Consider the following 144,179-nt stretch of genomic DNA (forward strand, 5'->3'; position numbering starts at 1 on the left):
GTTCACCAGCGACACGGACACTAACAGAAAACAGTTATCGACGACGGCCAAAATCTGCAACAGGTGGAAAGAATTTGAACGCGAATTGTGCTTGCGTAAAATCACGAAACTGATAGCGTTCAAAGCGAACCCGGTCAAACAGATCGGCGTCGATACGTACAACAACACTGTCAACCAGACGTTATTCTTCGATAGGTACGGGCAGTCGATGAGGTCGGTTTCGTTCGCAGCCGTCGACGATGCTCGCGTTTGTCGCATCTTCGAAATGGATCGATCACATCGTCTGTTGATTTATTGACCGCAGATCGTCTGCCGATTCTTGTTATCTTTCCCTCGTCTAAGTAAACGCATTTTGTTCTGTGTCGATTTCGCGACAATTGGCGGCAACATCACTCCCTGAATGAACTATTATATACGTGCGTATCTCTATGTCTGAGTAATTTGCGCTATTAAGCTAAGAATCTTGGAATCCATGATTGATTAAGCTATTTTCCGGGCAATCTTCTATATAATTGCTGATGAGTACGATTCTAGAATAAGCAGCAATTTTATTGATTTCTGAATGAGATAAATAAAAAAGTGACTTTGTTTCTTGAAAACTGTCTCCATACGAAATCTTTCATAATTGTAAAACTGAATAAGATATGTTTTGTGGAGGTTTCTCTTTCTGCTAGCTTCCTTGCTGTGTCGTTTGACATTTTTTTTAAATTTTTTTAATCTTAATTCTTTTTGCTTTAGGTGATGACATGTAAACGATCCTGTGAAATCTTGCACATAGTTCTGACCAGGCGTGATGACAAGCCGACCCAATTCTTCGTCAAAACGATTTAGCGGATAATCCAATTCATTCAGACCACAAAAGTTCATTATTTGATTGACCTTTTTGGATTTATTCATTTTTCCAAAGACAATTTCTTGTAATAAACGTTCTGCTTATGAACTTATGTAGAAAAAAATAACCAAAATCCTTTTGTAACGATAATACAAGTTCTTGCGGGATCCCTGCGACTCCTTGAGTTCTTGCAGGATCCCTGCGACTCCTTGAGTTCATAGATATCAACGAAATCATCGATAATTTTGTTCAGTTTTACTTCAAATGCAACAAGTTATTGTTCAGTACAGCTGCTGCACCGATTCAGCGCCTCTCTTCAACTGTTTATTTGGTGTGCGTTTCGGTTGACAGAATTGATTTTCTAAATTATCGTGATATCGTTTAACATGATTAATCGGAGAACTATGACATTTAAACAACGTCTGGTCGAATTGTACGGGCTTCAATGGTAGATATTCCCGCATTCATTGCATACGCATATCCGATTCCGTGTTGGGTAGCGATCACTCAATGTCACATCGTGGTTATTGTTGAAGTCGCGATTTTTATAGATTTCAGATATTAATATACACTGTAATATGTATGTGTATATATTATATATATGTACATTTCGAAAATTATAGAGAGACGACAGAATGTGTGATGATTATTGGGCATACATTTATGACAAATTAACTTAGCTTTATGTGGCGTCGTCACTGGCTGGCATCAGATCCCAGCGGCGGTTGAAACTCCGGAATCTCTTCTTCGTCGTCTTCATGGTGTCTTCGTCATCACCTTCTTATTCCTGAAATGAGAGAAGAGAGAGAACAGAGATGAAAACCTGGTACGGAACAAAACTAATGTCCGAAAGCTTTTCAGCTCTCCTTTGCAGGTCACGTGCCGAGAATGACAGGTGACGAGTCAGCCAGGATACATTGTCCCTACGTACCTTCGCGCGGGGAACGCAAACCAGGGCGCCAACGCCTCACATTCACTATCTACCTACAGGATGTGCCGGGCGGCATCAATAACTGACAAATCTGCCAGATTGCTATAGACAAAAAAAGAGTAGTGCTAACTGACTTGAACTAGAGTTAACTAGTTGCCGAACGAGAACAACTAGAAGTCCTGCCGGTGAACCAATGGCCAACCAATGGTCTGAACTAGAGTTAACTAGTTGCCGGTGGGATGATCCGAGGATCGAGAACAACTCCGGGGAGAAGTTCTGCCGCTGAACCATGGCGGCCAATGGCCAGAACTAGAGTTAACTAATTGCCGGTGGGGTGATCCGAGGATCGAGCACAACTAGGATCCTGCCGGTGAGACCAGCGTGACACCACTCAATTTTTTTTACCGTTAGCAACCCGATAGATTTGACAGTCATTCACGTCACTCAATACACTATGTAGGCAGATAATGACGTTGAGGCGTTGTCGTCCTGGTTTGAGTTACCTGTGTGAGGGCACGTGGGGAAATCATTTCCTCGCTGACACTTCCCCGACATTCTCGACACGTGACCGACAAATGAGAGCCGACACTTTCGGACATTAGTTTGGTTCCATAAAACATTGAAAATCAAGAGAGAAATCGGCCCTGAAAAATAAAACGGATTAGACGCTGAAAAATAGAGCGGGTTAATAAACACAGAACAGTACAGGACAGTACAGAGACGAACAGTAACACATGAAACATAAAGACGTCGTTCCTCATGAAGGAACCAGCTAGTAGAGCGCAGCGTAATCGCGTAGAAGAACGCCAGGAGGAGAATCCACGTCAGCATAGTGTCCGCACGGTGTGAAGAGCCTGAGGTGAATGACTGGCTTAGCGATTCTACTTACTGTCGACCGGTGGCGCATTTCTATATTGACCAATAGGCAACCGTGTCGTTCTCTGGCCAGTGAATGGGTTTGGTTCCATTGTATTGCTACGGACCTACCTCTATACGGTACCCGTCATATAGAAATCCCGTCAATAGCCTAAGCGTTACCCGCTATTATCTACCGATGAATGGGTTTTTATTGGAGTTAGTGTTGTTCCAGTGGAGTAAAAACGGGACCCGACGACACCTCTGTATACACTCGGCATACGCCTATGTAATAAACTTGATACATGTAGAAAACTGACAATAACTAATAATAAAAGCGAAAATGAATACCCACCCTGCTCTAATGCACCAAAATACCCACTAAAATAACTTGATCCTTCAGACTCTCCAGTGGTTTTTCTAACACTAGTGATATCAAGTTAACGCCAGATATTTGTTTTCATTCATGCATATTGCAAGATGATGTCTGTAGGACGGGTCTAGTTAACTCAATGTCTAGATCTTAAGTCTCTAAAGAGCATTTGGTCGTTGTAATATATATTTGGCGGAGGGAAAATGTTTTCTAAATATGTAAAGTTTGATATGTATAGAGTTCATTAACCACAGTTAATAGACCCAGTTTTCTCTTTAAAGTTTTATTGACTCGTGTTAAAACAATGGACAAAAACAATCTAAGGCTAAAAGTCACACTGAATCATCGAGAACTGTGGAAGTGGAGTCTGGGACAGTGGGACTGGGTCCACTGAACCGAGAACTGTGGAGGTGGAGTCTGAGACAGTTGGAATGGGTCCACTGAACCGAGAACTGTGGAAATAGAGTCTGGGATAGTGGGACTGGGTCCACTGAACCGAGAACTGTGGAAGTGGAGACTCTGGAACAGTGGGACTGGATCCACTGAACCGAGAACCGTGAAAGTGGAGTCTGGGACAGTGGGACTGGGTCCACTGAACCGAGAACTGTGGAGGTGGAGTCTGAGACAGTTGAATGGGTCCACTGAACCGAGAACTGTGAAAGTGGAGTCTGGGACAGTGGGACTTGGTCCACTGAACTGAGAACTGTGAAAGTGGAGTCTGGGACAGTGGGACTTGGTCCACTGAACCGAGAAATGTGGAAGTGTAGTCTGGGACAGTGGGATTGGGTCCACTGAACCGAGAAATGTGGAAGTGTAGTCTGGGACAGTGGGATTGGGTCCACTGAACCGAGAACTGTGAAGATGAAACTGAAGATGCTTACCTAGTTTCTAACAGCATCGCTATAACTTCTGTTGTGTTTAGTTGTTTTGATGTGGAGTGAAGAATTGGAGACTGTTATTGAATAAAACCTATAAACAATAACAAACTCCAATTCTTCACACCACATATATACTTATAGCCTCTAGTTGTAATGAATTTCCATCCACAGTTATCCGATCGGATTCCAAATTAAACACGGGTCGATATTAAGTGATTAAGTACGGTATTCTACTCAGTATCCTGGTGAAACCACGTATAAACGCGACCTCCTTTCAAAGAAACGGTAAGTTCGAACCTTCCAGGTAGCCAGTGTTTACCGCCAGTAGCTAACAATAAACTAGAGATACAGCTTGGCCCTTGCATAAGTTATAAATAAGCACAGTCAGGTGATATTTCCACGTCCTGTGTACACGTTCGCGTCCCTACGTATTAACCGCGTAGACCCACAAAAGGCGAGTGCGGAAAAACCAGTTTCTTGATCGAAATTTTTACCATTTGAAAAATAGGTTGAAGTCGCTAGGTATAGACATATTACAGACACGTGAATTAAGAAAAATAAAACCATTTTAATCGAACTGTTGTTGCATCCAACACCAGAAATGAGCTAGGGCTATATACAAATTGGGCGTATGTATTAAAAGGACAGGGTCTGATTCTAATCACGGTGTCAAATCGGTATTTGCAATTTTGGACCAAGATCGATTGGGTGCGATTGTCCAAAAAAATTGCTCCGCAAACCGGCTGCCGATTGTTAACTTCTTGGTAACGCATTTGCTTTCACATCAATTGACAAAGGCGGCAAAATCAACCCCGATTAAAACTATTCTCTACATGCAAGTTTCCATTCGCGCAGTCGTGAGTATTCATCCTCGCTTGCCAGGGGTCCGGTATCGCTCCCGAACTCGCTTCCACTTGCCCCCTGGCCTCACGAAGCGTGATTTCATTACTGGCGCTGTTGCGCATCACGTCATATATCAACACGCAACGATACTTCCGCGTTCGCTACCTGTTCGCTGATTGGTCCATTTACCGGGAAATTCCATAGATGCCTAATGTCGTTTGTAACAAGCGCTGTGATTGGCCCGACCTGATTCTGGTCGGATAGTAACGACTCTAAAGACTCGTGAGGTCAAGGGGTTCGGGGAACGGCTTTAGCAGACTGGGTTCGAATCCCTTGACGGGTGAAGATGTGAGTATTGGGATGATCGATTTAGCTTATTTCCAAACAATCTTCACAATTTCATATATACCCTATGTGCTGAGGAGGTCGATCTTCAAAGACTGTTAATGCAGTCTGTGGGTCATACATAACTCGGGTCTTTTCCTGCCTTTGGAAATTTCAATTTCAATTTTTAATTAAAGAAAATTATACATGAATTTGTTTTTAATGAAAATAAAATCCAGCCTGCCTGCGCCGCAGAGTTTCCACACATCTTCTTTTTTATGAATTAAAGAAAACAACCGCCTGCCTGGTCACTTTGGTTGGTAGAGAAACAAGGAATCATTTTTTAGCCTAATCGCATTAATATTGTTTATGGATAATCCAACAAAAAACCTTTCATAATCGTGGAACATTGTTATATTATGACACAAAATATTGTCAAATGTCGGTATCTGTCAACCTCTGTTTTTTTGTTGTAATATATGTAAATCTATTCCTTGCAAATAAGCAACTAATTAATATCGCTTACTCTTTAGAACCTTCTTTTATTTATAAAAAAACATCATCATCTAAAGGGGTAATTCTTTATAGCATTAATCCCGAATGATAGGACGGTTTCTAATACAGCTTAACTGTTCATGACGTACTAAAGAACTCTTCAAAAACATTGCAACTTAGAGCATAGAATGCCCGACGACTCGAGACGGTGTAGAAACGTTGTAGAATTTGTAGATTTTTGCATGTTTTTATTTTTGTTTGCTTAATGTTTTCATATGTTTTGCTTTCCATTAACTTGAACCTGAACGGGCTACTTTACAAAACAATCCACAACGGACAACTAGAGAATGGACGGGTTTCGTAGCAGCAGCGAGTACAGCCTGACGCACAGTTCAACAGCGAAAACAATATTCCAAAATGAAAAACCGCCCGCTTTTCTACCGCAGGGCGCGACACTGAAAAGTATCAGCGTTTATCGTTTCGTATTAACACTCACACACGTTGTATTTGTGCGTCCGTAATCACTCGTTGTGGGCGGTTCGTTTGACAGCCCCGCTGATTTAACAATCTGCCAGAACGACAGAATGGGGTGGCTCCGACAATATCCTCCGCACTGATTAAAGCATGATTGACGTTTTTGTCATCGCGCTCCCAAACAACTCCATTCAGACTTTTTCCCGAATAAACGGAGAATAGCTAGAGCATAACCTTCGACCGCAGTGGACTTAAACTACAGTTTTACACGCGTTAGTCTGTTGACGGGCGATATAGCACGCCAGGTAGTCTACCGTTCGAATGCTCTACAATGCTGAGGTTTGGAGTTCGAACCCCGATCGGAAACAACGCCGATCCATTATCAACTCGACGTAGTGACGCAATAGTCAGCTGTCGATCGATATAAAATCCAGGACACAGTCCGTTGAGCACCATCTGTCTGTCCCGCACGTGTATATCGCGGTTTCAATTCGATACTATTTTCGATTGACTAGATGACGAATCAGAGTTGAAATGATGTTCTAGGAGCTTCGCCCTGTAGAATAGAAAATCAAAAGAAACACATGAACTCATCATTTTGCATAATAATATTCAAAATGAGCCTAGCTTTCGATATGTCATGTATTCACTAGATTAATTGATATTACGTCAAAATGAATCTGAGGAACCACCACAGCAAATATTCGCTATTCTGTTTGAAGTGTGGATGACCAGTTTTCGAAAGTGTCTCTGGTGTTTGTAACGAGAGAAATTCCACAATAGAATCAGCCGAAAAAGAAGAAGAATTTCCCTCGTTATTCATCTTACACGGATATTGTGTATCTTCTCGACTCGTCGTTTATGTTCGTTCATTTTCAATTAAAATATGTCTTGAACAGATGTTAAGTTTGAACGGTTAGTTCGTAAAAGTGTGCTGATAAAATGTTTAATATCTGGTTTTTTTAGTTCATTTTCAATTAGAAATGTCTCAGGTGAAGCACTGAACACACGTGAAGTGTGGACGATCAGTTTTTGAAAGTGTGCTGATAAAATGTCTAATGTCTCGTGTTTGTAATTCATTTTCAATAATGATTTTAAAGTGTGTGGATTTTCAACGATCTGTTTTGAATGCGCGCTGATCAAACGTTCCATTAAGTATTAATATATACGACGTATGTGAGGAATGAGCCTTAGCATATTCGATAAACGACCGTCGTATTTCTTTCTTTTGTAGATATGTGGCGCTATATACAAACAGGCGAACGACGACAATTCGTAATTCGATTTCAACGTCGTTTAACGACATTTAACCCCGTTACTTTATACGACAGTTGTTATTAGCGACAACTACCTAACACTCGAGTGCTTTTAACCTAGTATTTGCGGGTTTCAATAGGCCTATTCATATTTCACAAGTAGTTTGAATTCAAGACTATACACGCCGCGTCGCTTGTGTCGTTGTGATAATACCGAACAAACTGTGCAATGAAAAAATGCCATATTAGATATACATGTCATATAAACCCTACAACCAGCATTGTTCAGCTAGCCAAATTTATTAAACTCGGTCTGCCATTGTCCTAATTTTTCTTCGATCAATGTTCTGTATATTTTCAATTATGTTTTAACTCATCTGTAATTAGTGTTAATTATGCTTCATTTTATGATTTGTTTATCTCCCATTATGTATATACTTGATTTTACCGAATTTGTATCAGTTGCAAACATGTTTTATTAATGTTTACGCTGAATAAAGATTGAATTGAATTGAATTGAATTATATAAGATATACATGTATATCATATCAGATAAATACATGTACGACGGCAGGGTCCCGCAGCCCTCATATTCCTAACACTGACTTCACATGTGTTCATTCGGTATAATTAAATTAAACTAATTAAGATTGGATATAATCGGTAATCAATAAGTGCCAGCTTGATAAATAGTTCATCGTTTGTTTACGCAGAGTCTTTACGCACTTTTCGTATTGATTAATTGTCTAACTGCCAAATTCTGTATACACGGAATATAAATTGTGATTTTATAGTCTCGGATGAGTTGTGAGAGCAGGGGATGAGAACGAAGACGTATAAACTATCATTTTTTAAAGACTATCGTCTTTGATATTTGTTGGTTGCTTGGAAACCTTTCGGAAACTGATCATCTACAGTTCACACGCCAATCATCAATCAGTATTTCACCTATAGGATATTTCTAATGGGGAACCGGCACACCAGCTATCCCGTAAGATGGCGCCACTGAGATATCAGACGCACTCGATCAAAATTAGTTCATTTTCAAGTAACTTTGATCCCAATTTTCGGGCTTCCAATCCAAAGATTGGGAAAATCACACATCGAAATAAACTCTGATTAGTCTTTAGAGTTCATACGTGCTACGATTTTCATATATCATGCATAGAATTTGAGAAATTATTGTTAGATTTTTATTGAGTTTGAGAAGAAATCCAGCGTCGACGTCGTATTGTACACTAGCGACCTGGCGGATTATGGCGGAATTCCACTTGCCACAGTAGCGTTGCTGGTACCCCATTAAAATGAATTAACAACGTGAACTGTATACATGACGTAAGATGGGCTATAGAACCAGAATAAGCTACTGGGGCCAGTTGCACTGTCGTGACTTACGTCCAAAAGTGGTCTTAATTCTTAAGACTGGTCTTAAGTCATTAGATTGGCTATAGAACGAAGTTGGTCTTAGACTGGTCTTAAGTCTAAGTCATGACTATGCAACTGGCCCCTGGTCTTTGGCAATAGAGCCAAAATGTCACGCTTAACTTTTAGGTAGAAGGTAGTATTAACCGAAAGAGCACGCGTTCTCCCATCCAACTATACACAAGTATGATTTTACCTTAACAACATTATTTTCCCCTCATTTTTTTCTTTTTAAAGCTTCTTTCATCTGAAACGGTAAATAACCTACTGTAATAAACAGTGACGATGAAAAAGAAATTCAAATCAATTCGACTTTCAATGAGTTCACGAGATAAGAGATCACGGAATGATCGATCGTGTGTACCTGATAGACGAGGCTTTTGGTATCCGTCATGAATTTACCGAGCTCTCCATCCTACAAAATAAGGAAAACAAGAACTTAACTTGAAAGTTTAATGACGTCTTGAAAAATAACACAAATATTGTCAACAATAAATAATATGTTAATTTTATAATATTAAGGATCGACGAAATTATTTTGGATTAATGGAATATATTGATAATTGAATTGACCGGCAACCAGTCTAACCCGATATATTGATTACGTAATGTACATCCTCTCAAAGATGATCATCAAAATCAATTAAATATGAGATAAGAGTTATGAAATGAATACAGTACGTAATCAGATAACTGTAATTGTTGTTATTTTGAAACGTCAATATTGATGACGTGGTGCACATCCTCTGCCGATTGCGCATCCACTGACCGAGTTAGTTAGCAATGTATAACAAGAAAATTAATTTTAGAAAATTATTTGACGCCTGCGAAAAAAATGTAGAATTTCTGGGCTAAGCTTATGTAGAATTGCAAATTTGAAATCGAAGTTTTAAGAAATTTGGGGAATGATGAGATTCGGCGATTGGGTAGATGATACAGGTCTTCTACTCTAGTAGTGGTTTAAATTTTTTTATTGAAAATTCTCAATAATTGATCGCGAACTTGCGACCGACTTCATTTACTTATGCCTCTAAGCTGGTCTGCAACTTCATTGCCTCCATGGTTGAAGACTGAGTTAGTTAGCAATGTCTAAAAACTGTAGCGGTTTCTCTACAACGTCGAAAAATATTTCGATGGTAGTATTCATCAAACTGTTTAAACTCAAATTTTGTGTGTAATTGCTATTGGATACTTCATTTCTTCAATGAAGACAACAATTCAAACTTAACCGTTTTAGGCTTAAACTTTTTCGTGAAACTGGACCCAGTAACCTCCCACATTCTATTTTATCATTGATTATAAAGCTTCATTGTCAAGTGTCCAGAGATTCTACCTAGATAAACACCCCTGTTGTATTTTCCAAACACACCTCAGTATGAATAACTTTTAACTTACTCATTTTTAAACTCTATAGCAAAATATCGACCTAGAGAACTGTGAAAACCGGATTGTTGTCGGTGTTTGTATAGTGTACATATTTAGAAAGTAAAACGGTGAATTATGTATGCCTTGTCTGAACTGAAGGTGTGTGTACTGAAGAGACCGTTACCATGACACGCAATGAATCATAAATGACGTACGTACTGAGACGGACGGATAGATCAATCTATTATTACAAATAGGGTTGCCACATATATTCGATCATGGCTTTCCTTGGTTATTCCCTGACATATTCGTTGTTTTCCCTGACTTGATCCGCTAAGGATAAACTAAAATGATACCTCGTTTCTCCGCAGCGGCCGGGCAATTTTCGTAAAATATGATAAGATTTGTAGTCGGTTCTTTTCTATAGCTGCCGGGTCTGTTGCGGTAGAATTGATCTCGATTTTTAATAAAAAAAGTAATGTACAGGGTCAACTTTTAAGCTCAGCAGAGTGGAAAAACGAGGTATAAATTTTTAGCTTAAGAACTCGATCAATTAACACAGTTAAATACGTAAAACAAACACAGAAACCGTTTGATCATACGCGCGATCTACGTAGCAATCTCAACCAAAATTTCCCTGACTTTTTACAACAAAAGTCCCCGAATTGTGTGTAGAGAGAAGAAAACTTTCTGACTTAATTCCATTGATTCCAAACATGTGACCTCCCAAACAAGGGGTCTCAAAATACTGAAACTTGGGCTATAATATTCAAATCATCAGTACGTAACCCTATTAGATTTCCCTCAAAAATTCGTTTATATTCAACATTTTCGAAGAAGATACGAAATTACGAAGCGTCACTTTGGATGTTACGCGTAAGCAGTTTTCTAAGAGAACAAAGTCACTGTTTACCGCTATATTTGGCGAATATGACGCATGCATGCATACCTATATAGACCTACACGTAGGCCCAATGCCTTTTATAGACAGAATATTATTTGTTGACAGAATCTAGATTTCTCACAAAGCACTCGGATTCAATCTTACCTTAACGCTTTTAGCGAGAAATATCACCGTCAAAAATATGAGTATGAATCCTAATGTCCAATAGGGTAGAAATCTTAGATTAATCATTATCTAGGCCTAATCGCTAGACTATCCGCGTGGATATGACGTATTACTGACAAACCTAGTCCATTCAAGGCAGTGTTATATGTACTATTAATACACCCGTATTAACAAGGTGTATTGCTGCAATAAAACTGGTAGCATTACAGACGGCGCCGCGTCGCCTTAGCGCGGGACCGTGTCCGGGTAACGGGCGACGCGCGCCGCTTTCAATATCGGTATCTGTGGACGATCAATCTAAAATCACAATATGTTCGTGATGAATGGTACCAGTCTGTATGATTATGGGCGTATAAACTAGTTTATAGACAATTACATGCGTTAAACTAGTTTATACGTCCATGGTAAGATAAACTCGTTTCTAAATACGGTTAAAGTCCTTTATACTGTCATTGTTGGAATCTATGCGAATTTGGCGTTAAAGAATGGTACTGAATTTTAGTAAGATTGGGCAATTATGTTCATTGAAAAAATGTTGGCGTCTAAGGATGGCGTTGACGAACATTGACTGTAAGTCACTACTCAAATCCCGATAGCTTAACTATGTTCAGTATCCGTGGCTTTCATGTATATTCAGGTTCGAAGCCAGCCTCCTACACCCCCCCCCCCCATTTTACGAAGTTTAGTTCCTTCCTAGATGTTGGCATAGAGAAAACCTGATATCGTTTTCATTTTGCCTGGTGACTCAATTTTTCTCACAATTTTCTGGGGAATTTTACGCGCATCGGCTTCGGTGGCGTTTGCACCTCATGGCAAGTCAAAATACACAGGGCTATATAATCCAGACAGGCAATAAGCTACCGGTACTTACACGGTGGCCAATTATAGATGCGATCGAAGGGACTTTACCGCGCATGTAATTTTTGAAAGTATCAACTGGCAAATTACCAAATCGAGTTGGTTTGCCCCAACCACGCTGTAGATATTCTAGCTACAATCATCATATTCTATAACGACTCTATTTATGCTTTAGAATCAATACTGCCGTCTGCGTAGAATGCACAGTGTTGCCCATAGCTACGCCAACATCAATTAGCAATGAAGTCATTCAGGTAATTAAAACGCAACTGTTGATTTCATTTACTTCTGAATCACGCAAAGGCCAAAACAAATCTATGCCTCGTTTCCCATTTCTGCTGAGCTTAAAAAAGTCGACCCGTCCGGTCGCCTTTCTACCAGGTACGTTACTTATGTTGAATCACGACAAAGCTTACCACAAAAAACCGGCCGAGAGTTATAGAAATGAAACTGGTTATATTTAAGTGGGGACTTGGAAGCCGGAGTTCGAGCAAGACACTTATCCTCATCGCCTCTCTCCACCCAGGAGTAAATAGGTACCTGGCCTGATAGATGATTCCTGAGCGCCTAGTAGCTGATCGGATTTTACATCTCCCCAGGGAGAGATGACCGATACATGGAATAAAGTTTTAGGCTGGGGGTAATACATGTACATAGTATTATCAATTTAATGGAAAGCGCCGTTGAACACAGTGGAAAAGAGCGCTACACAGATGTAAACCTTATATTAGGCTAAATGAAATTGATACCCGAGCTTAATAGTCCAGACCATCCTCGCTTGCCAGGGGTCCGGTATCACTTCCACCAGCCCCCTGGCCTCACGAGGCGTGATTTCATTACTGGCGCTGTTGCGCATGACGTCATATATCGATTTGCGAAATACTTCCTTGTTCAGTAAAACATTCGCTGATTGGTCCATTTAACGGGAAAACCAATAGAAGCCCAAAGTCGTTTGTTACAAGCGCTGTGATTGGTACGACCGGATTCTGGTCGGCTAGTAACGACTCCAACGACTCGTGAGGTCAAGGGGTTCGGCGAACAGCTTTAGCGTAGTGGGTTCGAATCCCTTGTCGGGTGAAGATGAGTCCAGACCCACTGAAACAAGGTATCATTTTTTTCATAGAAGGTAAGTAGCTATATAAGACAGGCAACCACACATACGGATGGATACGAGAATCAGGGTCTCGCGGAAGCCCGAGAACCAACAACAACGGAAACTGTTTTTTTTTTTCATAATTGTAATGAATTTATTTTACACAATAATAAAACTGTAAACGACAGAAAAAAATCGATCGATCAATATTAATTGAATCACTGAATCACGTCATATAAAGTGTGAGTGAGAAGGTAACGGACGGATTATAGAGAAACTGGTGAATCGGGTGTCAGGCGCAGATCCAGGGCCATTCGGTGACGACAGCACAGTGAAAAAGGGCACCAACTTTGAAAAGGGCCAGTATTGATGCCCAGCGAGCGAGTTTGAGTTTGAGTGCCATTTATTGGTATCATGCCACTTAATTTACCTTCACATACAATTTGCTTGTGCCTTTTTTAGATTTTTGGCGAAATTTGCCCTTTTTCGATTAGATTTATAGAGCAACAATAATGTCTCATTTAGAATAGTGCCCTTTTGAGTAAAGAAAAATGCCTTAGATTGCCTTTTTTGATTTTGGGCAATTTATTTTCATTCACATTTTGCTTTAGTCCTAGTACAGAAAGGCAATTATTTCTTAAGGCGCACAAACAATTTTTCAAGGGCATTTGAAAACTGCGACTACCGCACGTGCTGCATGTGCCGATGATAGTCTGGATCCGCGCCTGGGACCTGAGACTCCCTAAAGCATAACGCGCACGGGAACGCGGAATCATACTTGTTTAATCTTGGAAACATTGTGTCCCGAAAACAGTGTCTCTCGTAAACGCGCACACGACACACGGAAACATGTTTTATGGGTCTTTTCATGTTTCCCTACGCCGTGCACGTTGGCCTCGTGTTTAGAGGGTCTATAGGTTCAATGACACCCATATACTAAACCTATAAGACCCATCAGCAGAATACCACGCATCGACATCATTGAACTAGTTTGGAAGGTTTATTAAGGCCCTTTTCGAAAACAATGTCAGCATCGATAAATCCCCCAATGACATCATCAAATCGATCAACTGCGGCGTGATCTGAAGACATATCTGGCAGAGTTACCACAAGGGTGGCGCTGCCTCCATGTACAGTCAACCCCCGATATACCACCCTCCCATATACCGCCACCCCCGCCACCAGGTTTTCTCAATACATGTACATCTCTATACCTCTGATATACATTTCCAAATTACAACGCAGTATTACACCAAAATGTCGTCAGATATTTCTAAATTACAATGCAGTATTACACCAAAAATGCCGTCAGTTATATCCAAATTACAACGCAGTATTACACCAAAATGTCATCAAACATTTTCAAATTACAACGCGGTATTACACCAAAATGTCGTCAGATATTTCCAAATTACAACGCAGTATTACACCAAAATGTCGTCAGATATTTCCAAATTACAACGCAGTATTACACCAAAATGTCATCAAACATTTCCAAATTACAACGCGGTATTACACCAAAATGTCGTCAGATATTTCCAAATTACAACGCAGTATTACACCAAAAATGCCGTCAGATATTTCCAAATTACAACGCAGTATTACACCAAAATGTCATCAAACATTTCCAAATTACAACGCGGTATTACACCAAAATGTCGTCAGATATTTCCAAATTACAACGCAGTATTACACCAAAAATGCCGTCAGATATTTCCAAATTACAACGCAGCAATGCAGTATGTGTATTACACGTTACCTATACATGTAAACGTAGGCCTATAGATACTCGAACATTCGGTGAACTACAAAATCTAGAGGTGCCTTGGAAATATCGGGGGTGAATCTTGGGTCTGACTCAGGAGGAGTGCGTCCCCAAATCAGGGTACATAATATAATTAAAAGAAAGAAAGAAAGAAAGACAGCTCTTCGGAAAACATTGACTCAATTTTGGAAATACATATACAGAGGACAAGCATGTGAATTAAACCTCTTTTAGGTATCAGTTTAATATTTTTCATTTTCCGTCAAGATATTTCCGGAAAAATAACCATTTTCAAGTGTAATGCAGATGAATGATATATCACCGTAAATGATAAAAGGTAGAAAGATTACAGCTGGAGTTGGTTGGAACAATAGATATAACCCAATTATGAAATCTTGTACCTAAGAAATTTGTCCGATATCCGAATTGGATAACGGTAAATCATCGAATAAAGACAGTCAGACCGTTTTGGGTCGTGTGACTTTGGTTTTGTTGGATGCAGCAACAGCTAACCGTGGATTAAGAACAACCGCAATTGGTCTGATCATTCAGTTCCTTTCCAAGGACGTCGTGTTTGGTCCAACCAAGATAACGAGTACAGCAAGTACCAAAAACAAAACCAGGGGCATATCTAGGGGGATGTCGGGGTGTCCGGAACCCCCTCAACTTTGAAGTGCCCTCAAAAATGTCACCCTAAAATTTTTTTGACCAAGGTTTTCCACCTATAATATTTTTTTTCAACGCATGAAATGACCGAAAGCACCCCCTAAATAGTGTAGAAGTATCCAGAGTACGTGGTGTTTCGTAAAAAGTGCCCCTTTTTCTCATTGGACACCCCCCCCCCCCATGAAAAATCCTAGATCCGCCCCCCTGAAAACTATTTCTATCAGCCGTTGTTTAATTTGGAATCTGATCGGATAACTGCGGATGGCAATTTATTACAACTGGATATAATTATGTGGAGTGAGGAATTCGACACTGTATCGAAGAGACAAACAAAAAAGCGTTAATAAGGAACAAGTTGTTGCCGTTTGATGACAAAGTAAGAATGTCTCTGTGACTGGAGCGAGCGAGTCAGTCCATTCGAGCAAACATTTAGGTTTATTATGAACTAATTTTTTCTGTTTCTCCTTAAAATCCTTAAACAAATCCTGAGGTTAATTACGGCATTGGAAAACTATGACGTACTACATAACGATTCGAGCATCGAATAACTATAGGTCCCTTTTTCGAAATCGCGGCATTAAAACGAATCTCACACGTTTACAAAAAAAATCAACGCTTTTTCCCATCTTTTTCCGAAACAAATTATGGCAGTAAATTATTTTTGTAGAGATATCTTTTAATCTAAAAACGTAGACTGGTTCATTCACCAATAAACAGGTAATAGTCATTTCAATCGCAAATCTACAATTAAAACATGGCCATTAGTACGGTAGTAAAACTATGATTTGCACCACTAGATGGCCCTATTAGTCGACTAGCAGTGATAATGATTCGAACCAATAGGTGGCACTGTTTCATCTACCGGATGGCGTACGAAGTGAAATCAATATTATCCACCAGGTGGCACATCAAGTTGAAGTAATTACTATCCACTGGATGGTTTTGTAGGTGAACCACTTTCGTAGATGGCGTTCTTAGTCAAATCAAATTCATCCACCAGATGGTAAACTTTTACACATCGATTTCACCCACCACTCCATCAGATGGCGTACTTAGTCAAATTAGTTCCATCCACTAGATGGCCTACTAAGTAAAATCAGTTCCAGCCAATGGAGGGCACGTAAATTAACTCATTCATCAACTCATTCATCCACCAGATGGCGTATATGTAAATATATATCTACCACTAGTTGGCGTACTAGTAAAATGTTGAACTCTACCACTAGGTGGCGTGCTGAGTGGTATATTTTGATTTTATTGTGTAGGTTCGCTGCATACCTGTCAACCCAAACAGTTCCCGCGTATTTTGTACAGGATATTCAGATTCATATTCGTCTACAGGATAGAGGTGATCATTTTACTCGATCATGAAATATCAGCGTCTCTTCAATTTCGTACACTGAAACTATATAATCAAATACATGAACCTTATTCTGGGCGAGGCTTAAAAACTGGTACCTTGTTTCTCCTAATCCGCCAAGTCACTTTTGTAATAACTGTAATCATCAGTTCATTTCGATTACTGTTTCTTTCAGTTTCATCACGATTTTAAAAGAAGTCATTTACAGGGCAGATGAACAGTCAGCCGGGTCAACTTTTAAGCTCAGCAGAGATGAGAAACAAGGTTGAATTTTCTTAAACCCGAGGTTTAGCCATATATCTATATAACGTGTGTCAAATGATTGATGAAGTAAACCTCAGCAGTTATATCCATAAATGCCAATTATCATCATAATTATTATTATTATCGTTATCTAATAATGATAATAATGATCGATTTGTATATTTGAAATGATAATACAGTCAACCCCCGATATACAGCCCTCGCGTATACCGCCACCCCTGCCTACAGCCATCTCAAAACAAATACGTAGTACAACATCCCCGATATACCGCCCTCCCATTTACCGCCACCCTCGCCTACCGCCAGGTTCCGTGTCGATATGTGCGGTATATCCGGGCTTGACTGCAGTTATAATAATAGTATTATTATAATAACTATTATTATTTGGAATGCAAGTATCGATCATTTCATGTGAGGGGGACTGCGCTCAGGGGTTGACAGGTATGAATCAGTTCGATCCACTAGGTGGTGATTGCAGTGATGATTATCTAAATGTACTGTCGGTGTTTCTGTTCAGCAGTCCGGCGGCGCCTCCGGTATTTGTTGTCCGTTGATCATCAGTATATGTATGATACCCTGTCGTTGTTTACCGCTGCTGACGGCTTTGATGAACGCCGTGTAATCCGGCGCACCGGGGATCTCGAAGTGAGTGGCGGCCCCGTCGTCGTCATCATCGCCAAACTGACCCTGCAATGACGAATTCGGACAAATAGAATTTCAGGTAGACCGTGCTGAATCAGTTGAGAATAACAATATCCGTGATAAGACGTTGAGTAAAAATCCCACAATAAATGAATGAATCCACAAACAGCAAAAATTTGACGTTTTATCAGCACACTTTCAAAAACTGATCGTCCACACTTCACATGTGTTCAGTGCTTCATCTGAGACATTTCTAATTGAAAATGAGCTACAAACACCAGATATTAGACATTTTATCAGCACACTTTCAAAAACTGATCGTCCACACTTCACATGTGTTCAGGGGCCGGTTACATAGTCTTGGCTCAGACTTAAGACCATGTTAGTTCTATAGCCAATGTAACAACTTAAGACCAATCTTAAGACTTAAGACCACTTATGGACTTAAGTCTCGACTGTGGAACCGCCCCCCCCATTAGACTTAAGACAAACTTAGTTCTATAGCCAATCTAACAACTTAAGACCACTTTTGGTCTTTAGTCTTGACTATGGAACTGGCCCCTGGACTTCACCTGAGACATTTCTAAATAAATTGGTAGGCCTTTAGGCCTAAATTGTTAGGGTGATGCTGATGTAGACTGCAAATTAGTAACAGTGGAAACTATTTGGTCAATACTTACTGCTGTGTCGACCTTCTGACCATTCACCCAAACATCACATGTATCTTTCTCTGAAATTATAAGACACCGACTGTGTTAAGCGAGAAATTAACCTCGTGCTCCTGTTTGGGTCCGCCCCTGGTTATCACCCCAGGAGGCTACTTACACATCTACCTGGTTGAGAATATGAATTAATTTTCATGCAAATATCAAACGGTAACGAAAATTTAGTGTGAATGATCGATTGCTCGTTGATTGACAGCGATTAAAGCTTATTCGGGATTTGAACGAATCGATGAAATCATGCACTTAAAGCACCAAATCATATTGAATCACGACAAGCTAAGCACATTCAGCCAATGATGCTACTGCGGCAAGCGAACATCCACCAGGTGTTGCTGTGTGCTGTTAAAGAACACCATCTACTACGACAATAGAGGATTCTATTTGTGGCGAGTGAGGATCCACCAGGTGTCGCTAGTGCACAGCAGGTCACTCAACTACTGCAACAATACAGGATTTCACGTGTGCCAAGTGAGGATCCACCAGATGTCGCTAGTGCACAGTAGGACATCAACTACCGCGGTAATAGAAGATTCCACTCATGGATTCCCCTTTGAAAATTGTAGTATTGGTAATTCAATTTGTCGCCAGGTGTCGCTAGCGTGCAGTAGGACATCAGATGTCTGAGACTAACAAAACTAATGTTTTCTACCTGTAAATAGGCTACAGGGGCTGCAGTTGCTCAAAGGTTGATTTGAGTCAACCAGCGGATAGTTGACATAGTGACGATTGACAGTTCAATGTTACCAAATAGTATCCATTCACAGGACCCAGTTCCACAGTTGTGAGTTAGGATTTGACTCGGAGTTAACTCATTGCAAATGAACTAACTTTAACCCAGGGTTAACTCTAACTCACAACTGTGAAACTGGGTCCTGGTTATCTTTAACCAAATTTTGACCAACTGGCCCCGGGCCGTCGTTTAAAGCGTCGACTACCCAGACTATGTCGGGCGCTCGCGTGTATCCGACGGAACGCAAGCGCCCCCTATAGACCTACCATACACTATTCTCGTATTCCGACCGTTGACCGTCGCGATCCACGTGCGTAGATTATGCCGCATGTTCTCGCGGAACTTCTTCAGCGTTTTACCGCCGACGACGAGAGTGTATTCATACGCGAACCCGTTCACGGCGTTGATGTGCACGACGCAGTTCGTGTCGTTCACGCGGAACGCGTTCTTGCCGACGAGTTTGAACATCCAGTCCTGACGATGGACCTCCTACCACCACGGCACAACGACAACAACATAAAACAACAACAACGCGCAACATGCAATAACATAAAACAAAAACAACATGCAGCGTTTTCAATAAGAGCCAGGTCCCAGGTCCGTCTGTCGTTTGTAAAGGACCCGCCTGTTACTTCAAACAAGCTTTCGTTTCAGGGGCTGTGACATATTATGGGACCCTCCTGTTTTTCAAAGGGACCTGGCTTGTTAATTTCTTATTGAAAACACTGACATGTAGTCTCGAATTCCTTCATCCATTAGATAACCAGTAAAATGCAGGATTCAGTTCCGCAGCTGTAGGACCTGGGTTTAATTAGACTTTCCGAACTCAAGTTCCACAATCGTGTGGGTTTAAATTGGTTTCGGACCCATTTCCACAGTTATGCGTCGGTTAAGTTGACTACGAATCCAGTTCCACAGTGAGTTGTGTCGGTTTAATTTGGCTCGAGGTTTGGATCCAGTTCAGGGTTCAGAGTCGAATTATACCCGCACAACTGTCGAACCGGATCCAGCGTCAAATCAAACCCATATAACTGTGGAACTGGATCTAGAGACAATTTAAATCCATGGAGCTGGGTCTTAAATCAAATCAAAAAGAGGAATATAGATGAATATAGATATATGTTTTCTCATCACAATGGAATAGGCCTATACGTGTATGGACAGATAGCTGTGCTCTTCAACGAAAAACCGATAAGCTCGACTTTCGGTGCTGTGCATTAAGTTCTTTCACATGACACATTTCGGCAGAAAATGATCTTGACAGAACTTCTTGGCTGCAGATAGGCAAAGGCAATGTCAGAAGGCACTACATGTTATAGCTACATACATTTGCCTAGGAGTAATTATCTTGAAGGATATTTACTCCTAGGCCTGTATTATCACGCCATGTTGACATGCAAAACTGAATTTACCAGAGGCGGATTTAGGAACATTTTGGAAGGCCGGAAGAAAAGAAAAGGCATTTCTCGGATAAAGCTACCAAGTCAAAGGCCACAAGCGAGGTTCCACGCTCGGTGGTAAGATATTTTTGAAGAAATTCATCCTAAAAGATGCAAATTCTGAGAGCGTGTCAAATTTACACATTTTTCAGTTTCAACTTTAGCCAGTCTAGATGAAAAGGGCAACCTCAGTAGGAAGGCACTCGTCCCGCCCCCGAGACCACTCCCTAAATCCGCCTCTTGAAATGATTTTCAAACGTGCTAATTATCTGATTAATCGGCCTCTATGGAAAGAAAATGGCTGCCCCTGTTTACAACAAATTTAAACAATAAAATCACATAATGTTATTACATGATGTCATTGGCCGATACACAAAAAGGTGGCCATCTTTTTCCGAAGAGACTGATTCGTGCGGTACTGGCAGCGCATACCAGATGGCGCACCGATACACTAGGGTGATACGTAGTGAGAATTAATCATATTCATTTTCAATGAAATTCGAACTTGATTTTTTAGGCTAAAAGTGCGAATTTCACTTCTCGTTGGTTAACTAATCGGTAAAGTTAATTCGAATTCGATTGAAACGCAAAAGGAATTAAAGCGTGGGGCTACCACTAGCGACACCTGGTGGATCGTTGCGGAATCCTCAATAGAACAGATTAAGGTTAACCCTTTCAGTGCGTCTACACCGCAGTGCGATGTGTAAATCAGTGATAGATTTTGCTAGTACACCGCACTGCGGTGTATTGATGTAATTAGTAATTATCTCTATTGAAAGACGGCAGCACCTGTCAAACATAGTGAAATATCAGTAACTAACGATACACCGCACTATAGTGGTATTTCCGTTATTCAACACACTAGGGTGGAATTTCTTAAAATTTTCAAATTATCTCCAGCACTATTAGGGTATTGATTAGTCAGCACTGAAAGGGTTTATTTTCAATTCGTAATTTTGGAAATCCTGTAAACGTGCCTCACTCGGACATTGCCGACTGGGACTTTTGACTTAGCCTAACTCGACCAATTTCGCTGGTCGAAGTTAGTCCGACTTTGACAGGTTTATTGAAGCGAGAACTTTTAGAATTAACCCCTTCAGTGCTGATTAATTAACATCCGAAAGTGATGGAGACAATTCCACCCAACCAGTGTGTCCGATCACGGCCATACCGCTTATAGTGCATCTACACCGCAATGCGATGTATCGTTAGTTACTAATGTTTCACTACGTTTCACAGGTGCTGCCATCTTTCATTAGCGATTATAACTAATTGCTAAATAACATCAATACACCGCGACTCGGTGTACAAACAAAGCTAATCACCAATTTATACACCGCACCGCGGTGTATCGTCAGTTACTAATAGTTCACTATGTTCACAGGTGCTGCCATCTTTCAATAGCGATTATAACTAATTGCTTAATAACATCAATACACCGCGACTTGGTGTACAAACAAAGCTAATCACCAATTTATACACCGTACCGCGGTGTAGACACAATGAAAGGGTTGAGGGAATTTCTGAGTAAATACAGTAAATACGGGTCGGTGTGGGGGGGGGGGGGGGCACTGTGACTCACCAAAGCATACCCTATAGGGGGCGTTAGTAAGCGTGAATATCCACGTTTTTAGATTGCGTCGTTGATTTTCGCGGAACTTTTTCAATTCTTTGCCGTTGATTTCGAGCGTGTATTCGTAAATGAATCCGTTGACGGCTTCGATTTTCACGACGCACGACGCCGCGCCGATTTTGAACGTCTCCTCGCCGACCAATCGAAACATCCAATCCTCTCTGAATACCTCCTTGAAATCAATTCGGGGAATTACGTTAATTCGCGGTTTGAATGTCGTATCTAATTCGATAATTCGAAATCAGGCACGGGCCGCGCTTTTTTTGAGGGGCGGTAGTTGGTAGTTCTACCGTGGAAAGCGGCCCTTTTCGTTTGAAAAAGGACACATCTGGAATACAAAGTGCCCCGGTACTTGAATAAATTATGTGAGAATGGTTTGCTTTTCATATTGCAAAAAAAAAACCCAGAAAAAGTGTATCCAAATTTGGCAAAATTTTGACCCAAATTTTTTTCACTGACTTCATAGCACTATGACCATATATGGAGTAGGCACTATCCAAAAGCTCCATTCCGCCGAGGTTGTTTGTTTTGAAATCATTACAAGCCGATACGCCGATGGATACTGGGAAATGGGCGTTATTTCAAGAGCGCGCAACATTTTATAATCAGTGCAGAGCCCTCTATCGTGACAGCTGCTTTTTGCGGATTGTTGTCAGAAGAAAAAGCAATTCGTGCACAGATTTAATAAAAGAACGTAGCATCGAAATTATCCGAGAGCCTCTGTCAATACTAGGCTACGTGTGAGCCGACTATTCAGTTAGCGTTAGACTATTAAGGGTCTAAAACTATCGTTTCGGTTAAACAAATGTTAAAGTGCGGTATTATTAGCTAAATTATCAAATGTCGATGAATATAAATTAGCGAGTTAGAATTAAAATTGACTAAGGGATACCATGTGTGATGAAAATAACAGCACGAGAGGAGGGCTTCTGTAGTTGAGTTCTAAATTTCACGTTTTAAACAGTAAGTACCCACTTCAAGTAGGCCTAGGTCAGGATTTCCGGGGTCAAATAGGTCACGATTTTGGTAGCCCTCCTGGGCCCAGTTCCATAGTCATGGCTTAGACTTAGGACCAATTTAAGACCATCTTAGTTCTACAACCAATCTAACAACTTAAGACCAGTCTTAAAATCTAAGACCATTTTTGGACTTAAGTCTCAACTGAGGAACCGGCCCCTGATCAAATCTTAAGACCTAGTTTTAAAATGCCAACTCGGACTGACACAAGGGCCTAACGTGCTTAAAGGGGGCCACAATACTTTTCCGAGATGTACAGAAGAGTCGCCTTTGGGCTAGGTTTGGGCGCGCCCGTTAATGATACCAGCTCGGGGGTGGGGGGTATAAAATGCCAAATCCGTTTGACACAAGGGCCTAACGCGCTTGAACGGGGCCACGATACTTTTCCGAGACGTACTACGGAAGAGTCGCCTTTGGGCTAGGTTTGGGCGCGCCCGTTAATGATACCGGCTCGGGGGTCGGGGGGGATAACTCACCTTGCCGTCGACGCGGATGACCCGTTTACCGGTGGTCGTACCGTGTTCGAATTCGATGCGATGCAGTTTATCGCTCAACGCCAGTTCCCAAACGGCTACCAGATCTCCGCTGAACTCCGACGCCGCCATTATTTTCTCTTGCGATCGCGTGGTGCCGTCCTGCTCTTCGTAATCGACTGCCGTCACCGCGATACTAGTGACATCGAAACCTGCATTAAACAAAAAAAGAACAGGTAGATAATGAGCTTCTATTATCATGAATTTCACCCCGCCTTTTTGCAGTGGATATTTTACCATACCTATACGGCTGAGTATTTATTTCCGTTATTTTACCATACATCGTCGCTGATTGGCTGATTAACGCCGCGCATGCGCGCAGAGGTGCGCGACTCAGAAAATTCAAGGAAAGTGTGGTGAATAGAGTCAGAGAAAAATAGAGCGGAAAGAGCGAGACTCGAACCCGGGCCAGTAAATTACTAGCGCAGCGTCATACCACTAGATTACCGAGCTCGCTGAAAACCAACCGAATGTTTTAACTATCTATAGTAGGTACCTCACCTTACCCTAATCCTATCCCTAGGGGTAAAACGGAACACTCTGGACCCTTTTCTCACCATCTCGACACTTACCCTATCGAAACCCTAAACCCTAAACCTAATATAATGATTTTATTGTTACTTTTTATTAGTTAATACTATAGTAATAATGTTCGGTAAAATAGCGGGGCTTTTACCAGCGGGGCAGACCCGCACGTCTCGTGATTGACGCAATCTACTGAATAACAGAATCCAGGCTAACATCTTTCTAGTGAAGATAACTTAACCAATGGCAATCGCAATGTAGGCCTACTGAATTGCTGATGACATTTTGAATCTGAAACGATGATATTTGATGTAATTGATTGAACCGTTTACACGATGCTGATCTGCACTCTGTCTAACTAACTGTGTCTGGTAAGTAGTAGATACGTGATGATAGAGTCGTAGAGATAGTGTCTGTAGATAGTGTCTCATTTCAATCGCTCATAACTTCGTAACCCATCGACCGATTCGCACGAAATTGGTTTCGTTTCATTCCTAAGAGGTTACTTTTTCGTTTGAAACCCTCCGCGACAAAATCGGATAAGAGACACACGAGAATTCACGACTCAAACCCGAAAAATGAGTCAACTCAAAATAGCCAAAGCCGGAATTACTAGGACGTCTCAGAGCAGTCGATTTCCGGCGAAAAACGATGAGTTACGCCGAAGTTATGAGCGATTGAAGTGAGAAGGTCAATTCTAGTATGTCAAAATGTTAGCTCCCTTTTCTTTTTTTATAGGTGGTACCTAGGATACTGGGTCAAATCTTTGATTTTGGACCCCCAGCTAGTATCGTGACGACGAGCCCCTGTGTTATTTACAAAAAAGTGAAACCGTTTACTTACTGATAAATAAATAAAGATATATAACGCTTGCTGCTGCTGCTGCTGTTACGGTCGGTAATTACTCCAAACTGACCGATAAATCGTTCCAAAAGTTGGATGGTAATTTTATTTGACGACACGAAAAAATCGAGTTGGTTCGTAAACAAACGGTGCATCGGGGACCGAGCGCGTTAACGAGCACAAAGCGCAATGTGGACATTAGACGCCGCGTCGCAGCAGTGACGAAACTGTTTATAAAGAATTCCTGAAACGATGCATTGAATTTGAAAATCAAGTGATGCATAGGATATTGAAAATCAAGTGACGCATTGGCTGGTACATCATTGGTTAAAAGTGCAGATCCGCACCTCTCCGTGTAAACGGTTCAATCAATTACATTAAATATCATTGTTTCAGATTCAAAATGTCATCAGCAATTCACAGTACATTGCCATTGGTTAATTTTGAATCTTCATTAGACAGATTTTAGCCTGGATTCTGTCATTCAATAGATTGCGTCAATCACGAGAGGTGCGGATCTGCACTTTTACCCATCAATGTTTTTTGTTTTATCATCTTTCGGTCTAACTGCAGTTTGGGTCACCTATCCACGCGGTGGCGCTAGTGTTATTAAAGAATAGTGTTATGGTAAGGTTAGGTACGTAACCATTAGGGACACCTAAACTGCAGTCATACCCATCTTTCTATTGAGATTAACGATTAAGGATAAAGATAACATTGATGGTGTCTGGTTGCCTCTTAGAATCATCCTCCGCCGGTAGGGATTCGAACCTGATGGCATCGAGATTACCACGGTACGGCGATTTTTTTCCACAAGAGAGTTTCCGCCATTTTGTTTGCGGCGCGCATGCTCGTTGCTGAATTTGTAAATAAATGCACGTGGAATCACTGAAGTGAATGCATGATCGAGGATTCCACTTGTGTTGGCAAGCTCGACTCGGCGGTAGACGTGGGTGGCGGTAAATGGGAGGGTGGTATATCGGTGTTTGACTGTACACTAATTTTAGGCAATATAAGAAGGACATTAAATTTGAAAACTCTATGAATCGGTTAAATGACCACTTAGTGACCAGTTTATTCCAGTTTAGAATTGGGTCATATCTTATAAATTGTAAATAAATTGTCAAATCTCCATCTACCCAGAACCGATAGATTATGCCCCACCTGTAACGTTTTAGGCAACGAGTGCTTTGCCGCAGTTTACGCGCACTTTCTCTCGCCAAATTAGTTTCACTTCACTATTGAAAACTCACTTATTCAATGAGCACTACATAAATGATTTTACCTGGAACTGTTTAAAATAGATTATTTACATGTATTTTTTTTTATTGTGTTATCCGCCAACTGTCTTATGTTTTATGCTATCATCTTATTTTCCAATTGTTTTATCAACTTAAATTTCTAAAATCAGTTCAGATATCCTATGTTACGGACTGTGAATAGATATTATCGCTTGTATTATTATTCTTTCATATAATTATTGACGTAATATAAATGTGAGCGACTGCGTATGGTTTGCCATTCCAGTTCTCGGAACTTCAACTTCGACCATCGTCACCTGCTAAGTGCGCCGGGAATTTGTAGCATCGGTTGTACCAACTCATTTAGTGGATAAACATTGATCCGTGTTATCTTGAAAGGAAGTGCGCAAGAGATGGAGCATTTGAACTATGGTATACTTGAATCGAACTTTGGTCACCCTGCTTGTATTCGCAGTATCACTCCGACTGTGTTTAAACCCGTAGCATCTCTGGCCGTTTATCCACCATTTGTCAGCTCGTAAAATGAGCGGATTCGAACCCGGGCCACCCTTTTAGATACGTGGTTGCAATGAATGGCACACACACTCTGACCGTTTAGCCTCCATTTGTCATCGGAGCAAGTCTGAAAATGGGTGGATTCGAACCCGGGGCACCTATCTAAATGCGTGCTTGCAATGACGAACAACACACCACCGCGTTTTTGACAGAAAAAGCCAAGAGAAAAAACACAGAGCATATATGTGTTTTGCATTGAATCATACAGGTTGACTGTTTCTATTCAACTCATTGAATGTCAAAAATATGACGTGTTTATCAGCGCGTGCGGCTCTTATACGTTAATGGCAACATGCTCCTTGCCAATGCCAACAACAATTGGACTTAGAAGAGTTACCTTTCCAGTAATATACACCCTTTGTTTTACCGCACCAACAAGCGGTTCCTCTCTTCACCTTTCGCACACCTGTAAATAAGCTCGCAATAATTACAATCAGCCGGACCCGAAACAAGCAGGTTCGAATCCCGTCAGTTTCGGCCTTATAGACTTCATCCATGTGACCGAAATTCAGCTCATCATCGTGTCGTCCGTATGCGGACAAAAATGTGGAATGAGTGAATAAGATCTGTCCTAGTATTTCTACGCCAATTTACGTTTCATAGAATGAACGTAAGTTTATGTTTGCCGAGTTAGGAATCCTTATTTAAAACAATTGAATCGATTTAATTATCAAAGCCTACCATCAGTTGCCGCGACAGCTCCGATGACCATAAACAAGGCCAACGCGATGAAAAGAGTTTTAGTAAACATTCTGAAATAAATGATTCAATCAGATTAACTGAAATAACAAGTTTATAACATCTACGGAGTAACATCTACATGTAATTATGCAATGTAATATTTGAGCTTGTCGTCTATAGCTTCACTTACCTCGTTACCAGTGAGGATACACTCGAACAGAGTTCTTCGTTTGACGTGTGTTGACACGATATTACACAAAATCGTTCTTGTTTTATAGTAGTCATTTTGGGAGCACATGTTAGTGGCTTTTGAAAATAAATGTAAATTAAATTTTCGATCCCGGTTTATTAAGCGGCTTTTTGAATATTATCTGAATAAAATATCAAATATATTATTGATATTTAATGTAAAAATTCAATGCACTAATAACTTCTGTTAGGATGTGTCACGTGTCACACCTTGGCCACGTTGGGATGGGTCATGTGGATTTCTTACAAAAAGGACTTGAATATCTATTTTGAGGTAGTGGTATCTATCGTAGACCTCAAGCAGGGTTTCCAGTGGTAAGGCCAGGATAAAGAGAAGTACTAAAAAGGACCATACAATTTTAGACCCAAGGAAGAGGGAATTTTTTACTCGGAAAGAAGTACTTTCCAGTAAAATGAGGGGGCCTCAAGAGCGCTTTCGCAATGCCTATGCCGGAATACCGGGCGGAATACTAGTCGTATAGACCAGTCATACATTTCAGGGTATAATTCTGTAACACTTTTCTTTATTGTCAATCTTATCTTACTGATAATTGAATTAAAAGATCTGAGTAATGAAATACTTCAACAGTCGAATTCGCGATTAAATTGCGCGCAAAACGTACTTAAAAATCTAATTTGGAAGGACTTAGAGTCAAAAAGAAGGACAAAGATGATGTTTGTCCAAACTTTTTCCAGAAGAATGACAAAGAAGGACTTGGACGAACGCTGAAAACCCTGTCAAGCAAATTCGTTTTTCATCTGTTGGTTTGAAAAAGGGCCAGCCCTACGCGTACCATTTTCTAAAGAAAAAGAGACAAATATTTAGTCTTTTGAGAATTCTATTCCGCGTTGATACTGCGAACCCCTTGACCTAGCCACTCATTTTGGCGGGTCGTTAACAGCCGATCAGAATCTATTCGGGCCAATCACAGCGATTAGAACACACGCCATTAGGCTTCTGTTGAATTTCCAGTTAAACGGACCAATGAGCGAACGTTTAAGCAAACAAATACTTATTTTCGCAAGCTTACGACTTATATGTCGCCATGCACAAGTGCCGGTAACGAAATTGCGCCCTGGCATGCGAGGATGAAATCAAGGCCAACATATAGATTTTTGATGACATAGTTAAGAAACGAATGGCCCACCTTTTACATATGATAAAAGGGTAATCAGTACCCAACTAGCTCTGAGAAACATTTTTGGACTTTCGTTTTTCGTCAACATTTTGAAATTCTCTGCTCCATTGTCAACACGTGGATATAGTTTTTTATAAATGGTGAACATTCAAAACGTTACGACGCAGACAAACTGCCAAGCATAAAGAGTATTTACATACAGACATTTAAACGTCTTTATTTTGAAGGGGAGACTGGTTTTTTTCATAACCAGTTTTTATAACCAGTTTGCTCGAAATCTGTTCATTGTTTGGTCATGAAACTTCGCATGTACACAGAGGAATATATTCTCATGGTAGATATAATAATTTTATTTGGATCCAGGGTCTAATTTTACCCGAATCCCCAAAATCCCAGTAGATTCCAGAAATCGGCGGTAGATGGTGTGTTCATATGCGCGTGAACTGTGTTATCTGTTGTGTGGTACATTCTGGCCAGGCTTCTAGGAAGAAACATTGCCAATGTGATTTCATTAGAGAAAGACCAATCGGGATTTATTAGGCTGACATTGAACGTGTCGTGCATGACTTTCCAACTATGGTATTTTTGCTAGTTAAAGATATATGAACCATCGATGAAACATGTACATGAATTACGAGTGAACTTAAGCTTTGCTGTATCGTGAACTTTTGATCTCGCTAACTCATTATTTGAATGAAATGTATGTAAAATGTTGATTTATTCGATATTCAGGTTTAAGTTTATCTCGCGCAGCCAAATTTATCACGTGAACTTTGCAGGTATTTTAGATACAGATTACATTAAATCATCGAATCAATTCATTAATCTTACAGCAGCTTCAATCCGATCCCGGACATATATCACACTGAGTAAAATACCAAACCACGGACGACGCGTTGAATAAGGAAAATCATTGAAATATCTCCTGCCGAAATAAAAGAGGTCGTGCGTCATACGAAAAATGATCGGAGACTGCAGATCCTCCAAAGGCAGAAAAATAACTCCAACACAGCTAGTAGATACAAACGGAAAAATAAACCCTACTTTATTGCAGGAAAAGGTTTATACAGCAGGGCTTCCATACAGTTCTTATTACTCGTACACCTTCCAGACGCACGTGCTCGACTTTCGCAATTAAATCATTTGAACCAGATACCCCCAATAATTGTAAGGCTCTTGAATTGTTGCGATGGCAGCTCCCCGCCTTTGGAATACTTTACCGCCGTCAGCGCGCACTCTCCATCTCTCAAAACGTATGGCGCCCCCTTTATGGTGTCCCCTGCTCCGGAAGTATAGCTGCACGGCAGAACACGTTATGTTTTTTTCTGAAGTTATATGAGCCTAGTCTAGTACCGAGCCGTTGTTCCCCAAACAACGTCTAGGGCGAAAGTGCTCATATAAGGTAAATTTTCGTCCCTCATTTTGAGGGACGAGGCTTTGAGCGTCTATTTCACCTCTTAAAACACCATCAGCTTACCTCAAACTGACTTTTCTGTAATCAGACGGAAGTTAACTATTGTTTGTGCATAAATTTGTAATCCTAAGTAGCTTTTGACGATCGTAGTAGCTCAAAACTTTTGACTAGTCGCCTCAAAAAATAGTTGAAGTGAAGCAACATAACAAATATGGCGGCTTTTCGTGGTGCAAGAGGGGAGTGTAAATTACGGATTCGGACTTGAACTTGGACTGACATTGAAGCCAATGCAGATATTATTCTTGTTTCAAATTCTTAAAGTTAAAATTGACCAAAATGTATGCGTTTTATCAACAAAAAATAACATTTAGACTAAATTCAGAGAGACATATTGAATTTGCACATTTTATTAATTTAGTCCGTATTGGAAGTCCCGATTGTGGCAATCAATTCAAATCAAATCAATAAATTCTCCGATTCGCGATTTAAATCATCAAAAACATAATTATAAAACACGTTTTCAAAGTCAACAAGGTAACTAATTAATTTATTTTAGTACAAAGGTTTGATTTGACACTAAAATCAGTTGTTGCATTGCAATTAACAGGAGTTAACCTCTATGCGATACTTAAGCGTCAGACGTTGTAGGGAACCGTATCAACGACTGGTATTCAGACTAATACGAGCCAGGAGATCGTATGATGTTTGTAAGTTTATTCTAGTTTATATTGGAGATTTGAAGATGTTAAACCTTTCGGGTTTTGAAGGTCATTTTGTATTTCTTAGAAATCTCGATATTCGGAGCTTGAATTATGTAAACCGCTGCTGTAGTGTTTTGTATGTGTATCTACCTTGTACCTTAGTGTTACGATTGGTTGGAACAACTGTACTGTTTGGAACAAATAAAAGAACGAAATCGAGCATATATCCAGAACGAAATTCGTCCTGGTTATTATTGGTATCGTCTGTTGGATTTTCGGATTTTTGACGTTATGTTAATTCAAACATGCGACTCGTGTAAGTACTGTTATAATTTCTGAAGTTATTCGACTAGCTGCTATGCTAGTATTATCATCGGCTGATCATGCAGTATGAATCTTGAATTTCTAAAATCAGCTGAGTTATTCTCTATGTACCGACTGTTAATGAATATATTATTACATGTATCATTATTTCTAAATGTATTTGATAGAGTGTGATTATCGTTCTCACATCCTCAATCGTTGACATAAAGAAAACAAAAAACAAACATAGATCATGTTTTGTGTTTAATCTGGCATGTTGACTGTTTCTATTCCACTCATTGAATGTCACAAACATGTTCGTATCATTCACAGACTGGCACCCCCCCCGCCCCCTCATCTATTCAATGAGCACTACATAAATGATTTTACCTCGAACCGTTTAAAATAGATTATTTACATGTATTGTTTTTTATTGTGTTATCCGCCAACTGTCTTATGTTTAATGCTATCATCTTATTTTCCAATTGTTTTATCAATTTAAATTTCTAAAATCAGTTCAGATATCCTATGTAACGGACTGTGAATAGATATTATCGCTTGTATTATTATTCTTTCATATAATTATTGACGTAATATAAATGTGAGCGACTGCGTATGGTTTGCCATTCCAGTTCTCGGAACTTCCACTTCGACCGTTGTCACCTGCTAAGTGCGCCTGAATCCACCTAAATCGGAAACCACATGCCCAGCAATGAGTTGAGAAGATACACATTATCCGTGTAAGATGGATGACGAGAGAAATTATAGAGAATTATTCAGCCCAAGATGAACAATTCTTGAATAGAAGAGCATTTATTAAAAGCAACGTTTCGGCTAAAATACACTATTGGCCATCATCAAGCGTACTGAAGCGCCATCTCGGTATGTTGGTATCATTCACAGATTCACAATTCAAAATTGAAAACTCACCTATTCAATAAGCACTACATAAATGATTTTACCTTGAACTGTTTGAATAAGATTATTTACATGTATTGTTATTTTTTTCATTGTGTTTTATATATCAGCTCACTGTCTTATGTTTTATGTCTATCATCTTGTTATTAGTCCAATTTTTGTATCATCGTGAATTTCTAAAATCAGTTGAGTTTATGTAACGGACTGTGCATAAATATTTATTAGATTTATCGTTATTCCTTAATATATTAATGACGTGATATAAATGTGAGCGGTTTGCCATTCCAAACTTCCAATTCGACTATTGTCACCTGTTTGTGCGCCTGGGATTTGTACCATCGCTTGTCCCGGCTTGTTCCAAACTTATTGGTAGATGAAAATTGATCGTGTTCACTTGTCCCATGAATTGAAGTGCGCTAGGGGTGGAGCATTTGAACTAACTTGGTATACTTGATTTGAACTTGGGTCACCCTGCTTGTCTTCTGTTCGGCATCCGAGCTAGTCAGCAGTATCACTCCGACTGTGTTCAAACCCGTAGCATCTCTGGCCGTTTATCCACCATTTGTCAGCTCGGAAAATGAGTGGATTCGGACCCGGGGCACCAATTTGCATGAGTGCTTGCAATGACTGGCACACACAACTATCGTTGACAGAAAAGGGCAAAAAACACAGAGCATATGTTGTATTTAATCATGCAGGTTGACTGTTTCTATTCAACTCATTGAATGTCACAAATATATCGTGTTTATTCAATATCTGCACATCTCCCCAGTCTTGTATTAATAACAACATGCCCCCATAGGCTTAAAACAACAATTCGGCACCTCATATTCACCGAGCCACCAATATACACCCTTTTTTGTACCGCACCAACACTCGATTCCTCTCTTAACCTTTCGCACACCTGTAAATGAGCTCGGTCTTATTACAACCAGCCCGATCCGAAACAAGCAGGTTCGAATCCCGAGTATTGGCCTCGAGTAAAAAGTAACGGTTGACTTACTCTTATTTACTCTGCGACAATGAACTTAAGTTTATGTTCGCTTAGTTAGAAATGCATATTTAAAACAATTGAATCGATTAAATTATCAAAGCCTACCTTCAGTTGCCGCGACGGCCCCGATGACCATAAACAAGGCAAACGCGATGACAAGAGTTTTAGTAAACATTCTGATGAATGAAATAAATGATTCAATTAGATTTACCGAAATAACAAATAACATCTACGGAGTAACATCTACATGTAACTATGCAATGAAATATTTGAGCTTGTCGTCTATAGCTTCACTTACCTCGTTACCAGTGAGGATACAGTCGAACAGAGTTCTTCGTTTGACGTGTGTTGACACGAAATTACACAAAATCGATCTCAATTTATAGAAGTCATTTTGGCAGCACATGTTAGTGGCTTTTGATAATAAATGTAAATTAAATTGCCACCTCTGGATTAGTATGGCGGCTTTTTTAATATTGTCTAATGAAATCCGTGATATTATGTTTTCATAATTATCAGCGTTTGAAATAAAAGTTCCACGCGCAATTTGGAATAACGAGTACAGTTAGGATGTGTCAAACATACCCTGTTGGGATCGGGTCGTGTGGATTTCTGAATTTTTACAAAAGGCCTTAAATATCTTTTTAGGTAGTGACATCTACCGGAGGCCTCGTGCAAATATTCGTCTGTGTTGGTTTGAAAAAGCTCTCCCTCTCCCTCTCCCTCTCCCTCTCCCTCTCCCTCTCCCTCTCCCTCTCCCTCTCCCTCTCCCTCTCCCTCTCCCTCTCCCTCTCCCTCTCCCTCTCCCTCTCCCTCTCCCTCTCCCTCTCCCTCTCCCTCTCCCTCTCCCTCTCCCTCTCCCTCTCCCTCTCCCTCTCCCTCTCCCTCCCTCTAGCTCTCGCCCTCCCTCCCTCCCTCCCTCCCTCCCCCTCTCAGATCGCAGTGTTGATTGCTTTGCTGAAACATGTTGATTTATTGATTTGCATATTCAGGTTTAACCTCGTAATCATTACATCACACTAATGATGTGCGTCAATGATTATCAGTTTCAATCCAATTCCAGACATATTATATCACACTGGTTGAAAAATGAGATAATTAACATTCTATATTTCAGCAAAAATAAGGAGCTAACGGTATGTCTGACACCAATATATTTCAATCCTGTAAACACCTCTTCCATTATATGACCTTATCGAACACATGTCAGATGTACACATGCGTATGTATGTAAATGTAATGTATGAATCGTGTCTCGATTTACCTAAGGACTGACGACGACGTGTAACAATGGGGTACCCGCAGTGCTACTGTGGCAATCGAGGATTCCACGTATGGCAGGCGAGGATCCGCCAGGTGTCGCTAGTAGATAGTTGGTCGTCCACGTTCGATTTCGTCTACATTTCAATTAAACCTAAATTAACTTTTCTCTTAAATGAATGAATCATTTTTGGAAACTATACCGATATCCGATTAGAAGAATGAAAGTATTGTATATTGGTAGGTGCTGTGATAGTATATAGATTGAGGAGTTCAAAAATCCAGTTCAAATGTCATTGAAAATGAACTAATTTTGACAACGAACGACCTACTGCTTGTCGCGCCATCTGGTGGTATAGCTGGTTTCGCGGGTACCCCATTGCAAGGTTTAGATGTTCTAGTCACGATCTGTTCAGTCGAAACTGGACCCAACATACCATATAACATTCGTATTTATAGATGCTTCAATCTAAACGAAATTGAGGATGAGAAACATTTGCCCGCATTTCACTCTACTGCATTTTCGGGCTTTAACACCACAAAAACCGGTTTCCCGGTCGGGGCAATCAAGAGAATGGGTAGGTGTAGGTAGGGATTTTTTTTTTCCTTATAAAAAACATTTTTCGGGTATTCTTCTGACTCTGGATAGGTCGCCGTAAATAATCTTTTACAGGGCCAACTTTTCCAGTTAAGCTATTGGCAATTGGCAAGGTGGTCCAGGAATTCCGTAATTTTCAATCCGAGGTCACTATATCAATGTTAGAACACAGCTGCATCGTTTCCAGAATCAAATCCGATGTAATAAAATATTTTCATGTGAAACGATTTATCTGAACCGATTTGATACTTTGAGAACCGATACATTGAAATAAATACATTCTATATTTCCGATAGAAATGTTGCTTACGCGACACCGGATGTTCATCCATATTGAATGGAACAGGCAACCAGTCTACTGCCTGAGAAATCCCAAGATGACGTCATCGCAATCTGCCCATTTGGATCGAGTATTACCGGGCGTGCGCACTAGAGAGATTCCGAGATGACGTCATTGCAATTTGCCAATTGGGATCGAGCAACCAGATTCGCGCTGCGAGAGGGAGAGACGGTGGACGCCATTTTGTTTGAGTTGTCGCTGCTCACATGACCGTCGGATTGTTTCTACAGCTCATCACATGACCGGTTTGTTTGGCCCCGTGATCAAAATTTACTGGCAACAATTCCTGGAAGCAGAGCCACGAATTTCAAACCCACATGGACATGTTAGATCCGACCCTCGATCATACCGGGTAAGATGGCATTTTATTTCGATTCGAATTGGAGACGAACCGAATTTGATTTGTTGGCAAATATAATAATGGCGGGCGACCGATAACAGAACAGGCCCTTCCCCAAGTTAGCTCTCTCCTCCGACGCGACGCAGCAAAAAAAAAACAGTTTTAAAGTTAAACTTGGCTTACCTAACGCCTATATCGACTCGTTTAGAACTGAAAACAAATTCTATTTACTGTCAGTCAGGCACTTATAAAATGTCTATTTTATTTTCGTCTAGCATCTAGATCTATTTTTGGGATCATTATCTTAATAATTTTTTTTTTTTTAATCTCAAGTAGCCTATAGGATTTTTTATTGACTTAATCAAATCTTTAAATGATGTGTCCCCGATAACTAAGGCTCGTATCTTGATTTTCTCACGTTGAAAGGGGAAAAAGATCCGCTCCTCCTTATTTCCAAGATGACGTAATTTACCGAGATCGACCAAAAGATCAGAAATTTTCAGCAGTATCGATGAATTTGATTCTTAGGCTGCCAGACGAAAATCATCAAATGAGCCATCAGGGGTGGTTGCTCAAAAGTTGGTTAGAGTTAACCAGTGGATAGTTGATGAGGTGACATTGAAATTGAAATTTCATTGTTACTATGGTATTTTATGGCCAGTTATCTTAAACCAACTTTTGAGCAACTGGCCTAGGCCTATATCCATTCAGTACCTACCACACAATAGGCCTATGATTTCACTGAAAATTTTTTAAATAATTAGAAAATTTGACTCGAAATTGATAAGAATGTAGAAGAAATTGAAGAGCGGTAATAACCCAGTGCCACTGTTAGGCCTAGCTATCCTTGAGGGATTATCGCCGGATCCTCGCTTCCCTCAGTAGCCTCGCCGTTATACCAATTACGTACATTTTTTTCGCCTAAACTTGCGTAAATATTTTGATCGATCCGTTTCGAAAGGGTTCTTACAGATCTGGAAATCCGAAATTCCCTGATAATTCTCTGATTTTCCCTGACCCTTGACCAACAATTCCCTGAAAATTCCCCGATTTTTCCCTGACCTTAGACAGATAATTCCCCAATTTTTCCCTGACCCTTGACCAACAATTCCCTGATAATTCCCCGATTTTTCCCTGACCCTTGACCAATAATTCCCCGATTTTACCCTGACCCTTGACCAACAATTCCCTGATAATTCCCCGATTTTTCCCTGACCCTTGACCAATAATTCCCCGATTTTACCCTGACCCTTGACCAACAATTCCCTGATAATTCCCTGATTTTTCCCTGACCCTTGACACCCAAAATTCCCTGATTTTCCCTGACCATTGACCAAAAATTCCCCGATCATCGCCACCAGCAGCAAAAACAAACGGGACGCCAAAAATTCAAATTTCCTGATTAGATTGCGAAACTTTCATATCATTTCTCTGTAATTGCAGGGATCCAGATGGAAAAGGCGATTCGCCCGGTCCTGAATCACACGTTCAATTACACGGTGATTCAGTCGAAGGTATCGTATCGAACCACTGCAAGTATCGTATCCAGACAGTTTTACTACTTTTTTTTCCACTTGATTTTGTTTCATTTTTAGCCCACTATGCGGGCTATTGCGTTCACTTTTCGTCCGTTCGTCCGTCCGTAGATGGAATCCAGTTATTTTGGGAAGTTTTGAGACGCTTCAATGTAATGTCTTGATATTTGGGTTACACGTGTATCTACCTTCGATACATCTTCAGCCCAAAACTGGCCCTCTAAGATTCAAGATGGCCGACTGGCAGCCATTTTTGTTCGCCAAAATCAGCACTTTTTACACGTTTTTGAACTTTTTTAGGGAAATTTTGAAGATGCTTTGATCAATACCTTGATGGTTCATATATTTGAATTTCCCAGGGCCCATCGGCATAGCCTAACACAAATTGGGTCGATCGGACTCAAGATGGCCGTCCTATGACCTTTTAAGTGCCCAAAAATGTCAATTTTGGTCCGAATTCTGACTCCTGTAGCATTCTACTGGTAAGTTTCAAGGTCATTGGTTTTTGTATATGGTCACCAGGGGGCGTTGAATATTGTAACTGTTCAATTGTTGAGCGTTTGAAACCACTTGGGCATGGTGTCCCTGGGACCCCTAGTTTATCGTCGTTTTGCGGAAATGACCTCGTTTATAGATTAATTCTCTTAACGCGCTTATACGCCTAATGCTCTGTGCGAATTGGGAGATCAAAAGTTTTTGTTAACGAAGTTGTTTCCGTGAGTTTACACCGTAATGCGGTGTACAAATCGCCGATGGACTTTTCGTAGTACGTCGCATCACGGTGTACTGATGTTATTAGTAATTTATTAGTTTTATCTCTATTGAAAGATGGCAGCACCTGTCAAACAAAGTGAAATATTAGTAATTAACGATACACTGGGTGTAGATTGCACTATTGTGATATTCGTGTTGTCCCGCGCACTGGGTTGGAATTTTTTTTAAAGTTTTTTCGAATCACCTAGCGCGTTTGGAATTTGATGGTGAAACTTAACAGGGGCGGATCTAGGAATATTGGAAAGCGGGGTACAAAAGAAAGAGCAGCCATATCAAAGGTCACTTCGGGCTGCCTTCAACTAGGGTTAGATTTTCTTGAAGAGATATCCCGAAAGATATGTATTTTCCAAGGGGATCAGTTTTCAATTTATAGGCTTCGTATGATAGTCTGTCTCGACAAAAAGGGCATGCGCTATGGGAAGGCAGTGGTTTGGGCACCCAAACAGCCCGTGTAGGGTGTAAGCACAAACCGGGCCTATGTCTATGAATCGAGTTTAAAATGTATCGATAATTGTTTTGTAGATGCGGATGAAAGTCTCGTGGCCGGTCAATCAATCGCGTTAGATCCGACGACTAACATTCACTATCAACTGCGGCCGGAACCTGGAAGTCAAGGTACGTTACTAAACTCGGCCCAGATTCGCGATAACTCTTACGGTCAAACTTTTATAGGCCTGCATCATTTGGATTAACCCTTTCAGTGAGTCTACACCGTGGTGCGGCGTTGAATTCAGTTTATCTTAAATCGTTTTAGGCCTTTTATCCTTGTTGTGAATCTGAACTCGGCTAATTAGTAATTGATTAGTCAGCACTGAAAGGGTTTTAAGTGTGTGTTCGTCGCGATTCTGTTGAATTCGTTTTGGATTGAAATTTTTTTTTTTCGCAATATTTTTCTAGGTCAGGTAACGTACCGAGTTGTACAAGTGACACAGCCCCTGGAAGGCGGGGGAGATGCCACGCAGGTAACCATTACTTATAATTCATTTAATCAAAATTTGAACTCGTAAATAAAGCCGCACGATATCAAGGGTTTTCTGCTTAAAAATTGGCTAGGCTTGATACGCAAATTATTAAAATGAAAAAATAGTTAATCGCTGGGGTTTAGTTCAAGCCTGGTATGTTGACTGGCTCAACTACGTTAATGTACTGTATCACGACGGGATACGAAAAATTATCTTCGAAATCGTAGGGTTCAAACAGGCACTATACTAAATAGAATTTATTTGAACTGACGAATAATTCAGTGATGGCAAGATTAGAATTCCGAATTGCGATATGTATTTATTAAACAGGGATGGGTTCATTGCGGGCAGTGCAACTTGTGAATAGCGGCATATTTGAATAATCCTTTATATATGATATCCAAATCATGGTATTTGGAGCCATCCCTTTCTCCGGTGGGTAGCTCGGAATATAATCGAGCCGTCCTTTATACAGAGATGCTAGTTTTCCGGAAATATCCGGAATTCCGGAAATTTAGGATCGCCGATGTCAATTCCGGAAATTCTGTGAGAATTCCTCGCGGCGACCTGTAATGGCACGGACCGCAAAAGCGTTCGTTTGCTTGTACTCGTCGTCGCTTCTGTGTTATTTTATCTTGGTCTCCGTTTCCGAGGATGTTCTGCTACAATGTATATATGTGTGCTTGTGGTGGTATCTGTGCGTGCGTAGGCGGAGCGCCACTGTTGTGACGCCATTTCCAATTAATTTTACGCGCCGTTGTACATCGTCCCGCTGACGGCCAACAATGTGAAGATGCACGTGGTAATAATTAAGATGATATTTGATAAATATCATCTTAATTATAACCATGCGCGTGCTATGTCCTGAGGCACACAGCTTTGTAACTTTCTTTTTGCCTGCAGCTGTCAAGCGGGACGGTCTGCAAAATGAGCACGCACGGAAAGATTGTCAGTCGGGAGTCGGCCGATATAAAGGCAATTGACAGCGGTATAAAAAATAAATTTAACTGGCACTGGCTAGAGTGTAAGGACAGTAACGGGGACTACTTATCGAACTACATTCGTAAGTTAGACTTAGCTGGCGTGGCGTACTGCGTCGTTTGTAAAGACCAGGTCAAATACGGTAGTGGTGGGAAAAAAGATATTCTTCGTCACCCGGATAGCGCGCGGCATAAGAAGGCAGCGAGGGATGTGAAGCACAACGAATGCCTGCCGTCGTATTTTCAGATTGAAGATGCCGATCGTGATACTGCATCTCCGGTGATGCAAAAACGCAAAATTTTTCCTGGGGAGAATTTTTCTGACCCCCCGTTCTAAATTCCGGAATTTTGGTACTTTGGCCCTAGCATCTCTGTTTATATATGATATCCAAATCATGGTATTTGGAGCCATCCCTTTCTCCGGTGGGTAGCTCGGAATATAATCGAGCCGTCCTATATATATGATATCCAAATCATGGTATTTGGGGCCATCCCTTTCTCCAGTGGGTAGCTCGGAATGTAATCGAAATGTAGCTATTTGGAGCCATCCGTTTGTCTAGCGAGTGATTCTGAGAATATTCAGATCATGATCTAACGGTGGATGGAATGGTTATTTCAGGTGATCGCTAGTCCGTTCAGTAACGGTAATTCGCCGACTGACGATTCTCAACCGGAAACGCGTTTTACGTATTTCCCGAACACGACGACGGCAGACGTCACTCAGGCTGCGGCCGACGTGGCAACGATACCGGTCGGGCAGGTCTCCGCTGCCGGGGGTACGTAACCTCTCTATCACTCCTTATGACATCATTAACACTTTCAGTGCATCTACACCGCAGTGCGGTGTATAAATCAGTGATAGATTTTGCTAGTACACCGCGGTGCGGTGTATTGATGTACTTAGTAATTATCTATCTTGAAAAATGGCAGCACCTGTCAAACAGTGAAATATTAGTAACTAATGATACACCGGACTGCAGTGTAGATGCACTATAGTGGTATTCCCTTTATTCAACACACTAGGGTGGAATTTTTTAAAATTTTCAAATTATCTCTAGCATTATAGGGTATTAATTAGTCAGCACTGAAAGGGTTAAATCGTCTAAATATAAGGCGGCGCATTATACCCTACAACTACATTAAATATCTTTAAACCCGTTCAGAAAGTTTATGAAGAACCCTCCCAGAAGAGAAGGTCGTCAGCATGATTCCCCATATGACATCATCAATTTGCTGTATCGGCCCATTCAAAAGAGACGGCTGTCGGTAAATGCCCTCATGACATCATGAAATTGATCCATTTCAGCAACTTTCAGCAAAGAAAAAATGGCTGTTATCATGATTCCACCTATGATGTCAACAATGTTCTATCTTTGCTTTCAAAAATGATTTAGCGTCTCTATAGACCCTCACTAGAAATATGGCTGCCTGTATAAATCTCCCAATGACATCATCAAATTGCTGTATAGACCCTTTTAGAAAATATGGCTACCTGTGTAAAATCTCCCAATGACATCATCAAATTGCTGTATTGACCCTTTTAGAAAATATGGCTGCCTGTGTAAAATCTCCCAATGACATCATCAAATTGAAAAGATGGCTGCCTACATAAAACCCTCATTCACTGTCCGTGTTTTGAAAGTTTTCTGTTTATTTATGTTTTCGAACGTTAGGACAGTTCTACGTGATGATGTCACCGCCCGACGTGCTACAAGGTCCGTCCCGTTCGATAGCCCCGCGTACGCATTCTTACACCCCGAAAATGGAAGGAGCTCGAACGACGCGCGACGAGAGACGACGAGCTACTCATAATGAAGGTAAACCAATTTACAAACCTGTTTCCGAATTACCCTATTCAGGGTTTCCAGCCGTCCTTTCAAGTCCTTCTTTGTCCTTCTTTCGGAAAAAGTTTGGACAAACATCATCTTTGTCCTTCTTTTTGACTCTAAGACCTTCCTTTTGATAAAAAAAGTCCTTCCAAATTTAATTTTTACCTTCATGACTACGTCAATATTGTCAAAATGCTCCCTTATGGGCCCTCATTTAACTGGAAAATACCTCTTTCCGAGTCACGTCCATCTTTTTGGGTCTAAAATTGCCGAAAAAGTCCTTCGAAGTACTTCTTTTTATCCTTGCCTTACCGCTGGAAACCCTGCTATTACATCATTGAATTACCCAATAATTTTCTCTATATTCTTATGACATCACCTAATTTATTACCGTAATAGGCCTTTCTAGATAATATGGCTCCGTGTGTTTTCGCCGGATAGTCGCTTACCAGAAAATGAGGGACAAGTTTGGGAGTTTTCTTTTAAAGAAAACTCGCGCAATTTCGTAAGCGATGTAGAAATCAGGGAAAAGTGGGGGAAATTTCGCTGAGATTGTTAGATCATACGTACCGTAAAAACCGGCGTATAAGTCTACGCGGCGTATAAGTCGAGGTCGATTTTTAGACTTACATTTCATGATTTTAACATATATCCGGCTTATAAGTCGAGTCCCTTCTTTTAGAAGAATATAAATTACTTGTGTCATTATATTGAATAGTTTGTTTCGATAACGTGCGCGAAGGAGTGAGAAGATGAACACTGTCTTTTTTGTCTGGTAGAATCGATATTTCTTGTGACCTGAAAATACTTAGTAGAAAACTGCACTCGGCGTATAAGTCGAGGTCAATAATTTAGTGGTGAAATCGAGGATTAAAAACTCGACTTATACACCGGTTTTTACGGTATCTATCATCAAACAGTTTCCATCTTTGTCATACGACTGACTGTGTTAACTGATTGGATTCTAACCAACCAGATCAAGTCAGGGAAACCAACTTACATGTCAGGGAATAGTCAGGGGAAAAGCTAATAAAAGTGACCGCCCTGTACCCTTATAACGTGAATAAAATGGATCTATAGACCCTTTATGAGGAGATGGCTGCCTCCATTAATCTCCCTATGACATCATTGAAATGATCTACCTATATAGCTGGCATAACTACGTGGTAGAATGCTATAATACTTCCATGGATTATTAGAGTGATTACGCTGACGGCCGCTACGTGTACCTCAGATGGATTATTAGAATGTTTACGGTGATTATTTACAGTCGAACGCCGACGTCGGGATAAAATCAATAACTGGATCGTACAATTGTCGAAACTGGTTCCCGATTGCGCCGCGGAGCTGAAACAGGGAGGAATCAGAAATTCGGAGGTAGGCATCATCGAAAGGCCCGCTATCATTCCCCGAGTGGTAGCCTAGCTCTGCCAATTTTAGTCGTTCAAACCTGATATAGAATGGGACCAGCACAGATCTGGGTTTTTGAACTAGAATTTTGGTTTTTAATCCATTTTGTACTGTATTGAACAACAATTGCAAAGAAGTCTTAAAATGGGACCTTGCATCATAGAAAAGAGACCGTTTTCTGAAATGAATCGAGTTAAACAATATGTTTCCATGCCTACCGATTGAAGTTTTTGCAAATCATCTAAAATTGTGTGTGTCTGTAGGCATGGAAACTACGGAAACATGTTAACCCTTTCCGTGCTGACTTATTAATACCCTATAGTGCTTGAGAAAATGCGAAAATTTGGGAAAATTCCACCCTAGTGTGTTGAATAACGGGAATAGCACTATAATGCGTCTACACCGCGGCGCGGTGTATCAGTTACTTATATTTCACTATGTTTGACAGGTGCTGCCATCTTTCAAGAGAAGTAATTACTAATTAAATCAATACAGTGCAGCGCAGTGTACTAGCGAAATCCATCACCGATTTTTACACCGCACTGCGGTGTAGATGCACTGAAAGGGTTAAACTTTCAAATTGTGGAGCCATTTTTCTTTATTCTATCCCATTCGAAGAAGAATTCTTGGTAATCCGATACAGTGTGAAATTGATTTGAAATCAAAGTTTTAGTTCTGCTAACATTTAGCTTCAGTTGTGCTGGTCTAGTAAAGATGTATATTAGATATGTGCCCCCAAAACAGACCGGGCTAGGCCATCTGACTCGCTCTCGAGTAAAGTCGAAATCGACTTCGTTTGATATTCATATTTTTCGTCGCGTTTCGTCGTTTTCAGAGTAAAGGAGGGATCCTATCGAAGGCTTGCGATTACATCCTCGAACTGCGCCAAACGAACAATTCGCTCGCCGAGAGCCTGAAGGAGACCGAGCGGTTGCGCGTCGACGGCGAACTGCTGCGGCAACAATGCGAGGAGTTGAAACAGGAGAACGCGTTGCTACGCACGCAGTTACAACAGCACGGCATCGTGCCGGCCGAGATCACCGGAACGACGGGATCGGTGTCTTAATACCGGCGCCGACCCGGATATAGGATTTATAATGACTGATTATAGAGGGCAGCACTGTCGTCGTCGTACATACGCCGGATAAAGCAGCGGTATTAATCGCGAGCGGTTGGTTTGCGAGGGTTAATGATCGTGTGTGAAAGTGTTGTATAGTGATACCCTACGCGATATCACGGTCTGTAGTGTAAACCATCGGGCAGTTTTCAGGGGCGGATCCGAGGGCATGTTGTGACCGTGTCGACCAATAAAAATGGCGTATATTCTTAATTTAGGGCGGAAAGGCATATCGGCAAAATTTTTGAAATTTTACTATCATTTTAGAGCTTTCCGAGCATCTTTCAGAGGCATTTAGTCAAGAAACCTAGGTTATATATTTAGGAAAAATATCTATTGTGTGTCTCAGGTGGTTACAACGGCAAATTTTGATACAGAGAAAAAATAAAAAGGCACTTTAAAATTCCGACCATGTTCGGCGACACGGTCTTAATCCGCCCCTGGTTTTTCGAGACACTGTTAAGGTCTGTGGGGTTTTTGTACTGTTAGTAGACACTTTAAGGCTCTCGGTATCCTGTGATACATTTCTTACCCTTTATTAGGGTCAGTAGTGACCTTTTAGGGCCTTTAGGGTCTTTCAATATCCTATAGATCGTTAAAGGGTAAGTAGCTACCTTGTATATCCTGAATAAGTGTCTCTTAAAGACGTTTTGAGGGTCCGTTAATATTCTCTTGGTACCGTGTAGAGAACTTAGGGGTCTGTCTATACCCTATCGACCATCTTTCAATAATGGATGGGTTTTGGTTCTCTGACAGACAGGGGCTGGTGCGGGAAAACCCTGATGGTGTGGTTAACACCATCAGCATCATCAATGGGCGCAGGATAACCCTGTTAGCTAACCATTGTCTTTGTGTGGCCTCTTGTTTTAAGCTTTTTAGCCTTACCACGGAAAAGCCACTTACCACGGTTACAGTAACAAGGTTTTCCTTGCGCCTGACCCAGTTTTATAAGGTTTTCCTCAGAAACAATGCCTGTAAATTCCATAAGGGTCTGCGATCATCTTTATGGGTATTTTCTGTAGGTACCCTAGAGAATAGATAGTACATGTCCAGGTAGCTACATTACAATATCAAAATACCCTTCATAAATGAAGTGTCTACCAATTCTGTAACTCAGGTGCCCCTGGGCAGCATCGGGGCTGAAACAATCCCGCACCCAACGCGTCATAGCACTGGGGGGGTCATCATTCATAGAGGACATTTACGCTAGATTAAGCAGATTTAAAGACCGCTTTGTACGCGATTTTAAATAACCAACTGCCTGGTTCAGACACTAGTTGTGGAAATTTGTGAAATTGACATTAAACAAGGTCCCTACGACTCCTTGATTCCTCAAAATGTAAAACGCTTTTAAAGGGGCTTGAATCTCCTTTTATTTGAGTAAAATGCCTGAAACTGCTTTAAAACTCCTTCAGTTTTGAATAATAGACAATTAAAAATCTTTTCAAAAGACTACGCCTGGCATTTAGGCGTAGTCAGTCAGTCAGTGTAATTAGGATAGGAAAGTGATCCCCCTTGCTTCCTCGAAATTTGAAACTCTTCGAAAAACTACTTTTATCCGGGAATGACTGATCTGTAGGGACCCTGTCGAAACTTTCTATGAAAGTTTGAAGAATGAATTCGACGTCGGGGCTATTTTTCCAAATCTAGCTTCGTACGGTAAACAGGATCTGATTTTACGGCTCACGGTTGAGATTTGACTCGAGAGTTAAACCCCTTCAGTGCGGTGTATGAATCGGCGATGGATACTTCTAGTACGTCGCATTGCGGTGTATTGATGCAATAATTAGTAATACCTGTCAAATATACCGTAATGAAATATTAGCTACTTACGATACACCGCCTCACGGTGTAGATGCACAAAAAAGAAAGTTGTATAATGATCATACCGCCATTTGCGCATCTGCACCTTGGTGCGTTGTATTGAACATACTTGGATGGAATTTTTTTCAAATTTCGAATATCATCTCCAGCACTCTGACGTATTGATTAGTCTGCACTGAAAATGAACTGATTCAGACTATAGGCCGAAATCAGTTCTCGGTTTGAAAGTTGGTTAAAGATAACCGATGGATAAATAACATAGTAACAATGAAGTTTTAATTGTCACTTTGTCAACTATCCGCTGGTTAACTGTAACCAACCTTTGAGCAACCGGCCCCCGTATTTTCATTTAACCGATTTTGACTGTCGAGTCTGGGTATTCATCGAGCGGGTTATACTCACGAGTCAAATTAATCTGGAGCCGTGGAGGAACTGGGTCACATAGATATATAAATAGATATTTTTCAAAGACTGTCATGGAGCAATGAATTGGTTGTACGTAGTTAAGTTTTGACGGTGTAAATAATGAACATACAGTTATTATTTCATATAAAATTTCGCCTGAAAATATGCTGAATTTCATTTTTCATCTCATTCAAGTTTTAACTTAAGTTAATAATTCAGGATAAACATATTGGAAATGAGTTGATTTCAATTCGATGGTGGAATCGAGCGACTGCAAAACCGGGTCGAAAGATTATAGATGAATTGTAACTGTTAATCGATTAATTATCTAGATTTTGAAGTGTAGTTACTCACAGATTTGCATTATGAAGTTACCGGTACCTTTTATTGTCAGTAGCATTTAAATGCCCCCTCAAGCACATCCTCGCTTGCCAGGGTTTGATTACCTCCTGACGAAGCACGAACCCTAGCCGACATTGTCCATGATATCTTGGGCAGACAGTTAGTCGCTATGCGGCGGACACCAGTCTATGTTTTTCACCGGCAGATCAGCATCTGATGGGCCAGATATATGCCTGGTGGCCGCTAAGCCGTAAATAATAATGAAGGGTTTGCGGCCAGGGTTTGTATTGGCGTGACCTCCAGCGGGCGGCAATCAAACCCTGGCAAGCGAGGATGCTCAAGCGATGTTAGTATACATTTTGAATATCCCGGTATATGTTGTAAATAGACGAAGAAGAAATAAGTATAGATTTATGGCTTTAATCGAGGGTATTTCGACCTTCCCTGATTCTGAACTCACCGAAGTTTATTTCCGGATCGACACTACCGAGTTCACTGATTCTTTCCACTCAGTGAAATACTTACAGCAGTCTTAATGGATTATCCGACTACTCCGGTACCTAAGTCTGGTCAAGAGATACTGATAATTTGAAAACAAAATTTTTAGATGGAGCTTCAGCCCTTAACCCTTTCAGTGCGTCTACACCGCAGTGCGGTGTGTAAATCAGTGATAGATTTTGCTAGTACATCGCACTGTGGTGTATTGATGTAATTAGTAATTATCTCTCTTGAAAAATGGCAGCACGTGTCAAACACTAGTAACTAACGATACACCGCGCTGCAGTGTAAACGCACTATAGTGGTATTCCCGTTGTTCAACACACTAGGGTGGAATTTTTTAGAATTTTCAAGTTATCTCCAGCACTATAGGGTATTTATTAGTCAGCGCGGAAAGGGTTAACTGGTAGATACGTCTTGTTACACGCATGACTTGAGTAAAGTGACGAGTGAGAGGACGCCGAATCTAGAAACGGTTAGAGTGTGTAAAATTGGTCGGTCTAATGCTTGCCTTGTTCTGGCGTGCATGTTCCGATCTGTCACTCTCAACTCAGGGCAAATTTTATACTTAAATAATGATTGAATAGATAAACCACCGACTTTGAGACGTTCTTCTAGCAGTTAACCCTTTTAGTGCGTGTACACTGCAGTGCGGTGTATTGATGTCATTAGTAATTGGATTTTGTCTGTATTGTAAGATGGCAGCACCCGTCGAAAATAGTGAAATTTCTTAATTGTATGTTGTCCCTCTGATAACTGTAATGGGTTTGCGTGTAAATAAAATTGAATTGAAATATCGGTAACTAACGATACACGGCACTGCAGTGTAGACGCACTATAGCGCAGCCCCGTTATACAACGCTCTCGGGTGTTTACTAATCAGCGCTGAAAGGGTTCTATTCGGTTTTAAGTCTATTATTACCAGTAGAGACATTTCATAAACAATAAGCACGTATGTAATGTAAGTGATCCATGTTCTATGTTCGTTTCGCATCTCAGATCCTCAGTCCATCCATTATTCATGGTTCCCACAGTTATGTGAATTCGAAATTCCCAAGTTTTTCCCAAGTATTTCATGGGTGATTTTTGCAATCTTCCCAAATGCAAATGAACACATATCGTCATGCTACAGTCAAGTGAAATTGCTGTAGACAGTTACCTTCGGCAAATGCAATATGTGAAATGTAATGAATTTCTCAAATATTTCCCCGATATAGGGAAAATTTTTCAAATTCCCAAATATTTCCAAACCTGGAATTATCATTTCAAAATTCCCAAGTTTTTCCCAATTTCCCTGTTCTGTGGGAACCATGATTATTACGTATGTGTAAAATTGTTCGCTTTAAGACTATTCGTGTTTTTTTTTTTTCCTGAAAGATTGTAAAAACGTTGCAGTTTGTACCGAAATAAATTATATCATTTTGGAAAACTTGTAAATAAGTAAAATCTGGAATTACACGTTACGGTGCTATCTCTCGTGAGGAAAGTCAAAACTGGGTTGCTCAAAATCAGGGGCCAGTTGCATAGTTTGTGATTTAAGTCCAAAAGTGGTCTTAAATCTTACGACCGGTCTTAAGTTGTTAGATTGGCTACAGAACTAAGTTCGTCTTAGCCTGGTGTTAAGTCTAAGCTATGACTATGTAACCGGCCCCAGGGGCGGATCGAAGGGGGCCTAAGCCTAATTCGAAATTTTCTCCTTGAATCCAGGAATGATTGATCATTAAGGAAAGGTTGTGGGGATATTTTTCTCATGATAGGCACCTATCCAATTCTGCCTGCAACATTCCCCACTACAGACATTGTCCTGACCCTGTTTGAAGCCTGAATGAGCACATCCTCCAGAGACATCTTGGATGACAAAAAAGGTTTGCGAATCATCAAAATTCAGCAAAATAATGGGACCCTCAACGAAAATTACGCTTTCGCAAATTTTGATATTTTTTTTTTACATCACTTGTTTATTTTCTGATAAAAATACAGTTCATGGTCAAAATACAAGAGAGATCATTTACACGCTGAAAATAATAAACTCTTTTACTAGGGCTCGAGTTTAAAGCAAGTCCATAAGTGGACAGGATCCAGTTCCACAATTATATGGGTCCAGGATCCAGTTCCACTATTGTGTGGGTTTTTAATTTGACACTGGAACCAGTTCCACAGTAAGTGTGGGTTTAATATAATTCTGAACCCAGTTTCACAGTTGTGTGGGTTTAATTTGACTCTGAACCCTGTTTCAATTCGACACAGCCCAGCTAAATTCAATCAAGTTATTCACAAAGTTGACATCAATTTCGAAACATCAATAAATTAATACATTCACTCTCACAGAATACCGGTCGACGATTAACAAATTATATAGCGCAATAATTTAAGGAAATCAAAGTTGATGAAACGGTATAAACCCAAAAGACAAACAAGTTTGAAAGCTTTCGTTGAGCTAAAGTTCATTTCAATATTGAGACGATACAGGCGCAGATCCAAGGGAATTTATGAGACTAGTACAAGTCCATCAGATCGTTTTAGTGCCTTTTTTCATATCGTCTATAAAAATTGGTGCATTTCTGCCAGTGCTGGAATAGAGTTGATATTCCCTTTTTGGATGACGAAGTGCCTTTCGAGATGACAAGATCTGCAAAATTGGCTTCAGGGTCCGACCGTGCAAGCCTAATCATCATCTTTTGGAAAGCCTATTGACTATATCCTTGCAGTAATCTCAAGGAATACAGTGCAGTATTCCTACAGATGACTATCACTAGGATATAGTTGAAATGTTGAGATAAACTAATCTGTTTAATTGAATCTTATGAGAAAAAAACCCAGAAATTTTTGCCAAATTTGATGAATTGTGCAGTTTTTACTATATATATTATCAGGCAGACCGCTTCAGGTAAGATCTAATATTGCAAGGACCCTGTAGCACAGACCTGGATCGACAGTTATGTTTTCAGATTCGACAAACTCATCAGAAAATGAAATAATTTTCACGCTAAACAAAAGAACACGAAATTTATGTTCTGTTTTGATTCTTCGTTTGTTAACTACCGGACTGAAGTCTTCTATCGACCAGTTTTATACAGGAAAATGCAAAATATTTCAATTTAAAAAGCGTAAACTTTTAAGTAGACGGTTAACACTATAAATATTGTCAACGTAACACAAGCTACAAGTTTACAATACTCGGGGGGCCAGAGTTTCATGGTAGGTGAACTGAAAACTGTGGTCCTCATTGGAAACATGAAGCAACTAATCAAAATTACAGTTACATGTTTTTGTGAAACGTGGCCCCCTTGCTCAAAAGTTGGCGTCAGTTAAGCAGTCGATAGCGACATCCACTGGTTAACTTCGACCGACTTTTTTTAACACACGGCGCACTTCACCATCAAGCGACAATAATCTACGCGTTACAATGACGACTAAAAATTGAAAACTTTGGAAGAAAAGAGTTCGATATTCAGATATCTAGAACAATCAGCCACGCATTCAAGCACAAACATTCAAACATACAAGTGGTTAGGTTTTATTTAGACTGTTGATTCCAATACAGCGGAACCTCGTTACAGCGAACTTCACCGGACCAGAAAATATGTTCGTTATAACCGACCGATGGTTTGTTATGAAATTAATTAAATTCACTTACTCGGGACAAAATTCTATATTCGTTTTATCCGATGAATCGTCGTATTTGAGTTCGTAGTAACGCGGTTCCATTGTAGTTTGAATTTCGTTTCCGGGAATGATAAAGTATCAGAGAACTAATACAGGTATCTATCTATCTGCAGCCGGGATCCTACACTTTGAAATTGTATCCACATTCTTCTAGGTCATCAGCGCTTCACATTATGTGTTCAGTATTTGACCAGGGACATTTTTAATTGAAAATGAACTAATAACACCAGATATTTTAACAGTGTACTTTCAATTACTGATCGTCCACACTTCACATGTGTTCAGTGCTTCACCCGAGACATTTTTAATTGAAAATGAACTACAAACATCAGACATTAGACATTTTATCAGCACACTTTCAAAAACTGATCGTCCACACTTTACATGTGTTCAGTGCTTCACCCGAGACATTTTCTATTGAGAATGAACTATAAACACCAAGCATTTTCACAGTGCTCTTTCAAAAACTGATCATCCACACTTCAACTGACAATGCTGAATGTGTGAAGGGTGGTTCCAGGCTGCAGTTTGATACTTGACACTGAAACTCTGAAATAGTTCAAAGAAGAATTGGTCCTTTTGAACCAGAGTTACTTAAAGAATTATTGTCCCAAGTCCAGTTGCACAGTCGTGACTTCTTCGATCCAAAAGTGGTCTTCAATCTTCTTAACCCTTTCAGCGCTGACTAATTAATACCCCATAGTGCTGGAGATAATTTGAAAATTCTAAAAAATTTCACCCTAGTGCGTTGAATAACGGGAATACCACTATAGTGCGTCTACACCGCGGCGCGGTGTATCGTTAGTTACTAGTATTTCACTATGTTTGACACGTGCTGCCATTTTTCAAGAGATAATTACTAATTACATCAATACACCACAATGCGGTGTACTAGCAAAATCCATCACTGATTTATACACCGAACTGCAGTGTAGACGCACTGAAAGGGTTAAAACTGGTCTTAAAATTGTTAGATTAGCTATAATAGAACTAAGTTGGTCTTAGACTGGTCTTAAATCTAAGCGATGACCATGCAACCGGCCCCTGTGTAGCCTAGTTTAATTCCTACCCCCCCCCCCTTTTCAACTCCAAGGCTCAGTTAATCTTAACACAATCTATCCATTCCGAAAATCTGTGACCAGCCATCGTACCGGTATCGGAAACAGGTGCTCTGTCAGTACTATTGGTAACCTCTTCTACCTTGAGCCAACTGCTAATAAATGCACCACGCACAGCATTCGCTCATTTAACAACATAATCAGCAAATTTAGACCAGATTCACGCACCTAGGGGCACAGTTTCTCAATGAGATTTTCATACATCAATGTGTATTAACAGTATCACTACACGTATAATATTCAGTTCCACAGTTGTGAGTTAACTTTCATTTCATTTTCATCAGTTCATATTCAATTACTTATACTAGTCAAAATCAGTTCATTTTCGATTACTTGAACTCTACAGTCAAAATCAGTTCATTTTCAATTACTTGAATTCTACAGTCAAAATCAGTTCATTTTCGATTACTTGAATTCTACAGTCAAAATCAGTTCATTTTCAATTACTTGAATTCTACAGTCAAAATCAGTTCATTTTCAATTACTTGAATTCTACAGTCAAAATCAGTTCATTTTCGATTACTTGAATTCTACAGTCAAAATCAGTTCATTTTCAATTACTTGAATTCTACAGTCAAAATCAGTTCATTTTCGATTACTTGAATTCTACAGTCAAAATCAGTTCATTTTCAATTACTTGAATTCTACAGTCAAAATCAGTTCATTTTCAACTACTTGAATTCTACAGTCAGAATCTGTTCATTTTCAATTACTCTAGTCAAAATCAGTTCATTTTCAATTACTTGAATTCTACAGTCAAAATCAGTTCATTTTCAATTACTTGAATTCTACTGTCAAAATCAGTTCATTTTCAATTACTTGAATTCTACTGTCAAAATCAGTTCATTTTCAATTACTTTAACTCTACATTCAGAATCAGTTCGTTTTCAATTACTTTAACTCTTAATTAGGTCATTTTCAATTAGAAATTTAATTCACACCTGTGAAACTTTACATCCCATCAAACAACCAGTAACTGAATCCCGACATATACATCAAATTATTGAAGAAGATCAAAACTGAAATTGCCCGTCATAATTCATTTATCCATAATTCTTTTCATTCATACAATAATGCATACTTAACACAAAGATTACACGCAAAATGCCGACATAGGTCAACCCCACCCCGCCCTTCTCTCTCTCCTCTCTCTCTCTGCCATAAGTTCTGATATTAGTTTTGAATTCTGGTGAAGATGAAAGAGGTGACGACGATGAAAGTCTACGATGATGATGATGAGGATTAAGTGTATGAGGAATTCCTAATGTATTTCTATGTTATAAGTCTCCCGCGTCGTGAGTAACTGTTTCTGGTTTCTCGGTCCCGGGAGCCTCAGTCGTCGGGGCCTCGGTCGCTGGGGTCTCGGTTGGTTCATCGGTTTTCGTTGATTCTGAAAATTACAAATATTCTAAATTTTACGAAACCATTCCAAACCCGACACAAATAATTACTAAAAACTCAGCGAGGGAGGAACGTGGCAGTGTCTCAAATACCATCAGCTTAGAAATCCCTCTGAGGGAAGTGGCAGAATCTCACGATGTCATCAGGTTCAAATCCCTGCGAGGGAGGAACGTGGCAGAGTCTCACGATGTCATCAGGTTCGAATCCCTGTGAGGGAGGAACGTGGCAGAGTCTCACGATGTCATCAGGTTCAAATCCCTGCGAGGGAGGAACGTGGCAGAGTCTCACGATGTCATCAGGTTCGAATCCCTGTGAGGGAGGAATGTGGCAGAGTCTCGCGATGTCATCAGGTTTAAATCTCTGCGAGGGAGGAATGTGGCAGAGTCTCACGATGTCATCAGGTTCAAATCCCTGTGAGGGAGGAACGTGGCAGAGTCTCACGATGTCATCAGGTTCGAATCCCTGCGAGGGAGGAATGTGGCAGAGTCTCACGATGTCATTAAGTTTGAACTCAAGCCTAGAAAAGATGTATCAAGATCGCGATCATGATTTTACCTTTATCCGTAGAACTGGTTTCAGATTTATCTAACTGAAGCGGTTCAGAAGGTTCTTCCTTTTTAGTTTCCTCAGTTTCGCGTTTCTGTTTCGGTTTTCTGTATTTCGGCTTTTCGTCCGTTGTTTTATCCGAATCAGTTTTCACATCTTCCGGCTTTTTCTTCGCCTCTTCTTCTAGAAACAACGCGAAACCAAAAACAAATATTATAAATTTTCGCTTCTCGAAAAAGGATGAAATCGATAAATCAAAAGTTTGTCGATTTTTAACTCAGTTTTGATATCTCATCTTAAAACGAAGTCATGCTTAGATTTATGGAAAACGTAATCACAAACAAAATACCCCTCGCCCATAATAAATACATGTAACATTAAAGTGAAGAAAATATCTAGAAATTCAAAACATCAAAGAGAAAATCAAGCGAGAATTCGATTTAGTGTTTCTTGAAATCTTATTTTTTCGATATTCCCAAGTTAAAAGTGCATCATCATATTTTGAAGACGGCTGCAAAGCTGAAAATGCATATTTCGAAGATTGCTCCAATAAGTTGAAAATGCATATTCTGAAGGCTGAAAATGCATCTTTTAAAGCTTGTTCCAAAAAGTTGAAAAGTATTGCCCGGATTCCTGGATCATGCAACTTACTACTTAAATCGTACCGCACACCAAAACTGATTGAAGTGCAGGCAGCGCTGTTTACAAAACAAATTTTTTATCAAATGATATGCCATTTCAAGAACTAGTTTTATACAGAAGGCTGGTGACCAATTTGACTCGGGTACCCCTTTCTCAAGATTCCCAAAAAGCTACAATAAAAACAGTGGTTCTGACCTGATCCATGATCGATATGTCTGATTTGGATATTGTCGGAGCCACCCACCCGTATCGGAAACACATATCACAACACATAACCCTATCTCTGAAACATCACTTTGCAATTGACGAAAAAGTTCAACTCTTGAATCAATTTAGCACATTCAGCAGTGCATCTACACTGCAGTGCAATGTATAGTGGACTAGTAGACCGCATCATGATGCATTGATGTTATTAGTTTTTATCTCTATTAAGGCTAGCAGCACCTGTCAAACAGAGTGAAATGTAAGTAACTAACGGTACACCGCACCGCGGTGTAGCCGCACTACAGCCGTTTGCATACTATTCAATGCACTGGGGTGAAATCTTAAAAATTTCCATCACTTTCAGGCAATGAGTGGGCTAACATCTTCATGGATTCAGATTCAGAATACACCCCTTCATAGATTCAGATTCAGAATACACCCCTTCATGGATTCAGATTCAGAATACACCCCTTCATGGATTCAGATTCAGAATACACCCCTTCATGGATTCAGATTCAGAATACACCCCTTCATGGATTCAGATTCAGAATACGTCCCTTCATGGATTCAGATTCAGAATACGCCCCTTGATGGATTCAGATTCAGAATACACCCCGGAGCTATTGCATTCTTCAACGAAACTACGAAACCATTTCGTAAAAAGCGCCGCCTGCTTTTGAAGCGATGAATTATTTACCGACACGGCATTGACCTGTTATAGAACCCGCGCTACGGATCGAATACTCGTACGAAAAAAAAAAAAAAAAAAAAAAACAGTCGACCATTTCACCGCGTTGAACAAAAAAATCCCACGCAGGCGCGGATCCAGCCTACCGCTGTTAACGCTTGAGCCGCTCTCGTGGATTCTTAAGATCGATTTTTTTTGAGGCATCGAACACCAGAGCGTAGATCTTACTTTCAAAAAAATGCATGTACGAAACTAGGTTCTCTTAGTTCTATATACTATTTGACTTTGCTATTCGATTGAACGGAATTGGCTCGACGGAAACGTTCGGATTTCGAAATTTTTCGACCTCCATGTGGAAGTGGAAAAGTTGCAATGAAGGACCCCACTCCCGATTTATGGTGCTGCGATAATGTCTTAACGCTTTTAGTGCGGCGTATACATCAGTGATAGACTTTGCTAGTGCACCGCATCGCGGTGTATTAATGTTATCAATAATTAGTTTCTATCGCTATTAAAAGATGGCAGCACCTGTCAAACGCAGTTGAATATCAGTAACTAACGATACGACGGGACGCGGTGTAGCCGCACTAAAGCGGTACGCCCGGCGGAATCCAAAATCATCTCCCGCACTTTCTCGGCTATCAATTGGTCAGCATTGAAAGGGTTAAAGCGGTATTTAGCGTAAGAGGCTGGATCCACCCCTCAATCAGTTCCCGACGACGAACTCGCCTTTCCTCCGCGGTTTTCGCGATCGCTTCACGTTCGCCGAATCTTTCGTATCGCGCGACCGTTTTCGATCGCGCAATTTCTCGCGCGCGTTCGATTTCATTTTCTCCCGTTGCTCGGAGACGTATTTTTTCAATTCGTCGGCGCGTCTTTTTTCGTCCAGTTGTTTTTGTTTTTCGATGGCCGCGCGTCGCGCGACGCGCAGTTTGATTTCCTGCGTGAACCACGAATGTTTTTCGCGCAGCAAGTTCGCGTGGTACTCGATGTGGTTTTTAACCAACACGGGGGTTTTATAACAAGCCGTAGCGTTTTGCTCTTTGCTCATTTTGCGAAGCCAAACCTGAAGAAATGACAAACAAAACCAACATAGATTGATTACACACAGCTACAAATCAAACGAATGTGGATGTAGTTCCACAGTTGTGTCGGTTTACCGCAACTGTGGATCCAGTTTCACAGTTGCATGGGGTTTGATAAAACTGTGGATCCAGTTCCACAGTTGAGCGAGTTTGATTATAATGTGGATGCAGTTCCACAGTTGTGCACGTTTAATTTGACAGCGGATCCAGTTCCACAGTTGAGTGGGTTTAATTCTACTGTGGATCTAGTTCCACAGTTGAGTGAGTTTAATTATACTGTGGATCTAGTTCCACAGTTGTGTAGGTTTAATTTGACTGCGGATCCAGTTCCACAGTTGAGCGGGTTTAATTCTACTGTGAATCTAGCTCCACAGTTGTACGGGGTTTGATAAGACTGTGGATCCTGTTCCACAGTTGCGTACGTTTAATGTAGCTGTGGATCCAGTTCCACAGTTGTGAGGGTTTAATATAACTATGGATCCAGCTCCGCAATTGTGTGGATTTATTTGATTGTGGATCCAGTTCCACAGTTATGCGGGTCTAATCTGACATTGAACCCAGTTTCACAGTTGCGTGGGTTCATTGTGACTCTGAACCCAGTTTGACAGTTGTGTGGGTTCAATGTCACTGTGAACCCAGCTCCAAACATACTGACTGTGGACCCAGTTCAACAGTTGAGAGCGTTTAATGTGAATCCGAATCAAGTTTCACAGTTGTGAGGATTTGATTCGGCTAGCAAGTGCATGTAGTATTAAGTGCATAGATGGATGAATAAATACAGAGTGTTTTTCTGAAAAATTTTCTGTAATTTTCAACTCAATAGAACAGAGACAAGCAGAATACACACAAACAACAAGGACATTACATTGAGATTACAGACATATTTGCGCAAACGAGTTCAACCTTAAATCAGTTCAAGTGGCTAATATTGACTTCAACTAATTTTCCGATGAGGACTCTGTGATCTACTGTGGCTATCGAGGATTCCAGTTGTGACAATAAGGATCTACCAGGTGTCGCTAGTGTGCAGTAGGACATCAACTACTGTGCTAAGAGGATTCCACTTGTGGCAAGTGAGGATCCACCAGGTGTCGCTAGTGCGCAGTAGGACGTCAACTACTACTGTAACAATACAGAATTCCATTTGTGACAAGTGAAGATCCAAAATTGCCTCACATATGAACCCAGATGTCAATATGAATTTAGGTATCTAAAGACATCATTTGCCATGATTTTTTTGGATAAAAAACCAAAAACAAAATCATAATTTCAAAACGACCAAGTCCAATAAATTTGAAATAACTGCTAGGCACGCCATCTGGTGGCGTCAGTGCTAACCGATGCAGGCACGTAGTCCCCATTCTAAACTCGTTTGCGTTCCCGTTAACGCATATCAACGAATTACCAGTAGAAGTAGTTTTATTATCGGTATTATCACCGCCAGCGGTCGAGTTGTCGTTCTTCGTCGTCGTCGTTTTCTCATCCGGTTTCGGTTTCGGTTTGTAAATCTTCGCCTTGTTGACGAGATATTTGATTTCGCGGTCCAACGCCGTGTACTTGATGGCGATGTCCTCGACGCGGAGAACCGGATTTTTCGTTATCGACGTCGCCTTCTGTTCTTTCGACGTCTTGTTCAACCACTCCTAAACACATTTTTCGAAACATTTTTTTCAACCGTTTCCTCAAAATGACTATAAGGACACGTTTAACCCTTTCCACGGATCTACACCACAGTGCCGAGTATAAATGGGTGATGGACTTAACTAGTTCACCGCATTGCAGTGTATTGACCTAATTAGTCATTACTTTTTATCTTTCTTCTCTTTAGCAAGATGGTAGCATCTGCCTAACTCAGTAAAATATCAGAAATTAAGGATACGCCGCACTGTGGTGTAGACGCACTAAAGCGGTTGCTCGTTATACAACCATTTGGATCTCAGGCCGGGGAATGTGAGAAGACTTTTGAAAGAGCAAAAAGGAACAAAAAGGGCGTACTAATAAAAAGGGCAAGGAAGCGCAATGCAAAAATGGAGGTCTGGAAAATTTTGAAATCTGAATTGATTTTAAAACAATTTCCTGGCATTTCAAAAAAAAAAATTGCCTCAAAAGAAATTGCAATTTTTCAAGTAATGAGTTAATGGTAATTTTTGCTTTTTGGAACGGGCTCCTGGTATTTCTACTGATGGTAGTGTCTCCACCACGATTGAGGGTATTTCTAAGTCAGTAGTATTTCAATAGGAAAATATTCTGATTTTGAGAGTAGTTCGATATTTTTGGGAGTAGTTGAGCTTTTAATAAATAAGTAACTAAATGGTTGTGTTAATCAAGTGCGGGTAAGAAGGGCAGTTGTTACGCATATAGGGCAAGCGGTATGTATCGAATGTAAAATCTTTTTTGAGGCTAGGTTGATCAAGTCATATAATTCAAATTTGGAAAAGAACCCATGTGACTAACATTCAACGAACTGCTAGTCACGCCATCTGGTGGTCGGATAGCTCACTAAGCCCATTCGAAGTGAAGAAAACTAAGAAACACCCAAATTCAAAAATAATCGGATAAAAATCGAAGAAATAGACGCCCGATCGGAACGTACCCACGTATCGTTGATCAGCTTCGACAGAACGTTCACTTCGACCTCGGTGAAAATCGGCTCGTCTTTCGTCAAGTTGCGGATGCTCGTCAGGAAGAACTCCGATTGGTTGAGCATGCTGCGCAACGCCTCGACCGCTTTCGGCCGACCGTCGAGTTCTTTCACGCGATAGAACACGTCCTTCGTCGCTTCTTTCAACTCTTTCAGTTTGTCTTCGTAAGCCTGGAAACAAGACGCAACTAGATCAATATGTAATCGCGTATACGCGCAGAACGCTCGGTGGAAATGTTTGACAAAATGGTTTCTAGAATTTTCAGTCCGAATTCAATAGCAGGAACAAGAATAAGGAAGATGGTGAGGGAGGTTGAAATATAATGATACAGCGCTGCCAACCTCTGAATGGTGCTATCAGTAACAAATCAGTTTTTTTCAGTAACATTTCATTGAAATATGAAAGAAAATTATCAAATTAATCAGTAATCAACAGTAAGATCATCAGTAACATCTTTCATATTTCTGTTCAAATTAATCAGTTATCAAAAGTAAGACCCTCATAAACATCTTTCATATTTCTGTTCAAATTAATCAGTAATCAACAGTAAGACCATCAGTAACATCTTTCATATTTCTGTTCAAATCAATCAGTAATCAACAGTAAGACCCTCAGTAACATCTTTCATATTTCTGTTCAAATTAATCAGTAATCAACAGTAAGACCCTCAATAACATCTTTCTTATTTTTGTTCAAATTAATCAGTAATCAACAGTAAGACCATCAGTAACATCATTCATATTTCTGTTCAAATTAATCAGTAATCAACAGTAAGACCCTCAGTAACATCTTTCATATTTCTGTTCAAATCAATCAGTAATCAACAGTAAGACCGACCCTCAGTAACATCTTTCTTATTTTTGTTCAAATTAATCAGTAATCAACAGTAAGACCATCAGTAACATCATTCATATTTCTGTTCAAATTAATCAGTAATCGACAGTTAGACCCTCAGTAACATCTTTCCTATTTTTGTTCAAATTAATCAGTAATCAACAGTAAGACCCTCAGTAACATCTTTCCTATTTTTGTTCAAATTAATCAGTAATCAACAGTAACCCCCTCAGTAACATCTTTCATATTTCTGTTCAAATCAATCAGTAATCAACAGTAAGTTTTTTCTTCGTCATTGTAGGTTTTTACTTCAAACCAGACGAGAAAATGAAGACAACCAAAGACTAGCTGATGTACGCACTAGTCGACTATTCAACGGAGAAATGAAACGAACCTTCGCGGGAGTGTCATCCTCAGTTTCGTACTGCCAATCGGACGCCGTGTTTAATAATTCGAACAACTTCGTTCGTTCGTCTTCGGTCGAACATTTCTCATACTGAGGCTGATACAGTTTGTCCTTCGTATCGAATATGTACGATTCCAGTTCGTTTTTGACTTTCTCCAGTAGGCGGCGTTCGTCGTCATGTTTTTTCATTTCAGCAATTCTGAAAATTCATAAAATATTTTTGCTTGGCAAACGATGAAGTCAGAACTGTTCAACTGTTCGTGTAGACAAATCTAACCCACACAACTGTGGAACTGGATTCAGAGTCAAATTAAACTCACACAACTGTGGAACTGGATCCAGAGCCAAATTAAACTCACACAACTGTGGAACTGGATCCAGAGTCAAATTAAACCCACACAACTGTGGAACTGGATCCAGAGTCAAATTAAACTCACACAACTGTGTAACTGGATCCAGAGTCAAATTAAACCCACACAACTGTGGAACTTGATTTAGAGTTAAATTTAACCCACACAACTGTCATTCAGAGATTCAGAGTCAAATTAAACCTACACAACTGTGGAACTGGATCCATAGTCAAATTAAACCCACACAACTGTGGAACTGGATCCAGAGTCAAATTAAACCCACACAACTGTGGAACTTGTTTTAGAGTTAAATCTAACCCACACAACTGTCATTCAGAGACAGAGTCACACCTGCACAACTGTGGAACTTGATCCAGAAACTACTCAAACCCTAATAACCGTGGAAATGGTCTTGTCCTGGTAAGCGAGCGTTGAATTTACCTGGTTTTAAATGCAGTCGTCCTCTCAGCAGATGGATCAGTGATATCTACGATTTGAGATTCTACTTTGATGTCTTCTCTCAAAATAACCGGTTTCGGTTTTTCTGGTTCTTTCTTTTCCGTCTATGGAAGAAAAATCGCAGAATAAAGTGAGGCCGAGGTTCATGAGCGTAGGCCGAGATACGAGATATCCCAATGGTAGCAATATACGAAATACATCGTACGAGATATCTCGAAGTAACAATCTGATCAGGACTGGAAATATGAGATATCTCAGAAGTAGTAATGGTAGATACCGGTATATCATAGTAGAGATATCTCAAAGTAATTATGATTGACATTTATATAGCGCAGGTATCCTAACCAGAGTGAGTTCAGATGCGCTCCAAATTTGGTATTTTTACCCCCTGGCCTATAACTCTATTCAATGTATCAGGCATCTCTCCCTGGGGAGAAGTAACATCCGAGCAGCTATTAGGTGCTCAGGAGCCATTAATCAGACCAGGTACCTATTTACTCCTGGGTGGAGAGAGGCAATGTAGTGTATCGTGCGAGGACACTATGGTAATGTATCGGGTTCGAATCCACGACCTGGCTTCCCCAATGTTCAACACTCTAACCGCTCACTCAAGTAAAATCCGAGCAGCTACAAGGCGCTCAGGAATCATCTATGGGGCCAGTTACCTATTTACTCCTGGGTGGAGAGAGGCAATGAGGATAAGTGTCTTGTCCGAGGACACTTAGAGTCGAACACTCGCCAACTCCGCTCGTTCAAGTAATAATTGTGGAAGAACTGATAATTTGAGATATCTAAGGAGAGATACCGGTAGTAGCAATGATAGTTGAACTGGAAATATGTAATATCTCGTAGTAGAGATATCTCATACAACTATAACTGGAAGTACAAACAGTTACAAGGGGGACAGACCCAATACTAAGAGATAGCAGTTGAAAGAATTATGAATTAAAAGGTTTTCTCAAAAGTGGACTCACAGTATCGTTCTTTGTCGATTCGGTCTTGTTTTTATCATCTGTCGATTCGGTTTTCTTTTCGTCTTTCTTTTCATCTTTTTTCTCGTCTTTTTTCTCATCCGGTTTCTGTTCTTTTTTGCCCTCTTTCGATTCTTCTTTCTTCTCTTTGTCCGCGTCTTTCGTTTCGTCAGTTTTCTTCGCGTCATCTTTTTTTGTCGTTTCCTAAAGAAAGATTTCCACGTATTATTTCTAGACAAACTGAACTTTCTGGCACGTTCATCCTGCGCGGGATTTGAACCTGATGACATCCTAAAACTCTGCCACGTTCCTCCCTGGCAGGGATTTGAACCTAATGACATCGTGAGACTCTGCCACATTCCTCCCTTGCGGGGATTTGAACCTGATGACATCGTGAGACTCTGCCACGTTCCTCCCTGGCGGGGATTTGAACCTGATGACATCGTGAGACTCTGCCACGTACCTCCCTCGCAGGGATTTGAACCTTTTCATATTGAACGTTTTGTTCCCACCTGACGAAGTCACACGTACTTCTGTTTCAACTTACTTTATCCTTCGTTTCCTCCTCTTTTTTATCTTCTTTCTCATCAACCGTCACTTTTTCATCTTCGTCCTTTTTACCGCCGCTGAAGAAATTACTGATCGTGCTGCCCAATTCTGAAACAAATCAACAAACGCAAAACAATGATGACGAACCAACCGATCATGATATTTCGGGGTCAAAATCTGCGGCTAGAAAATCCGTTTATCGGCGGGAAAATATGGTAATGTACATGTATAGCGGCATATTTTGCGGGTCCTTTGATAAAGTTTAGATTTGAGAGCCTAAAAATACAGTTCGAAGTTCAATCGAAAATAACTTTTTGTCAATTTTGTCAATGTAAGGCTGAGTGCTTGTCACGCTACCTGGCGCGATAACTGGTGTTGCAGCTAACCCAATGACATAAATAAATCAAGTTCCATAGTAAGTATTATATTATACCATGGTTGATGCCTTTTAATTGCAACCTATAGGACGCTGACCGGTCGTTGGTATCTTCAAGAAACTTACTCGATAGCGTAGATTCCTCTTTCGTGTCTTCGGCCGACGGAGCCTTTTCGAAAACCGATTCCACTTTATCCAAATGCAACAAACCGCTTTCGTCCATACGGAAATGAGCCTTCACGCCCTTCGCTTCGGTGGTGGCGCCGTGCGTGTCGTGGGCGTCGGCAACTCCGGTGAGTGACACCTTCTTCAAATTCAACGCCCCCAGCATCCTAGAAATGCGACCGCTTTATTATAGCGCGTGACAACGCTGTCGATTCGAGGGAACACTTTCAAAAGGGTTTTAGAAAGATTGATAGTGTCCATAACAAATCTCATTTAGTGACTTTCAAAGACTTTTTGACTCCGATCAAAGGACTTATATATAATACTTAAACCAGGAATCCTGAACCTGCAGGCATTTCTATAATCTTGCCAGTTTGATTTCTTGTTTCAGGGCATCCTCGCTTATCAGGGTTTGATTGCCTCCCGCAGAAGCTCCCGCCAGCACAAACCCTGACCATAGACCCTTCATTGGGCTATAGGTTGCTATTCAGCGGCCACCAGTCCACATATCTGGCCAATCAGATGCGTTATTTGGATTGACCGAATCTGCCGGAGAAAAACAACGTATCTGATTGGCTAACTACGTAAGACTGGTGACCGCTTAGCAGCAACCAGTCCACCCAAGAAAATCTTGGGCAGCATAATGGACCGATGCATGGTCTGCGGTCAGGGGCTTGTATTAAACAACGTATCTGAAAGGTTTGTGTTGGTACGAGCTTCGGCGGGCGGCAATCAAACCCTGGCAAGCGAGGATGAACTGTAACAAGAGATCAAGAAATAAACACCGAACGACATGACGCCACTTACTTGCGCGCTTCTTCGTCCAGAAACGTAAGGTCGCCGTAGTTAACTTCGAATGAGAAATCTTTCGTGTGTTTGTTGAACGTCATCACTTTCTTCTGCGGGAACGGATTCATCGTACCGAACAGCGTACGCTTGACGAGCTTCGTCGATTCTTTGCCCGATTCGTCCACTTTCGTTCGTTCGAATTCCACCTAAATTTCGCGAATAATACGAATACGAAAGTGAGCGATCGATTGAACACGAAGAGCACCTACCAATCCCGTACCCTCCCATTCCGTTCCCCTCCCCCTTTCCCTCTCTCCAAACTAGGATTCAAACTATTCAGATATTAGACATTTTATCAGCACACTTTCAAAAACTGATCGTCCACACTTCACATGTGTTCAGTGCTTCATCTGAGATATTTTCAATTGAAAATGAACTACAAACACCAGATATTAGACATTTTATCAGCACACTTTCAAAAACTGATCATCCACACTTCACATGTGTTCAGTGCTTCATCTGAGATATTTTCAATTGAAAATGAACTACAAACACCAGATATTAGACATTTTATCAGCGCACTTTCAAAAACTGATCGTCCACACTTCACATGTGTTCAGTGCTTCACCTGAGACATTTCTAATTGAAAATGAACTACAAACACCAGATATTAGACATTTTATCAGCACACTTTCAAAAACTGATCGTCCAACTAGGATTCAAACCGGTATTAGCTGCGATCACACGGAGATAATTTGGCCCCCCGAGTTAAAATTTGGCCCATTTTTTAATCAGAGAGCGCTTTCACATGTAAACCACTCACTCGATACTGACAACAATGCTTAAACAAAGCGAAGTGAGTCATTTCCAGAACCAGCTAGAAGTAACACGCTATGATTTGGGCCTGGTCGAACGTTAGTGGACAGGGTTAACAGGTGCATGGTGTGATCACTTCACGTGTGTTCAGCGATCTAAGACATTCTAATTTTTAATAAGCTACAAACACCAGGTATTCTATCAGCACACTTTCAAAAACTGATCGTCCACACTTCACATGTGTTCAGGACTTCATCTGAGACATTTTTAATTGAAAATGAACTACAAACACCAGATATTAGACATTTTATCAGAACACTTTCAAAAACTGATCGTCCACACTTCACATGTGTTCAGTGCTTCACCTGAGACATTTTTAATCGAAAATGAACTACAAACACCAGATATTAGACATTTTATCAGCACACTTTCAAAAACTGATCATCCACACTTCACATGTGTTCAGGACTTCATCTGAGACATTTTCAATTGAAAATAAATGACGAATACCAGACATTAGACATTGCATCAGAACACTTTTGAAAAGTGATTGTATACACTACAATAGTGAATTTGGTGGTTCCAGGTAGCTCAAAATTGGTTAGAGATGACTCAGTTGAGTTGTCAACTACAATTGTGTTGGTATCTTGGTATTTTTTGACCAGTTAACTCTAACCAACTTTTGAGAAACAGGCCCAAGATTTATGTACACCTGCATTACAACAAAGAGTGTATTGCTTACAAATTTTACAGTGTGTGAACTCTTTATTTGACGAAAAAGTAATTTTCGTGACGTCTTATTTTCACCAAGTTTTGCATGCAGAATAAAATCTATTTTTAGCAGAAATTCTAATACCGGGGTAATGTGAGTTTCAAAAATGCTAACTATAGGAAAATTTACGAATTCGAACCTGATAGCATCGCGAAACTCTGACACAGTCCGCCGTCGCGGGGAACCTGGTGTCACCGCGAGACGGAACAACTTATCCTTTTAAAGCATCATTACAATCAAAACAATGAAAAAGCAAAAAAAAACTGGTGGTTTGATAGACTTCGTACGTATTGGTTTTTACCCCAGGGAAAAACTGTCATTTGAAATTCTTATTAATTAAAGGATCAGATTGATGATCTCAGGATTTTTCACATTTTTCAGATCCTTACAATTAGCTATACCCGTATTTCACATCTGATCTGGACAGATTGAAAAAAAATTTCTAAAACCTAAAAAACAGCTTGTACATTAATTCTGAGCTCGACGGTATAAGGAATAAAAAAGATTGCGTAAATATTTTGACCGGACATTTTTGAATTTTTCAAACATTTTCATGATTTCTTGCAGATTTTTCATGTTTTTTTTTTTTCACTTTTCAAGCGAACATCGATTCCAAATCAATTTAACCCCTGATTATGTTAGGGGGAATAAGCTAAATATTGCTTTGAAAACCTCGATCACACGCAGCCTATAAAACCACCAGTCCGATACACGACGCCTTCTGCACCGAGAATCAAAAAACAAACGAAATTTATAAAATTCGAAAATAAAAAAACGAGCGTGACCAACCTGCGTTAATTGGCTAATAAACGAAACCTAATTAAAAACAGCAATTCAGAATCGTTAAAATAGTTCCTTTGAAATCACCAACACAGTGCTTCGTTTAACCCTTGCAGTTCATCTACACCACAGTGCGGTGTATAAATTGGTGCTGAACTTTGCTAATACACTGCATCACGGTAAATTGATGTTATTTTTGGGTAATTTTAATCTCTATTGGAACTTGGTTCTCATGACTGTGCGACCGGGTTCATACACAGCTGTAAAACCGGGTTCTCACAACTGTAGAACCGGGGTTCACACAGCGGTAAAACCGGGTTCTCACAACTGTAGAACCAGGTTACACCGTCGTCGAACTGCATGAGACTAGCAAATATCCACACCCAAAAGCAGATTTAATATTCTTCGCAATCAGGTCGCCATTTTTTCAGTCTCAGCTTTTCTCACCTGAATAGGGAATATATTGCCGTCCTTGACTCCGAATCGCAAAACCTTGAAGCCCTTACTGAGGTATGCGGCTTGGTAAACGGCGCCCATCACTGCCGCTTCATCGGTATTTATACTTTTACCGAGTTCCGTCCTAGAATGACGAGAAAAATGAGTTCATTTTACCGCGCGTCAAATACAGGCGCCGGCCGCGTGAAAAGGGTTAAAATCGACAAAACTTACTTTCCGGTGGTTTCGATTAGGATATCTCGAACTTTAGGCATCCTCGTCACTCCGCCCATCAGTATTACTTCTTTTATTTCGATCTACGCAAGAAAACACGGAAAAACTTGTACATTTTTAGGACGCGGACTAGAGAATCATATGCCGTGATGTGGGTATTCTTGGAGCCACCCACTAGCGAAAGGAATGGCTCCTAATGCTATAATATGCATATTGTTTGAGGCACTTAACGAAGAGGGATTGTTCCTGATGACATAATGATTTTCTTATTCTTGGAGCCATCCACTAGTGAAAAGAATGGTTCTTCACGCCATAATATACATAATTTGTGAGGCATTATATATGATGTTCTAATATTTGGAGCCAACCACAAGAGAAATGGATGGTTCCTGATGCAATAATATGCATATTTTTAGGCACTTATCAAGGAAGCATTGTTTCCAATGACATTAAGATTTTCTTATTCTAGGAGCCACCCGCTAGAGAAAGGGATGGTTTCCAATGCCATAATTTGCATAATATTTGCATATTCGCTTAAGAAAGGGATGACTCCTAATGACATGATGTTCTCATTCTATGAGGCACATTGCCTTACAATTGCGAAAGTCAGAGTCATTTGAGTCATCGCTGAAGTCAGATAAGACTTACCCACGTCATGTGCGACATTTTCAAAGCGTCTTCGATCGGTTTTTTAATGCGCCCGAACAGATCGCTGGTCATCTCTTCGAATTCGGCACGCGTTACTTTGGCCTTGAAATCTTTGTCGTCCAACAAACTTTCAACCTAAAACAGATTCATAACAGTAGTAGATTAACCCTTTCCGTGCTGACTAATTAATACCCTAAGTGCTCGGGAAAATTTTAAAATTTGGGAAAATTCCACCCTAGTGTGTGGAATAATGGGAATACCACTATAGTGTATCTACACCGTGGTGCGGTGTATCAATAGGTACTAATATTTCACTATTTTGACGGGTGATGTCATCTTTGTATAGAGATAAAAACTAAAAACTAATTACATTAATACACCACAGTGCGGTGTACTAGCAAAATCCATTACCGATTCATACACCGCACTGCGGTGTAGACGCACTGAAAGGGTTAATATTCAAATTTCGAAAAGTACCAAAGAGATACCAGCAACACCAGATGGCGCAATAATACACCGAGTTATTCAAAGCGAAAATTTTCTCGATTTTTTAGGCTTCCAAATCCGAAAATTATCTAACGAGTCATCGGATAGATATAAGATTCACATTCTCGCGACGCTCAGTGAATGGTCTTGATTTAATAGATTCAATGAAAATCGATTTACATGTGAGAAAAGTCGATTGGAATATAATCGAAACGTAGAAGAAATTGAGGCGCGGTATCCCAGTGCCACTAGCAACGCTGGCGGGTTATGGCCAAACCTCACTTCCCTTAGTAGCTTCGCAGGTATATCATCGCAATAAACTAATTGCAACTGGTAGTTAACGTACTACTTACTACGCGAAAGTGACACCTAGTGGATCCTCACTTGCCACAAGCGAAACAGAAATATAGTTACCTGAGCGTAGTGATCGGCGTTAGCGCTGAGAACCTTCATCACTCGTCCGGCCTCTTTAAACAGTTTGGCCATCGCGCGCGCGTTCTTCGTCACGTCGTTTTTCGTTTTTTTCTGTTCGTTGAATAATTTGGCGAGATGGTCGCGCAATCTGAGCTGCCACTCGACACCGCCGAGCGTCTGGTCGAACCTTAAATAAAAAAAAAACAAAATCAAATACATCAATAATCTAACTGTCACTCTCTATCTGTTCTCAGTGCTTTACCTGAGATATTCTTAATTGAAAATGAACTACAAACACCAGACATTAGACATTTTATCAGCTCACTTTCAAAAACTGATCGTCCACACTTCACATGTGTTCAGTGTTTCACCTGAGACATTTCTAATTGAAAATGAACTACAAACACCAGATATTAGACATTTTATCAGCAAACTTTCAAAAACTGATCGTCCACACTTCACATGTGTTCAGTACTTCACCTAAGACTTTTCTAATTGAAAATGAACTACAAACACCAGATATTAGACATTTTATCAGCACACTTTCAAAAACTGATCGTCCACACTTCACATGTGTTCAGTGCTTCACCTGAGACATTTTTAATCGAAAATGAACTACAAACACCAGACATTAGACATTTTATCAGCACACTTTAAAAAACTGATCGTCCACACTTCACATGTGTTCAGTGCTTCACCTGAGACATTTCTAATCGAAAATGAACTTCAAACACCAGATATTATACATTTTATCAGCACACTTTCGAAAACTGATCGTCCACACTTCACATGTGTTCAGTGCTTCACCTGAGACATTTCTAATCGAAAATGAACTACAAACACCAGATATCAGACATTTTATCAGCACACTTTCAGAAACTGTTCATACACACTTTACATTCACATTGGGTAGGCCCAAATTTCTGGACGGGTTCAGATTGCAGATTGTAGTAAAATGATATATTCTTACATACCCAACCCCTAACACCGTCACTTGCGGATTATTTTCTGCGAATCCACGATCTTTCATTTTAACGACTTGATAACCTAAAATACGAAAATGAAATATCGAATTTGATATCTATTTCAACTTTTGTCAAATTCGTACCTGCTCCCACCCTACATGGCTCCCTACTAACTAACGATTAAAAAGTTTAGCGAGTCACCACGAATCTCTCGGTACTTACTGACAATAGTAGCCGACATGCTCGTCGAACCCATATCGACGAACATGTAATGCTGTTTCGTCGCGTTGAACTCCTTACGTCGGAAAACGCCGTAATTCAACGCGACCGCCGAATTGTCGTTCATCAACTGCAGCACGTTCAAACCGACCAGTTCGCCGGCTCGTAACATCGCGCGGCGTTCCGCCTGGTTGAAATACACCGGCACCGTGATCACGGCGTCTTGAATCTTTTGTTCTGAAACGCGAGCGAGAGAGAAAATAAAATAATCGCGGCCAAAATTTGCGACGTTCATAGATATCGTTCTAAGCCTTCCGCTACACTGAAGTGCGGTGTATTAATCGCTGGTGACTTTGCTGATACACCGCATCGCAATGTATCGATGTAATTATTAATTAGTTATTTATCTCTGACTATTGAAAGATGGCAGCACCGTTGAAACGTTGTGAAATATTAGTTACTAGCAATACACCGCACTGCAATGTAAACAGAATATAGCCGTGTGCCCGTTATTCAACGCAATGGGGTGGAATCTTCTTATCATCAAATTATCTTCTTATTATCAGATTATCAAATTATTTCCAAAGCCTTTTCGGGTGTTATTTAGTCAGCCCTGAAAGGGTTTAAAAGGTTGCGAGCCTATGATCCAATAGACGTCACCATTCTTCTTTCATCGCAATCGGGGGAAAGCCGAATGTTTACTTAAGAAAATCATAGATTTTGTCAAATTGATTGAAACTATATCTTATCTCAGCATAAGCCTGTATGAAAATTTATGCATCTTCTATCTTCCACATTACGATGTGTTTATTCACAAATTCTTACCCGCAAATGTTTCGGCCAAGTGCTTCGCGTTTTCTAGAATCATAGCTATCAGTTCTTCGGGAGCATAGATCGTCGACCTAATCGAAATATGAAATGAACAAAAATAACTGAATAGTCCATGTACCAAAGCGGAGTCTCAAGATGCCATCAGGATCAGGAATAGGATCGAATCCCCACAAGGGAGGAACACGAGCCTCGTGATGCCAACATGCAAGGTCCATACAGATCAGTATTCCAGGATATGAGTAGTTTTTGAAGCAGTTTTCAAGTTGAGGAAATTTCAAATTTTGAGTAAGTGTCTACATCACTTTCATATCTCAATTACAGCAGACTCCTCCTAAATCGGATTATCTTATTCAATGGTTTTGTAACCAAATGTTTAGCCTATACACCACTAAACTTGGTTTCTAATTTCGTAACCGCCTAATTGGGGGAAAAAATAATCCTGGTCCCAACTCTTATCGATTTAGGCGTAGTTCACTGTACAACTAACAAACTAGATAAATAATTGGGACAATCCCTATTTTAAGATAAAAAAAACAAACAAGATAAAATTTATAATCGCCAATTTCTCAAAATTGAAGGACTTTTGAACATTGTGCTCAAATTGAAGGAGTTTCAAGAAGCTTAAAAAGTATTTTCCGTTTAGAAGGAGTTTCTAAGGGATCAAGAAGTCATAGGGACCCTGTCACGTCCTATTTGCAGGATGATCTAATCGACTTACTCGTCTTGTTGAAATACAACCGTGCCGGTTTGCGGATCCTCTTTCAGGTCGTAGTACGGGAATCGTTGCTGGAACTGTTTCACGTGCGGATTGTCGAGTTTCTTCCCGAGGACGGACAGCAAAAACCAGTACGCGTGCTTCGGCGACTTCGCGATCTACGAAATATTCGAAAGACGTGAAAGTCGGGACCGACGCCGCGCGACAAACGCAGTTATTTGTAGCGCAAGGACTTGTCACAATTGATAGTGAATGATTAAAATCAGTATCCATGACCGACCCCGGAATCCCGGTACGATAAAAAAACAAGGGTCATCTTCGGAATGATGATTAGTTGCGTCTATTGTTTTTTATGATATCACTTTAAAACCCTTTCAGTGCTGACTAATTAATAACCTCTAGTGCTGGAGATAATTTGAAAATTTTGAAAAATTCCACCCTAGTGTGTTGAATAACGGGAATACCACTATAGTGCGTCTACACCGCGGCGCGGTGTATCGTTAGTTACTAGTATTTCACTTTATTTGACAGGTGCTGCCATCTTTCAATAGAGATAATTACTAATTACTTATTACACCAATACACCGCAGTGCGGTGTACTAGCAAAATCCATCACTGATTCATACACCGCACTGCGACTGTAGATGCACTGAAAGGGTTAATGAAGTACCGAAACATATATTCCTTTTTTACAATACATACCACTGGTATCGCGCTTTCTCCTATTTCTCTCTCTCCGTCTTTGATCGATAAAACGGTCGGCGTTTTACGCTTGCTTTCCCTGCAAAAATTCATCGAACAGCGAAATAAAATCGAGTGTTTGCCTAGCTCGAGAAAATCCCGTTCTCGTGCGGTCGTTCAACTTCTTAAAATCATGACCCGCACTACATAAAGACTGTGCCTGTTTTATAGACCAGTTTCAATTTGAACCCTCGGGGGGGGGGGGGGCTGGTTTTATAGACCAGTTTTAACTTGGGCTGGTTTTATAGACCAGTTTTAACTTGAACCCTACAGGGGCTGGTTTTATAGACCAGTTTTAACTTGAATCCTACAGGGGCTGGTTTTATAGACCAGTTTTAACTTAAACCCTGCCGGGGCTGGTTTTAAAGACCAGTTTTAACTTGGGCTGGTTTATAGACTAGTTTTAAGTTGAACCCTGCAGGGGCTGCTTTTATGGACCAGTTTTTAACTTGAACCCTGCAGGGGCTGGTTTTATAGACCAGTTTTAACGTTAATCCTGCAGGGGCTGGTTTTTAAGAACCAGTTTTAAAAATCCTGCAAAGGCTGGTTTTATGGGCTGATTTCGTGCACCAGCTTAACCCAAACCCCGAGAACTGGTTTAAAGACCAATTTCAACTTAATCCAAGATTTAAAAGACAAAACCCATGAATACAAAATTTGGATCTAGCTTTGAAACTGACCTGTTTAATACCACTTCCATTGGTACACCGGGCTACAAAAAAAAATATCGAAAACATTTAAATCGCTTATCTAGTAATCATCGAAAAATTCTAGCTAAATATTTCAAGTGTTATGAATCGAATATGAAAGAACTGCAAACTGTGAAATCAGTTCTTGTTCGCTTGTTTTACAACTCACCTTCACAATCGCGATTTTCATAAATTCACCTCCAAAATCTATAGAAATCACGGCTAAACCGTCTGAAAATAGAAAACGTACATTTTCATAAGGGGATCTGAATAGTAGCAAGCCAAGGAGCCCTATTTTCTGGAGAAGGGTCTATATAGATCCAATCATTAGGCAATTTATGAGGTCATACGGGGATTAATGAAGGCAACCATCTTTTCTGGAAGTGTCTGAGGAAATTTGATGATGTCATAGGGGGATTTATGGTGGCAGACATCTTTTACGTAGCCCAAGGCTTTATACAGAGATGCTAGGGCCAAAGTACCAAAATTCCGGAATTTAGAACGGGCGTTTTTGCATCGCCGGAGATGCAGTGTCACGATCGGCATCTTTCATCTGAAAATACGACGGCAGGCATTCGTTGTGCTTCACATCCCTCGCTGCCTTCTTATGCCGCGCCTTTTTCCCGCCACTACCGTATTTGACCTGGTCTTTACAAACGACACAGTAAAGCAGTATACCGCTGTCAATTGCCTTTATATCGGCCGACTCCCGACTGACAATCTTTCCGTGCGTGCTCATTTTGCAGACCGTCCCGCAAAAAGAAAGTTACAAAGCTGCGTGCCTCAGGACATAGCACGCGTGTGGTAATAATTAAGATGATATTTATTAAATATTATCTTAATTATTACCACGTGCATCTTCACATTGTTGGCCGTTAGCGGGACGATGTATAACGGCGCGTAAAGATAATTGACTTTTAATTGGAAATGGCGTCACAACAGTGGCGCTCCGCCTACGCACGCACAGATACAACAACAAGCACACATATATACATTGTATCAGAACGTCCTCGGAAACGGAGACCAAGATAAAATAACACAGAAGCGACGACGAGTACAAGCAAACAAACGCTTTTACGGTCCGTGCCATTACTGGTCGCCGCGAGGAATTCTCACCAAATTTCCGGAATTGACATCGGCGATCCTAAATTTCCGGAATTCCGGATATTTCCGGAAAACTAGCATCTCTGTTTATAGAGCAAAACGCTAGGAGGCGAATTGCTGATGTCATTTAAGGGGAATGTTGAAGCAGCGAAACACTTTTCTGGAAAGATCAAATCACCTTTGATGTGATGTGGTAGAGTGGGATTTATGAAGGAAATCATGCGTCTGGAAGAGTCTGTAGAAATAGGTAATTCAATAAGAGGGGGATATTAAAAAAGCTTTCAGACAAATTGAAAGACTAGATTACTGCATTTTTTGTTTTTCTTACCGACAAGTTGTGATAAGGACACAAACAGTACGAACAATCCAATCGCTGCGCACTTAATCTTCTGTTTGCAAGTCGCCATGGTTACTGGCTCTCTCGTATCTGAAACTGATGGAAGAAAAAAGTTATTCTACGAAAATCGAAATGTCAAAGTCACACGAGGAGTGTTGATACCGTGAGAGGTTAGGTGGACGTAAATTCTATATTTAACATTTTATTTAACACTTAGGGATGGGCTGTGTGATTATCAACTGATTAAAAGACCTATTGCGTAAACTATAGTCCAGTTAGTCCTACTGTACTAAACAAACTAGGCCTATATGGTTACTGACTAAACCACAGACCAGTTACTGAATAAACTCAAGTCTGGACCCAGTTCCACAGTCGTGAGTTAAGATTTGACTTAAAACATCGAAAATGAACTAATTTTAACTCAGAGTTAGGCCTAACTCTAATTCACAACTGAGGAACTGGGTCCTGGTTACTGACTTAACCACAGTCCAGTTACTGACTTAACTGCAGTCCAGTTACTGACTAAACCATAGCCCAGGTTACTGACTTAAATCCAAGTCCGTTTATACCGACTACTGGTAGGCCTAACTGACTAAACCAGTCGCCCAGTTACTGACTAAATTGCAGTCTAATTACTGACTAAACAATCGTCCAGGTTACTGATCCTATCCCAGCTACTGACAGCAGACTGATCAATAACTAAACCACAGTCCGGTTAGCCTACTGACTAAACCATGGAGTCCAGTTCGGCTATTGACTAAACTTGGACAGTTACTGACTAAACCATAGCCCAGGTTACTAACTCAAGTCTGTAGTCTGGTTACTGATTTAACTACAGTCCAGTTACTGACTAAACTGCAGTCCAGTTACTGACTAAATTGCAGTCCAGTTACTGACTAACCCATAGCCCAGGTTACTGACTTAAATCCAAGTTCGTTTATACTGACTACTTAGGCCTAACTGACTAAACCAGTCGCCCAGTTACTGACTAAATTGTAGTCCAATTACTGACTTAACCGTCGCCCAGGTTACTGATCCTATCCCAGCTACTGACCGCAGACTGATCAATAACTAAACCACAGCGCAGTTGGGCTATTGACTAAACTTGGACAGTTACTGACTAAACCATAGCCCAGTTTACTGACGTAAAATCCCAGTCCTCTTACAACCAACAGTCCAGAACTAGTATCACTCTTAAGGCCTAGTAAGAAATGAACCACTTTTATCTCACTCCACCTCTCGAAGTACAGTTCACGCACAGGTAGGATCTGACAAAATGTTTGACTCGGGGCCCATATCCCCTATTCCTAACATGTAATTTTTTGTACTTAGCCTTAGGATGATAGTGGGGTCAAAAATTGTCGGTGTCGGGGCCCTTTGAGTTCAGGAAAAAAATTAAATGACCGTCAAATCAGAGGAACCAATAACGTGATATGGTCCACGGACGGGTGCTAGCTAGGGCTAGGCTAGGCCATTCAAATTCGACAAAATAGCACTAAAAATAAACATCTCTGAACTTACCAGCGTTGAGTGTGCCTTTACTGTGGATAAATACGTGAAAATAAGTGAAAACCGGGTGAAATACAACGTGCAATTCACTGACAGACCGGCACAATAGTGTTAGAGTGTGTGTCGATTACTGATTGGTTTAGTCGGGAACATTGACGTGTATCAAATACTTCCGGGTTAGAGCATCGTCGGCTCGAATCCGTCGATTAAACTCCCGATTGCGCCGCTTCTAGACCAGCTACAGCCTCGAAACCCCGCCTGTATCTAAAATTTATTACCCTGCGTCGATTGAAAATGTTTTTAAATGTTTTACTGATCTAATTAGACTCGAATTTTGCCTGAAAACAAGTTTTTTTCTGACCAGAAAACTGGGGAGTGTGCTCCACACGACCTTGAACTAAAGCCGGTACCATTAGTAGTCCTAAATACCGACCGAAACTTATCTTTTGTCTCGGAAGCACGGGAGCACGACGCTTGGTTTCACAGGCTCGTAGGCCTACATGTGATAAATTTTGCCATCATTTTTGGCAGTCTTTCTAATCGTCTGCGGTACTATAATTAGATCTGTTTAATCAGACAGCAAAAATGTAGGCCCTAAATCGAAAAACTAATTCCTTCTGGATAAAGTTGATTAATTATTCAAACTCAGTCGGTTATGTGCCAAAAGTTTTGGATTTTCTCGGACAGTCCAGCTCTAGAACAATTACCGTACTCATCGTGGAAACAGCATGTTAAGCGGCCTTTGATTTGGATTGTGTGAATACAAATGTCTCCTTTAAGATGAAGTTACGGTATTCAAGTTGTACGATCATCGTACAGAGCTATGAAAGCTCTTAAGTTAGAACGCTAGGTGAAAATCGAAATAGTCAACTCATTGGTCAAATCCGTCCTGTTATACAACTTCCCTAATATGGTCCTTTGAAAAATCAAGATAAGCTCTGTACTCATTTGTACGGCGAACACCACCCAACGTTATGAACTCAAAGCGGTTACGTTGCACATCTGCTCCAAAATTTTTGGTACAACTTTTAAGGCGCACCGGATCGGTCAGTCGTCCAAGATACATTTAAATGATTTCCAATCGAAGAAATTGGTTTTCAAACAAAATGTTAAAAAAGCATAGCCAGTATGTACAGAACTGTAGGCGGGGCTCCACACTTTTTGGCCAAGTCATGATTTTTTAAACATCATTAAAATCCAAAAACGAGAATATTACGCATATAAACTTTGCCCATCAAGTGTTTATTAGATTCACTAATTTTAGCTGCTCCTCGAGTGTTAGTAACAGGCACTAGCTGCTCCTCGAGTGTTTATAACAGGTATTAGCCTGTGTTTGTAGAAATCCTCCACCGTGTTGAAGAAATCCACCGTTGGGCGGTAACTCGCTGCTGCTGGCTCCACAACTTCTCATCTGGACGTCTGCAGTTTTCATCATCATCATCTCATCCTATGAACGTGGTTCTACGGACTTAAGAAACTACGATTCCTTGCCCACACCTTGACAAGTCCAGAATTCTGCCAAAACCTGTCTGATTCATTATAGTCCTCATGCCTTACAACATTAGATTATCTCACCAACTCATCCAGTTTGGATTTAAAAACTATTATGAAGATATCGAATCAATCTTCATCTTAAAGGAGACTTTTGTATTCACATAAGAGAGGGAGTTAATTGTAAATTGTTTAGTTTATGGCAACTTTTTCACCGTTGTGTAGAATTCAGTGGTTCATGTGATAGCGATTTAATTAAGGTCCTATCGTAAAAATAGAGTAGAGTTTGATAAATGAGGATATATGAACATTAGTAAATTGTCCTAGTTTATAGTTTATACGTCCACTACATTACGTAATTCCTTAAGCACGTGATCTGGCATTTTCTATAATTGTTGTATGTGATTCACGTTAAAACCTTTCAATCGTTTCATGAAGTTTTTAGCAACAATCAAAGGTTAATTCAAATGAAGCCCACCTTCTACCATGAGTTTTCTTCGAATAAATAATATTACTTTTATCGCTTGTGGTGACTCTTTCTCATATTCGAGAAGTTTGAATTGGTAAGTGGTGGTCATTGATGGACAATTCATAAATTTGCAATGGTGAATCACTTTAGTCTGACACAAAACGCGGTATATCGTTCTCGTATTCGAGAAGTTTGAATTGGTCAGTGTTGGTCAATCTATGAACTTATTAAAGAAATTTGTGGTTTGAATAGAACCACGATCAGTGATTGGCTGACTTGGCCAACTTGTCACACCCCGCGCAATCTAAAATGACTTGATATATTATGGCTACTGACTAGCTTTATCTCCCGATAGCTGTCATCATAAAGCAATTCTGTTGTTTTAGTAGCAATAAAAAGCGATTAAGATCTTAATAGATCCCGGAAAAGTGGATGTATTAGGATCGTAGCTATATCGGCATGTCTCAATTGGGTTGAAGTCGGGAAACCGAGATCCACACGCGTAAAACAAACAAACCCATAAATTCCCATAAAAGGTTGCCATTTCTGTAACGAAAGGATCGTAACCTGTTGCACATGACAATCCGACACTCCTTTCGGGAATTCTAACGCCTATGGTGGAATCCTTTTATAGGAGGAATATCATTTCATTTCAGGGGCGGATCCAAGCTACGGTATATTCCACCGTATTCCGGAATATAGTCAGAAAAAATGTGATTAACATATTCTTTAGAAGAACATTATCTGAATACCCCAGATACAAGGAGAAAGAGTTATTTTTCAAAATTTTCCTGGGGAGACCCTCGACCCCCTTTTAATGAACTTTACAAGTGCAATGCGTGCTACTTCATTGAACCGCTGGATTCGCCCTTGCATCTTTCTTAACATTTTCGTTGAATTAACTCAGGCCCTGAATTTTGCTGAAGAAACCTATGCTACGAAGTGGAAATCTAAATCATTTGGAGAGTTGCAGTTGCAGCCGCCGGTCACTGGTCTCGCCGATCCAGGGTTCAAACCCTGGTGGCAACAGAGTTTCTTGGTCGAAGGTTCTTCTCTCGACTCTCCCCAGTGGGAAAAAGAAACATCGAACTCGCTTATAATTCCCTGCGTGGCGCTTAGTGGGTTGAGGGTGTTAAAAAAAAATCTGAATCATTTATCGTTTGTTTTATTCCGCGTGATTTTTTTTTCCAACACCGCGAAATAAACGCTTTAGAACGAAATATTCCACGCTGGATTGTAATGAAAGCAAAGTTTTCCTCGCCTACGAAAAATCTTGCGAGCCCATTACGATAGAAGCTAAAAAGTACTCCCTCGTAATAATCTCATCTGTCTATCGGGATCCTCCGACGCGAACTCGAAAATAAAAATCTTTCGAAAATAGAAATCGGCAAAATATTGGCGCGATGTCCTGCACGAAATGAATCTATTATTTCTATGATTCTTCGTAGCGACAGCGCGCGGAGCAGGACTTGGCTATAACCGTTTTCATTATAGAATCTACACAGAAAGCCTACTGTATATTCAGTACTGGTATCGGGACACGTTATGTTCGGATTGGAGAATATTCGTTTAGATAGCGGTTAAAAGTGGATCTCTTTAACTGTCAAACAAGTTTTCGTTGTTCTACGGAGCGACCGCGCACAGCGTGCCGTTCTATGAAAGAAAATCAGTATTAAATGTCTTTTAAATGTCTTTGCATTTATAAAACCATAAAACCGCTTCGTGCAGAGGTGATCGAACGCATTTGTTTTGTGTCAGTCTTGAAGGATGTACGTATGTTGCTCCTAAGGAATATGGTTATCGTGTAATCGTTGGATTAGCGTGCTTATCATTGTCGGATGATTCATTCGAAAGGTAAAACAGCACAAAAAAATCGATTACCATTTTATATTCAAAACGAAGTAATTGAATTAATGATCATAAAATCGGATAGTTTGGCCGGTTGGTCCGCGGCTTTCCGGCGTGTTTCACGAGAAAGTTCAAAGATTCTCAAACCACTTTTCATTTATGGTACGTTATTTATGGAGGCGGCCATCCATCACTTGTCACGGGCGGATCCAAATGGACTAAAGCAGCCCCTTATTTTTTTGTCAAGATAACATTTTCAAAACCTGGCCAAGAAAGTAACACATACAGTGGCAAATTATTGCCATTTGTTTTGCTGTAAAATCACTGATGCTCTAAAAATCATCTTTTTTTCGAATTATTTTTGGTAAGGGTCCAAACCCCCCTCCCCTTTAAGGGCTTCATACTGTCGCGTATCACGCAACAAGGCTTTAGATATTGCCCCCCCCCCCCTTAAAATCAAATGCTAGTAAACAATCAATTCGATATCGTACGGGAAACTAATGGAGGCAGCCGTCTGGAAAGGCTCTACTAATGAATAACTAATACGATTATGTGAAACAAAAATTGATGATGTCACAGGGGCATTTCTAGTGGCAGACATCTTTTAAGAAAGGCCTGGATATATGGGTATTTAGATCACATCAGTAACTAATCGTGATTAGGTGGCAAAGGGTAGCTATATTTTATAGAATATCTTTGAGACTGCTACAGGATACCCATATAGACCTATCATTTTATTTGCTTTATGTTGGCCAGATACCAAGCTATACTTGATTTCAGATTGTAACGAATTAACTAACGTCAATTAACGTGACGTCGCTGAAAATGACATCGACAAAGATTGGAATCTAACGCTTCCTAACGTCATACCTATTCCGATTAAAATGTTGCAAATATTTCACTAGCGATTTCAGGGTAAAATTGACGTAATCAAAAGGAAGAAAAACAGATAAAAGCTCGAGTCATTTAAAATCAAGCCACGCGTGAAAACGTGTTCTGTTTGATGTGGCTGAATCGATCCTTTGTAAAACGGACTTCAAAAGCATGATTTCCCAGGAATCCTATTTCGCCGTTTCCCACGAGTGAAATAAACCGAACTATAAATCTGCTATTGTGGCAATGAGCGCTTTATTTTATGAGAGGTTGATTTCGCGAGTTTTTATGAACTAAAAAACCTTCCAATTTTATTGTAGAAAAGCCAACTCTGAGAATGAAAACTGAAGTCCGAAATACCTCATGTTTCCTAGTCCATTCCGTTTCAGCTAGTCTATTCGACTTATAACCTTGTTTCTCCTAATCGGTCGGGCCACTTTTTGGTAACTGCAAAAAGATATGTCATTTTCATTCTTCAGCCCAACACATAACCGAGACGCAGTGAAACATATTTCTGTTTCCTGTTACCGTGTTTCCCCGCGTTGGGCTTTATTGTGGGTTTTATCGCCACAGCACGGACTCTGAGCGTTTCATCAATGGTTACCTTTCAACGGCAATACAGTAATAGTAAACTGCGCCAGACATTTAGACAACTTCAATCAACATTCACAATTACATTCGCTGATGAGAGCGAATCTAACTAAATTGATGTATATATCAATGAGCGAGACGTATTAATTAGTTAAAACGGAATACATTAAAACGTATTTCAAATATTGTCAGTATTCGGAATATAGGGAGTATGAGTGTTGATGGAGGAGAGGTAGTTGTCATGGTATCGAGGGCTGTGTAGTGTTTTCAGATACGCGCACGCGCGTAGCCCGAGGAAGCCACGGTTGTATCACGGTGTTTGCTATGTCCTTGAGCGACGAGCTTTTTTATTGCTCTAGGTACGGTTACATCATCCGTTCGAAAAGAAACTCAGCTAATTCGCCCGAGCATCTAACTACAATTGTCGTTTTTTGATTTGTCCTTTTCTGAATATTGTCATAGCCCCCTCCCAGTTCGTGTCCGTTGCGGTGGATGACGTTCAAGGGAGACCCAATACGCACCAAAATAGGTTAGCATCATCACCAGATGGTGTACATACATACAAAACTTTCATACATACTTAGACAATACTTTCCAAAATGTATCAAAAATTGTGTAGTTTATTGCACACGAAATACATATTTGTATTTACATTGTATATAACCTAGTATGTTTTTTTTCTCTTGAATATATGTAAATGTATATTTGTAAACAAAATTTTGTTCTCTCAACCACCATGGGGATGATAGAAGACTAATGAAATTATCGAACCTTATTTCATCTATTACACTTTAAGGAGGCTATAAATCGGAATTGAAATCGATCCCAGTGATGGCCAATTATTTTGACCGGGGTCTGGTTTCAGATTAGTCAAATGAATTGAAAATGAATTGAGTTAGCCCCCGGTTAAGGCTATACCAGTCTATAAAACTAGGCCCCGGGGTATACTATGTAAGCTGCGTATTGAAACAATCACGTAAGCTTTTATCCTAAAGATTTACAATATGTTTTCAATATGTCCATTGCTCGTGAGAGTAAAAACCGCCATACGGAAAACAATCCGTTATTTCATATACATTTTTAAACCCAATCTTTTCATTACATTTCAGCTCACAGAATTACGTGTAATACGGTATTATAAAACGTGTAGTTGTTTTCGTGATAATAACCGCAGAATGACCGTCATGAAGGACCATTATAAAACCCTGGGAATACAAAAGGGCGCCTCCGAGGAAGAGATCAAGAAAGCGTATCGTCAATTGGCCAGGGTCTATCACCCGGATAAAAACGACGCGCCGGACGCCGAGGAACGATTCAAACAAATAGGTGGCGCTTATGAGGTGCTGAAATGTAAAGAACGTCGAGACGTATATAATTGGGATTTCGATCGGGAGAAGGAGCGCCACCAGGCGGGTGAGAGGAGTACTAATAAATCGGGTGATTCGAAAAATGGCCGGTATCGCACGTCGTCGTTCGCGAACTTTGCGTCATCGACGCAGCGGACTGGTTCCGCACGGGGTGGCGAGCGGACGGGTTCCGGCCCGGCCGACGGGAAAAAACCGCCGAAATCCAAATCGACCGACCGAAAAAATGGCGGAAAAAACCGACGCCGGTTTTCGTACGCGTTCGAGAAGAATAACGCGAAATTCACGTTTTCCTACGAGGAGAACGCGAACGATTCGTCGCCGGACGAAGAGATTAAAACTAACCAGAAAAATAAATCGAAAAGTGCTGCGGGTGATTCTCCCTGGAAGCGGCGTTACAGCTTTAACAAACCGTCGTACACGGGACGCCCTCTATGGGAAGACGAAGAAACTGGATTACCCCCCGGTAGCGATACAAACGGCGGTTTCGAGTTCAATTTCGGGTTTCGGTTTTTCATGGACGGTAAACAGGGTTTCGCGTTCAGTCCCGGAGCTGATTTGCCCGGGTTCTCGTTCGACGACTATTCGGACGACGAACCGGACGTGGATCGCGTCGAGCGGGAGAGGAGGGAATCGAACCAACAGAAAGCCGACCAGTTCGCTCAGCACAACGGCGGGGAGTCGATCTGGTACGACTGGAGCAGACCTTTCTTCGACACCGGAGAAGATCTGGGTAAATATATAAAATAGCATGGTTGATACTAATATGGTATAGGCAATGGTTTGGTGGTGGTTAATCCACCAGGTGACGCTAGTGTACAGGAGGACAACAACTACAACGGCAATAGAGGATTCCACCAGGTGTCGCGAATGCGCAGTAGGCCAAACTACTGCGACAAACGTATATTCACCCGTCACGGGATTCGAACCCACTACGCTAAAGCTGTTCGCCGAACCCCTTGACCTCACGAGTCGTTGGAGTCGTTACTAGCCGACCAGAATCCGGTCGTACCAATCACAGTGGTTGTAACAAACGACTTTAGGCTTCTGTTGGTTTTCCCGTTAAATAGACCAATCAGCGAACGTTTTACTGAACCAGGAAGTATTTCGCAAATCGATATATGACGTCATGCGCAACAGCGCCAGTAATGAAATCACGCTTCGTGAGGCCAGGGGGCTGGTGGAAGCGAGTTCGGGAGTGATAGCGGACCCCTGGCAAGCGAGGATGCGGCAAACGCTAAATAGAAAAAAGACTTATATATTCTTTGGCTCGTTTGCTAATATTTGGATCCGGGAGTCTGAAAATTTATAAGGAACTTTTTTGGTCTGTGAAACTGTTGTTCTTAAAATAGGTCTTTGAGTATTTTCTTATCTTTTCTTTGAATAATCGTAGATTGGAAAGATTCGGAGATTCTGATGACCTGTACGTACTGCGGTCGGCAGATGAAATCCGAAATGATGGTAAGCGTTTCTTATAATGGGCTTTCTGCATCGGTGTGCAAAATGGAAATCTAGACAATTGAAACAAAAGCGAAAGCATATTTAAAAATCCCTTTATACAGAAATACCGTTAAATTATGCCCTTTATTTTAGTATCAACTTAATTAACATTCTATGTTTGTTTGCACGATTTTTGAATTTAAAACCCTCGGTTGTTTTACAAAATATGAAAAATGCTTGCAGGGCCAGATTTTATGAAAATGTTTAAGTTTAAAACTGTTAAGTTTGAATCGTTGCCGTCATTTAAAAAAACATGAAGTAATTAACAGCATTTACACCAAATTTTGAGTTAAACGTTTTCGTAAAACCGGACCCAGAAATAAAGATGAAAGGAGAAAATCTTTTTGAAAAAAATGTTTTATTTGAAATTAATCACAGATTTTTCCCTATTTTTTGGTATAAAGCAAATTCAATGACTTTATCTGTTTTGCCGGAAATGAGAATGTCATACCGATCGTCTTTTCTTCCAGTTGAAGCACGAACCGCGCTGTCGCCGGTTTTCCACCGGCTCGATCGATTTCGAAATGCCGCGACGGTCGTCCGGGGTTCGACGCCAGGAACACGAAGATTTCATCAATTTGATGCGACAATGCCGCAAAACACCGCCGAACAACAACGAGAAAAATGCCAGAAAATCCGCAAACGCCAACAACAATCCGTCTCAAACATTCTCAACTAGTTCATTGAACTCAGGTAATTCGGTATTTCACTTAATGCATGTAGCGTTCTGTTGTCTACACCCTCTTGGCATTCGATACTTACAGCATTTTACAAATGTTTAGTCGTTCAACAGATTTATAAACTGCTTTAAGCTTTAGTATTCAGATTTATGTTCATGACTTCTTGTGAACTGCAAACACCAGACATGAGACACTTTATTAGATACTTTCAAAAACTTCACACTTCACAGGTGTCCAGTACATCACCTGGTACATTTTTAATTGGGAATGAACTCAAAACACCAGACATAAGACATTTTATCAGAATTCAAGGATTTAAAATTCAAAAGTTATTGTTAGGGCCTATAATTAGAATCGCTATATCGGTTTTTCTTTGCATAGGTAAGTGCACTGTTTCGGGTTTCTGCCCTCCCCCCCTTAAAAAAACATATAATTCAAATGCTGTACGGCCCTGGAAACAAAGAAAGTCTAGAACGAATGTTGCACTGTAAACATTTCTATCCATCTGGTGGGATAGTTGATGGCACTATAGCTGGTGGTGATATTTTATCAGAATATAAGGATTTAAAATCTGAATGGGCACTTCGTCATTTTTCGTGGATTATACCCGTTAATTCATTGTCGTCGTATTTAATTGTTTGTTCCAATAGATTTGATCATGTGTCAGTACTGCTACCGCAAATTCAACGTTAAAGTCGCCGGTAAACACATCCAGTTCTGTCAACGCAAAATGAAAGAGAACGGTCGCCCGATGAACCCGCTCGGTAAAACCGCCGAGGCTCGTGATTACTGCAGTAAGAACTACACGGCCAGAGAGGTAATTCCACACGCAATTCACCTCTCGCAGCCTCTGCGTACAATGTCTCAAATATCGAAAAAAAATATATTATGAAGAAATACTTAGGGGGTAGTTGCGTTCGTTTCTTTTCAATTCTGTTAGCCATTCAAAAATGAGATAGATAGTGTCATCGTTGAGTTGAAACGTGAAATACTCTCATAATTTCCCCTAATGGTTGTAGGTATTTTCTTCAATTGAAATACACGGACAGTCTCACTTATCACGATTGATAGAACACTAAATCCGTGTTGACGCGATGTAGAGAGAATCCCACAATGATAATAAAAAGTCCGAAAATGTAACTTCGAGATAGTTTCGACTATATCCTAATAGTCATCTTCAGGAATAATTCCTGAAGATGACTATTAGGACATAGTCGATACGTTGAATAAACTACTAAGCTCAAAGTAACTCGAAGCCACTCGCTATTCATAGTCGGTTTCGTTCACCCTTGAAGAATTGTGGCTACGGGCCTGAAATCTTAATCGAATTTGATCAAAATTTCAATCATTATTTTTCAATTCCAGTACGCTAAAACCATACCTAAACCGGGTTCCGCTAAAAGCCGCCATCACCGCAATAAGAACAGCCAACCGAATATCGACGACATGGAAGGCGATGAGGGCCAAAATGGCGCCGCCGGTAGCGAATACGGACCGACAGAGGCGCCAAATAACATCAACCAATCAGGTGATGAATATTCTAATCATTATCACGATGAGACAAATGATAGAAGTGAAGAGGAGATATTTTTTCCGCCGATAAATACGAGTTGGTTTTTTATGGGTAAGAGTGTGTGCAGCGCTCTATACGCACGTGCCCGGTTTTATCGACTATAGAAGGACTATGGAGTCAGAGTATAGAGGGGGTAATTACAAAGTTATCTTAAACAATGGCGGCCTATTTAACCGGCCCGACTATCTCGGCGGTAGATTGAACAATAGACTCTAGAACGAACGTTTTAGAATTCATGATTGAATATACAAATTATGAGTAGTTGTAATATGCACTTATATATTACTTATATTTGTATGTACCAAAGTGTCTCTGACGATAAACATATATCTGTTGCTATTATTTTGCAAATGACGACCTTCTCATTCTCAATAACTTCAACGATTCAGTGAAGCTATGATTAGTTGCTTATTGACGGCCATCTCATTCTCAATGACTTCTAAGATTTAGTGAAATGATGGCACATTCTCTCTTTGTGGGGGGGGGGGTCTATAAAACCAGGCACTGCTGTGTTAACGGCTGTGGCTCGCTCCCCGTAATGCTTTATTTATTATGAATATCTACGTTAACTTAGGTACATGTATAGTGATAATATATTTTTAACGAGGAACTAATCCTTGGCTTAAACGGTAACTTTTCAACAAGAATACAAGAGTGGACCAGCGTTCAATTTCGAGATAGTTAGGCCCTCATAATGTATAACACATGACCAGCCCCGAACTAAATGCGGTTTGAGGGTTCACGTAAAAAATCTTTAGCCAGAACTTCGATTCTTATAAAACTATTTATAGGCCGTTTGGAGGAATTTTTGGGTTGAACTTAGAAGAGTTTTGTTTAGACTAGACCTTCAGAAGTAAATGAGAATACACCATTAACCCGAAGCCCCGAGCCTACGAGGATTGTTTAGACATAAGTTCTTCTCGCGAATGTGTTATCCGCAGTGTATATTTGTGTTTAGCTTTATGTCGTTCAGATCTTGGTTTCCCGGGAACTTGTAGAGTTATCAGACTTATAACTCCTAGTTTATAGGTTCTTGCCCTATAATCGTAGTGTTCATTCAACTTCACGACTGGACCGCGCGGTCTTTGAAGTTGTTACCCGTACACTAGCTGTAAGCAGCCAACAGGACTCGAACCCGCTCGTTACTGTGAGCTACGAGCAATCATCGCATTGCCCTTAGCGAATGCAACAGCATCCCAACTGATCCCGCTGAGCCACTAAAAAGCTTTTCGAAATGTTCTTGTCTACTATTCGAGCTATTAAACCGGTAGCATATAACGCGAATATTTATCTGAAGATATTAAATGTTTGTTAGTGGCAACGTATTCGCTTGATAATCAAATATACTACTATAAGGCTATAGCGGCCAGTAGCGGTGAACATTCGCTTCTAATACGAGAGACTATTAACCTTTAGTAAACATATCAGAGTCTCTTAGCTTTCCTTATGTGAAAGGTGTTTAATTGCGTTCCCGCCGATGAAGAGTACGGCTGGACAAGTGCTTCCGCTTCCAGATGGCGTTACTGGCAGTCGGTTTAACGTCAAAGCCGAAATAAGTTCTTTTCGAATTCAAAAAAGTGATAGATCGTTGTCAGGAAATTGACGGTGTTTCTTGCCCTTATTCTATTAAATAGATGGCGCTGCGCAGCCTACTAGGACCGGTCTCTACCCGACCAGAACGAGAAAGACATCGATCGGCAGCAACCCGGGCTCTAGGCTGTTTTCAACTCGAACGAAACCGACACAAATTGAGTAAGTTAAAAAAATTTGCTTCAGCAAAAAAAGTCAGGTTGTAAATTGTCAATATCCGAGGCAGCGTAAACCCGCGAAACGGGCAGTTACCTGTCAAATACTCTGTAAAGGCCTATAGCAAAATCCTTGTCAGTCGCACATGCAGGATTCTACATTGAATGGATGTAACAATGATGTTTGCATAAACGGCAATCGATTCCTAAATTTCAGGGGGCGCCCCTGCTACCCGGTGATGCCCTAGAGTATTTATATCCAAATAGAAACTATCAGGGACTTGGTGATCTATGATCAGATGATCTATGGATTAGAAAGAGCATAACAACTTGGAATTATTTGTTTTTTTTTTCTGCTTCCAGCGTCAACGCCCAGCCATTCGCTTCCTGTCGACGCGCCAGCGACGGTAATCCCGTATTCAGTGGCGCCGCCTGTCAGCACTGCGTAAACCAATATGGCGGCAACGTAGCGCGTTTCGCTTGTAGTTGCGGTCTGAAAAAATCCGTTAACATCGATCCGAACGACAACCTACTATAGATATAGGTCGTAGCGCCGTCTATCGGCTTAAAAGTTCTGCATTTAGTTATTGTTTTATACGCATTGTGTTGTAGCGCCTATCGATCTTGCAGGTGTGTTCTGATTTTTAAGGCGTAGACGCCATATTGGATGGCTAAAACCTCGGGGTAGTCAAATGATTACTCCAGGCTACGAGCAATCATCTCAATGCTCGTAGCTCCAAGGCAAAACCAACATGTTTACTTGATACTCGAATTGGTTCTCGGTATCGACTCAGTGAAATAGTGTTGGCCACGGTTTTATCCAAATTATTCAATAGCCTTTTTAAACAAAAAAAAGAAGATATTTCCCTTTTCCTAAACCCGGTTCCGGAGTCATGGCTTAGACTTGAGACCTGTCTAAAACCAACTTAGTTCTATTGCCAATCTAACAACTTAAGACCAGATCTAAGATTTAAGACCAATTTTGGACTTAGGTCTCGACTATGGAACTGAGTCGAATAGATTGTTATTTTTGCAATTTATATGAAGTAACAGTTTATGTAAAATTACGTATGTGAGCAAAAGGATGTAACATCAATAATTGTGGTTTGTTAAGGCTTGGAGTAATCAGACTGATTACTCCAAGGTTAAGGCGTCGGTCTATACATCGTAACCGCTTTTTATATGTGCTACGTTTTCAAAATAGAATTTTCAGCAGATTTTGTAAATTTTGTAAAAGTGTTTTCAAATTCAATCAAAATTGACTGTGATACGTATTTTATCAGAAATATTGTATGCTCGCGCACTTCGCATTTAGATATGTATTGTTAGGTCGACTTTTAACGAGCTTCCACCAGCTATAGTGCCATCAACTATCCCACCAGATGACGCACCGGTGAAACACGTTCTAGACTTTCTTTGTTTCCAGGGCCGTACAGCATTTGAATTATTTTTTGTGGGGGGGGGGGGGGGCAGAGACCCGAAACAGGGCACTTACCTATGCAAAGAAAAGCCGATATAGCGATTCTACTTATAGGCCCTAACAATAACTGCCAATAACGAGAATCTCGGTCCAAGTGAAGGGTTCTATATTTCATTTTATATTGATAGAACAGTAATATTTTCAAGAAGGGCTCTTTTCCAAAATTGCCCCTCCCGATAGACCCCTGCTTTACGGCCCTCTGTTGCAGTCGTGGCATAAGTCCAAAACTTAAGACTTAAGAGGTCTTAAGTCTGAGCTATGGCTATGCAACCGGCCCTGGTTTCAATTTGAACTGTGATCATTTTGTTTTCATGTTGCGAACTGTTTTTATATAATTCACTTTTCCTAAGGTGGCTTTCTTCTTATCGGGTCTATAACCATGGATACTATAAGACTGGATTAACTGATAATCTTTCTTTACCAAAGAAAACTGAGGAACATATAGAATATATGTATTCGTCAACGATAACTATTAATCTTATAATCTGTTTAATCCGTTAATCGTTTTGGATTTACTTATCTCATACGCGTTATGTAGATAATCTGATTAGATTTCCCTAAAGAACCAACTTCATAAAAACAGCAACAGTGTCAATCTACAACAGGGCATTACGGAAGCCTAGGATCAATTCAAGTGCTGATAAAAATATTTTTGTCAAATGTCTGCTTTTTGTAGTTTATCCTTGATAATTGAATATGTCTTTTTAACCCAGGGGAGCCAGAACATCAGTTTTTGTGAAAGTGTGCTGATAAATGTCTAATGTCTGGTGTTTGTAGTTCATTTTCAATTAAAAATGTCTCAGATGAAGTACTGAACACATGTGAAGTGTGGACGATCAGTTTTTTGAAAGTGTGCTGATATAGATGTCTAATGTCTGGTGTTTGTAGTTCATTTTCAATCAAAAATGTCCCAGGTGAAGTTCTGAATGCATTTGAAGTGTGGACAATCAGTTTTGAAAGTGTGCTGACAAAACTTACTTCATTTTCAATTCTGAATTTTAGATAATTTGTGTTTTAAAGTACTCGATTGACCATAGATAAAACACTATTAGAGTTGTGACGATAGCGAGAATTCCACAATGATAGCGCGAGAAAGACAAAGTCCGAAAATGTTTTCAGTATTCCTGAAGTGGACTATTAAAATATAGTCAAAACGCTTCGATTAAACTACTAACGCAGAAAACTTTTTTGGACTTTTTCTTTCGGTTATCATATTGCGGAATTCTCACTTTATACATAAAATGGATATTTTGGTTCCGTTTCGTGTAAACAATTTTCCATCCAGCCTGATCGGGGTTAGGTGCACGTACTCTACTAAAATAATGGAATTCATATTTTCTGAAAAACATCGCTATCCAAACAATGGCGATGACCTTAGATTTGTCTGCGCGCTATCCATTCAGAATTAGATGTTTGCCCCCGGGCGCGAACTAATTAGGTCATTACATTCCTAATTAACTCCATTAATGCATCAATCTTCCTAATAAAACGTTTGTCGGGGGTCAGATATTGATCTTAATCGTTTTCTCGCCTCAAACACATAACTTTCAATTCACGCAAGGCAAACATTCTAATCGGACAATGGGCGACTGGGTCCGAGCGCCGGGTAATTCCGATCTGTGATTACGGATCAAACTTCCTAATCAGGTCACACACACACACACACGTATCGGGCGGATGGGCTCAGAGTTAAAACGCCGACGCTTCGGGACGGTCCAGTCACAATCATATACAACATCAACACTGGCAACACGCGAGACGTTTCGTTCCTGCATCGTCAAATGTTCAACCCGATAGAATTCCAGGAAAACCCTTTCGTCAAAGCCCGTTTGATACGGAATTTTTATTATTGTTCATTTGCTTTATGAAAGGTAAGACGATTTTGATTTACTTGTTATCTTTGGCTCTAAATTCCACAGTGGTGTCAGTTGGTTTGATTTAACTCTGAATCCAGTTCCACGGTTATGTTGGTTTAATTTGACTCCGGACTCAGTTCTAGACTTGTGCTAGGTTAATTCAACTCTGAATCAAGTCCCACTTGGTAAATTTGACACTGGACCAAGTTCCACAGTTGTGTAGGTTTAACCTAACTCTTAATCCAGAATTTTTATTAAGATCTTCAGTTGTTAAACGTGGTGTTTAAGTTATTTTTGATTATCATAGAGTAAAAAACCTCATGCCTTACAAAATCGAACACGGGGTAGAACTCTATACCAAATGAAACCCCAGCAAAAGCCACACTTTATGGGAGGATTATGTTATGTTTGCAAAGATTGTGCTTTTCACTTATGATGTTGGATATTGCGTATGAAATATATTTTCTGATCCGCCAGTAAATAGAAACGTCGAAGTTGAAGAGTGTTATATTTCCGTCCAAACTTGTAAAAACTAAGGCATCAGAAATGTATAAGCCAGATTTTGCAGATTTTTTAAAGTTAAAAGACACGTTACAAAAATATTTTTACGTTAATATATACATGTATGATAGTTTTTTTTTCTGTTTTTCAATTAGTATTTCATTTGTGTATGAAATAAAATTGTCTGATTCACACGAAAATAAGAAAAGTGCTTTCAATATTCGGTCTAACAACTTTTGATTCCTCTGAAACATTTCGACCCAAAACTCGCTCCAAACCAGTTGATCGTTCAATAATGCGCTATAAAACCGTGTTTGACCCGAGAAGGGTCAGGGGGAATAAAGCCGAATGCTTTTTTTTCTATACACCTTGGGGAATCGATAATTATCAAAGTCCTCAAAAACTCTAGGACCCTTCGTTGACTCTTTTAAAGCCTCTCGCTAGTGTCATATCCGGTTGTCTAAATTGACAGAGCGCCTTTTTCCGAGTATCGCCGTTTCACGTTTCTCATTGTGCAAATGTATTATTTCCAACAAAAGGCCTTTTCAATTCTCGCATCGACTAGGTCGTAGGGTCGACTCTATTCAAGATGTTGATAATTTGACATTTTGTCTATTTCCATTTCGACTCTCGGGAGCGTGTACGTCTCTGTTTGATAGTGGTTTTTATCGATGGGAGTGGGTACCTGAATAGTTCTTGTTGTATTGCGTGGTTTAAGGGCCGCTGGCTGATCTACACTTACGGAATTTGATCATCGTAATAACAAAACAACGCGAGTTTGAATTGGCAAAGGATGGTTTGAACAGGCCTCATCCGAGTTATATAACTAATTGGATGATACGGGGAAGGCAAGCTGAGTGTTGGTTATATAATACGATAACGAAAACGTTTCTTCAAGTAAAAGGTAACATATATTTCTTGATGTTTATCGCGGAATAACAGCGTGTTGCATGCACGATTGGGCGCGCGTTCTGGTATCCATGGTTTTAACATTTTTACAATCGCATGCTCCCTATACAACTTCTTGATTCCACTCCATCTAAACGGTAAATGCTTTTAAATGTGCTTGAAACCACTTTAATTATTTGAGCAAAATGTCAGAAACTACTCAAAAACTCATACCAAGGAACGCAGGCAATTAGATACTTAAGAAGTTAAACATTGGCCTACGCCTAAATCGGTAAAGTTGGAACCAGGATCTTAATGTTGCCCAATTTTAAGCGGGTATCGAATACCAAGTTTAGGTAGAGTTAAGGGATAAATATTTGTTTACCAAATAACCGAATTACCGTTTTACCAAAGATAAACAGGACCGATTTAAGATGAGTATACAGCAATAGGGATATGTGATGCAGACGCTTCCACGAAATTTGAAATTTCTCCTTCAAAACTCCTTATATCCAGGAATGACCATGTGGAGATCCTGAATCTGATTCCTTGTCCGAAGCGAAGTTCCTCGCATAGCGGGCTCCATATTCAATGCAGCAAGTAACTACTGGTGGGACTATACATAGGGCCAAATTGGGTTTTCGTATCTAGTCGGCTAGTGGTCGGGACTAATAACCGAATGCGCTTGATTTTTGAACTATTTCCGGAATATAGTTCCGACTAACGGACATTCGGTTTCGTTTAGTTCGACTATAGTCGACTAACTCAGATAACCGAAGGTGGCCTAGGGTGCTACTATTTTGCTCAATCATTTGGGTTCGATTTGGTTAAATTCCTAAATGAATTGAATATCTAAAAGATTTGTTTCCATAGTAGAACTCATTTAATTCAGATTCTCCGGATTTTAACCAAATTCGGATGAAATATTCGGTCCATTTAACCTAGAACCGGGTTGGTAAACTATTATTCATAATTCAGATTGTGTTGATTCGAAGAAATCCGGACAGTCCCTACAGTCATCCGAATAAATCAAATTAGTTCTACCAATGGACGTATAAACTAGTTCATACGTCCATGTTCTACCGTAATTGATTCGTGTACAATAGATCCGAGATTTTTGAACACGTGTTTTCCAAAATTATTTTCGATAAAAGGATATGTATATAAGTTGCGAGTTGAAAAATGAATTGTGGGACAAAAACGACTTTTTCTAATTATTTTCAAACGGAACATTTTCAATCGATTCAGTTCCACACCCGGTATTGCTGTAACGATACCCGATATCTGATTCAAAAAGGAATTTGTGTGGTTCCCCGAATGCAAATTATAAATTTGCTGGCATCGACAATTTCTGGTTTTCGGTAATGACCTTTCTATTCCCTAGAATGTCTCTGGACAGGCATACTAGGGAATAATCGAGACTTAGAAAACGGCCGTCGGGCCAAGCGGGCGTCCTAGAGTCCTAGGCTCTTCAAGAACGGGTCCCTCGAACCTTGTTGAAAATTCAGACCGGCCGTGCGTCGAAAATTCCGGTACCTAACGATAACATTTTAATAAACATGTCATCAAAACATGCCCGTCGGCACGGCGTGGCGTGGCACGGGATTCGAACCCTCGGGCCAGCCGGAACGCGCGCGCCAAACTGCACCGTAACGTGCTGCCATCTACGGTCGGACGCGCCGATTACGATTACCGTGTCAACACGTGAAGGAATTCTCATCTCAGGTGAAACAAGTTCTATTCGTAGGATTTATAACCGATTAATCGTCACCTATCAATCATCAGTGATATCTCAAATAGTCTATCGTTGATTTGATAGTACTTACAGCAGCTGTTATATCAGATAATATCTCAAATATCAACTTTGAAACGGAGCTGTGTTTAGTCTGCGCGAACTACATTCAAAACTCTTACTATATGAGAGTAGTAATTACTCTGTTTACGCCTCATTTACTTCAAGTAATCAAAAAACTCTCAAAATCAGAATAATTTCTAGTTCATTGTCAATTAAACTACAGTTTTTGGTGTAAAATTATTCATGTTGCATTCTCCTTTTGGTAGGCAGGATTTGAGCGGAACGACGACTGACGACACGACAACATCCCTTTAGAGACTAAGCCACGGCCCAAAGCCTCCCTGCCATGACCGAGTGCGCCACAGGGACTTGACACAACAGGGGCGTTGGAAGCAATTTTTGATTGCTGCGACCAAATGCCGATTTTGGACAGGTTCTAAATATTGCCGCGGCGAATTTACTGAATTTCTTCGAAAATGTGATATTCAAAGAAAAAAAAACGTCATTCAGTAAATTATTGTAGCCACGGCTTTCACTGCTGCAGTTGCTGCACTTTCAACGCTGCTGCATTCCCAACGCCACTGCACAAAACGATTTTGACCCCAGTATCCTAGTTAATATATCTAAAAAAGGACTTTTTATGATACTGGGGTCAAAATCCTTTTGTGTCAAAGTCCCAGGTTTCCCTCAGAAAACTAGTGGCACCGTTCAGATTGCGCGTTGTATAATCGCTGGGCAAAATTTACAGTTGACTATAGCTGAAAAAATCCGGGCTAAAATTGGATATCTGATTGGTTGATAATGACATCATATTTTAAGCTGCGCATGTAGCTGTGTGCTCGGTCTAGTGTGGCAGGGTTTCCTACCTGCTGGGGGATGATGTTGTTTTTGGTGCAAACTATCGATCCAAGAGGAGCTTGAGATATCAAGAATGGGAATTTGACAAATATTCTACGAAAAACCTTGGAAACTTAAAGGGGGAATTCGGATAATGCTTTTGACCAGGTGTTTCTTTATCAATGAAAAACGAATGAATTATCGCATTTTAAACCTAGAAATTTATCTGATTCACTCGGGGAATTTTGTTTTATAACATCAGGCAAAACTTGGGTAATTTCTAAATTTACCTGGAAATTAAGCGACCAGCTTGACGGGGTTCCTTTAGCCCGTAAAATACCCTAACATTCTGGGATTCCTTTGTTCAGGGCAGAAATACCCTAAAATTCTGCCTTTGACACCTACCTCAGGCCCCTAAAATACCCCTAAAATTCTGGGATTCCTTTGTTCAGGGAAGAAATACCCTAAAATTCTGCCTTTGACACCTACCTCAGGCCCCTAAAATACCCCTAAAATTCTGGAAATCATGAATGTGATGCTTTGTAAAACATCATTATTGCAGGCTGCTATATTCGTTTGAATTGTCTTAAAGTTACTAGCTCAATTCAGGCTGATATTTTCCAGAGAAAAAACCGTAAACGCGAATATTTTATTTCTTTCAATTTCAGTCGAAGTTCCATCATTCCGAGGAAAAGCGAGTAACAAAATCAGACGCGTGGATATTGTTAAACGATGTCGGTTGATTCATCAGCGGGCAGCGCTAGCGCCCCCGGTGGCCAACTGGAGAGATACAAACTGAAGACCAGCGGCGCATCCGGTGCCCGACCGGGGAATTATAGCGAGAAGTATCAACCGAATATTGGCGGTGGCGCTCCTATCGGCAAAATGCAGAACTATAGAATAAACGGTGGTGGAATCGAGAACTACAAGATGAACAGTGGTGCCCCTTGTGGTGGAATGGATAACTACAAGTTTAACAGCGGTGCCTCCGATGGTAAAATGGTGAACTACAAGCTCTACGGTGGCGTTCCTGGTGGCAGAATGGAGAACTATAAGCTGAACGGTGGCGCCCCCGAAGATGAAATCGTTAAGTATAAAACGAACAATATTAGCGACGCCCCTAGAGGCGGCCCAGAGAACTATCGATTGAACAACAGCGGCGCCCGTGGTGGCGGACCGGAGAACAACAGGACGTATCAATCGATGTTGAATGATATGAGAGCGAGGGAGGACGGCTATGACTCTGATCGCGGTAATCAGAAAACGACGATGAAAAAGCCTTCCATCAAGAAAGAACAATACAGATCAAGCACCTCCGAGGTAGGCAACACGTTTTTATATCAGGGTTCCTCGATTCATTAACCCTTTCAGTGCTGACTAATCAATACCCTATAGTGCTGGAGATAATTTGAAAATTCTAAAAAATTCCACCCTAGTGTGTTGAACAACGGGAATACCACTATAGTGCGTCTACACTGCGGTGCGATGTATCGTTAGTTTCTAGGATTTCACTATGTTTGACATGTGCTGCAATTTTTCAAGAGAGATAATTACTAATTTGCATAATACACCACAGTGCAGTGTACTAGCAAAATCGATCACTGATTTATACACCGCACTGAAAGGGTTAAAAAACTCAACAGAAAATTATTCATAAAGTGCCTGAAACTCTTGACTTTTAAAATTCTTATAAGCAATACGAAATTGGTGTCTAGTCTATAGTTGTACACAGTAGACTATACCTAAATTGGTTCATTTACAACCTCCAGGATTTCTTCTATACAAAATAGGTGGTTTTTTGAATCAGAAACCAACTACAGGTAGTGTAAAGGATAAAGACTTTGCTTACAAAGTATCCATGCTCTTGTGCGATTAAAAATGGCTGCCTTTTAAGATGGCCCCCTACAACATCCTTATTTCATTTATTTTACTGAATTGCCAAAGTTTTCGCCTAGATTAACTATATTTCACTGAGGTCCTTTGAAGACCATTATCGCCGCCTGGCAGCTATATTGATTCCAATTTTTTTCTCAGGATATATTTCGTTCGCGCGTCAACACGCCATCTCCGCCGACGACCGACGACGCGGGCGATGATCTGTGCGATTTCATGGCGCCGCTGTCTCCGACGGCGTTTCTCGGCTCCGACGAACGTCTGCAAAACGACCTCCTGGAGGAGATCTGCTCCGACATCGGCATCAAAGACACGATGGACCTCGACTTGTACGACGTGTCGCGCGACACCGTACTGCCAAGCGACGACCCCGTTTACGGACACGGCGACTTCCAGCCGTTCAACGCCGCCGACTACAACCAGCAGACGGACGCGAGCGGCGCCCCCTACGGCGGAACGAAGGACGACGACGAATATTTCCGCGCTCCAGAAGAAGTCTTTCGAGGCGTGGCGACCGATTACGAGATCTACGGTTCAAATCGTCGTTACGAAACCGGTCTCGACAAGAACGCGAAAACGGGGCAACAATCGCAGCAGCAGTTGCCCGGCAACGGGTACCGAGCCCCGGAGTCACCGGGCCCGTTACAAAACGATGGTTACGTTGCGGATCAGTTCGCAAATGGTTTCGCAAATTTCAAACCGGTTTGCGCCTCGCCTCGTCGACAGTTGTATCCGGGTTCGACGAATAACAGCCAGTACGGGCAGCAGACGACTAAATGTTTCTCGCACCCAGCAGCAGAGGGCGCCGCGAGAAAATTCGACGGTAACTTTCACAATTTACGGGTGCCGTCTCCGTCGTCGGCCGCGGTGGCGCCGTCGAATAAGTCGCCGAAACACGTGACGTTTTCGCAGGATTACGAAAAAGGCGACGAAAAACCGTACGATTCGGGGAAACCCGCGGCAGCGTCGTCGACGACGACGGATAGTTTGCAACAATTGGAATCGTTGACGGCGCGTATTTCGGCGGCGGACGATCGGTCGAAGAGTCCGTCGACGAGGCTCGCCGATAAATTCTCGCCAGCGCCGAGTCCGTTAGCTTTACCCGAAAACGGAGCGTCCGTGTCGAGTCCGTCGACGTCGGATCAGGAAAACCGGCCTCCGTCCGTTTCGATCATCGAACCGCCCTGTCGCGACGAGAAACAGACGGTGGCGCCACCGTCTGCGTCGTCGTCGGGTGGCGGCTGGAATCCGTTACATTCGATCAAACTCGAGCCGATCGAAAATATACAGAACTCGGTGAAAGCCTCGATGCATCGGTCGATGAGTAATCAGCATCATCGACAAAACTCGGCTGCAGCTGCCGCGTCAAATATCAACAACAATGGTTTTGATAACACACAGGATGGATTTATTAATCCGGGTACGCAGTTTAGCGCTAACCCGTCGTGCGCGCAGTTTAATGGTACGCCGCAACAGTTCACGTTTCGAGTCCCGCAGCACGCGGAGTTCGCGTCGCCGCAACACGCGACTGTCAATCGCGTTCCGAAACTCGAAACGAACGCGCTGTCGTCTTGTAGTTTCGGACAGCAGGGTCGTTTCGTCGGACAGCAGCACCACGGGGCGTCGCAGTTCACGCAGTCGTACGCGGCAGCACCGCCGGTGTGCGACGACTGGCAGGGTATGCGCGATTACAACCCGAAAATACGCAAAGCCGGCGCGTCTGAGTCGAGCAGTCCGGTGAAACAGCACCCGAAAAAACAGGTGTGCCGTCGGCCCGGGTACGAGGGGGGATATCAGCAGCCGCACGCGGCGTATTTGAATAGCAACGCAGACGGCTGCGCGGACAGCACGCGTAACTACGGTACCTCCGCGCGCGGTTCACCGGAACCGTGGAAACAAATGTACAATCACACGAACGTGATGGACGCGCAGAAACTGCAATGGCGTTCGACCAATCAGCAGCGAGCGGCTGATAGTTACACGGGATATCCGATGGGTCACTCGTTCCAACAACAACAGCATCGGTATCAACCGCCGGTTCCGACCGGTTACGATTGTCCCGACGCTGCCGTGGCGGGCGGCGCCGGTTTCAACAATGGCAGCTGTCACGCGTCTGCTCGTCAGTCGTCGTACGCTCGGCAACCGGCGACGCCGATGATTTACAACCCGGGCGCGAACGCGTTCCAACCGGTCGAACCGGTTTACGGCGTTAAACCGGGCGGATTCACAACCAGCACGCCGCAGATGAATCGAATCCGACCGCAGATATATCCTCAGAATCATCAGCAGCAGATGCAGCATCAACAACAGATGCAGCAGGCGTCGCTGGATTTCAATCAGAATCAAACTCAAACTGACGAATTCAAAGCAAATGTGAACAATTCGACGAAAACGTTCGACGGCGCGCCCTATTGCGCCGATCAGTCGCTAACGCGTAGCAGCATACCGGATATGACGACGTCGACCGGCGGCGCCACCTACGGCTCTGCGGCAGACGCGTCGGCGTTCCCGATACCGGCCGGCGGTATGACGCCGCAGCAGACGATGCTGCACCAGCTCGTTACGTCCGATCGTTCGAAGGCGTTCCGTTCGCACCCGTTGTTCCCGTTGCTGCGCGATTTGATCATCGCCGACATGAACTTCAACACGCCGTCGTTCCCCGTGCGTTTGATACTGAATTTGCCGTCGGATTTCAATCGTCTGCTGCAGAACTTCCTGCAACGCAACAAACCGGTGTCGAACCCGTGCAGCGACGCCGTCGAGGGCGTCATACTCGACGCGTTGAAGTTCGCTCATCAATCGCTCATGGGTAAGTTAGATTTTGTAACGGTGATAATAACAAATATAGCTGCAAAGCAGCGATAACGGGTTTTTTTGCTCCTTTCACATCGCGATCAGAGGGAAAAGTTGGAAATCTGGAAAATTCAGGGATTCGGAAAAATCGGGGGGAAAACTGAATTTAACAAATTCAAACAAAAAATCTCGGAAAAACAATTGACAACACATTTTTTTTTTTTCAATCTACGCAATTCATGAAAAATAAATTTATTACAACCACAAAATTCCTAAGGGGAATTATTTCGTTACAACACGGAAAAATCAGGGAGTTTTTAAATGACCACTTTGTCATAGATATTCAGGGAACATCACAGCTATTATTTTATAGGATATATGAACACTTGTTGGTTCGATAAATAATAATCGGGCCAGTTGCTCAAAAGTTGGTTACAGTTAACCAGTGGATAGTTGACATAGTGACAATTGAAATATCATATGTTGCTATGGTATTTATCCGCCGGTTATCTTTAACCAACTTTTGAGCAACTGGCCCCAGGAGAATAACAATAGTGTTTCAGCAAAGTAGCAGAAAGCCCGAATGATATTTATTTCATCAGTTACTGAAATACATGATGTGTGTACGATAGTTATCTGTATTACTTGTTATTTTTCCTGACACAGAGAAAATTCAATCGAAGAAGAAAGAACTGGACGACCAGCCGGGACCGAAACCGACGAGCGTCATTGAAGATTTCTGCGAACGATTTGACCGCGCTGTCAGAAATTCCTTACAACAGGTTTGTATATATATATATATATATCATCCACTGTAGTTCCATAGAGCAATGGAAATGTGGTCCTTGATTCTTAAAAACAATTCAAAACGGAATACGATTTTCAAGGTGCTTGAGTCTCCTTAAGTTTGAGCGAAATGCCCAAAACTCCTTTGAAACTGCTTAGGGGTCATTCATTTATTACGTACGCATAGAATTTGAATTTTTCAACCCCCATCCCCCTCTGTACGCAAAGTCGGCCATTTATTCATATACATTAAGCATTACAGTACGCAATTGCACTGACCCCTCCCCCTCCCCTAATGCGTACGTAATAAATGAATGACCCCTTAATTTTGAGAAATAGGCCTAGCTTTTAACAGGTCAGCCATTTACCTGGATATCAGGAAAAAAGTCGGGGGATTTGCTTTTCTTCTAAGATGTCAGGGAATAATAAAAGGGAAATGGGAATCTGGAATTAAGTGATTACAGTTTCCGTCTATGTCTTAGGTTTTTCACTGTTAAGTGTTTGGATTCTTAGCAGATCAAGTCATGGAAAACAACATGCATGTCAGGGGATAGCCAGGGAAAAAGCTAGTCATACAAAAGCGGCCACCACCCTGTTTAAGCAAAGATTTGGCCAGGCATTTAGGGAAAGTATTTCGGGTCATATAGTAAACGGTTGTTTTCATTATTTTTCTAGCCCGATGCGGGAGGACCGATGACATCATCGCCATCGTGTGGAATGCAGAATAACAATTTCAGGTCGGCGTCGGCGGGAGGATTGTTGAAGAGGTTTGAGGCGCCAGGCGGCGACGCGGCCAGCGTTAAGAGTAGAGATAGTTCGAGCACCGCGACCACATCCGGTCGCAAACACGCCGTACTGCCTAAAGAGGTAAATAAATATAATTGATTGTCGGATAACTAAATCCTGCACTAACTGACAATCGAGGATAACACTTATGGCAAGTGAGGATCCACCAGGTGTAGCTAGTGTGCTGTAGGATATCAACTACTGCGGCCATAGTGTTTTCACTTGTGACAAGTGAGGATCCACCAGGTGTCACTAGTGCGCATTAGGCCATCAACTACTGCAGCAATAGAGGATTCCACTTGTGGCAAGTGAGGATCCACCAGGTGTCACTATTGCGGAGTAGGACATCAACTACTGCAGCAATTGAGGATTCCACTTTTTACAAGTCATTGAGGATCCACCAGGTGTCGTATGTGTGCAGTAGGACATCAATACTACGGCAATATTGTTTTCACTTGTGACAAGTGAGGATCCACCAGGTGTCGCTAGTGTGCAGTAGGCCATCAACTACTGTGGCAATAGAGGATTCCACCTGTGACAAGTGAAAATGCACCAGATGTCGCTAGTAGTTATTCAGTCTTCCGCTATTCAGTGCCTTCTAGGATTTCAATTAGAATTGTATCAACTATATTTTGAGTGAATTAACAAATTTCGAGTAGAAAAGTGAAACATTTTGATGATACTTGGATTTTGGGAGACTTTAAAGTCGTAAATGGGAAATGAATCTCGATATCATTACGGTGGGGCTGATTGTGTTTCATGTTTCGTTTGTAGGCGGTTCAGATAATGTTGCAGTGGTTGAAGGAACACCGCGTGAATCCGTATCCGAACGACGACGAGAAGGAAATGTTGATTCATCGCACGAAGTTGACCATATCGCAAATCAACTACTGGTTCACGAACGCGCGTCGACGAATACTGCCGAAATGGGCGGCGATGGAAAATCAAGGAGTTGACCCGATTATGGCCAGGTACGACCCAGTTACTCATTCGTGCGGGTTTAATTTGACTGAATCCAGTTTCACTGTTGTGTGGGTTTAATTTGATTCTGGATCCAGTTTTACAGTTTTGTGGGATTAATTTGAACTCTGTATCCAGTTCCACAGTTGTGTGGGTTTAATTTGAACTCTGTATCCAGTTCCACAGTTGTGTGGGTTTAATTTGAACTCTGTATCCAGTTCCACAGTTGTGTGGGTTTAATTTGAACTCTGTATCCAGCTCCACAGTTGTGTGGGTTTAATTTGAACTCTGTATCCAGTTCCACACTTGTGTGGGTTTAATTTGAACTCTGTATCCAGTTCCACAGTTGTGTGGGTTTAATTTGATAGTGAACCCTGTGCCACAGTTGATTTGACACGTTTATTTCTGTGTTGTAGATGAGAGAGCTGCTGTTGTTGTTGAGTTATAACTGCTGAACTCTGATGACGTGTGTAAGGTGCTCTGATCAGTCAATTGTGCTAGGATGCGTCTGCTGCTGAGCTCTGCGTGACCTTCAAAACCAGATCGCAATTGCCAAATTCTATACCATATGCCAAAATACAGTAAGAACGCCCAACTGCTGTGTTAGAATTCTCAAAGGACATATTAAGCGTTTTGTAAAAATCTTTGTTGTTGGCCGTTTATAAAGACAGTCTTTGTAGGGCGGGCTGAAGATCAATTTTGTGATGCAGTAGGGAGATTGGTGGAGGGGGCCATCTTTTCCCTGGAATTAATGGGTCGATTAGGTGATGTTACGGAGGGGGTAATGTGAAATTTTGTGATAGATTTTTTGGCGTCTGTGTTGATATCCAAGGGACAGCTTTTGAGTCAACAAACTTTTCTCTGATAGAATAACAATTTGACATCTATTTCATAGTGGTTTTAGTGTCGGGATCTTAAAAGGCTGCCATCTATTCCCTACGCAGTTCTTAGATCGGTGATGATGTTATATCTAAGGATTCATAAATGCTGTCTATTCTCGAAGTGCCTAGACCAAATTACTAGAGGACGATGGTGATGTCATGAGGGGATTTTGAATAGATGAAAATGTCTTCCAATAACGTACCGAATCTGTGATATGTTTGGGCCGGGGGCGGGTCTGGATGGTTGATTGACGCCTCCTGCATTTCAACGTTTATCATCCTTTTTCGACGGTTGTAATTTTGATACATGAAAATATACAAGATTTTTCTGCTCGCTCTCGTCTATATTGTCGGTTTAGTACCGTTTTGTAAGTTAATTATAAACACAATTTTCTACGTATTTTTGAAAAGCTTTTTTTTTTCGAAAATTTTTATCGCAATCCCGTATCACGCAGAGTATATATTGTAAATATGTTTATGTCGTTTTTACAATTTTCAGCGAGTAAAAATAAACTCCGCCTTTCTATGCAAATATCATACAGAAACGCCAACTATCGTCGAGATAGCTTATTGTTAAGTTTGCTCCTTTTCGTTGGTACCCAATTCTGATTTTAAAAAGTGCTTGCTTATTACTTTTTCGATATTGGATTAGCCCCTCCGCTCAGTACAGTACACAAATTTACTTATACGTTTCATTCTACTCCACTTTGAACGGATGTTTTGTAAACCGCCTACTTAGATTTCCCCAAGGCCTATTCAAGACTCCTCACGCATAATGAAAAAATGCATGAACTTCTTTTTGTATATTGTTAAATAATATTGTTCAATTTTTTGTACAGTTAAAAAAATCTATTCTAGTCTTTTCTATGCATGCTTAGATATGATGTACATATGTAAATATGGTGTATACATCGAGGTTTTAAACCTGCTTTTTCAAGGTCGTGCGGTGTATTGATTTTTTCGATACAAGCAGATGCGACTTTTTTGTGTAGATTTTAACCGTTAGAAGTGATCAGTATTGAAGTTATACAATAAACTGAATTTTAAATGATTTCATGAATTCTTACGCTGTGGTTTTCGTGAAGGTTTTTTGGACCCATTGAAAGGTCTTTTGGTTTCGAAGCAGTCCAGGGTTCAGTTCCACTGTTTAGAGTCAACTTGAGTTGAAATAAATTCTCAATCTTACCCAGAACCATATCCTACACTTCTTGTTCACCAGCAATATTAAGGCTTGTAATGAGAAAGGTGCAGAATTTCTGTGAAACCTAATTGACCTCTGATGGTGAATGAGTCTGAATCATTTTAGTTGACTTCGATGTACCGGTACCCAAGCTCCTAGAGGGCTATCGTATTCAATGATTATCAACAATTCCCAATTTAATTGGGCACAATGACCCAGTTATTTTCGACAGATTGCCAGTTCAAGGCCTGTTAACCTGTACTGTGATTGTCAGAAGTATCTGAAAATGTTTTTTTATTGTCCCCTGATTGTCAGCAACAGTCACTGAAAATAGCTCACTATCTCCTGATTGTCTTAGGAAATGGTTAAACTCCCCTGATGGTCAACAGCAACAGTTTCTTCTGTCCCCTGTCATGAAAGGTTGCCTCTGAAAATGGTTTCCTGCCTCTGATTGTCAGCAACAGTCCAAAAAATGGATGACTTTGCCCTGATTGTCAGGAAAAATCCTGAGAACTACAGAATAAAATATATATACTTTTACTACAAAATTAAAATTCAACTTTATTTCGAAAACCATACCTTTACTTAAGTACATTTATTTTTTGCATAGGTCGTTGAGTACAAGTATTTGTGATATGGCGATAGACTTTAATACTAATTGTATTTATACGATTAAGTTTAAAAGTAAACAGTTGAAATAATTTGTAAAATAAAGTTAAGTTAGGCGGCATTAAAAATTTAATGCGAGAATTATGTCTCAGAAAGCCCTTTCTGCATCCCTAATCACATGTACACGTAATATGCACGAATATCGGGAAAATTATCCAGGATATTCTCATTCCAGTAATCCAGCTATTCCAGTGAGTATTCAACAAAGTTGCGGGTAGCCGATGAACCCTCGTGAAACGTAAGACGAAATAGACAACGTCGTTTAACCCTTTCAGTGCGTCTAAACCGCAGTGCGGTGTATGAATCGGTGATAGATTTTGCTAGTACACTGCACTGCGGTGTATTGATGTAAATAGTAATTATCTCTCTTGAAAAATGGCAGCACCTGTCTAACATAATGAAATACTAGTAACTAATGATACACCGCACCGCAGTGTAGACGCACTATAGTGGTATTCCCATTATTCAACACACTAGGGTGGAATTTTTTTAAATTTTCAAATTATCTCTAGCACTATAGGGTATTGACTACTCGGCACTGAAAGGGTTAAAATTCGTTCTCGTCATCTACGCGGGTCAAGAAGTGTTCAACGTGAAGTCGACTTCGTCCTCGTTGTCGAGATCGAGGTCGCGCGAGATCTCGCCGTTCATCGCGTCCGAGTCGTACGCCTCGACCTCGTCGCGAGTCACGTGTAAATCACCGCTGACAAATTTAGCGAATCTGTGAAAAAAAAAACTTATTAAAAATATGACGAATGAGGCATCTGCTGAATACATTTCAGGCCCCCTTTTCATTGGCGAGGTAACATTTTTACAGCCTGGCTTTAGCCTTTCAGTGCATCTACAATGTATAAATCGGTGATGGACTTAGCTAGTAAATCGCATCGATGTTATTATTAACTAGGTTTTATCTGTAATGAGAGGGCAGCACCTGTCAAACACAAGTTAAATACTAGTAACTAACGATACATCGCACCGCGGTGTAGGCGCGTAGTTATTCAACACACTGGAGTGGAACTTTTAAAATTTTCAAATTATCCCTAGCACTTTAGGGTATTACTTAGTCAGGCTGCACAAATCATTGTCAATCTATTAGTTTTTAAATGATTCCAGACCAGATGATCAAAGTTTCTTGGGAGAGGACGACAAAACCGACCATGAAAGGGTATACTATTGGATTACGTATGTGATGTCATAGGGGAATTCATGGATCAGCCACCTATTCCGGAAAGAGGCAGTCAATATATTTTACCTGGAAGGTGAATCGAGCCTGCTAACAGTACGCCACGTGTCGCATTGCGGACTACGACAATACTGTCGTAACTCTTCGAGCGCTTTCCGCGTCTCCGCGCGACCTTCGAGATAATACTCCTCGCCGGTTAACAAGCGTCGACTCTTCGGAAATCTCATCGCCCTAAAAAAACAAAACAATGTTCCATTCCAATACGTGTAGATGGTAAGTTGATAATTAAGACCGTGGAATCTCACTGAGGATTACCGGTAGATACTCTGGTCTGGGAATGATCTATATGTATCGACAGTATAGGTAAATGTCTGAACGAACCCTCAAGATACTTAATATATTATCCCCAATTTATGATCATCCACAGTTTAGTACTTTACCCAACATATCTTTTAAATTGAAAATGAACTACAAACACCAGACATTAAACATTTTATCAGCACACTTTCAAAAACTGATCGTCCACACTTCACATGTGTTCAGTGCTTCACCTGAGACATTTCTATTTGAAAATGAACTAATAACACCAGATATTAGACATTTTATCAGCACACTTTCAAAAACTGATCGTCCACACTTCACATGTGTTCAGTGATTCACTCGTGACATTTTAATTGAAAATGAACAACAAACACCAGATATTAGACTGATTGTCTACACTTCACATGTGTTTAGGACCGAGGGATATTTCTTATTGAAAATGAACTAACAATAATTGATCATGTCTAAAAGGGTACAGGGTACAGGCTGCATGAAATATACGGGAAAAATACGAACCATTTTTGACGTATCCAATTGAAGACTCCGCGAGGCGAATTATAAACTAAGACCGCCGTTACGACCACGCAAACGGCGACGTGTTTCACTTGTATTCCGTTATAAATCAGAGTCAGCGAGAAAATCTGTACGAACCACATCAGAATCGTCAACGTTCGCTCGTTGTCGATCGGGCCGCGCCAGTAGAGAAACGCGAAACTGAACACGGCGGCCGAAACGACGTACGTGATCGCGTAGATCAGATAGTTGTCGACGACCCAGCCGAGTCCGTGTATGTAAATATACATCGGTATCGAGAAAAACGTCGACACGCCTCCGACGTACAGCGCCACCAGTAAACCAACGGATTTCTGTAAGAATGAAGGACAAATAACCAGTCGTTATTTCGCATATCATTATGTGATCAGGTTAAAATCCCTGCGAAGGAGGAAAGTGGCAGAGTCTGACGATGTCATCAGGTTCAAATCCCAGCAAGGCAGGAACGTGGCAGAGTTTCGCGATGTCATCAGCTTTAAATCCCAGCGAGGGAGGAACGCAGCAGAGTCTCACGATGTCATCAGGTTTCAAATCCCTGCCAGGGAGGAACGTGACAGAGTCTCACAATGTCATCAGGTTCAACTCCCTGCGAGGGAGGAATGTGGCAGAGTCTCACGATGTCATCAGGTTCAACTCCCTGTGAGGGAGGAACGTGGCAGAGTCTCACGATGTCATCAGGTTCAACTCCCTGCGAGGAAGGAATGTGGCAGTCTCACGATGTCATCAGGTTCGAATCCCTGCCAGGGAGGAACGTGGTTGAGTATCGCAATCTAGGTAACACTGACCTTTGGAATAAAACGACTCATGACGTACAAGAGAATCAATATTGATGCGATTATACCGATACCGATACCAGTGCTGTAGTAAAACAACGCGTTCCTGAAAAACACCGAGAAAGTTTTTTAATCCGTGGTTTTTTAACTACAATCATTTTCTAGATGAATCGTAATTCCGCACAATTTCGATCGACGAACCTTGAAAGTTTCGCCGCGGAGAAAAAGAGCACGAAACCGACGGCGACCATAGCGATAAACATCGGTTCTAATCCTGCAACACGCAAAATAACATTAACCCTTTACAGCCTTACATCGACAATCATAGCACTGATAGTTCCAGTCAACCCCTGATAAACCCGTTTTAACCCATTAGCACTCAGAAATTTTGCCATGTAGTGTATATTACTCCTTCGAAATTTCAAGGGAAATTTATCACAGCTTTTTTCCAGTTGATTGTCATGTTTTGTCTTTTTTTTAGTTAATAGTCAAGGCTTTTATATATGATATAAGATTTGATAAGTTGGGCCATCAAAATTATGTCCTTATGCCCCCCCGAAATTCATCCAGACTTACTTGGATATAAGTGAGCGCTCGGATCTGTCGTGTTCCTACCCCAAATACTCAGAAATCCCAAAAAGGAAGATTTTTGATTGCAGTACAGAATAAACTAATGGGTAAGCTGAGGGGTTTGACCCCCGATGAAACAGTTTTTGTGTAGCAAATGAAAGAAGTGTCCGGCGGAGTGAAGGCTAATAGAATGGGTAAAGGGGTAACGGGGATTGGGAGGTCTGCAGATCAAAGTAAAAATTCAGAATGCGGAGAAGCAATTTTTCGTATTTCAAATTTTTGAGGTAGCAAATAGCCCACTAGCCCCCTGCTCGGCGATCCATATGCAGAATTAGGCCATTTTTGATTACTTGGGAGTAAGGCCGCGCCTCGCTGCCTCCGCTCAGTGATGCATACTATCTGCATGGTTCCCACAGTTATACGAATTCAAAATTCCCAAGTTTTTTCCCAAGTATTTCATGAGTGATTTTTCAATTTTCCCAAATGGAAATGTACATGTCATATCGTCATGCTACAGTCTACATTTTAGTGGTGACTGGTTGATGAAGGTGATTTTCAAGGGAAATCGCTGAAGAAATTTGCACTTGGCAAATGCGATATGTAAAATGTAACTGAATTTCCCAAATATTTCCCCGATTTGAGGAAAATTTCTCACTCAAATTCCCAAATATTTCCAAACCGCAAATTATCATTTCCAAATTCCCGAGTTTTTCCCAATTTCCCTGTTCCGTGATCAATTACGTACTGGTTGATTGTAGAGTTATTTCATACGTAGATTCACTGGATACGATCACGTAGTTCGCGTCGAATGCGTCCAAACCGACGCCATTCCGAACGAACGGATCGACGACCGTTCGCACTCCGGGGATTTTCCTCCACAATCCGATCCAACTGGTCGTGTCGTTCATGTACTTATCGTAAACCTCGCTCGCCGACGGCGCTTTGTACAGTTTCAGCGGCGCGTCGGTTTTCTGCGTCAGTTTTAGCTGAAAAATAGATTTGACTTTGTCGAATTCACGTTTTTTTTAACGTATCTGACAAGACTGTGACATTTTGAGATTGAGCCATACATCTCCCTATGACATTATCAAATTGCCTTTTATTCTATGAAAACCATCCCTGAAAAGATGGCTGCCTTCGTAAATCTCCCTATGACATCATCGTATTGCCTTTTATTCGACAAAAACCATCCCCGAAAAGATGGCTGCCTTCGTAGATCTCCCTATGACATCATCGAATTGCCTTTTATTCGACGAAAACCATCCCTGAAAAGATGGCTGCCTTTGTAGATCTACCTATGACATCATCGAATTTCCTTTTATTCGACGAAAACCATCCCTGAAAAGATGGCTGCCTTCGTAAATCTCCCTATGACATCATCGAATTGCCTTTTATTCGACAAAAACCATCCCTGAAAAGATGGCTGCCTTCGTAAATCTCCCTATGACATCATCAACGTATGGCTACCTCCATTACCCTATGACATCATCAAATTGCCTATCATTCGACATAAACCTCCATGAAAAGATGGCCGTTTCCGGATAAATCTCACTATGAACTCATCATATTACTTTTTATTAATCAACATCCCCGAAAAGATGGCTGGCTACCTCCATGGAATTACGGTCAAACTAACTAGCTTACCACGACTCTTTTCCAGATTGTCAGGTAAGACGCCGGCGTCCCGGCGTAACAATAGAATTCTAGCTTCTTCGAATTCATGCCCGTCTTTTCTACGTTTATCGACCGTTTACCGATTTCTTCCATTCGTCGGATTACTGCAGACAGAAAAATGAAAAAAAAAAATTAATTCGGGCTAAGAAAGCGGGAAGAACGCGATAAAACATCTCTGTTTAAAAAATCTACCCAGTCGGAACGAATCTTACAAAATTTGCCGCCTTGAAACGTTTCATCGCATTCGTTCGAGGCGTCAACTGAACTAAACAACACGACAAAATTCAAAAATAGCCGCAAAATTTGTTTTTCGTCGATTTTCATGGGCGCCGCCATTTTCGAATACGGATTCGGAATCGTTGCCGGACACCGGACCTCGAGCGCCGGAGTAGTTTTAATCGTAGGTGAGACGGGGCGATGTTTGAGGCGTCATTAGTACGAGCATCCGATTTTTGCGATCGATTTCGTGAACGATTTGCTCCGATCGTACGATCGAAGCGAATGTTCTTAAAAATGACGATGGATTTGGCTAATCACATGACATAAATATGGCGACGTTGAGGAAAAAAATGTATGGTTTTGAACTACCCGGTGCCGCCATCTTGGAAATCAAATCGCCAAATCGCTCGCCGAGCGAGTTGGTCGATTTCAAAAATCGATCGGAAAATCGTGTTCGTAAAAACGCCGATCGTGAAATCGATCGCAAAAATCGGTGCTCGTAAATGCGTTCCTACGATCGATCGCAAAAATCGGATGCTCGTAAAAACGCCTTTGTTCACCAGATCGACAACGGCGTTTTTATTTGAGCAACTCGTATCAAATCGCTTCATCCATCGATCACTATTAATAATCGTGGCAAAAATCGAAACGCCTTAAATAATTCAATTCAATTCAATATATTTTTATTGTCCTTTGAGTAATATGAAATACAAGTCAGGTTTGTTTTTACAATAAAGATGAGAAAAGGGTAAAATACAAATTTATAGGAAATCATTCTAAAACGCAGTTGAAAAATATGAATAAACATTTAAAAAAAAGATAACCGTAACAGTGGTCGATTATTTACATACGTTGTTCGAAGCCCAACGCGATGAATTTTGCGAGGGCTTTGGTTAGTTTAGGGGAACACCTAATAATTTTGAATTTTTCCGAATTGATCTCATTTTCATGAAGAGGCTAATACTTTTTAAATTCCATCAAAAGGTCTTTCCTGAGCTCCTGTAACTTTGCACATTCAAGTAGAAAATGTAGCTCATCTTCTATTACAGCTTAATTGACCCCAGTATCCTTACGCCTAATTGTTATATAGTTACCTAGCCGTCGTTCCGGAAACAAAGGAAACTTTACAATCATTATGATTGTTATGATCCTGGCCAGTTACCAAAATTGACGAATTAACACTTCCTCAATATCTGTTATCATATATAATGTAAATAAATGATGTGCTCTGTCTAAAAATATGCAGCTCTGTAGAAATTGTATGAAAAAGACTGCACTTTCGCAGAAAAGTTGCTTTCACCGAGATTGTTTATATTCCAGTTATTACCGTTAACTACAAGTAAGTTCCTTCCCGCTATAGTCATAAGACACAACATCCACTGACAGCACAGCTAAGGGAATTCCCCTAGGTGTCCCTCTCCTCGTCACAGCTGTGAAGGGAATTCCCCAAGGTGTCCCTCTCGTCGTCACAGCTGTGAAGGGAATTCCCCTAGGTGTCCCTCTCGTCGTAACAGCTGTGAAGGGAATTCCCCTAGGTGTCCCTCTCGTCGTCACAGCTGTGAAGGGAATTCCGGTGTCACTCTCCTCATCACAGCTGTGAAGGGAATTCCCCTAAGTGTCCCTCTCACTGCAGCAGCAAGGAATCTCACTAGGTGTCGCCCTCACTACATCGGTCAGGAATGCCACTATAGGTGTCGCCCTCACTACAGCTAGGTGAGTATATTAATTTCTGGGAATAAAAAACGATATTAAATTTAAGAATTAAATTAACCAACTGTGCAGTGTTGATCGCGCTATAGGGGAGTTTCGAGGCTATGATAAGACTGGTGATATGGTGTACTAATAAACCACGACGAATGGATCAGGCCCGATCCAAATTTTACCCGTGCCTAATTAGAGAGCGCGCTGACACGCGAACCACTCACTCGATACTAAACAATGCTTTAAAACGAAGCGATGTAAATCATTTTCAGAACGAGTTGAAACGCAATCATTTGACCCGCGCTAAATTTGGCTCGGGCCTGGTCCGACGTTGGTCCCCGACCAAACATGCACGGACCTACTTGGCACCCGTGGTCGCGGCTTAATTTAAATTATGACTGAAATGCGCTTTCATTAATGTGTGATTACAATATCAAGATTAGATGCTTTAAGATAGAGATCGAATATCAAGTTTGAAAACAACATTTTATACAGAATTTATAAGATCAAAAGCAAAGTTTTTTTTACTAGAAATGTTAGAACAAAAAGACACGACGTTTCGGATTCTATCAGGTGGTGTATGTACGAAAATATTCTCTGTTTTTTACCATCGTCAGGTGGAGACGAATGTACGAAGATTTTCAAGACATTTGTACATTGTACTTGTATGTTGAGATATAAACTTTCAAAATGTCTTAGTAAGGTCGATATCTGTAAGGTGTGGAGATGCTTTCAGCTCAATACTTATAACTTGACGATTTAACAGTTTTAGTTTATCTGAACGGTCGATGCCGTACGCAGAATGCTGCCATTATATTTTTCTAGGGTATTAGAAGCTCTGAAGCATTTACGAGACCAGGTATTCAAGTAAATTTCACTGCGCGAATTGATGTGTGTTTGATGTATGGTGAGGTGTTGAAATATAAACGATGAACGGTTGTGGTGATTGTTTGATCAATATTTCCAACTCTTCATCTATTACAAATCCTTCCGATTGAAGCTGAATACATCTAGATTTACCACCGTCAAAGCCAAACACAAACTATGACGAGCGGCAACGTTTCGGTGGATTACCAACACGCATGCCTAAAACCGGAAATCCAGCAGAAGATGTTAGATCGGCTGCTGATTCAAGGATATATCGGAACTGTTATCTGCGTGTCGGGAATCGTATTCAACGCGATCAGTTTCGTCGCGTTAACGCGCATGAAGTCGTCCTGCGTGAACACGTACCACCTGCTCAGAATATTAGCGGTCGTGGATTCGATTTATCTGGTCGCGTTATTTTGCTTCACGTCCTTGAAGGAATACGTATCGTTGTGGACGTACGGCTTGGAAAAATTCCGATATTTGAATTATTTTTACGGAGTGTCGGCGGTGTTTACTGTGTACTGTGACGGACTTCAGCACACGGCGAAGATGCATCGGAACTCGGTAATCATTCTGATCAGTGTTGAGCGATTGATGCAATTGTCGTTCCCGTTGTGGGCCCGAGTACATCTTACTCAGCGCAAATGTAATATAATAGTGATCTGTCTATTCGTCTTTAGTGCCGCAAGTCAAGGCTATCGCTGGCAACTAAATCGTGTGATCTTTGTATTCTATAGTTGCCCGATATTTGGCAGAACGATGCGTCGAGTTAGTCTTGACGGACCGCGATATGGCACACTTTTGAACTTCAGTACTATCATTTGCCTGCCGTTTTTAATCCTATGTTTGACGAATGCAGCTTTGATAAGAAGTTTGATCATATCGACCAAGAGACGATCTGCATTCACAACTAGTCAGAATGCGAAGCACGACATCCAAACAACGATGCTTGCACTGATGTCAGTAGGTTCATATCTGATTTTGGAAGCTCCTATCGGTATAAATCGTGTTTTAGATTATTTAAGACAACCGACTTATTTCAATTTGAGCGGCCATTTGTTTTCTCAAATTGACTCGTGCGCTAATTTCTTTCTATATTGCATTGCGAGTTCAAAGTTTAGAAAGGCTTTAAACGATGTATTCAGGCGTAAATGAGTTAGTTACAAAAGGAATCCAACTGCAAATAGCTTTCTCCTAAAATACAAACACATTGGCAGTTCACCAACATTGTATTCGACAAGTTTTACATCGTTCACACTTCACCTGTATTCAATAGATCAAGAAATCGAACAAATTAATTCCTTTTACGGTATTTCCACTTTGCCTTTGTATGTTAGAATGCCAAATCAAATTGTTTTTCCATTATATTCGAAGAGCACTTAACTTTGAGGGATGCGAGTCCAACAACCGAACCATCCACCCCCATCCACCCCCATCCAACCGAGTGTAATTTGCATGAACAATGGCTTATAAAGGAAAACAAAAAGTTTATGCGAATTCATAGTTTATTACTGAAAGCAAAATCCTGAATAAACTGATTCACAATATATACAGCAACTTATTATTAATAAAATAACATATTCGAAACGTCGCACGGAGAGCATGTGTGACAGACAGTGTAAGCGGTTGCGGTACCAGGGTTCAGGAAAGTACGGGAGGGCTAAATTATCTGCTAAATGTGAAAGAAAACTAAGAATAGAAATATTCGAGAGATGATTATGTACATGTATGTTATGTTCAGTTATTTGAACATTTAAGTGTTTCGTCGAGGTCCATATACATATGTGAAGTTCGAAAATGGATTTCAGCTAATATATATTTTCTATCTGAGGATTTAGGGTGGACAGTTTTATTTTCCCTGAATGGTCGTAACCGCACGCAGCATTAGATTGGTGGCACAGAGTCCTCATTGCAACTGTTTGGAAATAGACTACGTTTATTTGTTATGTAAAATAATTTTTGTTACCAGCTCTAAATTGCGTGAATTCATGGCTGTAAATAACCCCCCCCCCCATACACTCATTTATTATTGTGTCGGGATCGATAGTTATTAGACTGAATTCCTACAGCGGATTTTCATACAGAAATATTCACGAATTTCTCGTCCCAGTAAAAGATATATGTAGAAATTAATGGCATAATTACACATTTGAAATTGTGCAAATATGTCATATAGAAAATTGGTGAATTCTTGTGAGAATGGCAATACTGTGGTAATAGTGGTTGGAAGTGTGAAAACTGCAAATGCGAGTGAAACTGTTACAAGCATTATTGTCGTACGTTTTGATTTTGTAGTTTTCTGATCGGACGAAACCATTTTCGAACCTCTGAATAACTGAATTATAATTACTAAATTTGATGTAATGATTAGAGTTAACGGAAGAAAAACCTGACATGCGTGGATACCAATCATGGCAAAAAATGATAGTTGGTCAAACAGCTTGTAGTAACATCCGAAAAACCAATCTGCAAAATATATCGACAATGTTGGCACGTGATATACAAGCAGTGCATTTACTGCAGTAATTATGAATATAGTAAATCTAGCGAATCTCGGTGTACATACAAAACGAGATGTGAACGGGAAGAGCACAACTGCAACACGTTCTAGAGATATCGCTACGATTAACCATGAACTATTACACGCAGCAAACACCATTATAAATTCATAAATTCGACAACTTGTCGATGAATTCATCACGAATATAGGACCGTTCTTTACGTGCAATAGAACAAACTGTAAAATGGGCATCAGTGTAAAATTGATGCAGAATACAAAATCGCTGAGCGATAAAACAATAAGATAGTTAGCGTAAGATAAACTGCGGAATCTGCGACTTATCATAATAATGAGAGTGACTGAATTACCGAAGGCTCCTAACAGGAACACGATTGGCAAAAAGACCAGTGACACAGTTAGGTAGGTACCAGACCTGTTTGCCATAGCCATGAGAATGATGTAACTGTTATAAGTCCGAATCTGCATCTGGGACGAATTCATCATTTACAAGGATCAAGATGAATGATGGTGTCACTGACTGTGTGATGAGAATGTCCTGGAACCGACTGTGTCTCTTCGCGTATCGGAAAATGTATTCAACTGAATTATATTATTAAGTTTTATTGCAGTAACCAGCCAATGAAATTGTAGCTACATAAATCAAACCCAATTTACTTGGATTAAGCGAAGGTTTATTACTGTGCAAACTATGAATGCAACTAAATGTTCAATGTAAATTTTCCGTGTAGATTACGATTGATCGTATGTGGTAACATGTATTGTAAGTGTACAACTGAACAGGTTGGAAAATATCCATCAGATCTACAGGGAAACCGTAGGTAGTAAACAGGCTTGTAGCCAACGACTTCTTAGGGTCGGTATTATCAGGACCAGTAACAAATAGAAATAAAAACGCACTTCCTGCATGCGGATATCTATAATTAGATGGTTGTAGAATTACAGCAATATCATTTAAGCCTTTACGTTTTGCTTCGCCAATTAGGTTTCTCAAGTCAAATTATGTGTTTAGATTGGTTTCAAAATTTGGATGTTTAAGTTTTGCTTTATGAACTGGACTCCATATTGGTTTTTAATTATCAAGTTTACTTCGTTACTGGGCTCCGCGATTTTCTATGTGCTTCACCAACCGATTTCCATCGGCTTTGATGATTCTATTTTGCTCCGCCAACTGAGCTCTGTTCGTAGCGTTGTAGCTTTTAAGATGTCCTTCATCTCCTGTTCTAATTTCAACAAATACACAAATTGGGCTCCAGGCCAGGCTTATATTGAGGGCCAATGGATGATTGGATGCACCGTTAAGAAGATTGTGTCGAAATCGATCATGCAAATGGTCAGTGGGATGATTACCCACGTCCTAAAAGTTGCTCAGATATTCCTTCAGTGTGTGGAAGTCAATGAGTTTAAAATAAACACAAATTCACACTGTTTATTGAGTTTTTGGTGTTTGAAGAACAATTATTTCATTTTTACGTGAATTCGTGTCTTCAGAATTCATTTTTTTGAATTTTAACTAAAGCTCTAAAACAATTTGTACCGCTGTTAAATTGGAATTTGTTCATCTTATAGATAACAACTGTGGACTCGCAGCGGTTGACGGTTAGTAGTCTAATAATGTAATTTATCTGCCGCCTGGTCCTATGGTTTGGCATATATTTTCGGACGGGCGTGCGCAAGACCAGACCTTGTATATCCCTTCTTTGGTATAATAGTTTTTATTGGTGCAGCAGCGGTCCCCGGCAATACGTGATTCGTTGGATTTGATGCACTGGCTTCCCTCAATCCACACACAATCAACACTAGAAGCGTTAGAGGCGATCCTGAAACGAGATTCGCTAGATATGTTATATTCAATTGATAATTACTGCAGCGAATGCGCCGATTCTCTCTCACACCTGCCACATTGGGTAGCGACCGTGAAACGAAAACATACACAAGGATGATCAGGTTGTTTATCGGGAAACTTGCGAGAATGTTTATTATTTAAAGAAAAGAAACAAAAAATTGATTTCTGCATGCGGTATGCGCAACTTCATTAGGCTTTTCTGCTATATCGTAGTGCTCGGCTGTCCCATTCGGGTATGTAAAGCATTAAGAAATGGAATGAATACCGTATCTGGTTACCTCTTCTTCTTGTCACTGATGCTACATTTGCCATTACTTCTATTAACAAATTCAATAAGGCTGGTTGATTGGCAGGCATAATTTACAGCGCTTTGATAAATGCACCTGCTGTTGGAATTAAAAAATATTTTGTTTTCGTCTCGTTAGATCGGCTCGTGCACCTGTCATAACGTGGCGATAGAGAAATTAATCATCGATCTTTTGTTAGATGTCTATTTAAACGGTACTACGAAAATATATTGTCTGAGATCAACTCGAAAATTCAATCAGTATCAAACGACAGAAGAGTAAACCATCAATATTTCAACATGAAGATCGCTTGTGGTAAGATTCTGTATAATATTCTTATCGCAATTTTTTCTTTTAAACTCTTTTACTACGATAAACGTCAAAAGCTAATGAGTTTCAAAATATTTTACTAGACATTTGACACCAACTTGGGGTAGAAGTTTTCAGTTTCAACTTATACTGTATTACATGAACCCTAACTCATGTATATTCGACTTGGTGATTTTAACATGTAGTCGTTGAATTTAAGATTTAGATAGAACACTATTACTATTATAGGTATCATGATGATGAACCTTATTCTTGTGGCGTTCATTGACGTTTCAAGGTAAGTAACAAAAGATTAGATGGATATACAACCAAAGAAAGGGTACACGTAAAAAAAATAGGCTAGTTATCCCATGGGCCGTTAGCCAGTTAAAAACCAATTCGCAATTTAGGAGCTGCAATAAGTATCAATAGTACTACTATCTATAGTATCAATGGCTCCATCAAGAAAATGAGAAATATACACTTATCAAGGACCACTAATCCGCTAATGGCGTTCGTTCTTGTTTTTATATGTACACAGCTATAGTGGGACTATAATCTCAACCACTGTAACACTATCTACATTCGTACATACATATATTATTGTATAACCATTACCTCAACACACCCATCAGTAAACACAATATTCGCATCCATATCGGTTACATATTCGATGATTAATTTCTCTATCGCCACGTTATGACAGGTGCACGAGCCGATCTAACGAGACGAAAACAAAATATTTTTTAATTCCAACAGCAGGTGCATTTATCAAAGCGCTGTAAATTATGCCTGCCGATCAACAAGCCTCATTGAATTTGTTAATAGAAGTAATGGCAAATGTAGCATCAGTGATATATTCGCCTCTAACGCTTCTAGGGCTGGTTGTGTGTGGATTGAGGGAAGCCAGTGCATCAAATCCAGAGAACCATGTAGTGCCGGGGACCGCTGCTGCACCAATCAAAACTATCATACCGATGAAGGGATACACATGGTCTGGTCTTGCGCATGCCCGTCCGACAACATTTGCCAAACCATAGGACCAGGCGGCAGATAAATTACATTATTAGACTACTGACTGTCAACCGCTGCGAGTCCACAGTTCTTATCTATAAGATGAACAAATTCCAATTTAACAGCGGTACAAATTGTTTTAGAGCTTAAGTTAAAATTATAAAAACAATGAATTCTGAAGACATGAATTCACGTAAAAATAAAATAATTGTTCTTCAAACACCAAAAACTCAATAAACATTGTGGTTACTTTAAACTCATTGACTTCCACACACTGAAAGAATATCTGAGCAACTTTTAGAGTGTGGTTAATCATCCCACTGACCATTTGCATGATCGATTTCGACACAATCTTCTTACACCAATACCGGTGCATCCAATCATCCATTGGCCCAATATTAGGCTGGCCTGGAGCCCAGTTTGTGTATTTGTAGAAATTAGAACATGAGATGAAGGACATCTTAAAATCTACAACGCTACGCACAGAGCTCAGTTGGCGGAGCAAAATAGAATCATCAAAGCCGATGGAAATCGGTTGGTGAAGCACATAGAAAATCGCGGAGCCCAGTAACGAAGTAAACTTGATAATTAAAAACCAATATGGAGTCCAGTTCATAAAGCAAAACTTAAACATCCAAATTTTGAAACCAATCTAAACACATAATTTGACTTGAGAGACCTAATTTGCGAAGCAAAACGTAAAGGCTCAAATAACATTGCTGTAATTCTACAACCATCTAATTATAGATATCTGCATGCAGGATGTGCGTTTTTATTTCTATTTGTTACTGGTCCTGATAATACCGACCCTAAGAAGTCGTTGGCTACAAGCCTGTTTACTACCTACGGTTTCCCTGTAGATCTGATGGATATTTTTGGATACGGAAAATTAACATTAAACATTTAGTTGCATTGATAGTTTGCGCAGTAATAAACCTAAAAGTCGCAGATTCCGTTGTTTATCTTACCCTAACTATCTTATTGTTTTATCCCTCAGCGATTTTGTATTCTGCATCAATTTTACACTGATGCCCATTTTACAGTTTGTTCTATTGCACGTAAAGAACCGTCCCATATTCGTGATGAATTCACCGACAAGTTCGAAATAATGCGACAATAATGTATGCCGTGACATCAAACAATTCAACGTCGAATACATGCCGACCGATTTACTCACCTGTTGCGCTGAAGGTTTTAGTAACTGAAATTTCTGTCCGATGAACATTATCGGGAATGGGTGAACAAATACATTTCTAACAGTCACCTATCGCGTCTGAGGTTCTGGTAACTGAAATTTCTGTCCGATGAACATTATCGGGAATGGGTGAACAAATACATTTCTAACAGTCACCTATCGCGTCTGAGGTTCTGGTTACTGAAATTTCTGACCGCTGAAACACTCGTCATGAATCGATGAGCAAATACATGCCCTACCAGTTCGACAGTTTGTGGGGCTCCTCAAGTGTTAGGGAGTTCCATGGTCAACACAACTGATGAAAACTATGATGAATTATTGATGCCATCCACAAGACACATTTCATTCTCGCTACGCGGATGGGATTCAATCATTTCCAAAAATTTTCATAACTTATATAGAAAAGAATAGCAATCAATTTAACCTATTAAATTAGTTCATTTTCAGAATGGCAATGGACTATTAGATTAGTTCATAGCCTGAAAGAAAGGAGGCGATGTGGTGAAACGTCTGTATTTGATAACACTTGTAGTTTTCATTACATAAGTTTGTCTCTGGATGTTTCTCACCAACAAGTTGTCTGTAAACCTCAGAATTATTGCATATTTTCCCAACTTTCGACATTTCTATAACTCTTGGACCAATGGATGGAAACGACTGTGATGAAACTAGGTACATATGTACTTTTATCGAATACCATTCAATGCCTTATGAGATTAGTTCATATCCCTTTCTCTGGGGTAAAATGCCCGTATTTTAGATACTTGCCATACTCATAATTACGAGTGGATCCAGCTGCATCTTTTCTACAAGCCTTACATTATTTAGAAAATTCTTTATATTTTATTCGGCACACTCTGCAGCTATATTTTTTCAATCAAGATTGTCTTGGGGGATGCACTTTACATGTGTGAAGTGTGGATTATCAGGGCGCTAATGAACTATTCAATGTCTGGTGTTTGTAGTTGGTTTTCGATTAAAAATGGGATCTCGATATATTGAACACATGTGAAGTGCGGACGATAAAACTTAAGGAATACAATGCGGAAAAATCCAAGGTACCAGGTCAGAAAAGAAAGTTTTCCGCATTTTGATCCCTGTTGTAGTCTACACGTAAGAATACATGGTTTAAAGCCTTTCTAAACTTTGAACTCGCAATGCAATACAGACACTCCGAAAAAGTAATTAGGGTTTTCTGACTTTCGTCGAAAACCCTCTTGAAATTTTGTTGATTATTATTATTATATATTTTCCGCCGATTTCGTCAAATAAAATTCATCTTCATTCAGATTCGGCAACTGACAGCTTCGAAACGAAATGTATAAATTGATACTGTAATAACGGTTTCTCTGAACCAAGAGATTGTCTGAATGTACTTTCCATCCTATTTGAAACTTAAAATTACTTATTAGGTTACTGTAAATAAAGAATTGAATTGAATTGTTAGAAACAAGCACCGGCGAAATAACAGTTTGTGACGTCATTTAGTAAGTAAATAAAGGAGGGCTCCGAGAATTTCCAAATCACGGGGACTATACTGAGGTTAGACCATTCAACCAAAAAGAGGATTGCTCCGATAATATCCAAATCATCTCATTTTATTTTTTCCATCGAATACCCGGTAATTAATTTTTCCTTTCGATCACATGCATCCAGAAAACCCGTTATCGCTGCTTTGCAGCTATATTTCAAATATTGGAATTTTACCAAACCGTATCCGTCCACAACGATACGTACTCCTTCAAGGCAAAATAGCACAACCGGGTATTTAAGGATCGCAAATATTCTGAGCAGGTGGTACGTACCATTTGTAAATTTGAGAAAAAGAAATTACCGTGAAAATCATCGTTCGAACCGTTAAGTCCCGGATTGACAAGACTAGTGACCGGCGGTTTAAACCACTCGGCCAGTGCGCCTCTTACATGAGTTCATAGAAGATTTGGCTTGTGTATTGAGCTTGGATCAATATTTCCACCAGTTGTGATCTAGATGCTTAGTATACGTTAGTATACTGAACGGCATCATCGATGACCAACAATATTCACCATTGAATATACGATTTACTCACCTGTTGCACTGGAGGTTTGGGTTACTGATATTTCTGATCGATGAACCATGCTCACGAATCGGTGTGCAAATACATTTTCTAAAAGGAGTTTAATACAAATATACAGTTTGACAGGTTGTAGTGCAGTTCGGTCGTCAAAACAACTGACGAAAATTGTAATGAATACATGTAGTTAATCTAGCATGTGAAACTGAATTAACTCACAAACATCAGTTTAAGTACCGTACTGCTATTTTCAAAATTTCGATGTATTAAATCAGGCAGCCAAGAAAATTCACCCCCAATCAGTCGCTTGCCGGTTAAGACTGAATGGAAGATTGTTTGAATGAACCGGAACCGAATTTCCCAATTATGTACTTTGAGCAAAAAACTTTTGTAAACTCGACCGCCGATCACACAACTATATCTGTACTTCGATTATCGATTGTAAAACCTAACCCCCTGTTTCGCTCCCGGCAGGTGTGGCGGGTTTGTAAGGGACACTCAATCAAAAAATCAAACGAAATTTACCAACCAAATAAATAACAGGGACCATCCCTATTTTAGGAAAAAAAACACAAATGAAGAAGAGCCACAATTCAAAGTATACACGATAAAATCTATCAAATTGAACCCACTACGTTCGCTAACAGCCACTATCACGTGGAAATCGGCAAAATTACGGCAATATTTAAACTTCAAACCGGGGCGTTGATGATGTACGTAGTCCCGGCCCATTACATACATGAGTGACTTCTAGACGAATAATATATTTATCGAAATCCCGATTAGAATATTCCTGCTGTGCGGCCAGTTTGTTCTCTACTTATCACCAAACTGTGTAAAACATATCCTCAATTGACGGTGCAGTATTTCAGGGGCGAATCTCGGGTATTTGGGTCCAGGGAAGTAAAAGGGACCATATGAAACGTTTCTGTAATGACGATGCAAGACGCATAACGACATAGCCCTATGGCCAGGGGTACTCGACAATAGAAATGTTTTGAAATTTCAAGAAGAATTTGGTCAGATTTTCTACGAAGTTGAATATTGACGTCCATGAAATTGATCATAAAATACACAATTCCACGACCACAATCACAATACCATTGTATATTCATCATTTTGCATGAGAAAATACCACTTCTGTTCTTTTTTATATTCACCTTTAATGTCACTTTTAAACAGTTTCGAGGAAAAAAAAGAATTCCTAAGAAATTCTTTTTTGGGACTTTCAAATTTAGGAGGGGGTGGGGCGGGTGGTGGACTGGGCTCCTCTAACTCCGCCCCTGAATTGTGCCGCATTCTTAGGCAGTTTTTACTCCAAGTCTTCAAATAACGAGGAATACACGTATTACAGAGGGCCGCATTACGTCACTGCAGAAAATGCGTCTCGTGGAGAAAATGGTGGAAGGCGGGGACTTAACAAAACTGTTTAGATGATATATAAGATGATGTGTTTTTCTGCTATCGTGAATATGAATTGTTAAAGGTTTTGAATACATATGGATTTAAAAACTTCTCGCTGCATTTCCCTTTAAGAGGACACCAAGAAGAGTCAATCAATCACCAAAGCTGTGCAATTATTTGGTTTTATTTCATATTGTTTTATTTTGTATTTGAAGAATATATAGTATCGCGCGCAATATTTTTCATTCATTCGTCGACTGTTCTGGCTCGAGAAAACGAGATATTGTCATTTCGAAAGTATAATACGTTGGAAGAGCGACTAAGGTAAGCGTAGTGATAAAATATTCTAATTTAACGATAAAAATGATACCTTGTTTCTTAAAAGCTTAAAAGTTGACCCGGCCGGCCGCCGCCTATCTACCCTATACATTATTCTAAAAAAAAGAAACTATTATCAGCCATTCGACGACAAGACGCGGCGGCTATTGAAACGAATGGATTACAAATTTAATTGAAATTTACAAAATAACCCGGGCGCTGCGGAGAAACAAGGTGTCATTTTTAGCCTAAAATAATATACTCCGATAAGTACAGCAGCAATTTCAGTAACCGGAATCTAAAATACGACACACGACTAAACATTTTTTTTCTGCTGAAAATCATGCATCGATTAATTGATCAATGACGTGTCACTGATCATACCGTTTAGCATAGTAATATATTCTACGGTTATATGTTGATTTTCACCGATGGAGATCTCAATATAAATTACATAAAATTCATAACCAAATTCATTATTCCTGAAGATGACTATTAGGATATAGTCGAAACGTTGAATAAACTACTAAGAGCTCAAAGTAACATTTTCGGACTTTTTTCTTATCATTGTGGGATTCTCTCTACATCGCGTCAACACGGATATAGTGTTCTATCAATCGTGTTCATAACCAAATTATTCTATAATAAATGATTTTCTATAATTGAGGTTAGTAACTAATTTCAAACGAATATCTTTTGACTAGATCATTTAGGCTGAGGAACCAAACTTGGAAGCGACTCTGAAGACAAAAAATGAATTATCGATGATTATCTATATTAGATATTTAAAGCTTATCACTCACGGAAAGAAACGACAGAGACTTGTTCCTGCGATACCCAAACACTAGCAATGCGGCCGCCCTGCACTCACTTCATAGCACGGCATTCAAACCAGCGATTCAAACCCGTTACACTGCTCTGCACTAAATCAAAAATACATCAAGTATTCTTTATGAATTTTTGACTGTATCTATTATCAGTTCCTTTTTTCTGTGTAGCTGCGTTATTTCAAACCTGGCTCATTCTCTGACGAAAAGGTTTGCTCATTGAGAGCCTATTTGAAAACTGTTGCAATATCAATTTTCTTTTCGAATTTTTTAAAATGCCAAATCGCAAATATATTTTATTCAAATTCTAGGCGAAGAAAATGCTTGCTTATACAATGACTCGCATATGTGCTTTTGCTGCGATTGTGGCCAGTGCCGCGGCCTTCAGTGGTGAGTTAAGACTGGGAAAATAATACTCAGCTTCATGAGATTTCATAAAATGATATAATTCAATTCACAATTATCATTAAACATTTATTATGCGTTTATCGACGGAACGAATTGATTCGATAGATATATTTCACAAAATGACACATATACATTATGACAAAAACCCTGTTAATTGACGTGCAATATATTGTTATTATACACATGTATTTTTTTAACACCCTGGCCCGCTAAGCGCAACGCTAGAAGCGGGTTCGATGTTTCTTTTTCCCAATACCCACACTAGAGAAGAACCTCCGACCAAGAAACTTCCAATGGTTGAACCCATAAACCCTGGATTGATGAGAACAGTGACAGCCGGCTTATACCACTCGGCCACTGCGCCTCCCATCTGTTATCCTCATCGGGATCACCATTATAGTCCTACATCTGGGGGCGGGAGTTCCATTATTTCTTCAATTTAGGTAAAAACATCTTTCAATTCAAAATTCAATTTTTAATTTCATGTTTTTCGAAAATATAGATTGCTATCCAAAGGGCAGGACGTGTGACGATGACCTTAAGTGTTGCAACAACACCTGTAGAGCTAGTATTTGTTCCTGATCGTTGAGTACAAAGGTTTATAATGGGATATACTCGTGGTGGTTTGGGAAATATATCCGATTATGAAACTGAACGACAGTCAGTTTTACTGACTAGGCCGTGTACGAAACAGCTCGAATTGAATTTATATTTGTTACCGATTCTTCATATCTTGTAGTAAATTAGATTCAATAAAACTGCGAGTAAATAAATCAATTGTCGGGTTGTTGACTGTTTATGATTCATCGGTCAGAGTTTTCAAAGTGATCAGAAGTGCCATTCCATCGGCAGTGAAGAACATTCATCGTCAATTAAAAAAGACTACTCGTAAGCAAAAGTCCAAAATCTCCCTAATCAATTATTTCAGTCCCAGGGTTTAAATCTTTCATATGCATCCATCCATTAAGATATTTAGAGTTTTCTGTCCTGTTGCCCGGTCGGTGATTTTCTTGTGACGTCACGCAACCTCGTATGAAACTGTGGAAAACAATATAAATACAGTTTTAAGATGCTTTAAATGAAATCCATTTTCGTAGTTCATTGATGCTTCGATTTTTTTTATTCTCTAAATTTAAGATTTCTATAGATTAGAACTGAACCTCGGGGACTTCCACATCGAAAATCAGCAATATCAACTTTACCGTTTGTAACAACTTTGTGTGTAAATTCCTGAAGGTGCGTAAGATTTGAAATAATTCTGTTTTGAAGCTGATTAGCGGCCATGCGTTCAAGCATCTTTGTGGCTACAGGTAAGTAAGACAATGATCTATAATTATTCAATTAGTATAGATTTAAAAGTTGTGTTTTTTATCAATTGCTCAACCGAGCATGATTTTAATTAAACAGTTCGTAGGTACAACACCGGTTTCCAAAGAGAGCAATTTATAATTCTAGTAACGATTGGAACAGTAACACACTGTTTTAGAATTGGCGCGGGCAACTAAAGCATCCCCTTTATACTTCGCAAATCCTGCATCAAAATTGCTCGGAGCACCACGGAAAAACTGATCATTAACGCGACTAATGGTCAGTAGCGTATGTTCCAAACGAGCGATGGAAATTCACCTATTTCAAACTGGTCATTTATGTGTAAAATACAAGCACTTGAGAGACCGGCGGATACGCGACATGGACATAATAGCGTAACCTGCATTTTCAAGTGTATTAATGGCTTATGCGAGCTTTCAACTTAAACTTCGTGTTGGGCGGTGATTTATTGATAGGCCGTCTAGAAGACTGAGAACCGCGTAATTTTTTTTTGAAAAAAACTTTCTTTCAAAATTAATTCTGCAAGATCTAGCGGTTTGAAATCAAATAATTTCGTTTCGTTGACATTTTCGTCATCTTGAATTGATGCTAATGTAGAAAAGCATTGAATAATGATATTGAGGCTCATCGTTAATATTCAATGATTCTATAACTAAAATAACGTTCGGGTTGAATGTGTTCTGATGAAATACGTAATGTCTAATGACGAAATTCGTGTGTGAACAAATTGGAAAAAAAAAACAAAATTGGAATTAATTGGCGCCTTAGGAATTTTGGTAAGCAACGTGGAATCTAGAAATTATTGCTAATTGGAAAACAGATCTTTATGCAAAAAATCCAAACATATCAAATCTAGAATCGGTTTAGAACTAATTGCGGCAGTAACCAAAAATCCACCTAAAAGAAGTCACAGCGAATTCTCTAATTTATCTGATTGGACGAACTGCAATTTGTGTTCGTTATTATTCGACGAAAATGGTTTCGGTTCATTCTGTCGTGTTGATGCTGTTCGGTATGGATCGACTGAGAGCGCTGTTTATAGCGTCGCTGATCGTCTGGCGAGTTAATATCGCACACGCTGATCTGTCTGACTCTGTGACGGTTTGTTCGTCTTGTAACAACACTTGGTACCCCGTCGATTCTACGTCCGGTTACATCGTTTCACCGAATTACCCGTCGTTTACGCGAGGTGTTGAATGTCGTTGGTTCGTCAACAGCTCTTTACCGGGAACTTTCAACATCAAACTATACTACGACATCGAGCCGTCGATATTCTGTAGTGATAACTATCTTCTCGTCGGTGAGTCCGATAACAGATTCTGCGGTGAAGGAAAACATGGAATCCGCCGTAACGATTCGATGTCGTTGATGTTTAGAAGTAACGTCGATGGTGCGCGGGGTAGTCGGGTTTATATCATATATCGTTTAGAACGGAACAATTTGAAATTAATTCAAACCTGCGCAAGATACGGTTTAAAAATCAACAAATTACCAACATCGATAGGATATAAGTTTGCTTTGGTGGTATGGCAATGTAAATTGTATTTAAAATGGATCGGGATCCCGGATGGGTTTGCTATGAATTTCACGTTTTCGCAGATAGAATTCCAATTATATCCCGGCACTGATCCAGCGACAACTGTTCAAATTCATGACGGATGGAACAGCAGTGAACTTCTTGCTGTAATACCAGAACAAACCGGACATCCACCTTCATCATTCTATACTAAAACTAACAAAGCTATGATCAGTTTGCCACGTGGGCGAAACGTACTTACATCACAATTATCAGTTCAAGTGTATAGAATATCAGATTGGAACGTCTCTAATCCGTTAATCCAAATCTCTAATAACGAGTCTGGAGTGCTCATTCCTGATGACAACAGTTTACACGTAATAATTCGATCAAAACACTTACACTGCTGGTCTATCACAGTGCAGGTGTTACAGTACGTCGTCTTCAACTGGGCACGTGATCTCAGCACATCCGGTGACGTCATTGGTGTATATAAACTAGAAGGGTTACGCGTTGTAGGAACTGATATTTTACTCGGTTACAACTACCTGGAATCACTGAGTGTTAAATCTGACGGCTTTCTCGTCATACTGTGCGTTTTAATAAGACAAGGTGTTTTACAGTCGAATGTAAAAATTGAATTTGAATTGAAATCTATTTCCATAAAAGACGTACGAGTGGATAAACGCTTGGTGAGTATTTGTGTGTTTTAATTTTAAGTTTAGGATTTTATTATGTGTGGATCTCTATTATTAGGTTTCATGCTTAGTTTTGTTTGTGTTCTGAGAACAAAGTGAAAGTCTTCGAAGCCAACACGAGAAGTTACGCGCACTTTTTCTTGGAGATCCAGATACTATAACTGCATGTGTTAACGATTATTGGGATGATTTAGGGTGGGTTTTTTTTCAACTAAAATACTTTATTGGGAAATTTGGATTTTCCACCTGAAGAAGATATTTCATTTTAGCAAATCTTAAAACGTGGCAAAATCATAACTCGATATAGATTTGGAAATGCTGTTATGTTATTAATACTTAATAAAACTAATGCTGATTTGTTATATTTTGTAGATATCTGGTAACAGAAACAGCTACCGCTTGCCTGCTCAAAGATTGTTCCCGACGACAAAGAAGACAACATTATCGTATCGCATAAATACATTAGAATATAAACGGAAAGTTGATATCTATGAGGATAGATTAAAACTAACAGTTTTATCAGAGACGTGCGAGAGAGCTGGATTTTATATATATGATGGTGGTAATTTTACAGCTAGACGCTATGGTCCGTATTGTCCTGGTCATATAAACGGTCGTAGCGTCGTCAGTCTTATTACATCAGGAGGACCGGTTACTGTAGTAGGGTACGCTTATAACTGGGATGATCGGTTGGTAGTTGATTCGGAAGCATATCTAGTATTCGCCCCTACTGATTGTGACGGGTATGTTCTACAGGAAAGAGAAAATCAGATCAATATGACGTCACACTGTCTCGTGATTACACCTGAAAACCGACGCCTTCCTTTAGAAAATATTTATATATTATCAGAACACGAATATCAAATTTACACTTGTTCCCGTGGTTTAAATTCGTGTCCTGTTGTTACTCTTGCAACTCAATTACTGAATAACAGTCTCTTATTGAATCATCTGATGATAAAAGGAAGTAGTTATAGGTTCTGGAGTAATCCACTGATGATTGTACTACGACGTAAATGTTTGGTGTTGATGATCTATCAAGATTCCCCGGTACTTACTTCTGATAGTTTTGCATACGTCCCGCCGATGCGAGAAAAATGTGGAGTCGCACAATCACCGAACTATCCTGGATATGTTCCACAACGCAGTAAATCAAGTTTGTACTACTCATTTCATTACGACAAACCTTTGAATTATTACATCAGATTCCTTTTCAAATTTATGGGACACGCCTCGTGCAGCCCTTCTAGTAGTAATGCCGTTCGAGATCAATTATTACTGGCACAGATTATTTCGAAACCTGGTAATCATGAAACCGGCTTTAGACAGCGTCGCCACGAGAATAAAATATGTGAAAATAACGCAGTACCTGGACTTGTATTGTACAGTCTACTCGGGTATGACGTTTACTTTGAAGCGAAAAACTATATCCCAATATTCAAAATTCAATACACTTTAGAACAAGCGTCCTTACAAACACATCTGAATAATGGCTGTGGATCAGATTTTCTAGATTCAGGTGTTTCGTGTATCAGATACATCAAACATGAACGTCTGAATTGGGAGAACGCTGAAATGTACTGTCAACAGAAATACGGAGGACATCTTCTCAGTATCAACTCTGAACATGAAATGATTGCTTTAGAAAAACTGTTCGCTACGAAACTTCTTCAGGAGGCGTATTCACAGGCGGCGCTGATTCTGATGATTGGATTGAAATGGCAGGTAATTTCAAAGTTTCGTTATGAACATGTTTACCAACATTCATTTAGTTTTGAACATGATTTTGAATTTGTTACGTATTCATTCATTCTCTACTAAAAGTCTAGAATCTTTCATATTAATTGAAACAGATTTCTATTAGTCAACGTGTAAAATATAACATAATCTTAATTTGATGAACTCAATTCAGACGCTTGATATAAGTTAGATATCCTAAAGCTAATCGTCATGAACACTTCTAAAACCATTTCGATCAATGAAACTGAATTTATTTTGAACAGGATGATGGTTATTACACGTGGACTGATGGAAAACCATTGAGCTACACAGAGTGGTTTAAACCTACTATAATAAACGAAACGATACCAGAAGTTATTCAAGGATTGATATCACCTCTACGAAAACAACCGATAAATGACGTCAATATGCCGTGTACGGCGATGATTCTGAATAATCCACGAGGATCAGCGAACTGGGTTCGATTCCCGTGTCAAATCGAGGAGACTCGAACAACTTTCATTTGTGAAAAAGACAAAGATAACTCCTCATCTACTAACAATCACAAATTACCTGTTGCAGAAGAAAACTATACTTATTTTTCGGGGATATTGGAATCAGATAACTCCACGTGTTTAAAGGGATGGATTGGTTTAGAAAGAAATTGCTATCAGATACTTACAGCCTGGGAAACTCACATATTGTCAATTCGAGAAGCTGAGAGAATGTGTCATACAATTGGTGGTGAAATAGGTATAGTATCCAATGATGTTATAATTCAGCATTTGATTCAAATATTTCATTATGAACATCAATACGGTGCTGTTCTAGCAAAGGCTACGGAAAGTGAATTTCTTGCTCTGGATCCAGTTTTGACCAGAGATGAAATAACATATATAAAAACGGTGAAATGGTCAGTGACTGCCTTTGATAATGTCACAGATGTAGCGCATTCAGTGCTATGTTCCTACAATGTAACTGATGAAAAGTTGGCTTCTATAAGTGGTTGTAAATCGTGGCAATTTGAATGTAACGATCACAGATGTATCAGCGATCATCGCGTATGTGATACCAGAAACGACTGTCAACACGGTGAAGATGAACTCGATTGTTCGGATTCAATCTTGCGCAGTCAGTTCCACTGTACCGATGGAAGAATTATATCAGTTAGTAATTTGTGTGATTTTGTACGAGATTGCGCTGACGGATCTGATGAGAACTCGTGCTATCATACTTCATGTTCCTCTGAACAGTTTAAGTGTAGCAATGGACAATGCGTGGGTAAATATAATCGATGTGATGGACTGGTTGATTGTAAAGATAAATCTGATGAGATCGGCTGCTCTTCGGATAAATGTAACGGGTTTCTGTGCGTAAATGGTGAATGCATCAGTTCTCTGTTGTATCGGGATGGCGTTGTAGATTGTGCTGGTAGCCTCGAAGAAGATGAGATTGTCGCCAACATAACAGTTACACCAAAGGTTCACTGTACTACAGAGAACTACTGTACGACTAATTTCACAAACTTATGTAAGAAATCCGATGAACAAAGATGTTCTTTCGATTCTCCTCATTGTTATTCTAGACGTCACAGGTGCATTTTAGAAAGGATGTCGATTGGTTACCCGGTATGTAGAAGGCTCGAACATATACAAGGTTGTGCTGATTTCAAATGTCCAGCTGGTGCTGCAAAATGTCCAGCATCTTACTGTATACCGATGGGACAGGTGTGCGATGGTCGATCCGATTGTCCTAACTCAGAAGATGAGCGAAACTGCAAGACTTTGTCATGTCCTGGCTTGTTTAAATGTGGCCAGGAAAACCGATGCATACCTCAATCTGAAGTTTGTGATGGTGTCGTCAATTGTAAACAGACCACTGATGACGAAGCGTTCTGTGACGTCATATGTCCAAAGGACTGTAAATGTCAAGGTCATTTGATAGATTGCGATCATGCTGGTTTCGTAGAAATTACTGATCTTTTCTCGGCATCAACTCGAGTTCTGATTTTGTCAAGAAACCAAGTTGTATTCAATGAGTCAACATTTTCTTCGTACCTCTATTTACATTTCCTTAATATTTCACGTAACAATTTGTCTTATATTGTTCCAAACGCGTTCTCAAACCTGCATAATCTACATACATTAGATCTTACCTATAACCGCATAATATCATTTACCGAGAATACATTCGCCGGTTTGTATAGTTTGAAAAAACTTTTGTTTTTTGGAAATCCAGTGAGATATTTAAAAGAAGGCAGTTTTCATGGTTTAAAGTCATTGAGCGTTCTCGATCTTCACGGACTTTCCTTGTCGTTACTCGGTGGAAATGTGTTCAGTGGTTTATCCACTTTAGAGTCGTTAAATGTCAGCAGTAACGTGATCAAATATATTTCACCAAATGCATTCGCCGGATTAACAAAACTAAGAAATCTGGATTTAACCAAAAATTCTGAAGTCATATCCGTACAAAGAAACGTTTTTGACAGTCTTACATTATTGAGTTCGTTGGCTTCTGACGCGTACAAATTTTGTTGCATGGTTCCGAATGTTGACCAGTGTCTCCCGGAAGCCGACCAATTTTCATCTTGTTCCGACCTGATGGGTAACACTGTTCTTAGAGCAATCATTTGGGCGATCGCTTCATTCAGCTTTTTTGCCAACATAATCGTAATTTTACTCCGCGTTCAAGCGTTACGCATTTCATCCTCTGAATCACGTAACATATCCTCTGATATCCTAATCATTAATATTGCCACCTGCGATTTTCTCATGTCAATTTATCTTTTTCTGATCGCTGGAGCCGATTACGTCTATAAAGGTGTTTATTTCCTCAATTCCGAAATGTGGACAGATAGTTCACTATGTCGACTCGCTGGGATTTTAGTAACTCTTTCGTGCGAAGGGTCTTTGCTTTTTCTCCTGATTCTAACCCGTCAAAGATACTCGAATATCGTCGATCCATTTTCTGGAAGCCCAATTATATCATCGACATATGTGTCCGGTATTTGCTGTATATGCTGGATCATTTTGGGCAACATTTCAATGCTACCGTTGTCGTCATCTTCTTATTTCGGACATAACTTTTACGGCACAACTGGTGTTTGTTTACCTATGAATTTACTATCCATCGATGTCCACGCCTGGCAATATTCATTCGCTATTTTTGCCGTGTTTAACTCGGTCGTACTTGCTACAATAATGATGACGTATGCACAGATGTATAGACTCGTATCTGGAAGCAGGTCCGGCTCGGGTAGAGCAGATCCTACCGAATTGGTTCTGGCGCGTAGGAGTTTAGTGATAAATCTGTGTAATTTATTTTGCTGGTTACCGATAATTATCGTTCAGTTTTGCGCTGTATTGCGAGTAGAAATACCGAACCAAGTGGCGGCTTGGTTGGTGGTACTTTTCCTACCGATTAACTCGTCACTGAATCCACTTCTTTACACCATCCTCACTATTGATGTTAAATCTATTCGGGCCAGAAATAAACGCGTTTTGAAAACTCGCTGAACCATTCGACAGTCAAACCCTGACTATGCACTCAAATCAGAATGCTGCGAAATCTTTTCAGATGAAATATATTATATACATAAACAAATACGTAGCAAACGTGTGGACTCGAGAACGAACTGATACTTGCTTATACGTTCCAATAAAAAAAAAACTGACGACACTTCAAGATAATATCGCAAATTAATGAAATCATCGAATGGGTTTCGAATCGTGTCCAGAAATACGACGTAGCGATAAGAATACACGCTAGGAGAGCTGAGTAATGTCATCTAATATGAGTTGTAACACCGATTATCCTGACAGTTAATTACGCTTATTTTATATCAGGATGATTTGAAAATTATGTAAGCTGGAAATAAAAGTGCCAAATAGTGGTACATGTTCTACGTTCATGATCATTTAAACAGTTTCGAGGATTTCTTAGGAATTCTTTTTTGTGACTTTCAAATTTAGGCGGGGGTCGGGGGGGGGTTGGGGGTTCCTCTAAATCTGCCCCTGAAATGTGCCGCATTCTTAGGCAGTTTTTACTCCAAGTCTTCAAATCAGGAGGAATGCATGTATCACAGAGGGCTGCATTACGTCACTGCAGAAAATGCGTCTCGTGGAGAGAATGGTGGAAGGCGGGGACTTAACAAAACTGTTTAGATGATATATAAGATGACGCGTTTTTCTGCTTTCGTGAATATGTATTGTTAAAGGTTTTGAATACATATGGATTTAAAAACTTCTCGCTGCATTTCCCTTTAAGAGGACACCAAGAAGAGTCAATCAATCACCAAAGCTGTGCAATTATTTGGTTTTATTTCAATTTGTATTTGAAGAATATATAGTATCGCGCGCAATATTTTTCATTCATTCGTCGACTGTTCTGGCTCGAGAAAACGAGATATTGTCATTTCGAAAGTATAATACGTTGGAATAGCGACTAAGGTAAGCGTAGTGATAAAATATTCTAATTTAACGATAAAAAATGATACCTTGTTTCTTAAAAGCTTAAAAGTTGACCCGGCCGACCGCCGCCTATCTACCCTATACATTATTCTAAAAAAGAAACTATTATCAGCCAATCGACGACAAGACGCGGCGGCTATTGAAACGAATGGATTACAAATTTAATTGAAATTTACAAAATAATCCGGGCGCTGCGGAGAAACAAGGTGTCATTTTTAGCCTAAAAATAATATACCCCGATACGTACAGCAACAATTTCAGTAACCGGAATCTAAAATATATTTTTGAAAATGCCAAATTGCAAATATATTTTATTCAAATTCTAGGCGAAGAAAATGCTTGCTTACACAATGACTCGCATATGTGCTTTTGCTGCGATTGTGGCCAGTGCCGTGGCGTTTGGTGAGTTAAGACTGGGAAAATAATACTCAGCTTCATAGGATTTCATAAATGATATAATTCAATTCGCAGCAATTATCAGTAAACATTTAGTATGCGTTTATCGACGGAACGAATTGATTTGACAGATATATTTCACAAAATAACACATATACATTATGACAAAAACCCTGTTAATTGACGTGCAACATATTGTTATTATACACATGGATTTTTTTAACACCCTGGCCCGCTAAGCGCCACGCTAGAAGCGGGTTCGATGTTTCTTTTTCCCAATACCCACATCAGAGAAGAACCTCCGACCAAGAAACTCTGCCGCCTCCAGGGTTTGAACCCATGAACCCTGGATTGATGAGAGCAGTGTCAGGCGGCTTATACCAATCGGCCACTGCGCCTCTCATCTGTTATCCTCATCGGGATCATCATTATAGTCCTACATCTGGGGCGGGAGTTCCATTATTTCTTCAATTTAGGTAAAAACGTCTTTCACATCAAAATTCAATTTTTAATTTCATGCTTTTCGAAAATATAGATTCCCATCCAAACGGCAGGACGTGTGACGATGACCTTAAGTGTTGCAACAACACCTGTAGAGCTAGTTTTTGTTCCTGATCGTTGAGTACAAAGGTTTATAACGGGATATACTCGTAATGGTTTGGGAAATATATCCGATTATGAAACTGAACGACAGTCAGTTTTACTGACTAGGCCGTGTACAAAAAAGCTCGCACTGAATTTATATTTGTTACCGATTCTTCATATCTTGTACTAAATTTGATTCAATAAAACTGCGAGTAAATAAATCAATTGTCGGGTTGTTGACTGTTTATGATTCATCGGTCAGAGTTTTCAAAAGTGATCAGAAGTGCCATTCCATCGGCGGTGAAGAACATTCATCGTCAATTAAAAAAGACTACTCGTAAGCAAAAGTCCAAAATCTCCCTAATCAATTATTTCAGTCCCAGGGTTTAAATGTTTCATATGCATCCATCCATTAAGATATTTAGAGTTTTCTGTCCTAGTTCCCGATCGGCGATTTTCTTGTGACGTCACTCAACCTCGTATGAAACTGAGGAAAACAATATAAATTCAGTTTTAATATGCTTTAAGTGAAATCAATTTTCGTAGTTCATTGATGCTTCGATTTTTTGTTTATAAAATAGTAAGTATCATCTGCAAACATCGTGCAATCTAAGATGTCTATAGATTATATCAGCAATAGGTGCCGAATATAAAAAGTAAATAAAACTGGCCCCAGAACTGAACCTTGGGGGCTTCCACATCGAAAATCAGCAATACTAACTTTACCGTTTGTAACAACTTTGTGTGTACATTCCTGAAGGTGCCTAAGATTTGAAATAATTCTGTTTTGAAGCTGATTAGCGGCCATGCGTTCGGGCATCTTTGTGGCTACAGGTAAGTAAGACAATGATCTATAATTATTCAATTAATACAGATTTAGAATTTGTGGTTTTTATCAATTGCTCAACCGAGCATGATTTTAATCTAACTGTTCGTAGGTACAACACCGGTTTCCAAAGAGAGCAATTTATAATTCGAGTAACGATTGGAACAGTAACACACTGTTTTAGAATTGGCGCGGGCAACTAAAGCATCTCCCTTATACTTCGCAAATCCACGACCCGCATCAAAATTGCTCGGAGCACCACGGCAAAACTGATCATTAACGCGACTAATGGTCAGTAGCGTATGTTCCAAACGAGCGATGGAAATTCACTTATTTCAAACTGGTCATTTATGTGTAAAATACAAGCACTTGAGAGACACACGGATACGCGACATGGACTTAATAGCGTAACCTGCATTTTCAAGTGTATTAATGGCTTATGCGAGCTTTCAACTTAAACTTCGTGTTGGGCGGTGATTTATTGATAGGCCGTCTAGAAGGCTGAGATTGAACCGCATATTTTTTTTTGAAAAAAAACTTTCTTTCAAAATCAATTCCGAAAGATCTAGCGGTTTGAAATTAAACAAATTCGTACGGATATAGTTAATGAAATTTTGAATTGATGCAAAGGTAGAAAAGTATTGAATAATAATTTCTAGGCTCATCGTGAATATTCGACGATTCTATAACTAAAATTACGTTCGGGTTGAATGTGTTCTGATGAAATATGTAATGTCTAATGTCTAAATTCGTGTGTGAACAAATTGGAAAAATCGAATTTGGAATTAATTGGCCTTAAGAATTTTGGTAGGCAACGTGGAATCTAGAAATTATTGCTAATTGATAAACAGATCTGTAAGCTAAAAATCCAAACATTTCAAATCTAGAATCAGTTTTCAAACTAATTGCGGCAGTAACCAAAAATCAACTTAAAAGAAATCACAGCGAATTCTCTGATTGGACGAACTGTAATTTGTACTCGGTTGTTATTCGACGAATATGGTTTTGGTTCATTTTGTCGTGTTGATGCTGTTCGGTATGGATCGACTGAGTGCGCTGTTTATAGCGTCGCTGATCGTCTGGCGAGTTAACATCGCACACGCTGATCTGTCTGACTCTGTGACGGTCAGTTCCTCTTGTAACAACACTTGGTACCCCGTCGATTCTACGTCCGGTTACATCGTTTCACCGAATTACCCGTCGTTAACGCGCGGTGTTGAATGTCGTTGGTTCGTCAACAGCTCTTTACCGGGAACTTTCATCATCAAACTATACTACGACATCGAGCCGTCGATATTCTGTAGTGATAACTACCTTCTCGTCGGTGAGTCCGATAACAAATTCTGCGGTGAAGGAAAACATGAAATCCGCCGTAACGATTCGATGTCGTTGATGTTTAGAAGTAACGTCGATGGTGCGCGGGGTAGTCGGGTTTATATCATATATCGTTTAGAACGGAACAATTTGAAATTAATTCACACCTGCGCAAAATACCATTTAAAAATCAACAAATTAACAACATCGATAGGATACAAGTTTGCTATGTTTCTAAAGCGATGTAAATTGCATTTAGAATGGATCGGGATCCCGGATGGTTTTGCTATGAATTTCACGTTTTCGCAGATAAAATTCGAATTATATCCCGGCACTGATCCAGCGACAACTGTTCAAATTCATGACGGATGGAACAGCAGTGAACTTATTGCTGTAATACCAGAACAAAGTGGGCATCCACCTTCATCCTTTTATAGTAAGACAAACAAAGCTATGATCAGTTTCCTACTTGGGCGAAACGAACTTACATCACAACTATCAGTTCAGGTGTATAGAATATCTGATTGGAACGTCTCTAATCCGTTAATTCAAATCCCTAATAACGAGTCTGGAGTGCTCATCCCTGATGACAACAGTTTACACGTAATAACTCGATCAAAAAACTTACACTGCTGGTCTATCACAGTGCAGGTGTTACATTACGTCGTCTTCAACTGGACACGTGATCTCAGCACATCCGGTGACGTCATTGGTGTATATAAACTAGAAGGGTTACGCGTTGTAGGAACTGATATTTTACTCGATTACAACTATCTGGAATCACTGAGTGTTAAATCGGACGGCTTTCTCGTCATACTGTGCGTTTTAATAAGACCAGGTGTTTTACCGTCGAATGTGAAAATTGGATTTGAAGTGAAATCTATTTCCATAAATGACGTACGAGTGGATAAACGCTTGGTGAGTATTGTGCATTTTAATTTTAAGTTTAGGATTTTATTGCGTGTGGATCTCTGTTATTAGGTTTCATGCGTTGAGTTTTTGTTAGCGTTCTGGGAATAAATTTAACGTCTTCGAAGCCAACACGAGAAGTTAGGCGCACTTGATCTTGGAGATTCAGATACTATGACATGAGTAAAATGACTAATGGGATGAATCAGGTGTTTAATCGGGAGGTAATTTTCGACTAAAATATTTTAGTTGGAAATAACGATTTATCACCGGTGAAAGAAATTTAATTTAAGCAAATCTAAATTACGAGTTGCTGCTTCACGTGATGAAATCGACACAGATTTGAAAATGTTGATATGTAGTTATTACTTTAAAAACAAATGCTGATTTGTTATATTTTGTAGATAGATGATAAAAGATACGGTTTGTCTGCTCAAAATCTGTTGCCAAGATACACAAACACAAGATTAACGTATCGTATAAATACATTAGAATCTAAACGGAAAGTTGATATCTATGAGAATAGATTGAGACTAACAGTTTTATCAGAGACGTGCGAGAGAGCTGGATTTTATATATATGACGGTGGTAATTTTACAGCTAGACGCTATGGTCCGTATTGTCCTGGTTATAAATACGGTCGTCACGTCGCCAGTCTGATTACATCAGGAGGACCGGTTACTGTAGTAGCATACGCTTATAACTGGGATAAAAACTTAATAGTTTATCCAGTGTCGGATCTATTTTTCGCCCCTACTGATTGTGACGGGTTTGTTCTGCAGGAAGGTGAAAATCAGATCAATATGACGTCACACTGTCTCGTGATTACACCTGAAAACCGACGCCTTCCTTTAGAAAATATTTATATATTATCAGAACACGAATATCAAATTTACACTTGTTCCCGTGGTTTAAATTCGTGTCCTGTTGTTACTCTCACAACTCAATTACTGAATAACAGTCTCTTATTGAATCATCTGATGATAAAAGGAAGTAGTTATAGGTTCTGGAGTAATTCAATGATGATTGTACTACGACGTAAATGTTTGGTGTTGATGATCTATCAAGATTCCCCGGTACTTTCTGCTAATCAATTTGCATACATCACGCCGATGCGAGAAAAATGTGGAGTCGCACAATCACCGGAATACCCTGGATATTTTTTTCATCGCGGCAAATCTTTGTACTACTCATTTCATTACGACAAACATTTGAATTACATCAGATTCCTTTTCAAATTCATGGGGCAAGCCTCGTGCAGCCCTTCTAGTAGTAAAACTGTTCGAGATCTGTTATTACTGGTACAGACTATCTTGAAACCCGGTAATCAGGTAAACAATATGAGGCTGCGTCGGCACGAGACTAAAATATGTGAAAATAACGCAGTACCTGGACTTTTATTATACAGTCTACTCGGGTATGACCTTTACTTTGAAGCGAAAAACTATATACCTTTATTTCAAATTCAATACACTTTAGAACAATCGCCTTCACAAACACATCGAAATAATGACTGCGGATCAGATTTTCTAGATTCAGGTGTTTCGTGTATCAGATACATCAAACATGAACGTCTGAATTGGGAGAACGCTGACATTTACTGTCAACAGAAATACGGAGGACATCTTCTCAGTATCAACATTGAACAGGAAATGATTGCTGTAAAAAAACTGTTCGCTACGAAACTTCTTCAGGAGGCGTATTCACAGGCGGCGCTGATTGTGATGATTGGATTGAAATGGCAGGTAATTTCAAAGTATCGTTATGAACATGTTTACCAACATTCATTTAGTATTGAACAAGATTTTGAATTTGTTATGAATTTATTCATTCTCTACTAAAGGTCTAGAATCTTTCATATTAATTGAAACAGATTTCTATAAGTCAACGTGTAAAATGTAACATAAGCTTAATTTGATAAACTCAATTCAGACGCTTGATGTAAGTTAGATATCCAAAAGCTAATCGTCATGAACACGTCTAAAACCATTTCGATCAATGAAACTGAATTTATTTTGAGCAGGATGATGGTTATTACACCTGGACTGATGGGAAACCATTGAGCTACACAGAATGGTTTAAACCTGCTATGATAAACGAAACGATACCAGAAGTTATTCAAGGATTGATATCTCCTCTACGAAAACAACCGATAAATGACGTAGATATGCCGTGTACGGCGATGATACTGAATAATCCACGAGGATCGGCGAACTGGGTTCGATTCCCGTGTCAAATCGAGGAGACTCGAACAACTTTCATTTGTGAAAAAGACAAAGATAACTCCTTATCTACTAACAATCACAAATTACCTGTTGCAGAAGAAAACTCTACTTATTATTCGGGGATATTGGAATCAGTTAACTCCACGTGTTTTAAAGGATGGATTGGTTTAAAAGGACATTGCTATCAGATACTTACAGCCTGGGATACTCACAGATTGTCAATTCGGAAAGCTGAGCAAATGTGTCTTAAAATCGGTGGTGAAATAGGTATAGTATCCAATGATGTTATAATTCATCATTTGATTCAAATATTTCATTATGAACATCAATATGGTGCTATACTGGCGAAGGCTACGGATAGTGAATTTCTTGCTCTGAATCCAGTTTTCACCAGAGATGAAATAACATATAAAAAAACGGTGAAATGGTCAGTGACTGCCTTTGATAATGTCACAGATGTAGCGCATTCAGTGCTTTGTTCCTATAATGTAACTGATGAAGAGTTGACTTCTATAAAAAGGTGTAAATCGTGGCAATTTGAATGTAACGATCAAAGATGTATCAGCGACCATCGCGTATGTGATACCAGAAACGACTGTCCACACGGTGAAGATGAAGTGGATTGTTCGGATTCAAACTTGCGCAGTCAGTTCCACTGTACCGATGGAAGAGTTATATCAGTGAGTAATTTGTGTGATTTTGTACGAGATTGCGCTGACGGATCTGATGAGAACTCGTGCTATCATACTTCATGTTCCTCTGAACAGTTTAAGTGTAGCAATGGACAATGTGTGGGTTTATATAGTCGATGTGATGGACTGGTTGATTGTAAAGATAAGTCTGATGAGATCGGCTGCTCTTCCGATGAATGTAACGGGTTTCTGTGTGTAAATGGTGAATGTATCAGTTCTCTGTTGTATCGGGATGGTGTTGTAGATTGTGCTGGTAGCCTCGAAGAAGATGAGATTGTCACCAACATAACAGTTACACCAAAGATTCACTGTACTACAGAAAACTACTGTACGACTAACTTCACAAACTTATGTAAGAAATCCGATGAACAAAGATGTTCTTTCGATTCTCCTCACTGTTATTCTAGACGTCACAGATGTATTTTAGAAAGGATGCCGATTGGTTACCCGGTATGTAGAAGGCTCGAACATATACAAAGTTGTACTGATTTCAAATGTCCAGCTGGTGCTGCAAAATGTCCAGCATCTTACTGTATACCGATGGGACAGGTGTGCGATGGTCGATCCGATTGTCCTAACTCAGAAGATGAGCGAAACTGCAAGACTTTGTCATGTCCTGGCATGTTTAAGTGTGGCCAGGAAAACCGATGCATACCTCAATCTGAAGTTTGTGATGGTGTCGTCAATTGTAAACATACCACTGATGACGAAGCTTTCTGTGACGTCATATGTCCAAAGGAATGTAAATGTCAAGGTCATTTGATTGATTGCGATCATGCTGGTTTCGTAGAAATTACTGATCTTTTCTCGGCATCAACTCGAGTTTTGATTTTATCAAGAAACCAAGTCGTATTCAATGAGTCTACATTTTCTTCGTACCTCTATTTACATTTCCTTAATATTTCACGTAACAATTTGTCTTATATTGTTCCAAACGCGTTCTCAAACCTGCATAATCTACATACATTAGATCTGACCTATAACCGCATAATATCATTTTCCGAGAATACATTCGCCGGTTTGTATAGTTTGAAAATGCTTTTGATTTTTGGAAATCCAGTAAGACATTTAGAAGATGGTAGTTTTCAAGGTTTAAAATCACTAACTGATCTCGATCTTCGCGGTTTTTCCTTGTCGTTACTCGGTGGAAATGTGTTCAGTGGTTTATCCGCTTTAGAGTCGTTAAATATCAGCAGTAACGTGATCAGTTATATTTCACCGAACGCATTTGCCAAATTGACAAAACTCAGAAATCTGGATCTCACCAAAAATTCGAAATTCATATCCGTAGAAAAAACCGTTTTTGACAGTCTTACATTATTGAGTTCGTTGGCTTCTGACGCGTACAAATTTTGTTGCATGGTTCCGAATGTTGACCAGTGTCTCCCGGAAGCCGACCAATTTTCATCTTGTTCCGACCTGATGGGTAACACTGTTCTTAGAGCAATCATTTGGGCGATCGCTTCATTCAGCTTTTTTGCCAACATAATCGTAATTTTACTTCGCGTTCAAGCGTTACGCATTTCATCCTCTGAATCACGTAACACATCCTCTGATATCCTAATCATTAATATTGCCACCTGCGATTTTCTCATGTCAATTTATCTTTTTCTGATCGCTGGAGCCGATTACGTCTATAAAAGTGTTTATTTCCTCAATTCTGAAATGTGGACAGATAGTTCACTGTGTCGACTCGCTGGGATTTTAGTAACTCTTTCGTGCGAAGGGTCTTTGCTTTTTCTCCTGATTCTAACCCGTCAAAGATACTCGAATATCGTCGATCCATTTTCTGGAA

At 40.2% G+C, this 144,179-nt stretch overlaps 9 protein-coding genes across 14 annotated transcripts in view; 3 read left to right on the forward strand and 6 right to left on the reverse strand.

The window, feature by feature from the left end:
- LOC141907832 (FMRFamide receptor-like) overlaps positions 1-258 on the reverse strand; it is a 1,002-nt gene extending 744 nt beyond the window's left edge. Inside the window, exon 1 of the mRNA XM_074797574.1 lies at positions 1-258. This exon is cut by the window's left edge and continues 744 nt beyond it. Within this exon, the coding sequence (XP_074653675.1) occupies positions 1-258 (258 nt within the window).
- Positions 259-15,726: 15,468 nt separating this feature from the next.
- LOC141906841 (fas apoptotic inhibitory molecule 1-like) lies at positions 15,727-25,358 on the reverse strand. Of its 2 annotated transcripts, none has more exons than XM_074796271.1 (5): positions 25,211-25,358; positions 23,786-23,994; positions 19,487-19,709; positions 18,446-18,495; positions 15,727-17,810 (listed from the first exon to the last, which is right to left on the reverse strand). In XM_074796271.1, exons 2-5 carry the CDS (start codon positions 23,912-23,914, stop codon positions 17,637-17,639), a joined length of 576 nt encoding a protein of 191 aa, XP_074652372.1. In that variant the 5' UTR covers positions 23,915-23,994; positions 25,211-25,358; the 3' UTR covers positions 15,727-17,636. The 2 variants fall into 2 exon arrangements, with proteins under 2 accessions (XP_074652372.1, XP_074652371.1); XM_074796270.1 differs by lacking the exon at positions 19,487-19,709 and adding an exon at positions 22,242-22,464.
- A 1,933-nt stretch (positions 25,359-27,291) lies between these two features.
- LOC141907833 (U-actitoxin-Bgr3b-like) lies at positions 27,292-27,993 on the reverse strand. The gene is made up of 3 exons (XM_074797575.1): positions 27,899-27,993; positions 27,709-27,779; positions 27,292-27,433 (listed from the first exon to the last, which is right to left on the reverse strand). The coding sequence occupies exons 1-3, from the start codon at positions 27,991-27,993 to the stop codon at positions 27,309-27,311; spliced, it is 291 nt and encodes a 96-aa protein (XP_074653676.1). The 3' UTR covers positions 27,292-27,308.
- A 5,184-nt stretch (positions 27,994-33,177) lies between these two features.
- On the reverse strand, positions 33,178-33,793 carry LOC141907693 (U-actitoxin-Bgr3b-like). The gene is made up of 3 exons (XM_074797415.1): positions 33,725-33,793; positions 33,532-33,602; positions 33,178-33,336 (listed from the first exon to the last, which is right to left on the reverse strand). Exons 2-3 carry the CDS (start codon positions 33,599-33,601, stop codon positions 33,212-33,214), a joined length of 195 nt encoding a protein of 64 aa, XP_074653516.1. The 5' UTR covers position 33,602; positions 33,725-33,793; the 3' UTR covers positions 33,178-33,211.
- A 1,972-nt stretch (positions 33,794-35,765) lies between these two features.
- LOC141907346 (upstream stimulatory factor 2-like) lies at positions 35,766-60,846 on the forward strand. 2 transcript variants are annotated; one of them, XM_074796959.1, is made up of 8 exons: positions 35,766-35,975; positions 37,407-37,495; positions 38,795-38,887; positions 39,170-39,234; positions 40,834-40,990; positions 41,888-42,031; positions 43,314-43,420; positions 60,767-60,846. In XM_074796959.1, the coding sequence occupies exons 1-8, from the start codon at positions 35,941-35,943 to the stop codon at positions 60,794-60,796; spliced, it is 720 nt and encodes a 239-aa protein (XP_074653060.1). In that variant the 5' UTR covers positions 35,766-35,940; the 3' UTR covers positions 60,797-60,846. The 2 variants fall into 2 exon arrangements, with proteins under 2 accessions (XP_074653060.1, XP_074653059.1); XM_074796958.1 differs by lacking the exon at positions 60,767-60,846 and adding an exon at positions 44,289-49,115.
- Positions 49,594-76,322, reverse strand: LOC141907344 (hypoxia up-regulated protein 1-like). 3 transcript variants are annotated; one of them, XM_074796955.1, is made up of 24 exons: positions 76,238-76,322; positions 74,708-74,812; positions 73,445-73,506; positions 73,267-73,298; positions 72,548-72,626; positions 71,849-72,003; positions 71,125-71,201; positions 70,303-70,536; positions 70,090-70,162; positions 69,116-69,302; positions 68,216-68,350; positions 67,568-67,650; positions 67,346-67,478; positions 66,908-66,934; positions 64,549-64,736; positions 63,703-63,908; positions 63,199-63,308; positions 62,655-62,855; positions 61,663-61,784; positions 60,860-61,070; positions 59,583-59,801; positions 58,395-58,632; positions 54,380-54,553; positions 49,594-53,813 (listed from the first exon to the last, which is right to left on the reverse strand). In XM_074796955.1, the coding sequence occupies exons 2-24, from the start codon at positions 74,784-74,786 to the stop codon at positions 53,701-53,703; spliced, it is 3,138 nt and encodes a 1,045-aa protein (XP_074653056.1). In that variant the 5' UTR covers positions 74,787-74,812; positions 76,238-76,322; the 3' UTR covers positions 49,594-53,700. The 3 variants fall into 3 exon arrangements, with proteins under 3 accessions (XP_074653056.1, XP_074653057.1, XP_074653058.1); XM_074796956.1 differs by lacking the exon at positions 66,908-66,934; XM_074796957.1 differs by lacking the exon at positions 63,703-63,908 and having other exon boundaries at positions 63,199-63,274; positions 64,663-64,736.
- Positions 76,323-79,909: 3,587 nt separating this feature from the next.
- On the forward strand, positions 79,910-92,284 carry LOC141907003 (uncharacterized). Of its 2 annotated transcripts, none has more exons than XM_074796531.1 (8): positions 79,910-80,039; positions 82,607-83,594; positions 84,255-84,322; positions 84,832-85,054; positions 85,692-85,858; positions 86,407-86,665; positions 88,249-88,366; positions 88,723-92,284. In XM_074796531.1, exons 2-8 carry the CDS (start codon positions 82,673-82,675, stop codon positions 88,895-88,897), a joined length of 1,932 nt encoding a protein of 643 aa, XP_074652632.1. In that variant the 5' UTR covers positions 79,910-80,039; positions 82,607-82,672; the 3' UTR covers positions 88,898-92,284. The 2 variants fall into 2 exon arrangements, with proteins under 2 accessions (XP_074652632.1, XP_074652634.1); XM_074796533.1 differs by having other exon boundaries at positions 86,407-86,569.
- A 2,476-nt stretch (positions 92,285-94,760) lies between these two features.
- On the forward strand, positions 94,761-104,836 carry LOC141907471 (uncharacterized). Its single transcript, XM_074797121.1, has 7 exons — positions 94,761-94,809; positions 96,385-97,036; positions 97,751-100,418; positions 101,069-101,184; positions 101,864-102,055; positions 102,749-102,945; positions 103,351-104,836. The coding sequence occupies exons 2-7, from the start codon at positions 96,449-96,451 to the stop codon at positions 103,352-103,354; spliced, it is 3,765 nt and encodes a 1,254-aa protein (XP_074653222.1). The 5' UTR covers positions 94,761-94,809; positions 96,385-96,448; the 3' UTR covers positions 103,355-104,836.
- A 769-nt stretch (positions 104,837-105,605) lies between these two features.
- On the reverse strand, positions 105,606-111,066 carry LOC141907302 (nuclear envelope integral membrane protein 1-like). The gene is made up of 8 exons (XM_074796907.1): positions 110,950-111,066; positions 110,708-110,841; positions 109,809-110,049; positions 108,695-108,767; positions 108,506-108,599; positions 107,685-108,034; positions 106,917-107,078; positions 105,606-106,385 (listed from the first exon to the last, which is right to left on the reverse strand). Exons 1-8 carry the CDS (start codon positions 111,059-111,061, stop codon positions 106,241-106,243), a joined length of 1,311 nt encoding a protein of 436 aa, XP_074653008.1. The 5' UTR covers positions 111,062-111,066; the 3' UTR covers positions 105,606-106,240.
- Positions 111,067-144,179: the final 33,113 nt, after the last annotated feature.

Source organism: Tubulanus polymorphus, chromosome 6, assembly GCF_964204645.1.
Source record: "Tubulanus polymorphus chromosome 6, tnTubPoly1.2, whole genome shotgun sequence".
In the NCBI taxonomy this organism is placed as follows: Eukaryota; Metazoa; Nemertea; class Palaeonemertea; order Tubulaniformes; family Tubulanidae; genus Tubulanus; species Tubulanus polymorphus.

What these genes read in the sequence shown, in the direction of transcription:
- LOC141906841 (XM_074796271.1), bottom strand. Translation starts at nt 23,914, where the DNA reads ATGGCGGCGTCGGAGTTCAGCGGAGATCTGGTAGCCGTTTGGGAACTG. An exon ending in GAATACGAGAATAGTGTATG is followed by an intron (nt 18,496 to 19,486) that starts GTAGGTCTATAG and finishes TTATAATTTCAG; the next exon opens with AGAAAGATACATGTGATGTT. An exon ending in GTCAGAAGGTCGACACAGCA is followed by an intron (nt 17,811 to 18,445) that starts GTAAGTATTGAC and finishes TCGTCATTGCAG; the next exon opens with GGTCAGTTTGGCGATGATGA.
- LOC141907344 (XM_074796955.1), bottom strand. Translation starts at nt 74,786, where the DNA reads ATGGCGACTTGCAAACAGAAGATTAAGTGCGCAGCGATTGGATTGTTC. An exon ending in AGGATGACACTCCCGCGAAG is followed by an intron (nt 59,802 to 60,859) that starts GTTCGTTTCATT and finishes TCTTGTTTCCAG; the next exon opens with GCTTACGAAGACAAACTGAA. An exon ending in AACCAGTTCTACGGATAAAG is followed by an intron (nt 53,814 to 54,379) that starts GTAAAATCATGA and finishes TGTAATTTTCAG; the next exon opens with AATCAACGAAAACCGATGAA.
- LOC141907003 (XM_074796531.1), top strand. Translation starts at nt 82,673, where the DNA reads ATGACCGTCATGAAGGACCATTATAAAACCCTGGGAATACAAAAGGGC. An exon ending in AGATGAAATCCGAAATGATG is followed by an intron (nt 84,323 to 84,831) that starts GTAAGCGTTTCT and finishes CTTTTCTTCCAG; the next exon opens with TTGAAGCACGAACCGCGCTG. An exon ending in TACGAGTTGGTTTTTTATGG is followed by an intron (nt 86,666 to 88,248) that starts GTAAGAGTGTGT and finishes TCTATTAAATAG; the next exon opens with ATGGCGCTGCGCAGCCTACT.
- LOC141907833 (XM_074797575.1), bottom strand. Translation starts at nt 27,993, where the DNA reads ATGACTACTATAAAACAAGAACGATTTTGTGTAATATCGTGTCAACAC. An exon ending in GTATCCTCACTGGTAACGAG is followed by an intron (nt 27,780 to 27,898) that starts GTAAGTGAAGCT and finishes CATTTATTTCAG; the next exon opens with AATGTTTACTAAAACTCTTT. An exon ending in AGCTGTCGCGGCAACTGATG is followed by an intron (nt 27,434 to 27,708) that starts GTAGGCTTTGAT and finishes GCTTATTTACAG; the next exon opens with GTGTGCGAAAGGTGAAGAGA.
- LOC141907693 (XM_074797415.1), bottom strand. Translation starts at nt 33,601, where the DNA reads ATGTTTACTAAAACTCTTGTCATCGCGTTTGCCTTGTTTATGGTCATC. An exon ending in GGCCGTCGCGGCAACTGAAG is followed by an intron (nt 33,337 to 33,531) that starts GTAGGCTTTGAT and finishes GCTCATTTACAG; the next exon opens with GTGTGCGAAAGGTTAAGAGA.
- LOC141907471 (XM_074797121.1), top strand. Translation starts at nt 96,449, where the DNA reads ATGTCGGTTGATTCATCAGCGGGCAGCGCTAGCGCCCCCGGTGGCCAA. An exon ending in CGCTCATCAATCGCTCATGG is followed by an intron (nt 100,419 to 101,068) that starts GTAAGTTAGATT and finishes TTCCTGACACAG; the next exon opens with AGAAAATTCAATCGAAGAAG. An exon ending in ACGCCGTACTGCCTAAAGAG is followed by an intron (nt 102,056 to 102,748) that starts GTAAATAAATAT and finishes TTTCGTTTGTAG; the next exon opens with GCGGTTCAGATAATGTTGCA.
- LOC141907346 (XM_074796958.1), top strand. Translation starts at nt 35,941, where the DNA reads ATGGACATGTTAGATCCGACCCTCGATCATACCGG. An exon ending in CCGACCCTCGATCATACCGG is followed by an intron (nt 35,976 to 37,406) that starts GTAAGATGGCAT and finishes CTGTAATTGCAG; the next exon opens with GGATCCAGATGGAAAAGGCG. An exon ending in GAGGAATCAGAAATTCGGAG is followed by an intron (nt 43,421 to 44,288) that starts GTAGGCATCATC and finishes CGTCGTTTTCAG; the next exon opens with AGTAAAGGAGGGATCCTATC.
- LOC141907302 (XM_074796907.1), bottom strand. Translation starts at nt 111,061, where the DNA reads ATGAAAATCGACGAAAAACAAATTTTGCGGCTATTTTTGAATTTTGTC. An exon ending in TGAGTCGTTTTATTCCAAAG is followed by an intron (nt 108,035 to 108,505) that starts GTCAGTGTTACC and finishes TCATTCTTACAG; the next exon opens with AAATCCGTTGGTTTACTGGT. An exon ending in AGGCTCGATTCACCTTCCAG is followed by an intron (nt 106,386 to 106,916) that starts GTAAAATATATT and finishes TTTTTTTCACAG; the next exon opens with ATTCGCTAAATTTGTCAGCG.